This window comes from Equus asinus, chromosome 25 (genome assembly GCF_041296235.1).
Source record: "Equus asinus isolate D_3611 breed Donkey chromosome 25, EquAss-T2T_v2, whole genome shotgun sequence".
Classification (NCBI taxonomy): Eukaryota; Metazoa; Chordata; class Mammalia; order Perissodactyla; family Equidae; genus Equus; species Equus asinus.
In genome coordinates this window covers 12,487,826-12,609,721 of record NC_091814.1, presented here as the reverse complement: position 1 = coordinate 12,609,721, position 121,896 = coordinate 12,487,826, and the positions used below count along the sequence as shown (strand labels likewise).

The following is a 121,896-nucleotide window of genomic DNA, read 5'->3' as shown; positions in this document are numbered from 1 at the left end:
CTTCTGACACCAACCGAATGAAGGGTGGGAGGTCTGTCTGCACTGTAAATAAATAATCTGGACTGTTTCTGAAAAGAAATGGCAGGGATCCAGGAGTCTCTGCCTCTGGCAATTCAGGATAGAAACCACACCTTGTTATTCCTACTTTTTCTAAAATAGCCAGGTCAACTTGGAGTCTGAGCCTCTGTATTTGGGAGAGGGTTGTGGGAATGGAGTTTGGCTGGAGTAGTGGAGAAGGGGAAGGGAGGTGCTTTTAAGGCAGTGAGAGCCCCTGAAATTCGTGAGTCCTGCCATTCTGGGACGGGAGTACTGAGGCAGAGGCTGCCTCAATCACCACCTCTGTTTCTGTCTTCCCACTTGTCTTCCTGACATCACTATTTCTTTCCTTAGTTCCTTTCATCTTTCACTTGGGAGAGCTGTGTGTTATCTCAAGCTGTCCCTGTGACAACCCCTCCTAGCCTTTTCATCATTTCTCCCGGAGCCCTGTGACCCTCGCCATCCTCTTTTCTTCTGCCTCACCGCGCCCCCCCAACAATGGTCTCTCCCGATGCTCAGTGGCTCTGGGGGGTGGAGGGGGGGAGGGGTGAGGCGGGCGGAGGCGGGGCCGGAGCGCGTGGGGGGGCAGGTCTGCATTGCCGCTTGCCGTGGTACCCGGAGCAGTCGCCGCTGTCGCCAGCCCCAGCGGCGGGGACCCCCGCCCTTACCAGGGACTCCCTTATCTGGGGAACCCAGCCCAGGTGAGACCCTTCTTTCAATCTCTCACCTCCACCCCGCCCCGGGCAGAGCATCCTTGCCTTGCCTTGCAGCCATTTTATCCTCCGATGCTTTGCTTGTGGGGAGGGTGACCGTCCCCGCTTTAGGGGTGAGGGGATTGGTGGTGGCTTGAATGGACATTTATTTCAGTTGATGTGCTGATCAGTATATATATATGTGTGCGTGTGTGTATATATATACACATACATACATGATGGGTGTTTTTCCCTACCTTAGCCAAGTCCCTACTACCCTCCTCAGATATTAACGGGGGAGGGGGTTGTTAGGTGGGATAGGGTTCCCTCAAACTCCAATCCCTTCCTCACCCTAGCGCGCCCCCCCCCCCCCCATGAATGATAAATGACCTTGGCTGGGGCGGGAGAATGGATGCTGCCTCAGTCTGCTCGCTTGGACTTGGGTGGGTGGTGGGGCAGAGGAGGAAGGGCAGTTGAAGGAGGGAGGGAAGGGAAATGAAGAATGGAGATGCTGGGTAGATAGAGATGGTAAACGACCAGAGTTGGGCAGGATGGTGGGGCCTGGAGGCAGTTTCTCTGGCGTGGGGGGAAGGGGTGTTGTGTGATGATGTGCACTTGTCCAGCAGCAAGACCAAGGGGATGAGGGGAGGAGGTGCTCAGAGAATCGGTTCAGTCAATTCTAGGGGCTCATCAGTTATACCAGAGCAGAGGCAGATGGGGAGGGGGGTGCGGCAAATGCTGGTAGGGGTGGTCTCTATGCCTGTGCATGTGGAGGTTTCTCTTTGCTTCCCTGCCTCTCTGCCTCTGTATTCCTCCGTGTGCATTCTCAGCTGACACCTTCATCTGTTTTTTTCTCAGCATTGTGGATGCTCCATCTTCCTAACCCTGGGGTGGGATGTAGGGAGAGAAGGTGTAGCCTTGGCTGTCCTGAGTAGGGGCTGAGGGGCGCCTGAGGCGCAATTACCCAGCTGTAACGGGAGGGGTACTCTCACATCTCTTCCCCCATCATACCCCCCCAACCCCTGTGGATGTTTTGATAAGTGACTACTTCTTCACAACCTTGTGACTCGGGCTAGGGTGGGCTGGGGAATCTGGGTGGCTCCAAAGTCAGGGGTTTTGATTGGGGGAGGGGCTTCTGGACCCCCTTCTTATCCAGGGCTGAGTGAGTTGTCCTGAAAGGAAGCATTTGCTCAGGAGTCCCCCCAGCCTCCCTCCATCCGCTGCAGAAAACCTCCTGGGCTATTTTTCCGGTCAGGTGAAGCCAGCCAACCTTAAAGGACCATGTAACCCTGAATCTTGTCTCCTTTAACCTCCACCTCTCCAAGTCTTGTCTCTCTCCCACAGGCTTTGCCACCCTGTGCTGCTTTGGGGGCTAAAAATAGCACTGCTTCCTCACCAGCTCAAAGAATTTGTCTTCTTTCTCTCCCTCCTGACTTCCTGGGCTTGTTGGCCCTGGGGGAGTTGGCTGTTGAGCCATCATATCCTGCCATGGCTCTGGGGGCCTTCTCTACCCTACACCTACCTCTCGGGGGTAAATAATGTTAACAAACATAGGGTGTGGCTCCTGGTGGGTCCATTTACCTCCTTCAGGGTTTGGGGGGAGATCCTAGTGGGGAAAGAAAGGAGAAGAAGGCAAACAGTCATGCAATGAGAGGATTCCACAGTTCCCTCTCTTTCATGGGGGATGGTTTGGGTCCTGAACCACAAGGAAAAGAAGGTGACGTAGGGGTCACTGGTTTTGGTCATTGTGGTCCACCGCTCACTTCAGTCCTGAGGGGGTAAGGCTCTGCTTGCCAGTTCTTCCCTTTGAACCACATAGCATGACTTACCCTCTTCCAGCAGGGCTACTGTGTGTGTGTGTGTGTGTGTGTGTGTGTGTGAGACATTTACTGAAGGCCCTGGGCGGGTGGGAGCAGAAGGTGGCAGGATATTTTTAGGGGAATGATCTCTGATCAAAATTTAGTCCTGCTTCCTCTGCTTCTATGAAGGAAGCTGGGGCGGGGGGTAGGGGTGGGGATTCTCCTATGCCTTGCTCTAGAGGATGTCTTTTTTTGGGGGGAGGCCCAAGGCCCCCTTCATTCTATACCAGCCTCCTACGCAGTGCGGTATTTATGGACTCCTTTTTCCTTGACTCCTGGAGGAGGAGCAGGAAGGATTAAGGGAGATTAGAAAGGGAGCCCCTGGAGGAATGAGGTGTGACTGTGGACCATAGACCTCCATATTGGAAATGTATGTGTTTGATCAGTCATTTCCATTCCCACCCCCACTGGTGAAAGGGGGCTTTGTCAGATGTCCTGAAGGAAGGTAGGGCAGCCAGTCATCACCTCGTTCTTAGCTTTTGATCTGCCCTCTTCTCTATGTCCTCAGGCTCCAGGTCTCCCTTTTCTTTGACTCTTTCCTTGTTTGTCTGGAGGGAGACAAGTGACCAAGCTCCTGGAATTAGTTTGAATACAGGCAGAGGGGTCTCGAAACTCTGTTTTGGGAGGATACTGGGCAACAGCATCCAAGTATGACCCCCAGCTTTTCCCTTGCTGCTTCCTGCCTCTTTCACATTTTTCAATCTAATAGGAAGGAAGAAACTAGTATTTATAGAATTTTTACTGTCAGATTAAATTCTCACATTGACTCAGAGAACTATTTCATCCCTAATTTAAATATAAGGACACTGAGGCTTAGGGAAGTAAAGTAGCCTGCTCAAGATCAGTTAGTAAGTAAATGGCAGAGCTGAGATTTCAACCTAGGTCGTGTGACTGTCGTGTGCTTTGTGGTGAATGACCTTTCTGCTTGTCAGTATCCCTTTCTGCTGCTCACGCTAAAGAGCGTCCAGAGGTGGCTTTCGTTCTGTGGTCTGATGAGGGAGTAGAGGATATCTCAGTACATTGCTATCACCATAAGGAGAAATAGCTAATATTTATTCATCCCTTTCTATATGCCAGATACTATGGGAAGGAGCAATATACATTACGTCATTTAATCCGTACTCTCTTCTTCTTCAGTAAGATGACACTGAGGCTTGGATGTTCAGAAACATGCCCGTGGTCCCTTAGCTAGTAAGTGCTGAAGGAGGACGTCAAACCCAAGTCTGTCTGACTCTGGAAGCGGAGCTTCTACCCACTGGCCTATGTTGGGAGAGGACTCCTCCTTGTGAGGCCTATAAACATGCAGCCTGAGGGAAGGGCTGTGGAAGCCCCACCTTCAGATGCCAGCAGTGGACTAAAGGCAACAGATTGAAGGACTTGGTCCTCCTTCTGCACAGTCTTCCCAAGCTCCACCTCCAATAAGAAACCCAGACCAGGCTAGTGGAGGGAATTCTGATTTCTCATATTTCCTGTTTTGTTCTTTGCAGGTGGGTGGTAAAGCAAGGGGTCTGATCTTGATCAGGGTTAGGAGAAAGGCTCTGGATAGGTGACCGAGTCTCTGGAGTATCCAAGGTCAGACTAAGGGGGCTTATACTGAATGACCCACAGTTGGCCCCGATAGTCATCCCTTTTTATTCAGTGTGGGCTTGGAGCAAGGAGACCATCTCGGTACCACATGGTCCAGGTGGGGATCTGGGTCAACAGGAGGTCTGTATTGGCCTTCTTTACCATCTTAGTCCTCACAATCTCTTTTTTTCTCCCTCTTATTTTTCCTAGACCTCCAGAGGCTCCTGGAAGAGAAGTAGGCGGTCTTTCCTGAGTTATCCTGGCTTCTCAGTTTAGCACCCCCAACCTGGCTCCCCCTCCCCTTCCCTTTCCCCCAGGCCTCCTCCCCCTTTCCCATGTTCCCAACTGAACTGGATGTAGGCCAAACCTCCTCTCCCTCCTTTCTCCTTCTAGACACTCACTGGCCAGGTCCTATTTTCTCCTAATCTGTGCCCAAAGATATTCAAACACACTTCATCTAAGTAACTGGGGGAAGGGTGTTTCTGACTCCACAAGTCCTTGAGCAAAAGCTGAATAAGGATCAGGGAGTGGGAGAGATCTGGTGAAGTCTTCCCAAAGCCCCATCATGGAAGAGGGCTTCAGAGACCGGGCGGCTTTCATCCGTGGGGCCAAAGACATTGCCAAGGAAGTCAAGAAGCATGCAGCCAAAAAGGTGGTGAAGGGTCTGGACAGAGTCCAGGATGAATATTCCCGCAGATCCTACTCCCGCTTTGAGGAGGAGGATGATGATGATGACTTCCCTGCCCCTGCTGATGGCTATTACCGTGGGGAAGGGGCCCAGGATGAGGAGGAAGCTGGCGCATCTAGTGATGCCACTGAGGGCCACGATGAGGATGACGAGATCTATGAGGGAGAATATCAGGGCATCCCCCGGGCAGAGTCTGGGGGCAAAGGCGAGCGGATGGTGGATGGGACACCCCTGGCTGGAGTGAGGGGGGGCTTGAGTGATGGGGAGGGCCCCCCTGGGGGCCGAGGGGAGGCACAACGGCGAAAAGAACGGGAAGAACTGGCCCAGCAGTATGAAGCCATCCTACGAGAGTGTGGTCACGGCCGCTTCCAGTGGACGCTCTATTTCGTGCTTGGTCTGGCGCTGATGGCTGATGGTGTCGAGGTCTTTGTGGTGGGCTTCGTGCTGCCCAGCGCTGAGAAAGACATGTGCCTGTCTGATTCCAACAAAGGAATGCTGGGTAAGACAAATTGGGGGGCACTCCAGCCCTGTCCTGCCCCAAACTCTGGAAGCACCTCTGCTCCTGAGAACTACTCCTGCCCTCACCACTGGGCTCCCTAGGACCCCGCTCCCAAGATGTCTCCAGAGGGCTCAAGGTTCCTCTGCACATTATCCCCTCACGCACCTCCTCCTCTTGGAGTTGGGTCATAGTGAGGTTGTTTGTGCGAGGGGCCTGGGGGAAGGGCTGCTGGGCTGGGGCTTGGCCCAGTGGTTGAGTGGTGGTCTGCTCAGTTGGTTTTGCAGGAGGTGCCCATGGTGGGATGGGCCTCATTTAGTGTTCCTTCGGAGCCTTCCCTCTTGCTGTCTTTCTCCCTTTCCCTGATTCGAGGAATAAAAAGTCAGTATCCCTGGTTTAAGTGAGGAGGGTGAGTTTGGGGTGGTGGGTATTGGAGGAGAATCCTGGGCCTTCAGGCAGAGAAGCTGTTTATACTTGTTCTCGGTCAGGCTTGGGATTGTTCAGGGGTCGGGAAGGATCACTGGGGACCCTGAGGGAGGAACCCCCCTAGACTCACTCAGAAAGGATCTAGATCTTGTTCTGCTATGAAGTTGCCATGAGATCTTGGGCTGGTTTCTTCTCCCTGGGGTTTGGCTTAGGCATGGGTAATAGGCAGACTTTGGAGTAAATGATTTTTTTGGAACCCTTTTTTTTTGTGTGAGGAAGATTAGCTCTGAGCTAACATCTGTGCCAGTCTTCCTCAATTTTGTATGTGGAATGCCTCCACAGCATGGCTGATGAGTGGAGTAAGTCTGTGACCAGATCCGAACCCTTGAACCCAGGCCCGTGAAGCGGAACGAATGGAACTTTAACCACTCGGCCACTCGGCCGGCCCCTGCAGTAAATGAATTTTAAGATCAGTTCCAACTCTGAATTTTATGAAGGAAGTAAGAAACAGGAGAGTTTTAGGACCAGAAGTATTGGAGCTGGAAGGAGTAAAGGATGGATTTTGTGTGTGGGATTTCCTGGGAGGATTGAAGGAATGGAACTATTTTCCCAGGTAACACAAGAGACACCTGCTGCAGCTTTGAGGGCATCAAGGCAGGGAGGATAGAGGGGACCCTGGCAAGGTCTGGGAATCTAGGCAGATCCATTTCTCATTCCAGGCAAGCCAGAGATGGGGGTGTTGTGCATGTGTGTGTGTGTGTCACAGACAGCAAGAGAGTGAGAAGTGAGAGCGAGCAAGAGAGAGCAAGAGGGAGGGAAAGAGGAGAATTCTGGGATTCTCTCATACCTGCATTCCAACTTTTGAAGCTCTGGCTTGCAGAGATGGCTGCCATCTTTGCTCACACAATTTATCTTCTCTCACTTGCTCTCATCTCTGGGTAGACTTAGCTTCTAGAAGTCCTTCAGATCCTTGATCCATTCTGTGCAGTTTCAGCTCATTTAATGTTCAGTGAGTGAGAGCTGAAGTGTGTCTGCTCAGAGCCCTTCTGCCTCTGTTTTCCTCCTTCCAGGCCTCATCGTCTACCTGGGCATGATGGTGGGAGCCTTCCTCTGGGGAGGTCTGGCTGATCGGCTGGGTCGGAGACAGTGTCTGCTCATCTCGCTCTCAGTCAACAGTGTCTTTGCCTTTTTCTCATCTTTCGTCCAGGGTTATGGCACTTTCCTCTTCTGCCGCCTCCTTTCTGGGGTCGGGTGAGTAAACTCCTGGAGGGGGCAGAACTGTGCCTTGGTCACTGTTATATCTCTAGGGCTCAGCACAGTGCCAGGCACACCAGATGCACTTCACATATGTATGAGTTGAATGAATGAATTCCTTTCTCCTCCCACCATCTTCAGGCCAGCTTCTCCCTATCCAGGACCTGTCTACTGCTTGTCCAGAATGCCATTCCATGTTTGGTCCACTCCTGAGTCCTCCACCCTACCCTCTAGTTCCATTCTAAGCCTGGCTCCATGAAGAGGCCTAGTGAGTCGCAGCCTCACCTCTGGGCCCCTGTGGACCCTCGAGTTACCCGCTTCCCGGAGTCTGGTATTTCCTGCATTTGACCACAGACCTTGCTAATACCCATAGCTGCCAGAACTCTGAAGCCTTGACTCACCCCACTCCTACACTTCCCCCTGCATGCATTCTCTGCCTTGTCTCCAAGCTCTTTTCTGGCTTGCTCCCACTTGCCTGCCCTCAGGACCCCTCTTTGCCCATCTTTTCTCGTTGAAGATTTCCCTTCTTTTCTGCAATTATCTTCCTTCCTTTCCAACTCTAGTCATCTTCGAGATTCAATGTTTGTTCTCTCCCTTTCCCTGAGACCTGTCTGCCTGTTACCCAGGGTCCCAAGGATGGTGCTTGATGGCTCGTGGTGAGGGAGCTCGTAGGCTCTATGTGTGAGAAGTCTCTTTAAAGAGGTCTGGGAGATGAAAGGGGCTTGGGGATCCAGAGCACTGGGGCAGGGGATCAGGAATATGGCCATTTTCCAATGCTGAATTCTTGCAATGCCCTCCAGGATTGGAGGGTCCATCCCCATTGTCTTCTCCTATTTTTCGGAGTTTCTGGCCCAGGAGAAACGTGGGGAGCATTTGAGCTGGCTCTGCATGTTTTGGATGATTGGTGGAGTATACGCAGCTGCCATGGCCTGGGCCATCATCCCCCACTACGGTGAGCAGTCCCCAGGGAATACACCCCAGACTCTCTCCCTCCTCTCCTGTGCTCCTTGTGGTGGGAGCTCCCAGCCTCTGGCCTCTGTGCTGATGCTGTGACTCTCCCTGCCAGGGTGGAGCTTTCAGATGGGGTCCGCTTACCAGTTCCACAGCTGGAGGGTCTTTGTCCTTGTCTGCGCCTTTCCTTCTGTGTTTGCCATCGGGGCCCTGACAACACAGCCTGAGAGCCCTCGCTTCTTCCTGGAGGTGAATAGGGCTGGGGGGAGGGCAGAAGGGCTCCTGTGTTCAAACACCCACTGTGGGTTTGGTTTGATCGTATGTGGTTGCCTGCCTTCCTCACAGGGTCCATACTCCTGGGGACTTTATCTTGCTTCCTTTGTCTTGGCATATATCTTCAGAAAGGTTTCGTGGGTGGAGAAACAAGGGGACCTGCTCACTCATGGGTGGCTTAAGACTTTGCAGGCAGGGGCCCTTGCCCTGGCCCTGACTTTACAGCTCAAGAGAAGTTCTTACCCTCTACTCCTATAACCCTCCCCCCTCCCCTCATCCCCCAGCTATATCTTGGTTCAGCAGGGTTAGGATGCTGCCCCTTCTCTGACTACATACTTGCCCAATATCATCATTTCCCTTGTTTTCGCTTTTCTCTTTCCATTGTCCCAGGGGATCCCTAGGGCCTGTGTTTGCATCTGTCTCCTAGACTCCCCCAACTCTTGCCCAAGTCTGATTATTTCTTGCTGTGCCCCTACTTGGGGCTTTTTCAGAGTGGGTGTCGGATGTGTCCATAGGTCATGGGTTAGGGGTGGGAGGCTTTTTGTGTCCTATGACTCTAGAAGTCAGGTTGGAGGGAGGGGGTCTATAACCTTGGGTCAGGGTGGGGCTAACCTGGATGTGGGGATTGTATCTGTGGCTCTAGAATGGGAAACATGATGAGGCCTGGATGGTGCTGAAGCAAGTTCATGACACCAACATGCGAGCCAAGGGGCATCCTGAGCGTGTTTTCTCAGTAAGCCACAGCCTTCCCCCTCAGTCCTCCAAGCCACTGTAGCCCCAGCCCCCACCAGCCTCTCTCTGGATACCCTCCCCTGCCACCCCCTTCCTAGGCATCTCTGACCACATTCTCCCTCAACGAGATCTCTCAGGGTATCACATCCACCCCTGCCTCCCATTTTGCTACTGCAAAAGAAACTGAGGCACCAGGAAGGGGCTGGGAAATACAGACTATGTGACTGCTCACCCCTTCTCTTGACCCCAGGTAACCCACATTAAGACAATTCATCAGGAGGATGAGTTGATTGAGATCCAGTCAGACACAGGGACCTGGTACCAGCGCTGGGGGGTCCGGGCCTTGAGCCTAGGGGGACAGGTAATGGGGGATGGGATGGTGGAGAGAGAGAAGGGAATGGGAGAGGTGGAGAGGAAGGCAGGGCTCAAGCTTGCAGGAGTGATGGGTGAACTAAAGGGAAGTGGTAGGGTAGAAAAATGGGGATCTGGGATGCTAGAAGTTAGTGCAGCCAATGCCTGACTTTGTTCTGTTCTGTTTAGGTTTGGAGAAATTTCCTCTCTTGTTTTGGTCCAGAATATCGACGCATCACTCTGATGATGATGGGTGTGTGGTTCACCATGTCATTCAGGTGAGGAGCTGGGTGGGGCAGGTGGTATGGGGTGGATGTAGTGGTTGTGGGTTGGGAGAGAGGTGGGGAAAATGGAAATGAACGGGGCAAATAATGAGGGAAGGTGCTGTTCAGATCCCCCCGATCCTCCACCCCGCTCCTCTACTTCATTCATTAATCCAACAAACTTATATTACAGGCTGAACAGTATTAAGTTTCTGTTCTGTGCCAGGTACTGTGCTGGGTTGAAACAGAAGTGGTCCCAGTCCTCATGGAGTTTAAATCTTGGCCAGAGAGCTAGACAAAACTAGCTGTAAAGCAGCGTGATGAGTGCAACAGTGTGGGGAAGTACAAAGTGCTCTGGGAGCATATGAGAAGACTTCCCAGCCCAGGGGTGGGGCGGGGATTTGAGTCCTGAAGCATGAATGGGAGTTAGACAGACTGAGGGTGGGATGGGGAGACTGTTTTAGGCAGAGAGAGGAGCAAACGCCTGAGAGATAAGAAAGAGTATGGTGGGTGGGCTGGAAGAACCTAAAATCCCCCAGACCCACAGCTGTTGGTGAAGGGAGGAGTCGTGAGAGATGGGGCTGGAGAGGTGAGCAAGGTCCTGACATGGGCTGATCCTCTCTTTCCCCCTCGTTCTGGACTGCCTGGTCTAATCCCTGAGCCCTGTCTGATTCCGTCGCCCTTGACTCTTCAGCTACTATGGCCTGACTGTCTGGTTTCCCGACATGATCCGCCATCTCCAGGCGGTGGACTATGCGGCCCGCACCAAAGTGTTCCCTGGGGAGCGTGTAGAACATGTGACTTTCAACTTCACCTTGGAGAATCAAATCCACCGAGGGGGACAGTACTTCAATGACAAGTATGTGGGGACTTTTACGCTTCATTCCTCCCCTGTCCCTTCTACCCCTTGTCTCTTTTATGAGTTTGGGAGTTCGGAGACAAGGTGTTTTCGGGCAAACACCCTGTGGTTTCTCCTCAGTGCTGCAGCTTCCCATTACTTCACTGAGGGAGTGAGTCTTGGGGGCGGCTCTGAGGAGGAGGGGGGAGTGTCTCACATCACCCTGGCCTTTCAGGTTCATTGGGCTCCGTCTGAAGTCAGTGTCCTTTGAGGACTCTCTATTTGAAGAGTGTTATTTCGAGGACGTCACTTCCAGCAACACGTTTTTCCGCAACTGCACATTCATCAACACTGTGTTCTACAACACTGGTAAGGTGGTGTGGCAGTGGCTGTCAGACCAAAGGGTGGGGTGGACCTTGGGGAGGGAGAAGGAACCTCCCTCATTCCCCAGCTCAGGGTGCTCAAGCTGAGCTTTCTGGAGCCTTAGAGAAAGGATGTATGGGGGCCTGCTAGCTACCACGAGTAATTCCAAAAATCTAATGGAAATTGAACATTTTTCTGTGACAGAACATCTGACAAAAACATCAAATTTCTTTGCCTTTGGCTGGAATTAAAATGAACCTGTAGTGATATTAACGCACTTTTGAAGAGGGAAAAAATTATTCAAAACAGGTCCTAGGGAAAAAGAAAAACAGCAAAAGTGATGTTTAGTGGGGAAAAGTGTTGGGAATCATTGCATTAGTCCGTTTCTTTACAGTGATTCTCAAACTATATGTACATGAAATGCTGGTTTGTGAGCTAGACTGAGCTTTCCCACCTCTAAATGGAGTGCTAGGTGAGCTTTTCCCACCTTGCAGTAAAAAATAATGGGTAGGACTTTTTAAATATTTTTCTCAGCGATTTTTCCTAAACCCATGGCACTGCTACTGCTTGTAGTTAGCTAGGGAAGACAAAAAGAATGAACCAGAAGCAGACTATTAATAAGGACGCTTGGAAACAGCCAGTCACACTGTTTCACTGGGTAGGCCGTGGTCATTTTCTGCTGGAAGGGTTCCTCTCGTGGAGTAACTGAATGTTTTGCTGTGGGATCCCTCACTGCTAAGGGCAGAGCCCTGAGCCGTAAGCGGGAGCAGCCTCCCTCTCACATTTGCCGTGACCGCCTGCCTGTCTTGGCCTTTGCCCCCAGACCTGTTTGAGTACAAGTTTGTGAACAGCCGTCTGGTGAACAGCACATTCCTGCACAACAAGGAGGGCTGCCCACTAGACGTGACAGGGACGGGCGAAGGTGCCTACATGGTGTACTTTGTCAGCTTCTTGGGGACACTGGCTGTGCTTCCTGGGAACATCGTGTCTGCCCTGCTCATGGACAAGATTGGCAGGCTCCGAATGCTTGGTGAGGGGGAGAGGCTGGGTGGTGTGTCGGAACTGATGAGGGGGCGGGGGTCGAGGGAGGATGTCAGCAGGCTTCTCACCTTAGTCTGTGGAAGAGCTTAGCCAGAGAAGTTTCTCTCTCTCGTGTCTTCTGCTTGGGGGGCTGGTTGAACGATGGGGTAGGGCCTGGTGTGGAAGCTCCTTTGGGGTGCAAAGGAGGTCAGCAGAATAGTAAATGGTTAAGAGCCCAGACTTTGAGCTTATGGGTTTTGAATCTCAGCTCTACCACCTACCTTAGGAATCTCAGCAAGTTCTTGAACCTCTGTGAGCCCAGTTGTCTCATCTGCAACATGGGGGTGATGACAGTACCTGCCTCATAGGGTTGACGTATTAGATTAATGCACATGAAGCACTGAATTTCTTGGCCCATAGCTGGCATTGAAGAAATGGTTGGTACTGATATTATTAATAAAAAGACAATTATAAGGGAAATTGGGGATGAGTGGGAAGCCTTCCTTTTGGGTACCTTGGGAAAAAGAGTCTCATCCTGGGCTACCCTCTACACTACTTGATTGATCACCGTGGCCAGGCTCATGCTGCTCTCTCCTTTCCCCGCTCCAGCTGGCTCCAGCGTGATGTCCTGTGTCTCCTGCTTCTTCTTGTCTTTTGGGAACAGCGAGTCAGCCATGATTGCTCTGCTCTGCCTTTTTGGGGGTGTCAGCATTGCATCCTGGAACGCGCTGGACGTGTTGACTGTCGAACTCTACCCCTCGGACAAGAGGTAGTTGGAGTGTGGTAGGGGCAGGGCAGCAGATTTAGGGCCTGGAGAGCAGGGGAGAAGTGGGGTGAGGAAGGGGGGCCGAATGGGAAAGGCCTCTTTAGGGGTAAAAGGGGGCACATTCCCATTGAGTTTCTCCTCTAAAAGCTGGTAGTTTTTGTATTCACTCCTGGGAGTCTTAATTATTAACCTAAGTTTTTGGTCTGCTTTCCTCCTTGCCTCCCAATATATCTATATTCTCTGATGTGCATCTCTCACCTCTCTGATCTCTCTGTCCTTCCTTCCCCCTCTTGGACACTGCCTGCCATCCCTGCTTCACTTCCCTGCCTACCCACCCTTCCCCCACATCCTCCCATGCCTCTTCCTTTGTCTCACTCCTGGGCGGGGCCCCTCCTTGCTGCCTGCTGCGCTGGGGGACTCCTGAGCAGGACCACAGCCTTCGGCTTCCTGAATGCCCTGTGTAAGCTGGCAGCTGTGCTGGGGATCAGCATCTTCACGTCATTTGTGGGAATCACCAAGGCTGCCCCCATCCTCTTTGCCTCAGCTGCCCTTGCTCTCGGTAGTTCTCTGGCCCTGAAGCTGCCCGAGACCCGGGGGCAGGTGCTGCAGTGAGGGGGTCTCTGGGGCTCCAGGGGTGGCAGGCACACTGTGAGACCAACAACTTCTTCCCCCTCCCTGCCCTGCCATCCTGGCCCCCGGAGCCCTCACTCCTCACTCCCGTGTTTGGTGTCTTAGCCGTGTGTGTGTGCGTGTGCATGTGTGTGACCTCGTGGGCAGGGACTACAGAGAAGCCTCCCTCATCTCGGTTTTGGGATGCAGCTCCACCCCCCACTTCCTACCACCCTTGACTTTGCACAAGAGAAGACTTGGCCCCACCCTTCTCCTCCAGTGTTAGTGAGGGGCCCTTGCTCTTCCCGGCTCCAGGGGCTCTAGAACAGGCTTCCTGCCTTCCCCCTCATTCCCTCTGCCTAGGCCCGGGTGAAACCACGGGCATATGGTTATGTCGGGGGCTGGGGCTTGGTGTAGACCATGGACCAAAAGAACTTAGAGTCGGAAGGGCCTCGGTGCCCTCTCACACCTCCTGTCGGATGCTGGGGGAGTAGCAATAAACCTCAGCCCCCTGGCCTCCACTTCTCCCTCAATTTGGGCTACAAGTAAGAAGCCTGAATTTTATGAAATTAGCTTTCTGATTCTTATTTATTTATATATGAAGTTCTGAGGCAGCTCAGCAGGACTGTGTGTGTGAATGCGTGTGTACACTTATGTATGCGTGTGTATGTGCCGTGGGTGGGGGGTGTCACTATACTGTCCTAAAATACAAGCCAAGGGTAACTTCCATGGACACACACAACCCTGCCTCCCATAGCACCTCCCCTAATCTTGTTTCTGTGCTGGGCTGGGGAGGGAGGAGCCCTAGGCCAGGCTGGGATAAGAGTTCCACAGTCTAGGGAGATCTGAGGGCACCTGATAAGGTCCACCTTCTCCCCCCTCGAGAAGCACAGGCCTCCTCTGGAGTGAGAGGCTCAACCCACTATAGCACAGACAGGAAGAGCACAGCTGCCCTTCCACCCCCAACCTGTCCGCTCACAGGCAAGGGAGCAGGGGAGGGAGAGAAACCAGGCATGTGGTCAAACCAGCAGATCAAAAAGCACAAGGAGCTGGGGCGGGGGCAGGAAGCAGGGGCCCTCCCAGTAAATCCTCTCAAGTGGGAAGAGGTTGGGCAGTAAACCTGGGACGCCTAATGCAGGGAGCAGAAGCCTCAGTTTCCCCATCTCCCCCTTTCCACACAGTAGCCCCTGTAGGTTAAGCTGCCCCTGCCCTACCCTACTCTGTGTGGCTGCTTTCTTTGGTGCCCACCCTCCTCCCACTGTAGCTGTGATGTGTTGTAGTTTTTAGCTGTTTGTAAAATGTTAAAAGAAAAAAATGAAAACAACAAAAAAAGAAATTCAAATTTGCCCTCCTCATGCTGCGTCTGGTGCCCCACCCTATGTTCCCTCCCCCCATTTTGTAACACAACCAGGTGGTGACTGTTTAATTCTTTGGTGTCTGTGCTCAAAGGACTGCCTTCTCCTCCAGTGCCCAGGGTACGAGTGTTCCCTTTCCTCAGCTTTCACTTGCTGGACGCAGCCCTCTCCCCTGCACCCCCTGGAGGGACCCATTCATCTCCCTTGCTCTCCTGGGGAACCCTAAACCCAACTCCATTGATGTGAAAAATGAAATGAAAAATATTGAAAAATAAAAAGGAAACAAATCCTTAAAATCCAAAATGGCTCTGTCTGCTTATTTGCCTCTCTACCTACATCCCACTCTGTTCCGGCTCCTGACAGTGCTGAGAGGGGAAGATGGTGAGATGGAAAAGCAACTCCTCACTCCAAACTCAAGGCCAGAATAACACGATGTGTCACAATAACATGATGCATCACACTGTGTCCTAAATTGGCCTCTCTACTGTGCCCTTTCCACTTCTACAGATGGAGGGCCCTCTGAGTCTCCCAGATTTGACAACCTGGGGTAATGTCCAATTCAATCGCAGAAAACTAACAACCTGATTAAAAAAATAGGCTAAGGACTTGGATAGATATTTCTCCAAAGAAGACATACAAACGGCCAATAGGTATATGAAAAAATGCTCAATGTCATTAATCATTAGGGAAATACAAATCAAAACCACAAGATACCAGTTCACACCTGTCAGGATGGCTATTACCAAAAAAACCAAGATGAAAAGTTTTGGAGAGGATGTAGAGAAATCGGAACGTTTGCACATTGTTGGTGGGAATGCAAAATGATGCAGCTGCTCTGGAAAAGAATATGGAGGTTTCTCAGAAAATTAACAATAGAACTACCATATGATCCAGCAATCCTGGTTCTGGGTATTTATCCAAAAGGATTGAAATCAGGATCTTGGAGAGATCTTAGCATTCGCGTGTTCCTGGCGGCACTATTTACAACAGCCAAGATGTGGAAGCAACCTAAATGTCCGTTGACAGATGAATGGATAAAGAAAATGTATATACATACAATGGAATACTATTCAGCCTCAAGAAAGGAAATTCTGCAATATGTGACAAGATGGATGAACGATGAGGACATTATGCTAAGTGAAATAAGTCAGTCACAGAAATACAAATACTGTATGATTCCACTTATATGACAGATCTAAAATAGTCAAATTCACAGAATCAAAGAGTGGAATGGTGGTTGCCAGGGGCTGGGGGAGAAGGAAATGGAGAGTTACTAATCAATGGGCATAAAGTTTCAGTTAAGCAAGATGAATAAGCTCTAGGGATCTGTTGTCCCACAGTGTACTTACAGACAATGGTAATGTACACTTAAACATTTAAGAGGACAGATCTCATATTAAGTGTTCTTACCACAATCAAAATTTACAAAAATAAACTTAAAAAAATGAAAAACCCCAAGAAATGAAAACAAAGAGGAGTAATGTTTCTTGAGAACAGAACCAACTTTCCAGCAAATCGTCTTGTGTGCCTTTTAAAAATATAGATTCCAGATTCCATTCTTGACTTGTGGAATCAGAACCCTCTTTTTGGAAGAGAGGGGACATAGAATCCACATTTTAAACAAGCTCCCTTGAGAATTCTTACCTGTGTGGAAATCTGGAAACCACTGCATGGGGGTTACCCTTGACCCCCCTCTCTCTACTCCATTTCTGTTCTAATCAAAGCCTTTTTCTATTTTATGTTAGCTCTCAAACCAGTCTTCCTTTCCCTTTCTACAGCTGACCTCTAAGTCAGCGTTTCACCTTTACTCTTGTTCAATCTCTGCATCTCCAGTCTCTTATGCCAACCTACCTATACATCACTGCCAGATCAATCTGCCCCAGTGCTTTGGCATGCCTTTCCTCAAAACTCCTCAATGTCTCCCTACTGCCCAACCAGATGCAGTCTAAACTCTTTAGCCAAAAAGCGTTAAGATATATGTTAATCAAGCTTTTTCTTTAGTATCTAAGTTCTATCTCCACATTGAGATCTCCAGAAAGTTGCTTACTTAGATGTTACTTGAGTTCCCTCAGAAATACAACATTTAGAAGGCTCACAAGTAAAAAGGCTACATAAAGCTTTCTCCATCTTCTATATTTTCATCTCCTAGGTTATCATCTTTTCACTGCCTTAGAGAAAGATTTTTCTTACAAACAAATAAAAATCCTTTTGGAAATGGACAGGCTGTTAGAAAGCCAAACATTCCTCTTGTATGAAATTTAAATGCGTCTATAACTCCTGTCTTGTCTAATAACTCACTGCCTGGTCCAGCTTCTATGTCTTTGCTTGGGCTCTTCCCCTGCCTGCAACACCTTTCGTCTCTCCTTTCTGTTTAATTCTGTGCTTTCCTTTAAGGACCCAACTAGGTCACTTCTCCCATGAAGCCCTTCCTAACTACCCTAGGCTACATGGTATCTTTCTTCTCCAAAGAACATCTGTAGCACTAATTCAACAGGCCATTAATAACACAGCAACGCACCTCATATGATAACTTCTCTTTTAATATACAGGATTATTTCCAAGTCATCAGGTCTTGTGGTTCCTTACAATTTAACATGAAACTGGGCAGCTTTTCCTGAATAGTTCAGGGCAAGAGCAGTAGTCAGTGATTCTACTCTTTCCTTGGGTTAGCTTTGATCTAAAATGAGTTGCTATCTCCAGAGTATATGGATGCGCCGGTAGACTGGCGCAGGGGTTCTCATCTCTTACAAATACGACTGTATTGGGCAAAAGTAGGCCCCAGGAGTTTATTCTCATGCAACCCACTCAGATCCTAGTCCTCCTTCTCTCCGGGGGTTCAGGGAGTTCCTCGAGTTTTCTTGCTCCCACCCATGCAGGGGGGGCTTGTGTCCAATTGCGGGTTCTCCCTCCACTGGGCAGGGGTCCGCGCCTGTATGGCCAGCGCATGGACCGGCCCAGCCAGCTCCTCGGACAGCGCGGCGTGGACTAGCCGATGCCTTTGCAGGGGGCTCAGTCCTTCGAAGCGAGAGCTCACCACAGCCACGCGGAAATGCGTCTCACTGCCCGGTGGGACCGCGTGGCCGCGGCTCTCGTTGCGCAGCTCCAGCACCTCGGGGTTCAGGGCCTGCTCCAACTTCGTGCGAATGGCAGCCTCGACGGGACCGACGGTCCCCAATCCCGCGCGGCCCCGGGTCAGACAAACGCGGCCGGCCATGGAGAACAAGCGACCGACCAGCTGCCCGCTCAGCATCGGCTACGGCAGAGACAAGGACCAGAGCAGTGAGGGTCAGCGCCTCCGTGCCTGGAGAGAGCCAGTCTCCGCCCTTCCCCTCCCCCTCCCCCGCACCCTGTACTCGCAGCCGACGTCCACATCCCGCTCCTGCAGGGAGCCAGCCTTGACGCCAGACAGCGAGACCCAAGACACCGCCCCTTTCCTCTGTGTGACGTGGGGGAATCTGGCGTCCAGCCGCGGGTAGCCGAAAGGCGAGGGGTCATTGAAGAGGACCCGCGCGCGAGGCACGTTCGTTGCTAAGGGGAGTTGCAAGGAATGGGCTGGAGGTTGCAAAAGTAGGGTATGTGCAACTCCGGGCTTTTGGCTGAGCCAGCGTCCCCTCTGAACCCCAGGCTGGGCCCTCTCTACCTTCCACTCAGCCTTGGCTACCGCAGGTCCTGCTCGGGGACGGAACCCCTGACGTTCTGGGAAGTGCGGTCCTCGCGTCCTGAGGCAGCTGGGAAATAGAGTCCTCGCGGCACGAGCGAATGGGCAGGCGCTACGTGATGCCCCGAGGGCTCACGGGAACTGTAGTCTCTGGTTCTCCCGACTCGTGGGGTCGTCGAACGTACTGAGCCTGAGGAATTGCAAAGAAAACGGGAATTCCTGCGCGATTGAGATTGGGATTACTCGATCTATTTTATTGCTAATATATCTTGTAGATCATCTAGGCTACCTCCTTTAGTTTACATACAAGAAAATGGAAATTCATTCCGTTTATTGAGCACGTAATTATTGTGCGCCAGATCCGTCCTGGAGGTTGGGGAATAAAGACAGGCCCTGTCCTCAAGGAGTTTACGCAACACTGGAGAAGATGGACAAATGAGAAGACAATTGCAATATCGTGTGATAGGTGCTATGATGGGACTAAGAACAGGATGCTAAGGAGGCATGCCACCCAGACTTGAGGGAGCAGAGAAGACTTTCTAGGGGAGATTGAGGGGAACACAAAAACCCCTTTTTCAGTGCCTCATAGGCTATGGTAGCCGCAAGTGCAAAGGCCTGGAGGAGAGAGAACTTTGGGGGAGTGGTTTCTTCGGGTGTAGTTAGGTATGGTTGGAACCCACAGTGCAGAGAGGATGGTGATGGGAAGCGGAGTGAATGGGTTGGCCTTCCGGGAGAAGAGGCAGGGACCAGATCACGGTGGGCCTTGCAGACTTTGTTAGGTGGTTTTGTCTTTATCCTAGGAGCAGTGGGAAGCTAGTGAAGGTTTTAAGCAGGAATGTAACAGGATGAGATTTTTCCAAGATGATGTAACTTTTCAATTCAATCTGTATTTTATTTTGTATCCTTAATATTTTATAGATTTTCTCCATATATGTCTATTTTCCCTAACTTCTAATTTTGAAAAATTTCAAACCTGCAGAAAAGTTGAATAGTACAAAGCAACATCCTCTACCTTTCACTATTTTTTACATTTATATATATTACATACTTATATTATATATTTATATATTTAAGTACTTTATATATACCTATATACTTTAAAAATATATTTACATACTTTTTTTTGGCTGAACTATTTGAAAATAAGTTGCAGATAGCATGACATTTGTATCTCCTAAGAACAAGGAGAGTCTTCTCTACAACCACAGTAGCCTTGTCATACTCAAGAAATTTAACATAATGACATATTTACCCTAGCCTTTTAAAAAAATTATAAACTTCCAGAAAAGTTGCAAGATTAATACAATGAGCACCCCATTTACCCTTCACCTATATTCATTGACATTTTGCCAGATTGTTTTGTATCTTTTTTGAATCTATGTATAATAATAATAAAATAATTATTAATTTTGCTGAATCATTTGAGAGTTAGTTGCAAAAATCTTTACCCTTCACCACTATACTACTATATATACTATATATATGTCAGCATATATCTCCTAACAAGGACATTTTCCTGCATAACCACAATACTTCTACCACACCCAAGACATTTAACATTTATACAATAGTATTATCTGATATGGAATTGATATTCAAATTTCCCCAGTTGTCTCATTATTGTTCTTTATAACTTTTTATTTTTAGAAAGTCAGTCAAGGATCATGCATGGCATTTAGCTCTCTCTAAATTTGTATTGTGCAAAGATCACTGGCTCAAGTGTGGAGAACTGTGGGGGGTGGGGGAGGGGAAGAACACCAGTGGGAGACCAGTTGGGAGGTTACTGCAGCCATCTGGGTGAGAGATGAGGATGACTTGGACCAAGGTGGTAGTGGAGGAGGTGGGGATGGAAAGAAATTGTGGCTACAAGATCTATATTAGGAGGGTAAAATCCACACGATATAGTAATGGGTTAGTTATGGGAGGGGATGTGTCAAGGATGACTATCAGATTTGTTCATCTGGATGGATGGCATTTTTCCCTGAATTATGGAATACCGGAAGAAAACCAGGTTTGGAAGAGTGGGGGAGGGGAAGATTAGGTGCCGAATTCAGTTTTGGACTTAAGTCTGAAGTGTCTTTATGATATCCAAGAAGAGATGTCAAGTTGGAAATATGGTTCTGTGTGTATTTTATTTTTAACTTTTTCTTCTGAGGTACTTTCAGAGTTACAGAAATTACAAAAATAGTACAAGTAATTCCTGTATATCCTTCACCCTGATACCCACATTATGCAAATGTTAACATTTTACCATGTTTGCTGTATTTTCTCTGTGTATTCCTGCCACAAACCCATGTCCTAAATCTGAATCATAGAAAACATTAGACAAACCAAAACTGAGGGACATTCTACAAAATAAATGGTCTGTACTCCTCAAAAATGTCAAAGTCATGAAAGACTAAGGAACTATTCCAGATTAATGGAGACCGAATGTCTCCATTCTACACATCCATATTTTTTTTCCTGAACCTTTTGAGAGTAAGTTTCAGAGAAAAAGCCCATTTACATGTAACCACCTGTGATGGTTAATTTTATGTGTCAACTTGACTGGGTGACAGGGTGCCCAGATATTTGGTCAAACATTATTTTGGGTGTTTCTGTGAGTGTGTTTTTGGATGAGATTAACATTGAAATTGGTAGACTGAGTAAAGCAGATTGCTCTCCCTAATGTGGGTGGGCCTCATCCAATCAGTTGAAGGCCTGAATAGAACAAAAAGGCTGCCCCTCCCTGAGAAAGACAGAGTTCTTTCCTGCCTGATTGCCTTTGAAGTGGGACATTGGCTTTTTTCCTGCCTTCAGACTTGAACTGAAACATTGGCTCTTCCTGGGTCTCCAGCCTGCTGGACTTCAGACTGGAATGACAGTATTGGTTCTCTTGGTTCTCAGGCCTTTGGCCTTGGACAGAACTACACCATCAGCTCTCCTGGGTTTCCAGCGTGCTGACTCACCCTGCAGACTTTGGGATTTGTCAGCCTCTATAATCATGTGAGCCAATTCCTTACAATAAATCTCTTTCTCTCTCTCTCTCTCTCTCTCTCCCTCCCCTCCCCCGACCCCCCATATATATCCTACTGGTTTGCTTCTATGGAGAATTCTAATATATACTTACTAATGTGTATGTAGTGGAAAAAAAAAGATTTCCTCACATAACCACAATATAATTGTTTGTCAAACTCTGGAAATTAACCTTGATGGAGTACTGTTATCTAACCTATACATCTTACTCAAGATTTGCCAGTTGTCCCACTAATGTTCTTTATATAAAATGAAAAATTTTTTTCTGGTCCTGGATCCAATCTAGTATCACATGTTACATTCAGTTTTTATGTCTCTTCGGTCTCCATTAATCTGGAATAGTTCCTTAGTCTTTCATGACTTTGACATTTTTGAGGAGTACAGACCATTTATTTTGTAGAATGTCCCTCAGTTTGGGTTTGTCTAATGTTTTCTATGATTCAGATTTAGGACATGGGTTTGTGGCAGGAATACTGCAGAAGCGTTGTTGAGTCCTTCTCAGTGAACCATACCAGGGGGCATATAAATTAATTTGTCCTGTTGCTAGTGATAATTCTGATCACTTGATTAAGGTGGTTTCTTTCAGGTTTCTCCATTGTAAAATTATTCTTTGTCCATTTGTAGATACTTTGAGTCTATGTAACATCCTGTTTCTCATTGAGCTTTTGTCTACTAATTTTAGCATCTGAGAAGTGTATTTGAAGCAGGAGTTATTGAAGATGAAATGAGATCATCAGGGGTGGGTGGGTGGGGAAGTGGGTGAGGGGGGTGAAATCACCCGGGGAGAGAGCATATGGTGAGAAAAGAATCAGATTTTCTATTAGAATATCATTCTGGCTAGTGTGTGCAGAATGTATTAGAGGGACGGGAAGAGTGGAAGCAGGGAGAAGAGTAGAAGATCCTATGGCAGTAGTCTGGTGAAAGATAATCTGAGTGAAGGCAAGAGATAGGCTAGAGAGAAGTAAATCAATTAGAACACTGTTAGAGAGATGGAGTCTGCAGGACTTGTTTTTGGTCAGGGCCTTGCAATTTACTAATCCAGTGATAGTGGTGGCGAATGGGTGGAGGCTGGGGTCAGAGAAGGCTTCTTCTTCTCCTTGCTGCGGAGGGAACATTTAAACAGAGATTTGAATGACTAGAGGGAACTAACCATATGGAAAGAGCGATCTTGGCAGAGGGAACATATTCACTACATTCTAGATGTGTTATGCCAAGCTCAGTGTTGGCATACTTGGGTGTTCAATAAAATGTACTGGATGGATGAGTGTATGGATCGAGATGGCCGACATCGTTTTTATTCCTGTTGCAAAAATAAATGAAAGCTTTGCAGGTTGCAAGTTCCATGGGGCAAGCTTAGTGTCTTTGTTTATAATAAAAATATTGTCATAATAATGTATACTATTTTGTGAAGGTTTTTTGTGACCTGATTAAGACTTTTAGAGGCTTTAAGCACCAAGAGATTATGGTGGCCACCTCATGTGTAATTAAATAAAACAAAACAAAAAACAATAAACACTAATCTGTAACATGAATATTGGGATGCCCAACAAAGTATTCATTTTTCCCCCATGATGATTACTTCAATATTTTTCCATTAAAAAATTAATTTGTGCTTATTTATGTATAATTTACCATAAGAAATGTACAATTCTTAAGCGTACAGCTTAGTTTTACATAAGAATATACCCTTATCAAGATACAGAAAATTTCCACACCTTGGAAGGCTCTCAGGGAAGTCAATACCTTGCCACAGGTAACCATTATTCTGACATCTATCACCACAGATTAGCTTTCCCTGTTTCAGAACTTCATAGAAATAGAATCACAAAGTATGAATTAATTTGTTTGTCTTCTTTTGCTCAATATTGTCTGTGAGATTCATCCATGTGTGTGGTGCTAATTGGTTCATTTTCATTGTTGTATAGCATTGCAGGATATGACTATACTACATTCTTGTACATGCTTTTTGTTGGATGTAAACATTCATTTCTGTTTGGTGTATATCCAGGAGTGGAATTGCTAGATCGGAGGATAAACACAGTGTTTATTTCTGAAATGGCAAATTCATTCAAAGAATTTATGGGATGCCCCTGCTTTGTTGGTGCCAAGTACTGTTCTAAATGTTTTACATTCATGAACTCTTTTAATTCTTACAACAATCCCAGGAAATAGCTACTATTATTACTCTTACTTTACCAATGAGGAAGCAGAGACCCTTAGAGGTTAGGTAATTTGCCCATGCTCACAGATCTGGTGAACAAACTCAGAGCGATGCTGCAGAATTTGGGCTCTTAACCACTAAGCTATTCTGCCCTAACCAGAACTGGGGCCTCTCAGATTGCAGGCTCTGTTCTAGGTTCTTTACATTTATTTTCACTTATTCTAACAACTCTATTATGGTAGGGTATATTATTTTTATTTAATTGATCAGCTTCTATTATATCTTCCATCATGCTGGTTACCACAATCTACTATTTATAGTTGGCATTTGGAGAGTGGTTGTTGACTAAAGGAAAATATTTTAGAAAGCAAGACACTAATTGTCTAAGAGTATTGTCTCATTTATTCATGCCCAAAACATTTAATTACCCTACTAAGAACCAGGTAGACGAAATTAAGGACTCCTGATTAAAAAATGAAGAAGACATGGTTTCTCCCTTGAGGTGGTCACAGAGAGAAGTGAGACCAAAGTCAAAGCACACTACAGAGTGGTAAGTGCTGTCACCAGGATGTGAACAGAGATGTGGGTACACTGAGGATGTGTGTGTGGGAGTAGGGAAGGCCTCATGAAGGAGGAGGGGATATCTGGGCTGAAACTGGAAAGGTAAGGAGGATTTTGCCAGGTCAAGAGGAGGATGAAACATTCTAGCCAGAGGCAACTGTATGTGCAAGGCATGGGTCCGTGGAAAGGCCCAGCTCATCTCATGCATGATGTGCAGCTCAGCATGGAGGAGGCTGGCGGGTGGAGGGAGAGGTGGAGCGAAGGGGGAAGAGAGAGGACTATGGTTGGAATGGTGGTATGGAGCTCTAAGACAAAATAAATGTTTGATTAACTAGATTGCCCAGGAAGGAACTCAGTTGTCTTTGGGTAAAAATCCCAGAGGTATTAAAGGAAATAAGATTCAGCCTGTTTGTCTGCGATGGTGTACTATTTTTACAAATGGCCTGCTCGATTTTATTTTTTAATAGCTCTGGTAAGAATGTTGGGAAAGGAGCTCTGGGGAGCAATAGATAGTAACTGAGCCTGGTATAATTTGTAGGATACCAGCCTATCTAGACTTATCTAATAAGGGTTTATAGCTGGATGGAATCTAAAGTATTAAGTGTAATTCTCTCTCTCTCCCTCTCTCTCTCTCTTTTTAATAGAGGAAGAAAGTGGGATGTAATCTAAAGTATTAAGTGTAATTCTCTCTCTCTTTTTAATGGAGGAACAAAGCAAGGCTGGGAGAGTTAAGTGACTTCATGAAGCCCAGCATCTAGTTAATGAGGCAGTGTGAATGAAGTGGTGAAGAGCACAGTCTTTGAGTCAGGCAGACCTGGGTTCTAATCAGGTCTTAGTAAGTGGTTGCGTCACCTTTGGCAAGTGCTTTAATTCCTCTGAGCCTCAGTTTCCTTATCTGTGAAACAATTATATCCACTTCATGGTAGCCCAGCATAGGGTTCAATATAATCTCTTTCCCCTTTCCCCTTCCTCATAGCACTGGGTCACTGTGATAGAAGGAAAACAGAGATCACAGGTCAGAGAGGGGGAGGTCAGCTGACCCCTCAAGCAGGGCCTCGAAGGGTACCAGAGTTCTGGTGGGGCCCCGCTATCTGGGTTTTGTTTTCAGCCCTGTAGGTCTGAAAAGTTGACACTATTAGAACTTTTAGAGTTGATTGGCTTCTTGAGGAGACCTTAACAAAATACATGAGAAATTTATGAATAGTCTAGAATGCAAATTCATTTAACTTCTAGTGATAGATATATCTTCCCATAACTGGCTCTCCCCTTCTCAGTCTCATATTTTTATCTTGAAGTAGAATAATTGGAAAGTTGTTAATTGAGCACAGAATCTGAGCTAAGAGAGTTGCATAGTCTTCAGAAATATTTCACCCAGGCTGTGAGAAAAGGCTGATTTCACAGCTAAGGACCCTTCTATAATAGTCCAAACTTTTGTGTCTAGTGGACATATACTGAGAAACACAACACATTACTACTGTACTTGTGCCCCGTTTAGACTCTGATTGGACCACATGTTTCTATTAACACACAAATCTTTTGAAATGATATACTCGACTGGGTTAGAATTATCTTCAGTTACACTCTGCTATTGAGGAAACACTCCCATCACCTTTGACTGGTCTTGGGTGTTTCACAAATCCATACCAGCAGTCTTACCAGGGGTAATCTCTGCAGATATTAACTGATTTAACTTCCAGAGTTCAGATTTCCTCCATTTCCTAGAGGCATCTCATTACAATTCTTTGTGCTAGTCTCAGTTATCTGTATACCCATTGCCTATAGTATGTACTGGATAAATGTCAGTTGAATAAAGGTGAGGATAAAAGAGAGATCAGAAAAGGGTTCAAGGAACAGAATTTGAGTCTATTCTTTTCTCTCTAATATTCTACCTCCTGTCCTTATGACTACTTAGGAAAGGGTGAAAATGGTGTTGGGGGTGTAGGACTCCCAGAGATGGGAAGCTGAGGAGGAACAAACAGAACTTTCAGGAAAGATTTCAATGGAAGGCCCGCGGAGGACTATGCACACGAGTCTACAGGGACTGCTGCTGAAGTCTGAGAGCGATAGTGAGGCTGACAAGAAAAGCATGGAGAAAGGCTGAGGAGATGTTAAGGAAGTAACTGACTGCATGTGCTCTTGAGATGCAAGGAAGAGTAGATTCCGGCGTGAGTACCTGGAAGATGGTGCAACTCAGGGAAAGAGGGCAGAGAGAGGAGGGCGGGATGAGTTGTTTGGCTGAGTCTGCGTTTGGATAGGTAGGAGTCGTTGGGAAAAACGGGTTGAAGTATCCAGTAAGCGGTTAGGGATAAGGGTCTGAGCTTCTGAAACAAATTTAGATGTTAGTTGAAAGCATGCAACCGGGTAAGATTCTTCGGGAAGGGTGAAGAATGGAGGTGGGACAAGCAGGGAGGCAGAGCCAAGATGGATTTAGGGATGAGCAGAGGAATAGGGGCAGGATAAGAGGCGGAGGACGACATTTTGAAAGCCAAGGAGCGTTTCAAGGCGGTATCGGACGCCTCCTGGAGGTCAAGAGAAGAATGACAAATCTATTCTAGCCCTTGGTCACACAGGATTCCGAGGAGCGAAGGCGGGTGGGGGTTGGGCGAAGCCATACTGCAGGCAGCGACTAATTGAGGAGAGAGAAAGGAGGCGGCCTTAGTAGAATATTTTTTAGGGTAATTTGTGGCGAGACAGAAGGGCAGGACTTGGAGGGTAATTTAGGGCCCAAGGGGATAACTGGCTTCAGAATCGCGTACCCTTGAGTGGGAATAACTGCATCTGCTTGAGACCCTCGTGCAGGCCTTTCGGGTCCTCCTTGGGATATCTCTTGCTCTAAGCTGGAAAAAAAATTACCACTCTAAACTGGAAAAAAATTGCCATTCAGTAAAAAATAAAACACCATTTTGTTTGAAACGCTTCTTTCTTTAAAAATCCTGGCATGCAAATAAGGGCCTTTAATGTGGCTCCCAGTGATTGGTAGGTACTTACGAAATCCGTCACTTCCTCGTAGTGTAGGATGCAAACGAAGAGTCTGCTTTCTGCTTTCCTATTGGCTGTTTGATCCGGCTCCGCTCTTAGCCAATCAAACTACTTCCCATCACCCCTCCGGTAGCTCTTATAAATTACATCAAATTGGTTATCCTCTTCACATCCTTCTCCTTGAAAAAGAAGCTGTAACTGCATTTTTAGCCGTAATGTCAGGACGCGGAAAGCAGGGAGGCAAAGCTCGCGCCAAGGCCAAGTCTCGATCGTCCCGCGCTGGCCTTCAGTTCCCGGTGGGGCGAGTGCACCGCTTGCTGCGCAAAGGCAACTACGCCGAGCGGGTGGGGGCCGGCGCGCCGGTGTACCTGGCGGCAGTGCTGGAGTACCTGACTGCGGAGATCCTGGAGCTGGCGGGTAACGCGGCCCGAGATAATAAGAAGACGCGCATCATCCCTCGTCATTTGCAACTAGCTGTGAGAAATGACGAAGAGCTCAACAAGTTACTCGGGGGTGTCACCATTGCCCAGGGCGGCGTCTTGCCCAATATCCAGGCTGTCTTGTTGCCTAAGAAAACGGAAAGCCACAAGCCTGGCAAGAACAAGTAATTAGGAGGCTTGACACCATCCCCACTCTCCCCAAAGGCTCTTTTAAGAGCCACCAAAGTGTCAAATGAAGGGCTGATCACTAAATAGCGCATTAGCTCTTTTTTTGAAAACTTGGGTGGCTCTAAAAAGAGCCTTTGGTCTTTGGTTTACTTTATCAGGATTTATTTACTTTTGGCTTTGTGGCTTTCGGTTTTCTTTGGTAATAGCACGGCCTGGATGTTGGGCAGAACGCCGCCCTGGGCGATGGTGACTTTGCCCAGCAGCTTGTTCAGCTCCTCGTCGTTGCGGATAGCCAGCTGCAGGTGACGAGGGATAATGCGCGTCTTCTTGTTGTCTCGGGCCGCGTTGCCCGCCAGCTCCAGGATCTCCGCCGTCAGATACTCGAGGACCGCCGCCATGTAGACCGGCGCGCCGGCCCCCACCCGCTCGGCGTAGTTGCCTTTACGCAGTAGGCGGTGCACTCGCCCCACCGGGAACTGGAGCCCAGCGCGAGAAGACCGCGACTTCGCCTTAGCGCGGGCCTTCCCTCCCTGTTTGCCACGGCCAGACATGATTGAGAATGAAGCTACAACACCTAAATCTCGGAATCTCGTAACAAAACAGGATTGAAAGATCAGCAATTGGAAAGCCTTTATAAGCTTTCCTAGGGGTGGAGTCAGGAACGAATCTTTCATTGGTCCTAAATTGGCTCCAGAATCTGCCAATAAGGTCAAGAGTGGGTGTTGCTACGTAGCTATGACTGATGACACAAGGTCCCTACATGGCCCAATGGAAACGGGAGACTTTTGAAGCCCTAATTTGCATACGGTAGTTATAAAAGGATCAGGCCCGCCCATTCTCACATTTCTTTCCTTTGCTAACCCGTGTTGTATACTACAATGCCTGAGCCGGCCAAGTCCGCGCCCGCGCCCAAAAAGGGCTCGAAGAAAGCGGTCACCAAAGCCCAGAAGAAAGACGGCAAGAAGCGCAAGCGCAGCCGCAAGGAGAGCTATTCCATCTACGTGTACAAGGTGCTGAAGCAGGTGCACCCGGACACCGGCATCTCGTCCAAGGCCATGGGCATCATGAACTCCTTCGTCAACGACATCTTCGAGCGCATCGCCGGCGAGGCGTCCCGTCTGGCGCATTACAACAAGCGTTCGACCATCACGTCCCGGGAGATCCAGACGGCCGTGCGCCTGCTGCTGCCCGGCGAGCTGGCCAAGCACGCCGTGTCCGAGGGCACCAAGGCCGTCACCAAGTACACCAGCTCCAAGTGAGTCCCTGCCGGGACGCGGCGCTCGCGCGGCTCGCCGCCCGCTTGACTCCAAAGGCTCTTTTCAGAGCCACCCACCTAATCACCAGAAAAGAGCTTTGTTCACTTACTTTCTTTGTTTCTTCTCACAAAGTAAGTTATTCTAGTTGGTTAAAGGTCACAGAAGATGGCACACTTAGCCGTTTCGGTCCTCTGACTTCAGGTTCCTTGCGCGGGACTGCCTTTGCTTCTGAGTCTAGGGTGCGTCTTAATCTCTTATTGTGCTTAGTTTTCCCATGAATCGGCTCTAAACTAAGATCCGCTCCACCCCACCCTCCGACCCCAGACTACAGTGTCCTGGGGGTTCTGCCGGCTACGTCTCATCGGTGTTTTAAAAAGAAGTGAGTGATTTTCGGCATCTACATTTAAGAAAGGACCCGAAGACACAACTAAGCTCGGGTCCCGCGAGCACTGCATCACAGCCCTGGAGGATTCTCAAGAGTCTGGCAGCCTCTTGGGTCTTGGGTCACCAGTTTTGCTTTGCGGTGTGGCCTCCCATGGATACCAGCGCGCTTCTGGGCACCTCAGGCGGAGCCAGCGCGGCCGGGTCTCAGCCTTTCCGTGATTGGACGACGTGAATATTCAAAACCACGCGCCGCTCCAGAATTCGTAGATTCTGGTTTTCGCTGCTTACTTTAAGACTTTGAGATCCCTATTTCTCTGTTTGTAAGTCATTTTTTCCCTTGAATGCTCTCCTTGGAACGCTCCAGCCTTGGGTCACTGCAAGGCACTGGTCACTTAGGTCTGGGCTAAAAGTCACCTCTCAGAGGCCTTCCCAGCTCATCCACTCAGGAATTCGCGCTTCTCGTTTCTGCCTGTCCTTGGTCTCTCTCACTGTTTTATCTTCCTCCTGGTAGCTGTCAGAAATTGTTTGGCTCGTTTATTTTCTTGTTTATGGTCTTTCTCCTCAAGCCCTTGACAGAGACTTTGCTGGTCTGGTTTTCCGCTATATTGTCAGCGCCAATCTGCCTGACGTGTAGTGGACACTTACATCGTGAATTAATACTGTTGAATTAATTTTCCTATCCCACCCCTTCCTTAATCACTTCCTTGGATGGATGAGTGCGGGTCATTTCCGTTAAACATATGTGAAGATGATGAAAATGGAAATATTTTTGGAGCTTCTTTCCCAAGTCTGCCGTGGTCCCCTCAAGGCAACAGCTGGGAGAAAGCCTATGTTAAAATTCTTGTTGCGCCTAAGAGGAGGTGGCAATGTTTGCTCCTCCCTTTATGCTTCTCAGTTTAGTGTAACCTCTTTTGGATTTTCATTAAATTCAGAGCTTTGGTCTCTGGTAAGATCCTTTTCCCTTCTCTTTTTCTGACACTCCCCACCTCCCCCCATTCTGCCATCTTCATCCTCTGTTCCCTACTGAGACCACCTTTTAATTTACACTCACCATCTCATTTGCTTTTCGGGACACCCTGTAAGATAGACCCTGTAAGATAGGCAAAGTTAATATCCCTCTACAAACAAGGTTGAGAGAAGCATAGTCCACTGGCCACGCAGCTAACACTGTCCACCTTTGTATCCTCAGGTATGAGGACAATTACATTTTAGTTTTACTTTGTGTCATTGCAGAATGTTGAATCTTTCTGTCCAAGCCATGATTTTGCTGATAAATACATTGATGGTCTGATCAGTTATTAAACACTGCTTTTGGTCCTGGAGTTGATTGCAAGGTTTTCATGAATCCAAATGGACTCCAGACATCATAGACTGATTAAATCTTGTGTTTCCTACATGTATGTTTTCAAATGTGTGTAGATGCTATTGTTATTGATAAAGTTACCAATTAATTTAAAAAGTTGGCTGGATTCTTTTATCTGCTATATATTTTCTAATTAAATCAAATTACCAGATACAACCACTACTGGGTCTGTGGAAAGCTGGGTGTCTCTGACTCGGAGAATGCATATATTTATAAGCCATCAGCAAAACTTACTTCTACCCCAGAGGTGCACTGGGGCTGAAATAGCCTGTTAGCAGGACACTGTTTATGCTTAGTAATTGAAAAGTACATGGCCACAAATAAGAAGCATTATAAACAAGATAGAAGTAAAGTCCTTAAGAAAGCTTAGCTAACACCTACAGGGCACTCACTCTGTGTCAGACAATGTTCTAGGCCCTTTACACACATTGGCTCATTTAATCCTCACAAGAACCTCACAAAGTAGTTACCATTATTATCTCTCATTTTGCAGATGAGGAAACTGGGGCACAGAGAGGTTTCTCCTCAGAAACTCTCCAGAGAATAAACTCTTAGTTCAGTGCTTAAGGGACTTGAGAAAGATCACCCTCTGAAAACCTGAACTCCTCCCTGGATTTTGGGGGGAAATAGCTATGCTTTATAATTAAAATTAAAAGAAATATCACTTGCTTTATTGTCTTCAGGATGCACCCTGGATATAAATCTACAGTGTGGCCATGGCTCAAAGTCTTGAGGTTGGGAGTGGGGGTAGGGGTGTGTGTGTGTGGGGGGTCTCGTTCTCCATCCCAAAAGCCATGGCACATCTCACTTTAGTTTGTGGCCGCATGGTGGGGCTCACCAGCTGCAATCCCGTCACTAACATCAGAGAACCTTAGTTGTAAGTTATAGAATGAGGAGGGGGTAGAAGTGATGGAGTTTGGTATTTTAACTCTGGAGGGGAAGTAATTAGTGACAAATTAATCCTCCTGAAGATTCTCTCTGATCATTTCTTTCCCTGCTCAAACCTCTGTATACATTTACTTATGTTGGGGTTAATAACAATAATTGTTATAATAATAATTGCTTCTACGAACTGAGCACTTAACTATTTACCTGGTGATCTGCTAGGTGGGTTACATGTATTGCCTCATTTAATCTTCACAGTCACCATTTAAGATAGGTTTCATTATTATCGCCCTTATTTTATAGATAAAGGAAACTGAATCTCAGAGAAGTTAAATAACTTGTCCAGGATCGTTTAGGAAGTAAGTGGTGGAACTGCAATCCAACGCACACTTTAAAAAGCTTGATATTCAGCACCCTTCATAATCTGCCTCTTCCTTCTTTTACAGCTCCATCTCCTACTGCTCCCCTATCAGGTTTTCTGCTCTGGTTGAAATGGTCTATTCATCTTCCCAAACCTGTTTGCTCTTTCTCAGGTCTGGACTGGACTGCCCCTTCCTTCTGGCTTGGTCAGAGCTTTCTCTCAAGCGGAGGCCACATCTTCCAGGTCAAATGACACTTCCTAACTTATTTCTCTACCATACCCACCTCTACTTTTTAAAGAAACAACTTTACTGAGGTATAATTGGCATGCAATAAACCGTATCTGTTTGAAGTATAATTTGCTAAGTTGACATACATATATACTTATGAAAATATCACTATAAGCAAAATAATGAATATATCCATCACACTTCCCCACCCCCAGAGATTCCTAGTGCCCCTTCATAATTCTTCCCTTCTGCTCCCTTCACCAATGTCCTCCTTTGCCCCAAACCCTACCCTCAGGCAACCACTGGTTTGCTTTATGTCGTTATAGACAGTTTACATTTCCTAGAATTTTTGTAAATGGAATAATACAGTATGTATCATTTGTGTCGGGCTTCTTTCACTCAGCATAATTATTTCGAGATTCATTCATAATGTTGCATGTAACGATAATTCCTTCCTTTTATTGCTGAGTAGTATTGCATTGCATGGAGGGCAACTACAATTGTTAATCCATTCAATTGTTTAGGGATTGTTGGGCTTTCTAGTTCTTCCTCCGCTTTCTAATGCACCCCAGCTTTCTGTCATGGTGGTTCCACAGATGAACATGGTAAATTTTCTGCCATCATTGGGAAGGAACTCAGATGCAGGATGAGACATCTACACAAATACTGATTCTATTCAAGTGGGAGAAAGTGTTAGGGTTTCACCTCTGCTGTCCTAGGCTCACAACCCCTCTAATCCAGTCTGTGTCCTGCTGCCAGAATAATCTTCTACTGCACAGATCTGACCTCATCACGCACCTGCTCACAAACCCCCAGTGGTCTGCCTCGCTGCCTTGGTTTGAACTTCAAAAGAAAAAAACAGAAGTTAAAAATGTAAAACTTTATCAGCAATTCTTATACCGTATTTGCTTTCACAGTGTGGTCTGGGGAGCCTGGTTCCTTTAAGAAAGAGGCTAACAGAGCTCGTAATATGTCTAAGCAAGTAGTTCTGGCACAGGGAGTAAGCCTGAGGGGCATCTCTGTTTAGGTTTCAGAAACTGATCCTTAAATGAGAGACTGTCTCTGTGACTAGGGAGGCTAGGTTTAATCATCCATTTAACGTGGGTGATTGAAAATCTGTATGTACTAATTTTATAAGTATTTATTAAGTATCTATCAATATTATTAAGTTCTATAAGAAAGCCTCTCTGGAACCATTTCTCTTCTCTGACGCCTAAGCATTGTTAGGTATGATATCATTAATTCATTCTTTCATCCAATAATTTATTGAGTATTTGTTAGATTCCAGGCAATCTGCTGGGCAGTGAGGATATAAGGTTAAACAGAACAGCGTCTTCTGTCTTCCTGGACTTTTAGGCTAAAAGGGAAGGCAGACATTAAACCAGTGACTATAATAAAGTGTGACAAGTGTTAAGATGGGAGAAGTACAGATAGAGTGCAATGGAGGGGGGCCTAGCCTAACATTGGTGTGGTAAGGAAGGCCTCCCTGAGGAAGGGACTCTTAGGATGAGACCTGAATAGGCTGGGAAGGAAGAATGTTCCCGGCCGTGGGTGGCATGTGCAAAGGCCTACAGGAGAGTGAAAGGCAGCAAGCTCAGGGAGCTAAGAGGAACTGCAAGAAGTCTAGTATGGGTTGTGTTTAGAGGGAAAGGAGGAGAGTGCAGCAGCATGAGGTTCCACAGGTAAGCAGAGCCAGACCTTGCAGGATTTGGCAGACATATGGAAACAGACTTTGAAGAACCTGATTAACTTTTAGGCTAAAGTGACAATGGATAGAGAAAGGAGCTGAATGGCACTGAAAACAGAAAAGTCAAAGTCTCAGAGGCCACGTGGTCTGTGTCCATTTAAGAACTCTCTGGGGCAGATGGCACTCTGACCCTCAAATAAGTGTTCATTCACTGCACCAGGGCTCCCTTAAAGCGGAAATGGCTGCATCGGGCCGTCCGGGTTGACGTCAGCCACCTTCGTCCGGTGAGGGGACCATGAGATTCTGAGGGGGACTGTGAGATTTGTAATTGGCCAAATGTAAAGGTTTGCTCATACCCAGTGCTGGTTAGGGTTAGAGAAATAGGGTACTCTTATACACCATTAGTAGGAGAAGAATTTGTTGCAAACTTTTTTAGTGGGTAATTTAACAATAACTGCTAAAATTCCCTTTTCATATACTAATACAGAACAAAAACCCCTAAAGAAAACACTCTAAGATATTTGTGCTGGGATGGCAAATAGCAGCTTTTAAAAAATATATATATTTATAATTCTTGATAATTGAGAAATCAAAACAGATGCCAATGTACCTGTTATTCAACTTCAACAATTATCAACCCAAAGTCAATTATTGACTCAAACCAATTATTAAGTCAAGGCTGTCCGTCTCATATCATTTTGAAGCAGATCCCAGACACCATAATATTTCACCCATAAATATTTCCTCGTGTATCTCTAAAAGATAAGGACCACAATACCAAATCACTTTTAAAATGATTAACAATAGTTCCTTAATTAATCAAATATTCAATTAGTGTTCAAATTTTCAATTTTAATCTACATCTCATATCTTTTAAAAATGCTTTATTTGAATCTGAATCCAAATAAGGTCTACCCATCGTGGTTGGTTGACATGTCTTTTTACTCCAATATGTTTTCCACCTATCTCTTTTTTTCTTGTAATTTCTTTGTTGAAGAAACTGGGTTGTTTTTCCTGTAGCAGTTCCCAGTCAGGATTTTTCCGATTGCTTCCCTGTGATGCAGTTTACCACGATCCTCTGTATTTCCTGTAAATTAGTAGTTGGCCCAGAAGCTTGATTAGATTGACGTCCACTTTTTCACTCCCTGGCAAGACTACTTCATAGGTAGTGCTATCTTTTTTTTTCTATCAGGAGACACGTAATGTCTTGTTGCTTCTCTTTTTGTGATAGCAGCTGTTGAAGCTTAATGCTTAGATCCTTTAATTCATTAGGGGCTGCAAAATGATATTCTAGCACTCCTCAATTTACCAGCTGGAGTTCTTCAATAAGAGAAAGCAGTATTATTAATATTATTTTTTTTTGCTGAGTTATTGATAGGTTACAATCTTGTGAAATTTCAGTTGTACATTAATGTTTGTCAGTCATGCTGTAGGTGCACCACTTCACCCTTTGTGCCCACCCCCCCGCCCCACCTTTCCCCCTGGTGTCCACTAAACTGTTCTTAGTCCATAATTTTAAATTCCTCATATGAGTGGAGTCATACACAGATTATCTTTCTCTCGCTGGCTTATTTCACTTAACATAATTCTCTCAAGGTCCATCCATGTTATTGCAAATGGAATGATTTTGTTCTGTTTTGCAGCTGAGTAGTATTCCGTTGTATATATGTACCACATCTTCTTTATCCATTTGTCTGTTGCTGGACACTTAGGCTGCTTCCACGTCTTGGCTATTGTAAACAGTGCTAGAGAAAGCAGTATTATTTTTAATAGTAAACACCTGGAAACTACTAAACATGTGTTAGTAGGTGACAAGAAAGTGGTAGGATTCCTTTGGTGTAAATAAAAAAGGATATGTGTATATTAGTGTGTGTGCACTGGTATATAAATAAAACATTTTTCTGGAATTTCACATAATAAAACTAATAATAGTGGTTACTCATAAGGAGAAGACTTGGCTGGGCCCGAAGGAGGCTTTTACTTTTTCCTTTGTATCTGTCAATATCATTTGAATTTTCCATCAATGTGCACTTAAAAACATTGTCAGCAGAGGCTGTTTGGACGGTGGAATTATTGGCCATAAAAAAAGGCACCCCAGTATTTTGAGAATATTTTTGGTGAAAATTATGTCTTTCAAATGCCTATCCTGGTGCCTGGTACCTAGTAGACTCTCAGTTCATTTTAGTTAATTCTGAAAAACAATTTAAAAAATCTTCACTAAGATAAACAGCAGCAACAACAACAACAAACTCCAAATATCCTGGGAATTACGGGCTGACCTACCACTTTGGGACTGGGACTCCACTAGTATACATTTAATAGAACCATTTTCCTTTTTCTTATTTATTATTCCTTTTTATGTTCATCCTTTACTCCTTTTCTTTTCTTTCTTTCTTTTTTTTTTAAAGATTGGCACCTGAGCTAACAACTGTTGCCAATCTTCTTTTTGTTTTTGTTTTTTTTTCCTTCTTCTTCTCCTCAAAGCCCCCCAGTACATGGCTGTATATTCAGTTGTAGGTCCCTCTGGTTGTGCACTCCTTTTCAGTCATTCTAATTTTGCTTTTATGTGTTCTTGCAAAAAGTGTAGTGCTTTCTAAACATTAAAAATAATTATCCTTACACACTATATATTCCATTTATATGGCATTCTCGAAATAACAAAACTACAGAGATGAACAGATTAGTAGTTTCCAGGGGATGAGTCTGAGGTGGGAGCTGGTTGGGAATACACTGGGAGTTCTCCTGAGGTGACTGAATGGGTCTGTATCTTGATTGTGGTGGTGGTTACATGAATTTATACGTGGAATAAAATTGCATAAAATTACACGAACACACAAACATGAATGCCGGTTAAAAAAACTGTGAAAAGTAATTAAGGTCTGCAGACTAGTTAACAGTAATGTACCGGTGTCAACTTCCTGGTTTTGATATTGTGCTGCAGCTATATAACATGTCGCCATTAGGGGAAAGGTCCATGGGATTCTTTGTACTATGTTTTTTTTAAAGATTTTATTTTTTTCCTTTTTCTCCCCAAAGCCCCCCGGTACACAGTTGTATATTCTTCGTTGTGGGTCCTTCTAGTTGTGGCATGTGGGACGCTGCCTCAGCGTGGCTCGATGAGCAGTGCCATGTCCGCGCCCAGGACTCGAACCAACGAAACACTGGGCTGCCTGCAGCGGAGCGTGCAAACTTAACCACTCAGCCACAGGGCCAGCCCCTCTTTGTACTATTTTTGCAACTTACTGTGAGTCTATTATAATTTAAAAATAAAAAATTTAAAAAACTGCAGTACATGCTTTCCCACTAACTAACCAGCTGCAAAGGTAAACTAGAATGGCATATACTTTCTCTATTGCTTATATACCCTTCCTTGGTGTCAAATGATGTTTTAAACACTTTACACGTATTAACTCATTTTATCCTCACAATAACCCTATCAGGTAGGTAGTATCATTATTTTCATTTTACTGATGTGGAGATGGAATCACAGAGAGCTTAAATAACGTGCCCACAGACACACAGTCAGTAAGTGGCCAAGGATTAAAATCCAGAGTTTCCTTTTAGTCACTATACCACACTACTAGTGCCAAAGAAGCAAGATGTTGATGCAGCATTTCTAGCAGTTAACAACATTAGAAATAACCAACAATGTAAGAACACTGAGATAAGTTATATCAACTCAGAAAAAAAATCATCTTATCTCAATCAGCCTAGACCAGCACTTAGTCTCACAAGCCAGGTTTATTGACTTGTCTTCAAGGAGGGAGAACACACACCAAAGAAACTGAGGTGTCTCACCAAACAAAGGAAAACTAGAGTTATCATAGGTTGTAGGGAAGGTGGAGTACAGAGTTTTGATGTACTCAAAGCAAAGGAGGGTTGTGTGAAAGGATAGACATCAGAACTAGGTTTGAGGTGCATCCAAGTTTCCTTGGAAACTACAAGATAAAGGTGAAATGTTGTGTGTAGAAAGCTCTTTTTTGAAGTTTTGTACCTAGGTTGAAGATTGAGGCTGCTTCTCTGTGTCAAAGCGATTTAGGTCCTCTAGGCAGGAGGAAGATGTTTTATTCTTGCTATGCTTTCAAACAGCAAAGGCTTTGATAGTCTATGATTTTTAGAGAACAAGGTTTCTCAATGAATCAGAAAGCAGTGGTCACTCGAAGAAGGGGGTTATGGCTCTGTAGCTGCTGCGTGTACTGGGAGGTCAGTTTCCTGCTCATTCTCTGCTAGGTTATCTCAGCCTGATGAACGCCAGAACAGATTTTTGCTTTCTCAGTCATAACTAATTTCTACTTTCTCAGGATGCATGTAAGTGGTATTGTGTTTTCTACCTTATTCTATTTTTTCCTGTTTCCCCTCTTTAACCTGTATTTTAAAAATTGGCCTTTCCCTCTTGACTCCCACAAAACTTACATCTCTCTCTGCTATCCCTGTTGCGATGTGAACATTGAATCTGTTGATTGACGTCCTGTGTTAAACTTCACGATGGGCAAACACCACATTTTATGTCCCCACTCTCTCAATGAAGGACACCCAGGTCTCCTCCAATTCCTCATCATCACAAAAAATGATGCAATGAACATTGCACATTTCCTTTATGGATCTATATAAGAATATCTTTTGGATAAAAACCCAGGGATAGAACTTTGGTTACTAGGGTCTTGTTTATTATTTTTTAAGATTTTATTTTTCCTTTTTCTCCCCAAAGCCCCCCGGTACTTAGTTGTGTATTTTTAGTTGTGGGTCCTTCTAGTTGTGGCACATGGGATGCTGCCTCAGCATGGCCTGACTAGCGGTGCCATGTTTGCGCCCAGGATCCAAAGCGGTGAACCCCTGGGCCACCCAAGCGGAGCGCGCGAACCCAACCACTCAGCCACAGGGCCAGCCCCAAGGGTCTGTTTATTCTTAATTGAACCAAGGAGTATCAGGCTCCTCTCCAGAATGGTTGCCTTGGTCTTCCAACACCAAGGCATCAGGACTCCTCTGAGCCCACATCCAGGCCAAGCCTTGGGTCATCCAACTAAGTTTTGCCAGACTATCTGGTGTAAAGTGATAGCTCATCATTGTTTTCATTTTCATTTCTTTGATTACTAATGAGTTCAAGCATCTCTACATGACTTTGATAGCTTTTGTGTTTGCTCTCCTGTATATTGCCTGTTTGTATCCTTTGCCCCAACATTGTTTAAGGAGTAAAACCTAGCCCCTCCCTAGTTTGGCATTTGAGGCTCCTGAAACTAGTCCCCAGTACTAAAAGCTCACTTCTTCTTCTTCTTCTTTTTTTTTTTTTGAGGAAGATTAGCGCTGAGCTAACATCTGCCACCAATCCTCCTCTTTTTGCTGAGGAAAACTGGCCTTGAGCTAACATCCGTGCCCATCTTCCTCTACTTTACATGTGGACGCCTGCCACAGCATGGCTTGATAAGTGGTGCAAAGCCTGGGATCTGGGCCCGCGAACCCCGGGCCACCAAATGGAGCACGAGAATTTAGCTGCTATGTCACCAGGCTGGGCCCAAAAGCTCACTTCTCATTACTGCCCTTTGCCCGTGCTACAAGTGGTCCAATAACTCTGTCTTTGTTTTCACTGTCCCTTCTGCCTGATTTGTACCACCTTCCCCTAGCAATCTAAATGTGTCAAATCCTAAATATTCTTTAGAATCCAGCTCAAATATCGTCTCCTACAGGCAGAGTTCCCTGATTTGCTCAGCTGGAATTCACCTTGCCCTCTCAGGCCCCACAGAGCTCAACCTGCATTTCTATTTGTCATCTATCACAACATGCCTGCCACTCTGGCTACTGATGTGGGTATCATCTCCCCGCAGACAGGCATCAGATTGTGTGCAAGCACAGAAAGATTCAGAAGGCATGGTCACAGAAACATTAAGACTTTTAAAATGAGTAAGATGATTTTTACTGTATCCTTTGCAGTTTCCTCTACCCAGTGTTTTTTAACTATAGGTTGTAACCCATTAGTGGGTTATGTAACTGATTTACTTGATAGAGATCAATTTTTATTTCTCCATTCTTAAAGAAGCAGAAGAGAAAACATCAGAGTATATTGCAAATAATAAATATCGTTTTGTGAAACTTGTTGCAATTTATATTCTTGTCTGAATGTGACTGGGAGGCAATGTAAAATGTATCTCTTACTGCGGGTGGAGTTCAGCAGAGGTACTGTATGGAAGGGTTGCAGAACTCGCCACCCCAAAATATGCCGCTTTGGCATATTGAGTATTTTGCGCTGTAGGCACTTAAAAAAGAGCAAATGCAGTCACAGGCTTTCTCTGAACTCCTCTTTTCTGCCTAAGGCCGATCCTACTAAAGAAACTCAGTTGACATCAATCTCCTCCCCGGGAGTTTCATCAACCAAGGAAGACTGACTCTTGTCACAGGAGAGGAGACTTGAAGTCCACACCACACTCAGACAGACTTTGTCACAAACTGTCATACCTCCCATCTATTCTAAGGGCCCAGTCATCTTTCCTAAAAATCATTTACTCTTTCCTAAGAGGCCTACATGCTCCCTCCCCTTTCTGTTAAGATGCTATTTAAATCTGAATTCTAAGCCGCCTCAGGGAGTTATTCATTTTTCACTGGGTATCTCCCGTGTATACATGATGTACACGTTACTAAACTTCTGTTTGTTTTTCTCTGGTCTTTTATTACTGGGACTCAGCTAAGAACTCAGAAGGAAGAGGGAAAAATTATTTTTCTCCCCCTACAGTACATATATTAATATTATTTGTATCTACTGTGTGTATCACTTTCGCCTGAAACATTGAATCTAATACAAAAGAAAAATAAAACAAAACTTAAGCTCAAATTTCATCTTGGCCACTTTATAGCGGGAGTGACCCAAGTTCTCAGGTGTCTTATTTTCATCAGAAATTGCCCTATCTGTAAACAGGAATATAAAGCCCTTTTTCCTTCCCAGGGTTGTTGTGGAATCAAGTGAGAGGATGTAGTGAAAGGCTTTGGTGAGTCATAATGCACCCAGGAACCCAAGTATTCTTACTGTCTGGGCCACAGTCTAGAAGAATCTCTAGATGCTAATCATCGAGAGATCAGATAATGTACCGTTTCCAGTGTGTTGTGTGTTAGTCTTTCTTTCCATAACAAGATTGTAATATTCCTAAGGAAAAGATCTAGGACTTGTAAAATTAGTGTTTATCACAATGTTAATGAAATGGCTAATAATCGTTCATTTATTGCCACGTTGAGACTCTGCTCGAAGTACTTTGCATGGACTGTCTTTATCTCATTCTATTCCTATGGTAATCCTATGAGGTGTGTACCATCTATTGTCACTATTTTACAGATGTTGAAACTGAGACACTGAGCCCCTGTTCTAGTTCCACATCTTTTCTCTCCTAGCTTTTCCCAGGCAAGCGAATCTGGGGAACAGTCTAATGGTTTCCCTGACAGTTCAGGCCTTCTCATGGTTACCAGAGGCATCCAGCGAAGGGCCACACATGTCTCCCCGTACAGCCTCTGAATCCTGGAGTTTCCCAAGTGGAGACACAGCAGGCCCTCTAGCCCCAACACTCGTGGACACAGGGAGTGTTAGTAAAAATGCAAAGCTGTCACTCTTAGTTTTATACTCAGGGGTAAGTGACTGACAGAAGGGCCTTTAGGAGGTGGAGAGTGCATGGGCATCTAGGGAGGGAAAACCAGGGCAAGCCTGGGCCTGCTTCCAGAGGGCCCTAACAGGTTCAGAGCTCAGCATCTGTAGTGGGTTGACTAGTATCCTCCTGAAATTTATGTCCACCTGGAAGCTCAGAATGTGACCTTATTTGGAAATAGGTTTTTTGCAGATGTAATTAAGGATCTTGAGATGAAATCATCGTGGATTTAGGGTGGGATAAGAGAAAAGAGTGGGAGATTTCAACACAAAGACACAGGGAAGGAGGCCATGTGAAGACAAAGGCAGAGATTGGAGTTATGCTGCCGGAAGCCAAGGAATGCCAGGAGCCTCTAGAAGCTGAAAGAGGCAAAGAGGAATTCTCCCCTAGAAGCTTTGAGGAAAGCATGGCTCTGCTGATACTTTGATTTTAGACTACTGGTTTCCAGAACTGTGGGAGAAAAAATTTCTGTTGTATTAAGCTACCAAATTTGTGGCAATTTGTTATGGCAGCCCTAAGAAACCAATACAGCATCCTAGCAGCAGTTTCTGTATGAGCTTCCCTCAAGAGCAAGAGTGTGGCACAGCCGCAAGCCCACAATGAAGCCAGTCTGGGTTCCTCTTGCCCTGGCATGGCCTCAGGGAGCCCTATAGAGGTCCTTGGCTGGGAGAGGTCAACCATTGTCTAGGGGCGCCCAGAGCCACTTGCGAAGATGGTGATGCCCTGAGGAACTCTGGATTAAGCAGGTCCGAGAGGATGGTCAGGCCCCTGAAGGAGCCCGTCAGTTCACTGTAGAGCACCAAGTCTCCCCTTCCTGGTTCCTTTTCTGTCCTCTGCCATCTTCTTTCCCTCCCTCCAAGTACATTTCATACTCTACTCCTGATCACATTCAAATCTCTCTCTCCCGAAATGCTCTAGCGTCTTTCATGAATGAAAGGATGGTATTAGTTCCCTACTCCTGCTTTAACAAATTACCACAATTTAGTGGCTTAAAACAGCAGTTAAGATCGCATGTTCTGCTTCTCGGCGGCCCGGTTCAGATCCTGGGTGCGGATATGGCACCACCTGGCAAAAAGCCATGCTGTGGCAGGCATCCCATGTATAAAGTAGAGGAAGATGGGCATGGATGTTAGCTCGGGGCCAGTCTCTCTCAGCAAAAACAGGAAGATTGGCAGTAGTTAGCTCAGGTCTAATCTTCCTCAAAAAAACCCAAACAAACAAAGAAACAAAAAAACCAGCACAAATTTATTCTCTTATAGTTCTGGAGGTCAGAAGCCCAAAATGTCTTAAGGGGCTGAAATCAAGCGTCAGAAGGACTGATTTCCTCTGAAGGCTCCAGAGGGAGAATACATTCCTTGTCTCTTCTAGCTTCTAGAGGCTGTTGGCATTTCTTGGCTCCTGGCCTCATCACTCTAATCTCTGCTTCTGTCATTACATCATTACGTCTTCTCCCCGTTGAGCCTCTTGCCTCCCTCTAATAAGGTCTGTTGTGATTACATTTAAGGCCCACCCAGATAATCCAGGATAACCCCTCTGTCTCAAGGTTCTTAATTTAATCACGTCTGCAAAATCCTTTTTGCCATACAAAGTCGCATATTCACAGGTCGCAGGGATTAGGATGTGGACATCTTTGAGGTGGGCTATTCAGTCCACCACAAACAGGCACCGCTCCCTAGAGCATCTCCCTTCGAGCACTGAGCCCATTGAGGGGTTGGTAGTGGTGAACTCTCTGCCCTCCGCTAAGGTCATGAGAAGCAGACTAATGGTGGGCTTTAGACATTTGTGGGAAAGGGTTACAGCCCAGGACAGCTACCTTTCATCCTCTTCTGGGACCAACTTGCAAGAAGTTCCTTCTAGCACCCAGGTTAGACCAGCTCCTGGCCTGCAAATTCCTGAGAGTTCCCTGAGAGCTGGGAGGGGATGGGTACTGTGTCCTTTTGAGTGAGGCCAGGTTTTTTAGGCCCCTCATCAGGCAAACGTTTCCTGACCACGTGGTCACTGTCAGGATGCTGACTTACAGAGATGAGCAGGACAAAAGGCCCACCCTGAAGGAACTCGGAACCTAGTGGGGAACTGGGAGGACAACTTAATCCTGGAGGAACTGCTGAAGCAGAGGAGAGGGTACGCTTGCTAGAACCTGAGGAGAACGCTGTCTCTTGGCCTGATAAGGAGCAGCAGGGGAGGGGGTGCTGGTGGGGCACAGGAGGAAAGCTTCACAGGGCCGAATTAAGACTAAACTGCAGGCCTGTGCAGGAGGGGCACATATTTGGACAGAAGAGAGGGTTATGTCAAGTCATGAGAGTAGTTGGGAATTGCAGACTTTGGGCAGGGCCAGAAGAAACCTGTGCAACTAGGGGAATAGCTGGTGAAAATCTAATTAAAAGCCAGGGAAGGTTTACAACTTAGGAATTGTAAGGAGGATTACCTTTATAATTTTATTTTAATTTTTCTGAATAGCTAGTAATAGAATTAAATATTTTCTGTTGTTTATTTTGGATCAGACACTGTGCTTGTCACTTTATGGGAACTGTTTCTTTAAATGTCTCCAAACACCACTACCAGGCAGGTACCATTATCCCCATTTTACAGACGAGGAGCTGAGGCCTGGTGGGATTAAGTTTCTTGTCAAAGTCGTTCAGGTAGTGAGAGGCAGAGCCAGGACTCAAAGTCAAGTCTGTGGCCTTGCACTTAGCCTCTGCTTCTCGGTACTGACCATGATGTGTGGGCACATCATTCTGAAGGTAGTGGAGTGGAGGGATGGAAAGACTGTAAAGCGTAGGAGTGACAAGCGCAACTCTGGCATAGGGTGGAGGTCTTTCTCCACTTGGTGATAGTGCAGACAGGCGGGGAGCGGGTGAGCAGATAGAGGAGAGTCCACTGAAGCAGTGAGGCCCTCAACCCTGAGCACCAGGAGCCTCCTGTCACTTCCCCTCTCAGTTTCCAGTATGTGCTCTTCACTTGGTGTTTTCTGCTTAAGAATATGAACTCTGGAGTCCCAGCACTGTGCTCAGAATCCCTGGCCCTGGCACTTACTAGCTGTGGGAGCTCGGGCAAAATGCTCAAAGCTTTCTAGTCTGTAAAATGAGGATGGTAAAACACCTACCTGCCTTGCAGGGTTGTCATGGTGATTAAAAGAGATGCGAAATATAAAGTACAGTCAGAAGTGACTGAGCTTAGTGAGCATAAGTTGTTATCGTTATTTCTGTACTTCAGTGTACAATATGGCCCTGTTGATACCACCTCTGCCTCCTTGGGACATCCTCTCTCCCAGCGGTCCTCGTCTCTCTAGCTATCCTCTGTCTCTTGGTGTTCTCTTCATCTACCAGCCTCGTCACTGTTCCTGCTTGCCCGGGGTGCCTGCCTCACTCCTCTTCTCTTCTGCCTGAGCCCTGGGTAGATTGCATCAAACGCCCTGCCTTCTGTCATCCTTATCTGTCTGCTGAGGGCTTCCCCCAACCTAGCCCCAGCTGAGCCCTGTGCTGACTAGACTCATGTTCCCAGCTCCTGGTGACTGTGTCCTTCTAGATGGACAACAGGAATCTCAACTTCCAGATCAAGGTCAGAAGGGCTTTTAAGCATCTTCTTGGTTCTAAAACCAATTTCTTCTCCCCAAATTCTCCACTTTAGTGAAATTTACCATCATCTCCCAGCTCTTTAAGCCAAGGAGAAGGTCCTCTCTCCCTTGCACTCTCCAAATGCCTAAATCACCAAATCTTATCAAATTTATCTTCTACAATTCCATCAAATCCATCCCTTCATCTCTGTCTACTCCTAGCCACTGCCGTAGCTGAGGTCACCAGCAGCTCTGGTTAAAAGACCCAAAGTCCAGTGAACAGCACCAGTCCTACAGCAGGCTTTTCCTGGAACCAGGCTGAACAAGATGAGACTTTTTAAGGGAAAGTGAGTTGCTTTTTCTTGATTTTCTTTTGTTTAAGACTAATCTGAAAGTGAGAAATGGTGTAAGTACCTGAAACAATTAGATTTGGACACTGACATAAAAAAATTGAGTACGGCTTCACCCTAATTTCTTAAACCAATAAAGACATTCCAAAAGTTTCCTAGTAGGCCTAGAAAGTTTGGCCCTCACAGGATAGTGGCAGGAATGTCATCTTTGTCCTATTACCAAAAAGGTGTCAAAGCTGTTACTAACATGCCTGTGGCAGTTTGAGAAGCCCTGAAGGCACTAGAGAGTTCCTCATGGTCCTCCCAGAACACCCACACAGATCCTGAGCCCTCTCTGTGTGGGGCAAATCCCCAAGATCGCTGCTGAAAGGTAAGGCAGCAGTGTCCTGCTAAGGCCTGAGCCTGTGCTGGGTGACAGGGATTGGCTCAGATAGGTCCCACTTCCACAGGAAGTTGTTGTCCACATACCTGTTGGCACTGCGTGCTCTTTGTGAGGGCAGGTGGCTCAGTCAGGCCAAGTAGAGAAGCCTTCCATGGTGGAGGCCCAGAGCCTCTGTTGCATAGCAGCCCTGGAAGAGAGATCAAGGATGCAGACAAGGCCCTGCCCTTAAGGGACTCATCACCTTTGACAGGAAACCAGGGAGGGCCTCCGCTGTCCCACACCAGCAAGAAACACTGCTCCTCCCTGTTGGCTTCCTTTCACCATTCTTCCACACCCTGCAATCTTCGAGTTTGGTGGGTGAGCACTCCACTGTTGTGGCGGGAGGAAGAGAGGTGAGGAGAGGGGTGAAGGCAAGGTATAGCCATTCCCACGAAGCTAGGGACCCCTGAACTGCCTTAGCCATGACAGGTACACAGGCTGTTTCAAATCTCAGGGACTTGGGGAGGTCTTAGATATCTCTGGTATTTTAGGTCGGTTGGTGCTTTGCTTTTACATCTGATGTCTACCAGTTAAGAGTATGATCCTGGGGAGGAAGTGCCCCGACATGGGAATCTACGTGCTCAGGGGTCTGCTCAGCCACTAATGGCTCTGACACCCTCTGAGAACTTCAGGGTGCACCTCTGAAAACAAACTTCAATGGATGAGATGCTGGGTGCAAAGGTGCCATCCCTGCACAGCACAAAGTCGATGCTGCTTCTGCTTGCTCACAGAGTATAGATCCTGAGGGTCCCATCATGCATTGTTGGTCGAGCAGGGAACAATGCTCTAGGCAGAGACTATGGAGCCTGCATTAGTTTCCCAGGGCTGCCCTAACAAAATACCACAGACTGGGTAGCTTAAACGACTATCTTCTCATGGTTCTAGAGGCCAGAAGTCCAAGATGAAATTGTTGGCAGGTTTTGCTTCTTCTGAGGCCTCTCTCCTTGGCTTGCAGATGGCCACATTCTCACCCTGTCCTCACATATTGTCCCTCCGTGTTGTCTGTGTCCTGATGTCTTCTTGTAAGGACACCATTCCTATGGGATTAGGGCCCATCTTAATGACCCCATTTTAACTTAATTCCCTCTTTAAAGGTCCTATCTCCAAATACAGTCACATTCTGAGGTACTGGGAGTTAGGGCTTCCAAATATGAATCTGTGGGGGAGACACACAATTTAGCCCATAACAGGGCCTATTCTAAAAATCTCTGTGAGCCTGGAGCTGAAAGCTGGGGACCCCTTGTCAGGAGCAGCTACAGTCCACACTGCTCTCTCTTTTCCCCCCACACTCTGTGCAAAGGGTAAAAAAGTTTTCAAAAGCGCTTCTGCTTTAGTCTCTCTTCCCCTCAGTGAATTCTCACCAATCTCTGTAATACTTTTACCTATCGACTATGCTGAGACAAAACAAAAACATGAACACTGGCCTCTTCCAGGTGGAAATAAAGGATGATCAAGGTAAGAAGAGGTGTCATCTGAGACCCACACAGTCGCTTGTATCTGAGTCTGGTCTAGTGCTGGCTCTGCAAGATCCTGTCCCACTCCCCCAGTTGAACAGGTTCATTCCTAAAAGAGACTATGAGCCATTAAACTTCCAGCCTCATCTGGTGCAGGAATCGCCCCAGTGAGGCAGCCTCAAGTCGCTGCCCTCACAGATGCTGGGGCGGGCAGGTGAGGGTGAGGGAGGGAAGGAGCAGGTATGTCCTGCCTTCCACTGGTTCAGTGCAGGCCGACAGCTTGAACTCCCAGTGCCTTGCACTGGAAAACTCAAATATCTGCACAGAGCTCACATCTCTGAACTTCAGGATGTCTTCCAGGAAGAATTGTGCGTCTCCTGCTGTGGACCTGAGCAGGGAATCACACTGACAGGACCCAGGACGGAGCTCCCAGGGAGTGGCCTGGGTAATGGCAACCCTCAAACCCTGGTCAGTCCTCCTCCCCGGCACAGTTTCTTCGGGCTCAGACCCTCGAAACCCATGGGACTGTCAGAACTGAATGCTGGGCCAGGGACACCAGATCCCTTCCTGTCATCTGGTCCATTCCTGCCCGGATCTGCCTGTACCACTTGCTGTGTTTCACTGGCATTTTGAAAGAAAAGGAGGCAAATTAAAATAAATGTTCCAGGAAGACAGTTTGTGTTGAGTCTTTGACTTCAAGTAACCCCAGGGCTCCAGGGACCCCAAGATGAGACTGAATCTTTGGTTTGTGGATTGGTCAGGCTATGTGCCTGATTCTCTTTCATCCTGAGTGGCCTGCAGCCCTGGACCAAATTGAGAAGCCACAGGATTTTGAACTGCTGTCCTTACCCCAATCTGAGGCAAACTCATTCCCTCAACATCCTGCTCACTGGATAAAAATTTCCCATTTTCTGGCTGTCTGGAACACTAATGGTTGTACTGCACAGTAAAGGGTGCTGCAGGGAGGAAGAAGTTTTCCTCGACCCTCTTAGGGTCCCCTGGCCAGGTCTGAAAATTAAGCTGACAAAGACAGATTAATAGGAGAAAAGCACACCAACTTATTTCATCTAAGTTTTACGTGACACAGGCACCTTCATAAGGAAATGAAGATCCGAAGAAACAGTCAGACCTGAGTACTTTTATGCCAGGTTTGATGAAGGGCGGGCAATCGAGTAGAGAGACAACAGGTGAAGGAGTACGAGGGAAGTGTAGTAACCGGGGAGGCAGCAAGGCCTGTTTGAGAGGATCTTCTGGGCCTCCCTCTGTCTTTAGAGACAAGGATGCTCCTTTCCCGGGAGGATAGGGAGGCCACCTCTCCCAGGAGGCTCTTATGACCCGTTTCAGGGGAGAAGGTCCCGGGGAAGGTCAGAGTGACCTTCTCGCTTCTGTCCTTTTCTCAAAATTTCTTCAGCTTAAAATATTCCATGTGTGAAGGTGCCATATTTTGGGGTAGCGTGTCCTGAACCCCATCAGTGGCAGAATACGCCACTTTGGCATAAGGATTATTTTGAGCTAAAGGCACTTGAAAAACGGCAGGTGCAAGAAGGGCACTCTGACCTCCCCTTCTCTTCCTAAAAACAGGAGATGAAACCTCCATATGGAAGCTGTCTTCCCTCTACCAGGAGGAAAATAACATTCTTATCACCAAGGATGGGGAGTCAAAGCTGAGAGAAAGGTGTATAAACCTTGTTAATCTAACCTTTACCTTCCTAGTTACTTTTCCACCATTAACTGCCCAGCTGGGGCCCTTTTGTCTTGTTACATTGTCACGATTTGTTTTGTTACATTGTCACGATTTGCTACTCTTTGTCCAATTCAGCATGGAAGGGTTCAACTCTAACCCGCTTCTTGGGGTCTTCATGTCCTTACTAGGGCTCCCCTGCCAAGTAAAACTTTCAGTAAATATATTTGTATGCTTTCCTCCCGTTAGCCTGTCTTACATCAATTTAAATCTCAGGCCCAGCCAAAAGCTCTAAGAAGGTAGAGGTGAAATGCTGCCTTCCCTACAGCAGCTTTGAGTTCGAAGGGGTTCAGATCACGCCACCCCAAAACTAGTCGCTCTGGTATGTCGACTATTTTGAACTGAAGGTACTTGAGAAACAGCAGATGCAGGAAGGCAGCTCCGACATCCCTCTTCTCGTCTAAAAGCAGCTCATAAAATTTCCCATGAGGAAGGCGCCCTCCCAGGACCACGAAGAGAACACTCTGATCACCAGCGACTGGGAGCTGATGCGGAACTGCAGCTGTACAAACAAAGCTGCTAAAACACCCTTGTCTTCCGTTAGCTTCCCCCCTGTATTTCTAGTCATTGTCCCGTAATTTACTGTCCCTACTCTAACGTCAATTTAATTCTCGGGCCTAGCCACAGAATCGGAGGGGCAGAAGGAGGTTTTCCCTCCCTTACAAGTTTATAGGATTCCTGGCTTTCCAGCGTAACATATCCCAGTGGAACGAGGTGAGCTCAAGTAACGTGCTCCACATGACAAGTATTTTTATTCCATTAACCATCCTCATGAGACTTAAGCTACACATGGCAGGAATTTTAAGGGCTATATGTTTTAATGTATTTATTTAATAGAAATGACTTGGATTTGTGTGTGTGTGTTCAGGCTACAGGTGTTAGTATGATGCCTAATACTTCTGGTTTACAGGGAAAATTAGAACAGAATGCTCACAAGTCAACTGATGTATAGCCTTTTTCCAAAAAAAAGGGACTACTTTTTCTTAGCATGTCTTCTTCCTCAACATTCTTTTCATTTAGTTTTTGTAATCAACAGTCTAGATGCATGACTTCATTTCACGCTCACAGGCTTGAGAGAAAGGTATTATAAACCCCATTTTACAGATGAGGAGAGTGGTGGCGACAGTACTCAGCCCACATCTCTCACACCCCTTCCCCTGGGGAATTCACAGATCAATAGTCTTCTCACTGGCAAAGGGCAAGTCAAACATTAGCCACCTCACAGGGTTGCTCTGAGAATTAAACAGGAGAATCCATGAAAAAAATGTTTCCCAGAGCCTGAAGCATGGAAAGTATTCATTAAAATACAGCCACTAATATTATTATTGATAAAAAAGATACCCACAGTAGTTATGAGAACTGGAAGAAAGAAACAACAATTTGGAAATTCATATTTAAGCCATGCCTTAAAAAGGAATTTTATCAAATAGAATGAAAGGATAAACCAGACTAAGGAACACCATACAGGGAGGTAGGAAGCAAAGGCATGAACCAACAGGGCCTATTGGGGGAAACTCAGAAGGACCATGACACAAGTCTCAAATTCATGAATGACTTCTGATTTAGGCTTTTGATATAATCTACAAATGAAGTTGTACGTTGTCTTGTAATTGTGTGAGTCAAGCATTGATTAATTAAATGTAATCACTGAAAATATGTCAAAATTTTACAACCCGGTTTTGGCCACCCTCCGCCCACTGCCCCATATACCAGGAGCCTCCAAAAAGGGACCTCTGAAAAACTTCACATGTAAAAGGCTCTGTAAACCCTAGTCTCCATAGAGCTCAGGATCTATAGAGTAGTTGTGGCTAGAGTGTGTGGGGAGGATGTGGCAAGTAGATAGTTCTGGAAAGGCAGGTAGGGACAAGGTTGAAGGAGTCTAAATGCATGATTATAGAACCTTATCAGGCTGAGAAGCAGTGGTTTTGAAGCAAGAGACTCTGTGACCTGGCGGAGAATTGACCAAAAAGACATTCTGATAGAGGTTCCTAAGGAGTTCAGATGAGAGATGCTAAGCTTTAACGGGAAGTGCACAGCGGATGTCAAGACTCCATCAAACTGTTCACCTACCTCTGCCTACAGCTGAAAGTGGCTGCCCAGCATGACTTAGAGCAATGCAGCCATTTGCCTGTCAGAAGAAAGCCAAAACCTGTGCGGAGCTAGCACCTGCACTGGGCACTAAGCTAGTTGGGAGCTACTCGCAATCTTCTAAACCACTTTTCCCCCAAACTTCTCTTGGAGAGAATTGCCAATCCTTGTTCTTTTAGGAAGAATGTTTTTTTAGAGGCTCCAGGGAAACCCACTCCCACCCCAAAATAACCATTCTATTAATCCCGCCAGTTGGATTCAATCTCCCACACCACTCTCCCGTCAGAGTCCCGTCTGGATAAATACCTCAGGTACTCATTCACGCCTGCATGTGAGTCGCTTCCTCAGTCTGAGTTTACTTGCAACGGGAAAAGGGAGAGGTGATCTTGGAGATAATTTTGTTTAGGTAATGGGTGGTTCGGCCCCTCAGAGGAGGATGAAGACTATTGAAAAGAAAGTTTGTAGACTATCTTTGATTCCGCCTGGGGTCCTGTCCCCTCTGACACCAAAACCCCTCACTCCCATCATCCTTGGCTTGGATTGCTTTATCCTGTTGCAATTGGGCTGTGACTTTCTTTGCTACTACTGTTTAAAAGCAGTCAAACGCAGGAACCGTTCATCCTGTAAACAATTATGGAGCTTACGCTACACACTGAACTACTTATCAGCTGACAAAGGAAAATAAACAAAAATCACTGCCAGACAGACAGTCAGTGGGGGTGGGGGTGGGGCGAATATGTAAGATGAAAAGAGATGTAAAGTAACGTGGTCGATTCTGCAGGAGCTGCTGAAGGGTCAGAAAAGAGCAGGTGTGTTTCTCCCCCCTGAAGCAGCCAAGGGAGAGGAAGACATTGTAGGGGAGGACAAAGAATTTTCCCTCTACCCTTCTGAGTTCTTAGCTGAGACCCTGTAATAAAAGACTGATTAACTAGAGAAAGACAAACAGACGTTTAGTAACATGTGTACCTCACGTATACACGGGAGATACCCGGGGAAAAATGAGTAACTTCCCGAGGTGGCTTAGAATTCAGACTTAAGTAGCATCTTCACAGAAAGCAGAGGGAGCACGTATGCCTCTCAGGGGAGAGTGAACGATTTTTAGGAAAGATGACTGGGTCTTTAGAATCGATGGGAGGTATGACAGTTGGTGACCAAGTTTGTCTGAGTGTGCTGTGGACTTCAAGTCTCCTCTCCTTTGACGAGAGTCCGACTTCCTTGGTTGACGAAACTCCCGGGGAGGGGACTGATGTCAACTGAGCTCCTTCTGGAGGATCTATCTTCAGGCAGATAAGGGGAGTTCAAAGAAGGCCAGCCCCTCATTGGCTGTGTTCCAAGTGCCTACAGCTCAAAATACTCAATATGCCAAAACAACATATTTTGGAGTGGCACGTCCCAAACTCCTACAGGCATATTTTGGGGTGGCCTGTCCTACAACCCTTCACCGTCTAGGGTGAATTCCAGGGTGCTGGCTTAGGCATGTGTGGCATGGTGGCACCATTCAGAAGCAGACACAGAGCCAGTCAATGAGTTGGAGAAGGAAGAGAATGGATTCCCTCAGCTCCTGTGAGAGTCACACCTTGGAGATTTTAAGTTTAAACACGTTGATTTGGGGAGACTTTGGATTTTAAGTTTAAAATGACTAAAGAACAACCAGGAAGATCCACAGGTGTGGAGCCTAGAAGTCTGGATACACATGTAGATTTGGGATTCATTAGCATATAGAGGGTAGCGGGAGCCAAAGCAGAGATGCAGAAAGGCACATACGCTACTTTCAAATAATAGACATTTCTCAGAAAAAAACCTGTCATCCTTTCTGATGCAGAAACCACAACATCTGTGGATTCTCCTACAGGAGGCCCGAAAGTAACCAACGTGCTATACAGGTCAGGACCCCAAACAATTTCATAGGGCAGTTTCTGGTAACGACTCTCCATCTGGAGCGGCTGTCCTCTAGCGAAACTCTATTCAGCAAACTTCGCTGGCCCCGCGCGGGCCTCGGTGGACACACGGTTGGGCCCTGAATCCCGGCTGAAAAGGGTGGGTTTTAGGGGATCTGCAGAAACGGACGTACAGCGCATCCTTCAGCCTCCTTTCTGCATATGTGGCTTCCTTCGGCGGAGCGGTGGGTTCACTGACTCCACCAGAAGGCTTGGCGGTGTAGTGAGACCGGTTTCCCTAGGATCCGATTTCTCTCGGGTGAGGGAGAATTCCACGCCTCATACCAACGAGAGACTAGACTCGGGAATTACGGCGCTCTTCCCCCTCCCTCCACAGCCCGGGTGCCCTGCTCGTGCGATCGCCTCGTCGGTCAGTCCGTCCACTTCTCGGAACTGCTTTCGTTGCAGTTTTATGGAACACGGTTCGGAAGCCTGGGACCCTCTGGTCGGGATCAGACCCGGCGCTGGCGCTCTCTTCTCCTTCCCGTCTCTGGATCCACTGGCTCCTCTTCTGGTCTCCTGCCGCCAGAAGGACCTTTCCTCTCAGCCCAAGTTGAGAGCCTTCGGGGAGCCTACAGACGGAGAGAGGCAGAGGCGAAAACTGCTGCGGGATCCGCTTGGATCCGAATTCTCCCGGCGACTATGGCAAATAGATTCCCACGAAGGGCAGAGTCCATTAGAGGGAGTCGGGGAGGGCGGAGGAGGGTATGGAAACAGCCGGAAAGAAATGACGACACACAGAGCGGGCGGGGACAATTTACAATGCTTCCCGCCCGCGCGCTTTGGGTTTTCAATCTGGTCCGATGCTCTTGCATATGGGGAAAGACGCCGCCCTCGCCGCTCGCAGAGATCGTGTCTCCGGCCTGCGGCAGTCATGTCTGGCAGAGGAAAGGGTGGGAAGGGCTTAGGCAAGGGGGGCGCCAAGCGGCACCGCAAAGTCTTGAGAGACAACATCCAAGGCATCACCAAGCCCGCCATCCGGCGTCTTGCTCGGCGTGGGGGAGTCAAGCGGATCTCGGGCCTCATTTACGAGGAGACCCGGGGTGTGTTGAAGGTGTTCCTGGAGAACGTCATCCGCGACGCGGTCACCTACACGGAGCACGCCAAGCGCAAGACGGTCACTGCCATGGACGTGGTCTACGCGCTCAAGCGCCAGGGCCGCACCCTGTACGGCTTCGGAGGCTAAGCTGCCGCTCCACTTGAACGCCTGACGACCCCAAAGGCCCTTTTGAGGGCCGACCATACAGTCAGCAGAGGAGCTGGGCCCTTGCGTCAAGTACGACACCAACCAAGCTGGGAGGTAGCTGCACTTGACAGTGGCTCCAGTCAGCTCGGACTTTGACAGCTAGTGGCGCCCAAAGCGCTCACAGCCCTCAAAGCCAAAAGCTGCCTCTGGGTTTGTTCCTCCATCCGAAACGTTCTCGGGCCCCTGCTGACACAGGCTTCTTTCTGGCGCGCGCTATCCTCATTTGTGGAGAGAAGAAACCGGCAGAAGGAGGCCAGCTCAGGTTTGTAGTTCAGAGAGGCCACTTGTGCCACCTCATGGCTTTTAGCCTTGTCAATTTATCTGCACCACACTTCACCCCTCTGTTCAATGGGGTCAGGGACCGGATGGCTTGAGGGCCCTGTTCATGTTGGATACCCTCCTGTGACATGTCTGCCCACTTCACAAGGTCTGAGCCAGGAGCAAAACAAATCCAACCAGAAAGCGTTCGAAACTCCAAAGAAATAAAGAGGCTGTGAGATCAGAGTGAGCTCGTTAGTGCAGTTTTAAAACAAATTGGCCCGGCAAATTGGCCACTGGATGAAAAGTATTGATTGCTGTGTTTTTAGTGTTCAATAAAAAGCCCTCTCAAAACTACTTGCTGAGAGTTTTGTTTTCCTTCGGTGCTACCTTCAAGGGAGACTTTAGTCAAGGACCTATGAGATATGGTCTCTTAGTGACAACGTTGCAAAGATACACATGCAGGGACAATTTAATAGGATCCTTCTATAAAAGCTGAGCGAGCTAGATGATCTTAATGTCCTGAAAGGAAGTCTTCAGGAAACGGGTCAGTCGGGTGTGGGTGACTTTCCTCGCAGGGCCTGTTGCGGCTTAGGAGAGACCGGCAGGAGCACACTCGCTGGCAGTACAGAAAGCACACGTTCATTGCGACGAGGCAAAAGGAAGTTATTCTCCAGAATCAGCATGGTGAAGAAGACAGTAGGCCGTTCCCTACACTACCACTTCTACATTGCCCTGATTTGGATTGAAATGCGGTAGGTCCACACCGCTAGCCTAATTATACTTTTGCAATGATCCCATCTGTGAGTAAAAGGTTTTTTCAGCATTCTAGGCTTATGATTTTACAGTTAAATTTGGTTATGGGAGTAGTTGAGAGAAGAAATTCTCCATCAGCTCCCAAAAGGTAAACCTGCTATTTTCTTTACTGGTCGCCACACTTGGCTGCTCTCTTTAGCATCAAACAGTTGAAGGTGAACCAGGTTTAAAACATGGGGCTTAGCAAAAGAGATACCAGAAAGTCAAAGGATGCGAGACTTGCCCAGCAGCACGGGGAAGAGAAATAATATATAAAATACATACACACACACACACACACACACACACACGCTTACACAAGTGGCACAATAGTACATGGTAGCATGTATTCATTATGATGAGAAATGTAGACAGTAATTACTACAGGAGTCCTAACACTACAGAAGTCACTGGCTGCTGGGGAACTGGGGAAAGCTGGGCTGGAGGTGGGGCCGGCGTCAGGCTTTGAAGAAAGAGCAGAATGCCTGGCTTCCTACTGAGATAATACGGTGTGGGGGAGGGGTTGGGGAGGATCAAGGAGGAGCTGGCGAGAATAACAATTGTGATGAAGGTGCCCAGGTGAGAAGTAAGAGGATTCAGTGTTCAAGGTGTTTCATTTTCCCTCTAAATTAAAATCTCACCCGCAACTGATGGCATTGCTATTTCAAGTATCACCGTGTTGTTGTTTTTTAAACTTTAAAGGCAATGCAGATTGAATATATCTGACCCTCGCTGAGATACTCTGGAGAAGGAGAGAGAAAAAACTTGAAGAGAAATCAAAAAAATAGTGGAAGGGAGGGGGGAAAAACATGTCCATTGTCTACACTAGTCGTTCTTAAAGCGTGGTCTTTAATCTCAGATCACCTGGGAACTTGTTAGAAATGCAAAATCTTGGACCTGCCCCAGACCTAGTAAATGAGACACTCTAGGGGCTGAGACCTGGGCATCTGTGCTGTAGCCAGCCCTCCAGGTGATTCTGAAACACAGGAAGGTTTGAGAACCGCTGGTCTAAGTAACGGTTTTGCTTTAAATGAAACAAAAGTATTTAGAATCTGAATATGTATTGAACCTGATTTGTTTACCATAATGTTAAATTTGCTTTCTCTGATGGAAAAGAAAAACATCCGGTGAATGACCCTATTAAATTTTCGGTAGTACAAAATGTTACAGGAGGAAAAAGGTAAAACAGCTTTTATTTCCTCAGCGAATTTGGGGCAAATGTAAAAGATGGGTGAGTGAAAAATGCAGTCAGCTTGTTTTACTACACATTATTGGTTTGTATTGTTAACAGGATCGAATTTTATAATTAATGGACATGTTTCTTTCTTTCTTCCCAGATTTCCCCCAGATCTTGTCCTTTAACCGTTAGTGACACCTCCTCTTTACAGTGATTTTAGCAGTGATCCTTGTTCCCGCCTTGTCTGCTCCTCTAAATGCTATCATGATGGGGTGTCACTGAACGCTCTGTTAGCTGTATCCGGCCTCTGAATGTTGCCGGATTACAGAGTGTGCATTGTGCAGCTTTGTGCATTAGCAAATGGCTTTCTTAAAAAAAGTTCTTAACCATCTGTAACAGAAAGGAATATAATGTTCTTTTATCTCTTTGACTTGCTAACAAAACAAATTCCTTCTCATTTCCATCCCCGAGTAGCTCAGATGCCCTCCGTAAGCCAGCCCTGGCTGCCATCTCTTCCCTCCCTGGGTGAAGTCAGGCCTTCCACTAGAATATATATGAATTGTTATAGAATCCAGTCTGCGGGCTTACGTCCGTTACCATGGTCACAGACGCTCCTGAGTGTCTCACTGGCTAATCAAACTTCACAATGGATCAGTTTGAAGTCTTCCCTTTCCTTTCCAGGCTCCCTACTTCTCCGGATAGCAGCATTATCCTCTGGGGCACCCAGGCTAGACGCTCCTGAGTCATCTTTCACTACATTCTTATTTTCTTCTTTTGAAACCTCTCGCTCTGTACCTTACAGTCGAGCTATTGAGGTACAAGTCATATCTCTGGTTGAACCAAAAGAACTGAGCTACCAATTACGCAGAATGTTATGTACGTGTGTATAGAAATATGTATGGATGTGAGGGGAATTATCAGGTAAAGTGTTCACAAAAATTTAAGAATGACTTATAGGTGTCACTTATACTCATTGAACATTTCTGAATTGTTCGAATGACTTAAAATAAGCATGTATAATTTTCCCGGCAAACAATGAGAAGATGATAACCTGGGCTACGTGAACCATGGCAAATCTTAGCTTTGCCAAAGTTCAGTTTACTCATCTTGAGTGTTACCGAGAATTCCTACCTTTCTCACAGGAATGTTTTAAGGATCAAAAGAGAAGGAGATCTATGTGAAAGAGTGAAGCCATGAAGTGACACAGAAACCAAAGTTGATGTGTTTATTGTCTGTTTCACCCAATCTACATCTTACGCGCTCTGTGATCACGGGGGAAGGGAGGGAGTCAGCATAGCTGGAATCAGAGAGAAAGGAGGATGGTGGGTGCAGACGAGGCGTGAACAGATGGGCAGGGCCGGATGTTTCAGGATTAGATCAGAAAAATGTAAAGTCATCTTAAAGAATCAAATAGACTCGCCAGCTGACTTGATTGTTGTAAGGTGTTAAACGAATTATTTAAGAATATTTAATTCTTCTATAGGAACTAAGAGAAATGAACAAATAAAGAGAAGAAACTAATTATAGATAATAAGTGAGCATAGCTTGTGAGACGTGTTAGGCATAAATCAAGTAGAGCAAGTGTGGTAAACACAGGGAGGAACGGGTGAAAGGATCAAGTAAACAGCACGTCAAATAGTCACGAGGTACATGAGGTACCCGGTATTCATGCCTTAAATCAGCCATCCACTGGGGACACGCACTGTGGCCCGCTATGTCCTCTGCAGGCTATACACAGGGACATCTATAGCTATTCAGCGGGTTATTTTTGAATTACAACTATGGCCAGGCGTACTCGCCCCCATATCTCCCTGATTGAGCAGCATAAGTCAGCTTCAGGGACCTTCCAGGTGCTGAGCCCCTTTGCCTACCTCAGCTCTGGTCCTCTTAGCTGTAGCATCAGCAGGGAAGGCTGACACGGCAGAGCGAGTCGGGACAGAACATTGTGTAACCCAAGGTTCGATGCTGTGTTGGACTTCCCCCCCTCACTGCACCCTATTCCGAGTGTGCTAACCTCTCCGGAGCACCCCTTTCCTTTTTCTCCTTGTTTCACGTTGTTGAATGGATTCAATGAACTGTGTGATCTGAAAATCTTCACTTGGCCTAGGAGCCTTTCTGGGCAGTGAACTCCGGGATTTCTTGTCTGGTGGTAGAGAAGAAGGCGACAATTACAACAAAGTGATTTCTTACCACACCAACCATATTACAGAAGAGGTTTGGAAACAAGGTGTGGGGGAAAACAACCATGGGGTTGTGACCATCCAGGTACCCTCCAAGGCAGATGGACCGTGACTCTAGTGGGTGCAACCAGTTTCTGCAACGGGCAGCCTTTAGAGCTCAACGATATCCTGACTGAATAATGGCAGCCATTGAGGTCTTCTGCCTCCGCGCTCTTCCCAACTTTCTAATGGGAGTTTGGCTTCCCATACGGACTCACCCACAGGGAGCTGATGAGCAGATGGGTTACACTTCTCTTTGGGAAATTAAGAGCATGATCTCTGGAATCAGACATTTCCGGTTAGGATCTTAACTTCACTGTTTACTAACAGTGAAAATCCCTTAATCTCTGAGCCTCATTTTCTTTATCAGTAGCACTAGGATGAAAAGAATACCTACTGTGTCGGGTTCTTCTGTGGATAACGTGTATTAATATTTATAAAGCAGTCAACGCTATGATTGGCATTCAATAAATGCTAATTCCTGTGAATGATGCCAATTATTAGTAGGGGTTTATATCTCTGTCCCTTGAGAGTGTGATGCGTGGGATCTAGTCCTTCAGAGACCCTCACCCCTGGCCTACCAATACAATGGAATTTCTGAGCCTACAGAGCCCAGGACCAGAGGCTGGAATGGGGTGAGCACGGGCCCAGGGGGTCATTCATCCTCATGACCTGTCTGAGTCGCCACCGGCCCTTCATTTCCTTGTCTACTGCTTCACGATGCAATAAGACCAGACGCAATGACCTCCCAACCATTAAACAGAAGACCCAACCAGCAAAGGAAGAGAAGAGGGGAAGGAGCAACCAAAGAAACCCAAGGCCAAAATCAAAACCTGGCTGAGGAAAATTCCATCACAAGCTCAACATTTAGCCCTGAGCAGGGACTCTGATGGGTGGGGAGAGCCGCTGCCCTAAGGAAGACAGTTTGTAGGGAGGTCAGGAGACGCTTAACTTTTTGCTCAACCTGATGTCTGAGAGGGACTATGAGATTCAGCACCAAATAACCAACTGGCCAAATTTAAACGTTTGCTAATATCCAGAGGCAGTTGCACCAAAACCTTTGGAAGCCGATTTAGCAATACCTATCACAATTAGCCACCAGGTATACTGAAAAGCGTCCCCAACTATATGCACAAGCATAAGTTGCAACAGTGATTTTAGAAGCAAAAAGTCTGTAAAATACCTACATTTCCATTGATGTGAGTCTGAGTAAATAATGGAAGAACTATCTATTCAATGAAAAACTGTGCATCCTTGAAAAAGAAGGAGACAGACTGATACATAAGCATTTTTCTATCTGTAAGCCAATCCTGGTGGTCTAGTGGGTAAGATTCGGCATCAGGGGGCAGCAGGACTGAAGAAGACGGGAAAAGGAGACGGTGATGGGAGGAGGCACGGAAACCTCTCCGGGTCCCCTCAACTGGAAGAGGTCATTTGGGTTGAATTTACATACCTCTCTTTGATTTGAATTACTTTTTAAGTGAAAGAATAATGAGTAATAGTTCCCACGTATTGAATATCTACTCCGTACCATTTCGGATCTTCGCGACAACCCCCAAAGGTAAATATTATCGCCATTTTACAAAGCAAGAAACTGATGTTGAAGCGGTCTAAATATCTTGGCATTCTCTGATACGCTACGATGCTCCTGAGTCTGACTACACTGTTTGTTTAAAATTTGCAGATTACAAATAATCTGAGGATCTCGAAGACATCTGCCAAACACACTTAATGGAACCATACCATACAGTATTGGTGCTGGAAAGGACCCAGGAAACCATCTGGTCCAATTTCTTCGTTATACTTTTCCTCTGGTTTCAGGACAAAACTACTTTAGCTTCCCTTCCCCACCAGATGCCCCCCCCCAGTGGTGTAGATGGTCCTCAGAGGCCTGTCCTTTGGGCCGTTTCTTCATAAACTCTTCCCAGGGACTCCTCTAGCTCCTCTGGGCAGACGAGAGAACTCAGCTGAGTCTCTAGATCTGCCTCCAGATCCACACTCCCAGCTGCCATGGCCACTTGCCGCTGCCCATTGAGAGCTGAGACCCAGCCTGGCCTGAAGTAAACTCTTTGGCAGCTGCCAATTTCCTTGAAGGTGGCACATCCTCGCAGTCACTCAGGCAGGAAGGTCCCGAGACATCGTTGATTACTTTTTGCCACAACAACCCCCTTCTGCCCCTTCCCTCCTCCAGGTTCGGGCAATATTCTATGTGGCATAATGTCAAAGCCCCCACACCCCGGCCCTCGCCCGCCCCGATCCATTGCTGTGGCCTGTTCCCTTGTTGTCATTCTCAGCACCTCTCATCTGCTCTGTCCTTGAGGCCTGTGACTTGGCCCCCTGCCTCGGGTGCTGCTCACTTCTGACTCCTTCTGCACCCTCTCCCCAGAGTAACCTTCTGTATACACGGCTCTGAGTATGTTACCCACCTGCTTAAGGCACTCCCTCCTGTTGGTTTCTCCCACTTTTGTTGTTCTCTTTTATCCTCATTTCCCGATCTCCACCGCCCCCCCCCCCACCCCCCCGCCCCCGCCATAGAAAACCGTTCTACTATGGTCAAAGCATATTTGGTTTCTATGCATGATTGCAAGATCCATTAATGCACTTTTAATTTACATAAATAGTTGTGTTTTAAATCTCATTCCACGTGTTACCTTATTTCCCTTAGAACAACATTTTAGATCTCTCCTTGTTGTTATGTAGCCAGCCATTTAATCCACTGTCTCCTACTGCTGCAGAGTACTCCATGGAGTGAATCCGCCACATTTTCTCTAGCCGCTCTCGCAGTGACGAACGCCTACATTCTTTCTGATGTCCCATCATCCCTGTCATCTTCCCTGCTAGGCCTGCGTGAGAATGTCTTTTGGATAGATATCCGGAGACAGCCGTGCTGGTTCCTATGATGCGTATCCTTCATTGGCCTAAGAAGTTCCGGGCGGCCCTTCAGAATGGCTGCCGTAGTCCACACCCCACCAGTGGGGCACCAACCATCCAAGCCCTCCCTCTTGGCCAGGTGGAGCATCCAGTGTAAAAGACATCTCATTATTGCCTTAATTTTTTTCTTCCTCTTCTATAATCCCTTCCCCTACACTGTTTACAGGGTAACATCCACCCTCTCCCCAGATTGGCATTCAAGACCCCCAGTCAGCTGGCCTCAAAGTCCCCGCCACTGAAAAGTCATCTCCCATTCCGGGCCTCGGCCCACCCTGTGGACCAACCAGCCGCCACTCACAATTCTCCTCATCTTTTTCTGGTTCCTCAGCTTGGATTAGACTCCCTGCCCCGGTGCCAAGTTCTCTCACAGGAAGAGCTCTGTGATCCCCTCAGTTAGAAGTGATCTTAGCCTCTGAACTTCTCCGTAACTCATCTGCGTCTTTCTCTGCTACCTACCGCAGCATGCCTTCCCTTTTACCGCGTGCCTTTTCCTTACGGAGCCTAAAGACCTCATTCTCATTGTTGCAACCTCGTGTACGTGCCTCCAGGCAGGAAGAGAAACCAGGATTCCTGTGGAACCAAATAGTTATAATTTTTAACTTGAGTCGTGATTTTACTTTGTTCTTTGCAATTTTCTCTTTCGCAGTGGTTTTCCATTGCAGGTTGGAACCTATTAGCAAGTGGTGAAATCGACTTAGAAAATAGGAGCCAGTATGTTTTATTAATGAAACAGAACAGGATTGAAAGTATCATGGTGCATCCACAGCAGAAAACAATATCCTTTTGTACAACTTGTTTCACTTTTTAGAGGTGTGTGAGGATGTGTGTGTGTGTGTGTGTGTGTGTGTGTGAACGTGCAGTAGCTAGCAATATCAAATTGTTCTTACTGTAGTTTGGAGTCAGCAGAAATCAGAGCTACTGTACACGTTGAGTGATACTGTATCTCTACGTGTAACTATTTTGTGCATTGTTTCCTTCTGAAACAACAAGTCTAGTACAAAAAGCAAAGCAAAACAGGAGACCCAGGCTCAAGTTCCACCTCTGCCATCTTCTGGCTGTGACCCACATTCCCAGGTGTCTCTCCCTCGCCACGGTGAGTTTCTTCACCTGTTCAACAGGAGTCAAAAAGCCCTTCCTCCCTCCCAGGGTTACTGCGAAACCGGATGAGAGGAGGTGAGTGAAAGACGAGCCCTAAGGCATCTAGGAACGTGGGTGTCCTTACTGCTTGGGCCATGCAGTCTAGAAGCTGGTCACGTGCTTAAAATCGGTCGCCCGTTAGTGTGCGTTGTTCTTTCTTTCCCAGGACGTGATTGTAACTGGGACTTACATCGATTCACGTTAATGTCACTAATATTTACATCACCGATGCTAATGATGTTATTAATATGGATTTATGACCACCTGTCAGGCTCTGTTCTAAGCACTTTGTGTGAACTGTGTTACCTCTTTTCATCCTCACAGCAATCCCGAAGCGGGTGCAGTTATGATCCTGCTTTATAAACACGTGAGGAAACGGAGACCCCGGTCTCTTCTCTTTGGAGCCTTTTCCCGGTTAGGGGTCAGGAGCCCTGGCCCTACCCTGCAAGGGGCCTCAGGCCTCAGCCCCAGTTCATAGCAGTGAGGAGCCGAGACTTCTGGTTCCCATCCCCTTTCTGTCCTCTGCGGTCCTTCCTCCTCCTCCTGCCTCTCTTTAGGCATGCTTCACTCTCTGCTCCTGATCGTACACTCAACCGCTAACCGCATCCCCAAACAATCCTGTCGGCAGGGCTGAATCTGATGTCTTTGGGGATAATAAAAGCCAACGCTCCTCCCCAGATCGGCCGTGTTCGGCAACGGATGGGGGCCGCTGGCGGTGGCGCAGCTCAGTGAACTCCTCGTTCTCAGTTACTATCACCAGGAGCGGGCTCCGTCTGGGACGGTGGCCACGTACGGGCAAGGGGCACCTGGGCTTCGTCGGAGACGCCCTGCCCCTGGGCAGTTTCCTGCTCCCGTGTTCTGGGACCCCTAAAACCTTGGAAGTTCTTCGCAGAGGTCCGGTCCGGGCCTGCTCCTGATCTGTAACCTCCAGGACCCCAAGAGCCTGGGGCATCTCCTGCCCGACTCCCTCATGTAAGGCAAAGAGTCGAAGGGCGGGTGGATTAGGCTCCTCCTCAAGCATTTCCTGACCACCTACGGTGTGCCAGGCACTGCTTGGGTGCTGGCGCCACGGAGACGAACAAGGACAAATCCTCCCCCTGAGGAATGCTGCCAGCCGAATGCTGACGGTAAGGAATAGGAAGGGGTGTCAGGATAGGGACGGGGAGAGGCAAGGAGGAAGGCCCAGAGAGAAGAGGAGAAAGGGAAGGGAAGGCCACCTAGGGCTGCATCTCGAAGAAGGAGCAGGGGTTCTCAGGGCTACAAAAAAGGGGAGGACATTCCAGACAGAAGAAACGGAATGTGTGAAGACATCGTACACGTGGGGACTGCAGGCGTCCTGTGGGGCCAGAACCTACTCGTTCAGCTGGCACAGCACCCGAACCCTGGGGAGGCTCTGAGAAACAGCGGGAACTAGATGTCTATTAAAACCATTGTGATTAGGATCTTTGAAATTTGATAACTATGAATAGAGTCGCTAAACTTAATTGAATGCTTCTTCTGGACCAGACACTGTGCTAGGTACTTGACAGGAATCGTCACTTTGAATATTTCCAGCAACGCTATCAGCGAGATGCTGTTGTCCCCGTCTTACAAATGGGAGCAGGGAGATTTCCTTGCTGAAGTCACCTACCGTTCTACGGGCACGACCAGGATTGAAATCCAGGTTTATGTAACTCCAGAGTCCCTACTGGTTATTAACCCCCGCTGCTCGGAGCTGTCATGCAAAAGAAGCTGGACTCTATTCCGAAGGGAAGGGAGAGGAGGTGGGAACATTTCAAGCATGAGAGTGACAGGCTCAAATAAATGCATTTTAAAAAAGATAGCTCTCACACAGAGTGGAAGCCTAGTGGCAGGGCAGAGAGTCTAGCCTGAGTATTTACTCAACCCTCCAGCTCCGAGCTGGGTGAGGGCCTCAGTTGAGGCAGGGACCAGGGACGGATGGGAGAGAGGGTGATAGAATCGAAAGTCAGAACGTAGGTTCGATAGCATTTGGTGACTCATGAGATTTGGACAAAAGACAAGAGGAAGGAACTTCCGACCGGAACAGGTGCGGGGATGAAGGTGTCTTTGTGTCCGGATGGGGAATACGGAAGGGGAGAAATCGCTTTGGGAAGCAAGATGATGCCGTTTAGGAAATCAGCCGAGTCTGGAGTGCCTATTTTCCATCCAGAAGCACCTGGCCACCAGGCAGTTAGAAATATTGGTGTTGAGCTCAGGACAGGGGTCTCAGCGGAAGATGCTAATTTGGGAGCACTTGGCAGAGAGGCAGAGAGAGGGTAGGCAGGGAGTCCATGATCTCACTGGTGTTGCAGGGAGAAGTCAGACGGCCAAGGCCAGCATGGGCGAAACCAGGAATATTGATAAGCCTGGCAGAGAACAGGAGAAGGCTGAGATGGGGACCTGGAGAGGGTGAGGGAGGACCAGGAGAGCGTGTGAACCCAAGGGCCTAGTCCTCTTCGGAGGAAGCAAAGGTAGTGTCATCAGGGCCGAAATACCACGTAGCTTCCCTCTACACACGCGCACACACGCCTCTCCCCTGCCACCCTAAGGCGGAATTCAATCTGAACAAAGACCGTTTTTCACTTCTTAAAAATCCCGGGTTCAGGGTTAGACTTTTCTCACAACCGAGCTAGCCATTAGAGGAAGACCATTTATCTGCCTGATCCTTCATTATCCTTTAACTCTCACCTGAGAGTAAAGAATGATGTAAGTACAGAAACGATTAAATGTCAAAACTTACATTTTAAATCGTTCCCTCGTATTGATGGACTCAGTTTGCGCCGGTCGGTCTCCCAAACAAATGGAAAGATCGGAGAGACTGCCGTGAGGGTGGGCCTTCACAGCGACGGGAACACGCAGTTCTTTTCTACTCCCGACTGGATGTCGACCACGCCACTAAACTTCCCTTTGAGATTCAGACGGGGAGACTTCCCGGAGGTTAGGGGTGCCCAGACTGGAAAATGAAAGCAGTGTGATCTCGGGGGCGGGCGGAGGACGCAGAGGGCTGACACCTGACACCGACCTCACAGGTTCCAGGGTCTGCTCAGTTGCTCCCGGACCCGCGACGCTGGACAAGTCACTCACCCGAGAGCCTCGGACTGTACCTCAGAAAGCCCCATCGCCTGGATGTTCCTGAAAGTTCTGCCATGAGGATGGATGAGATGATGGGTGCAAAGGTGGTGCCCCACGCACCTCTAAAAGTCCCTCTTTCTGACCTGGAGAGTACAGACCCAGGCCCCTGGCTCCACCCTGCAGTGGGCGCCTAAGCAGGTATGAAGAGTCTGGGCAGAGACCCGGAGGCACGCTCTGGAAATTGCCGTGACCCTGGAGCAGAGACAGGTGGCAACCTGCTGCAGGAGGGGCCTCAGTCCCTACACTGCTCTCCCTTTCTCTGACACATCTCAGGAGAAGCAAGGGGAGCTTTAAAAAACTAAGTTTCTCTCCGTTCCCCTTCTCCCCTCTGTGAGTTCTCACCGATCTCTGTAACGAATGCCTTTAACCTGTCACGGTGCCGCGAGGAAACGGCAAACACAAGTCTTGGCCTCTTCCAGGTGCAAATAAGTGACCGAGAAGGTTAAGAAGCCGTCATCTAAGACCTGTACAGCCTTTGCATCTGAGCTCTGCGGAGACGCGCTCTGCAAAACCCCGCCCGACGGCCCTGACCACCAAGAGGCCTTGCCCTTCCACCTCCCGAGCAGCGCGGGAGTCACCTCTCGGGCCTCCAACCCTCACTATTTCCTCAGAGCGGGGAGCTTCATCGTTCCATGTTCTGCCTGTTTGATTGCTCTTCCCAAGAACCTGAACTCCGAGCGCCAGGTCTGTCCTTCCGGGGGGCGGTGGTAAGGGGCGAGTCCTCCAAATACCCGAAAACAGACTCCCCACACGTCTGAAGAAGACGCGGAGAGAAACTACCAAGTCTGGGCAGGGAATCCAGACATGGGTCGAAGGTGGGAGAGCCGCCTTCGCCGAGGACAGTGAGTCTCCCCCTGCGCCCCCGGGCAGGAAACGGTCCGTTTAGGGCCCAGATCGCGACAGCGGCCTGGGAGTCTGTACGCGCCCCCAGCCCAGCCCCGCCCAGCCCCGCCGGGGCTTTGAGGAGGAGCAGAGGGTGCGAGGTGTCAGCCTGTTGTCGAGTGAAGCCCGAAATTACCCACATTCGAAGCGCGGGAATCCCCAACTTCACCCGGCAGACGCCCGGCGAGACGAAAGACGAAGGGGGCGACTTCCCTCCGCAGCCGGAGAGGCGCGCCCGGTGGGGCCGTTTCCGGCGGGGACGAGGAGGTCGCGGGCGCTGAGCGATCGGCGCGCGCCTCCAGCTGGCCCGCCGAAGGCCAGGTCGGGCGAGCTCTGGACGGCGAGGCCCGAGCGTCCCCTGGTGACGCCTCCCGGTTTCGGGCCACTCGCGGCCCCGAAGCCCCTCCCCCCGGGCCTGGCCGGTTTCCAATCCCGGGTCACCGTCGGGCGCCGCCAAGATGCCCCAGAGGAGCCCGCCCCTGCGGCCGCCTCAGGAAGGGAGGCCGCGCGTCCCAGCCGCGCCCGAGAAAGCAGCGGCCGCCTCGCCAGGCCAGATAAGCAGACCGGCGTCAGCTCCCGCAAGGCTCAGAACCACCCCCGACGGCGGCCGGCGAGAGCTAAAGCGACTAAGAGCTGACCCCCGGGGAAGCACAATGCCTCGGCCCGCTCTAACGCCCCGCCCTCCCCCCCGAGGCAATAGGGGCGCCCTCCGGAAGGGCGCGAAGGACAAGCGGCACAGCTCCCTCCGAGTGCTGTTGTGGGTGGCTCTGAAAAGAGCCTTTGGATATGATGGAACCTCGAGCCGAGCGGGCGCCCTTTAAGCCCGCTCCCCGCGGATGCGGCGGGCCAACTGGATGTCCTTGGGCATGATGGTCACCCGCTTGGCGTGGATGGCGCACAGGTTGGTGTCTTCGAACAGCCCCACCAGGTAGGCCTCGCTCGCCTCCTGCAGCGCCATCACGGCCGAGCTCTGGAAGCGAAGGTCCGTCTTGAAGTCCTGCGCGATCTCGCGCACCAGCCGCTGGAACGGCAGCTTGCGGATCAGCAGCTCGGTGGACTTCTGGTAGCGCCGGATCTCCCGCAGGGCCACGGTGCCCGGCCGGTAGCGGTGCGGCTTCTTCACGCCGCCCGTGGCCGGCGCGCTCTTGCGGGCCGCCTTGGTGGCCAGCTGCTTCCGCGGGGCCTTGCCGCCGGTCGACTTGCGGGCGGTCTGCTTAGTACGGGCCATGCCCAGCCAGAACACGAACTTACCTGCGCAGCGACAGGGAGACTAACGGGGGCCGGCCCGCGGCGGCAGTCTTTATAGGCACAGGCTTTTCCCGATTGGGCGGGGCGAGAATTGAAAGTCCCGCGCTGCCTGGCCATTGGCCGCGACGTCATCCGGCCTAGCGTCACCCATTGGCTTGCGCAGAATCCTCCCCTCCCCCGCCCACCCGCCTCGCTGTCTCCTTCCCAGTTTCCCAACACTTTTTCCCACCTTGTTTTTCCTCTCTTTCAGGGCGAGTCATTGTTGATCAGAACCGTGTCCGACTGTCCCTCTTCAGCCCCTCACTCCTTTGGAACACGCTCCCCGCGATACCCTCTTCCTCTCCACGCTTCGTAGCTCCCGAACCGAACCTCGGGCTTCCCTTCGTCCCACGCCCCCCGCACGCCTTGCTGCTTGCTACCTTTTCGGAGACCCCCAGTTGGTCCGACCGATGCTTTTGCCTTCCCGCCTTTCGGGTGGGAAAGCTGTCCGTCCCCCCGTGCGCAAGATTCCGCCTCCGAGAGCCTAAGTGGGGAACCTGTATCTCGGCCGCGAAGGCGTCTCCTCACTTTCTTGTTAAACTAAGTCGGCTCAGTGAGGCCAAGACCCAGGTCCGCCACAATCCTGAAAGCCGCCCCCTCCTCTACCGACTGGGGTGCACATGTGTCTGTGAGAGAGAGAGTGGGGGGGGGGGGGAAGAGCCAGAATGAGAACGAGAACAGGTCCCCTTCACCCTAAACCTCAAGTGTCGGGCAAAGGCCTCGGGAACGACTGCGGAGTTGCGCCCTCGGCACCGACTCTTACAACACAGCGTCCGGGGCCGCCCGGAAGCATCCATAACTGAATCAACCGACTGCACCCCGGTGCCCGGGGAGCTTAGGCACCTCCATCTGCGTCAGTAAGTCCTTAAGTTTACGAGCCACCGAACCGAGTAAAGGTGGCTAAGGGCTCAAGACCAGAGAAGCCGAGGACCGGTTGGGAGTAGGGAGCAAATGGCACCCCCGCCCCCGTTCTCTCTGGGCCCGGCCTTCCCCACATGACAGATGGGAGTCGGCAGCGGCTACTGTAACAACTCTTTTTATTTGAAGGAGTGGGTGGCTCTGAAAAGAGCCTTTGATTTCACAGGTGCCCCCACCACACGGGGGCTGGGCGGGCCTCCGGACGCCGGCCTCACTTGCCCTTTGCCTTGTGGTGACTCTCCGTCTTCTTAGGGAGCAGCACAGCCTGGATGTTGGGCAGAACGCCGCCCTGGGCGATGGTGACTTTGCCCAGCAGCTTGTTCAGCTCCTCGTCGTTGCGGATAGCCAGCTGCAGGTGACGAGGGATAATGCGCGTCTTCTTGTTGTCTCGGGCCGCGTTGCCCGCCAGCTCCAGGATCTCCGCCGTCAGATACTCGAGGACCGCCGCCATGTAGACCGGCGCGCCGGCCCCCACCCGCTCGGCGTAGTTGCCTTTACGCAGTAGGCGGTGCACTCGCCCCACCGGGAACTGGAGCCCAGCGCGAGAAGACCGCGACTTCGCCTTAGCGCGGGCCTTCCCTCCCTGTTTGCCACGACCAGACATGACGGGGGCACTCACTGCGACCCGCTACCGCTCGACAACCGCCAAAGTCGCCCGAAACGGCTCCGCTTCACCCTCTTATAGGCAGAACGGCGATTGTCTACGGAGCATTTTGATTGGCCAAAGCGTAGCTTTGCTCTGGTGACCAATAGGATAGCTCAGCTAGAATCCACTCATTTACATAATCTCGTCTCCCTCGCAGGCGCGCCACTGAAAACTCGCGAATCACAACGCAGCGTAATCAGAACCTTAATTTGCGTACAGCCTCTATAAGTACCGAGTCGCTTCCGGCAGCCTCGGACCCGCTGTTGGGTTTGCTCGCCCGCTCGTGTCTGGCGCTCGTGCTTCCCGCTATGCCTGAGCCGGCCAAGTCCGCGCCCGCGCCCAAAAAGGGCTCGAAGAAAGCGGTCACCAAAGCCCAGAAGAAAGACGGCAAGAAGCGCAAGCGCAGCCGCAAGGAGAGCTATTCCATCTACGTGTACAAGGTGCTGAAGCAGGTGCACCCGGACACCGGCATCTCGTCCAAGGCCATGGGCATCATGAACTCCTTCGTCAACGACATCTTCGAGCGCATCGCCGGCGAGGCGTCCCGCCTGGCGCATTACAACAAGCGCTCGACCATCACGTCCCGGGAGATCCAGACGGCCGTGCGCCTGCTGCTGCCCGGCGAGCTGGCCAAGCACGCCGTGTCCGAGGGCACCAAGGCCGTCACCAAGTACACCAGCTCCAAGTGAGTCCCTGCCGGGACGCGGCGCTCGCGCGGCTCGCCGCCCGCTTGACTCCAAAGGCTCTTTTCAGAGCCACCCACCTAATCCGTGGAAAGAAGCTGTTTCTGCTATCCGACTTTCCGTTCTGTTTATTTCCCATACACCTATCCCTTTCCCTAGTGAAGATCTGCCTTTTTCCTAAAGGTGACACTAAAGGGAATCCAAGATGCTATCAGATTCTGTAACTTTTCGAAAGCTCGCTAGAGTACATGTTCATTTGCACACAAGTAACTTGCCCCTTCCACAGTGAAGGGGATAGGATGCGTGGCGATCACTGTAATACTTTGAGGCCACGCCCTGTCACATTTAGTAAACTTTCCTGGTCTACCTCGATAGCTTGATTCTGTGGTTGAAGTAGTTTTTATTTTATACTCTTGTCTCATTCTGGTATTCCTTTCAGGCACACTGAATCAATACCTACTTATTGCTCAAATTCAAGACGTTACACAATGGCAGAATAAGATAATACAAAGGTAACTTATCTATAGTAAATCTTTTTTGGTCAGGTGTTGATAACTACACGATTCCCCAGAGTTGTTGTTTTGGTATATTATAATATTCTGGATGAGAAAGGGAGGAGGAAAGAGGATGTATACATATTCAGGGATTTCAAAAACCTGGGTCCGCTAATCATAGAATGTCCTACAGAGACTTTATTCAGCAGCTTATATTGTTGCAACTACTTAGACTTAAAAATATTTGTCTCTTCTCTCGAACAATTCATTCTCTTTCTCTTCAAAAATAGAGGCTTAAAATTAGAGAATAATAAAGGCCCTTTCTGTTTTTGAGACTAGATGATCAGAAAGTAGTGTTTCGTACAAGTTCAAAGACCATTAGACCTGTCCGTAAGACTCCACATACTCCCACTGAACCCCGATCACTGGGGCCCTGAGGGGAAAGGCAATGAACCACCTATGGTACTCAGCAGGGGATTCATGTTTGACAACCACTGACATATTGGTTGTGTGGTTGACATATTCCTTGGTAAGAATCTGTTCACAGTTTTCAGTCAACACCCCAGACATATTCTTCTTTGTTTCCCTAATTGTCCTTTCCCAGAATTTTTTGTAAAGCTACATAGAAAACTAGTTTCATTCATTCCCTCATTAACTCAGGGCACCAAATATAGCATAGGATTTTACATTTCTACCTTTATTACGGTTTAAAAACACATTTTAAAGAGGTCAAATGAGAACAGAAGATAAAGTACTAAAATAAAGGCATAAAACTGAAACTTCCTGGGAAAAGATATGTTAAGCACTCTGCAACAGTGTCCTAGCTCATCCCCTTGCTTTTCCTCATTTTTTTCCCTTATGTACCAACATGAAATCCCAGGGTCAGCCTGGGTGGCCTGGTTGCCTAGTGGTTAAGTTCAGTGTGCTCTGCTCGGTGGCCTGGGATCAGTTCCCAGGCGTGGACCTACACCACTCATCTGTCAGTGGCCATGCTGTGGTGGCAGCTCACATACCAAAAAAAAAAAAAAAGAGGAAGACTAGCAATGGATGTTAGCTCAGGTTAATCTTCCTCAGCAAAAAGTAAAATAAAATCCCAAATATTATCTTCCAGGAGGATTTTCATTACCTTCTGTCTGCTCCATCCAATCAAAAACAGATAACCTATTTCCTAGTTGTTGTACTAGATCCATTCCATCTTTCCAAGGCTTAGGGCCCAGGAAACATTTCCCTGCTTTTGCACATCCTTGCTTGGATCTTCTGAAAGATGAAGCCAGCTTGCTGAAGCTTGAAAAGTTCAGGTAAAGCATGGAGATGGGGAGGGAGGAGGGAAAGAAAATAGGGGAAATATTGAGTTTACAGGGTAGGGATATAACAAAAACCATTTGAAGAGGTTTGAAGGATGTTGGGTAAATAAACTATGTATATATATGGGGGAAGGAGTGGTCAATATTTGGTTCTGAGGACTCAGAATATGGGTAGGAAAGCAGAAAGCAGCTCATCTTGAAAGGTGGAGAAAGTGACTCAATGTAACTATGTTACCCATTGAGCAATAATTCCCTTTGACACCAACATTTACATTTACAGGTGTGAAAGCAAAATTGACACCTTGTTCAGGGTCCATTATGAGTATTTGTGTATGTCATTTCCCAAAATAAAGGAGAGGACAAAAACATACTTTGCACCCTGAGATAAATAAAACATGCTGGGGATACAGCAGTAAACAGAATAGAAAAAGTCCCTGTCCACATAAAGCTACATTCTAGTTGATGGATGGTAAAAATAAGCAAATGAAAAAAATGTATAATAGCATAATATTCAGGGTGTGATATGTACTATGAAGTAAACAGAATATGGAGTGGAGTGTGGATGAGATATCTGATCAGTTAATATTTGAGGTTTGAATAAAGTAAGACAGTGAGCCATAGAATATCTTGGAGAAGAGTATTCTAAGTACAGAAAACAGCAAATGCAAAGGCCCTGAGGCAGGGCGCAAGTTTGAGGAGTTCAAAGAATAAGCAAGGCCACCATGGCTGAAGCACAGTGAGCAAAGGAAAGATTTTCAGGAAGATGAGATCAGAAAGGTAGTTGAGGGTCAGATCATGTAAGCCATTGACGTGCCTCATAGGTCATTGCAAAGATTTTACCTTTTATTCTAAATAAGTTGGAGTGCCTTTGGAGAGTTTGATCTGGGTAATGACATTGTTTGACTTATGTTTCCTTAAAGCTCACACAGGATGCTATGTTGAAAAATATACTTCAGGAGAAAGGGCCGGCCCCGTGGCCTGGTGGTTAAGTTTGCCATGCTCCACCTTGGCAGACCAGGCCCAGTTCCTGGGCGTAGACGTACACTACTTGTGAGCAGCCATGCTGTGGCAGTGACCCACATACAAAAGAGAGGAAGATTGGCAGATGTTAGCTCAAGGCAAATCTTCCTCAAGCAAAAAGAGAAAGCTTGGCAATAGATGTTTGCTCAAAGTGAATCTTCCTCTGCAAAAAAAAAAAACAAAAAAAACCCCAAAAAAACCCTTTAGGAGAGAGAGTAGAGGCGGGAGAGTATCAAAGAGGCTACAGTAATAGTTCAGGAGAAAGATAAGTGGGAGCAGTGAAGATGGCAAAAAGTAGTCAAGATATATTTTAAATGAAATTGATGACTTGAATGTAGGTTATGACAGAAAAAGAGGAATCGAGTTAATTGCAGGTTTTTGGACTGAGCACTTGGAAAGAGCTGCAATTTACTGAATAAGTGATGAGCAGTTTTGGAAGGGGAAAACTGCGAGTACTGTCTTGGACAAAATTTTGAGACTCCTAGTGGTTATCCAAGTGGAAATACCAAACAGGAAATATATAATTCCCAAGTGGGAATATGAAATATGAGAATCTGGAGCTCAGGGAAGAGAAAGGAGTTAGATTTATAAAATCTCTTTTTTTTTCTTGCTCTTTTGTAGGTAATCTACCTTTTCCTTCTGGAAGCATTTGGAATCACTATGATACATCTGGATATGATTTTTTTCCTAGGAATGACTTAGCTTTGGTCTCAGTATTTGACCAAAATCCCCTATCTGACTTAAGTTTCAACCTCAGACTTTAGAAGGCAGAGCAACCAGATGTCTAAGTCAGTTTTATTTGGGTATCCCTGGACTAGTGCAATCACAGAAATCACCGTTACCGCGAATGAGTATGGATAGCAAAGTATGATGAATAAAGGATGTCATTCAAAGTTATAGTCAATAAATGGATGATCACTCTCAAATATACATAAGCCTTTTAAATATAATTGAGTGAAAAGTCTTATGTGTTCACATGTTGAAATTCTATCAGTCAACATTATTTTAGTACAAAATGGAACAATTAATGTCGTAAAAGCTGTTTCTGCACTAGTTTTTAAAGTCTTTGGTTAAAAGTTTAAAAAATTTCTCAATTTTTTGTTTTGGAGAATTCAAACCTACAGAAAAGGTAAAAAAATAGTACAAGGACCAACCATATCTTCTCTTTTTATGCACACACACACATTTTCTGAATCATTTGCAAATAAGTTACAAACGTCTTGACACTTCTCCCTAAATCTTTATTTAGCAGCTCTCTCTTAAAAATAAGGACGTTCTCCTGTGTAACTACCATACAATTATTACACCCAACAAATGTAATATTGATTCAATAATATTAACTAATATGCAATCCATATTCAAGTTTCTCCAATTGTCAAAAAAATACCAAAATAGCCGTTGTATTAGTTTCTTATGGTTGCTGTAACAATTTACTATAAACTTGGTAGCTTAAAACACATTTATTCTCTTACAATTCTGGAGATCAGAAGCACAAAATCAGTTTCACTATGTGGAAAGACTGTGCTCTCCCCAAAGGCTCTAGGGGAGAATTCATTTCCATGTGTTTTCTAGCTTCTAGAGGGGCGTTTCTTGGCTCATGGTCCGTTCCTCCACCTTCAAAGCGGACATCACATACCATCTTCAAACCTCTCTCGGTTTCCATTGCCTTCTTCTTCCCTTGACCTTTTGGCCTCTCTGTTGTGAGGACCCTGGTGGTTACATTTGGGCTGACCCAAATAAACCAGGATAATCTCCCTATCTCAAAATCACATCAGTAAAGTCCACTTTGACATTTAAGGTAATATTCACAGATTCTAAGGATTTAGATGTGGACATATTTTGGGGGCCCATATACAGCCTACCACAGCTGTTGACTACAGTTATGCCTTGAATTTTGTCCCCCAAAAAGATACGTCGAAGTCTAACTCCCCAGTGCCTTAGAATGTGGCCTTATTTGGAAATAGGGCCTTTGCAGATGTAACCAAATTAAAATGAGGTCATTAGGGCAGGCCCTAATCCAAGATGACCAGTGTCCTTATAAGATGTAGAAACACACAGGAAGAAAACTGAGACAGAAGTCAGTTGTGCTGTCATAGCCAAAAAGAACCTGGGGCTACCAGAAGCTGAAAGACAATCAAAGATCCTTGCCAAGAGCCTTTAGAGGGACAGGGCCCTGCCAACACCTTAACTTCAGACTTCCGGCTTCCAGAACTATGACAGAATAAATTTCTGTTGTTTTAAAGCTACTCAATTTGTGGTATTTTGTTATGATAGCCCTAAGAAACTAATACAACTACTAAAAATTTTAATAGTAGGATTATATTATTTACTTTAAAATTTTTAATAACATTTCAGATTTTTTTGTTTAATCCCAGACATTCCTTCCTACTGGTAATGTTAATCTCTGGCTCTGATCAAATATTGATTTCAACACTTGGAGATTTAGTCCAAACATGTAGTTGGAACACCTCTATTTTTCCTTATCTACCCTATTTGGCCTCTTTGAGACCTTTTAAGATGAAAGGTCTATCATATTTTATTCTGGGAAATTACTTGTTATTATTTCTCAAATGTTTCAAGATCTGAACTAGTTTAAATAAGAGTATGTCAGACAAGCTGGCTTAACTGGATGTCCGAAGATACAGCAGGGCTCCGAGGCTGGCTAAACTCCATCAGCTGCTCTGTGCTCTGATTCTCTCTCTCAGCTACACCCTCCTCCTGAGTGCTGGCTACAATCATTCTCGCTTTCACATCCTCAGAACACTTCATCCTGCTGCTGCCTCTTGAAAGCAAAAAAACCCTCTTTCCCAAAAGATAAGAGCCATCTACATTCCCCTACTCAGTTATTTAGTTCAATTTCTGAAATGTTTGTGCTAATGAGATTGGTCTAGATTCCTGAACTAATCAATGTGGGAAGGGGGTTGGAACTACATTTAAACCAATCAGGTCAACCCTAAGAACTGTGGATAAGATCTGTTTTCTGGGAAACACATGTGGCAGTGGTTCCTAAAGTTGACTGCCCATTAGTGTCACCTGGGGAGCTTTTTTAGCTCCTAAGTGTAGGCTGTACCCCAAACCACTTAAATCAGAATTTCTGGGGGTGGCACCGAGGCATCAATATTTTTTTAAGTTCCCCAGGTGATTACAACATCCGGTCAAGTTTAGAACCACCTACATAGGGGAATTCCTTAATGAAAATCAGGATACAATTAGAGAAACAAAAGGAGAACAATAAAAGCTACACAGTCAATAAAATACGTTATAGGACTACTAAGTTATAATTCATGACGAACACATAAGAAGAAATAAAGTCTTCGAGAATACTTCAAGGAAACACCTAAAGAGAAATAAAGCCCAGAGAAATACTTTTAGGTGACAGTCTTCATCCCCACTGCTCTGTGTTCGAAGGTGGTCCTTAAAGGCAGGTTTGTGTTCTCGTTGCTGAACCCTAGATGCCGCTCTCAAACTGCCAACTCCATATATCCACTTGAATGTCAAAAAGCTTCTCAATTTTAAATCAGAACCCTGGGTCTCCCTTCAATGCCCCAACCCACACCTCGTCCCAGTATTCAATCCTAATTAACAGTACCACTATCTACCCAGTTGCTCAAGTCTAAAATCTAGGGGTTTCGCTCTTACCCAAATCCTATTCCTCAGCAAGACCCGTCAATTCTACCTCCAAAATATAATCCTAAACCCAACGTGGCTCACCATTTCCATTATTATCACTATTCCTATCCAACATGTCTAGATCTCCCATTGGTGCTACACTTTAGCATGCATCAGAATCACCCAGAGCGCTTGTTAACAGTTTATTAGGGTCTGAAAATTTCAGTTTTATTAAATTCTCAGGTAACTGATGCTGAACTGGAGACCAGACCTTAAGAATCACTGCTCTAGCCCACAATATTGTAATAGCTTCCTAATGGGTTTTCTTGCTTCTACTGCGGACATCTAGGACCTATGACCCATAAAGCAACCACAGTAATCTTTTTTTAAAGATTATGTTATTCCCATCCCTGCCTAAAACAAGCCAAGAATTCCTAAAGCACTGAGTCTAAACTCTCAAGCCGATCAACCTACTTTGCACTTTCCCAGCCATACTGGGGCTTTCTGCTCAAGTGCTTCACACTTTCCTGCTTCAGAAATTATGCATATTTTGTTCCCATGTATAGGAATATCCTTTAAATTGGACACACTTTTCTGAGTGATAATTGTTTTGGGGAAACAAAAGGTTTGTTAGTACCAAATATAAAAGTCGAGTTATCCCTCCTTTGAAAACAGGTCAGAAGCACGTAAAGCAAAAATTTAAGTACTGTACCATTTGGGAACACCAGACGGTTGTACCTTTGTTACCCAACTTTCTCATCCCACATAATTCAGTTAATCAAAACTAACACAGCATGTCACTAGGAAACAATTTAGATGTGCGCAGGCTCACCCGTACGTGTCCAAGCCGAAGAGTTTCAAGAGTTCTCTCAGTCAAGTCACAGCCTGTCTATATCCCATACTAAATCCTTGAACAAACTTACGTAAGAAAACCTATTCTAAGGAAAAACATAGATATTTAGGTCTAACAAGCGTGAGCTATCGTAATGATACCTAAAAAAAAACCAAAAAGGTACAGCAAAACATAACAGGAAGGCCACGTAAAGTAAACACAGCTTCTTTCCACGGATTAGGTGGGTGGCTCTGAAAAGAGCCTTTGGAGTCAAGCGGGCGGCGAGCCGCGCGAGCGCCGCGTCCCGGCAGGGACTCACTTGGAGCTGGTGTACTTGGTGACGGCCTTGGTGCCCTCGGACACGGCGTGCTTGGCCAGCTCGCCGGGCAGCAGCAGGCGCACGGCCGTCTGGATCTCCCGGGACGTGATGGTCGAGCGCTTGTTGTAATGCGCCAGGCGGGACGCCTCGCCGGCGATGCGCTCGAAGATGTCGTTGACGAAGGAGTTCATGATGCCCATGGCCTTGGACGAGATGCCGGTGTCCGGGTGCACCTGCTTCAGCACCTTGTACACGTAGATGGAATAGCTCTCCTTGCGGCTGCGCTTGCGCTTCTTGCCGTCTTTCTTCTGGGCTTTGGTGACCGCTTTCTTCGAGCCCTTTTTGGGCGCGGGCGCGGACTTGGCCGGCTCAGGCATAGCGGGAAGCACGAGCGCCAGACACGAGCGGGCGAGCAAACCCAACAGCGGGTCCGAGGCTGCCGGAAGCGACTCGGTACTTATAGAGGCTGTACGCAAATTAAGGTTCTGATTACGCTGCGTTGTGATTCGCGAGTTTTCAGTGGCGCGCCTGCGAGGGAGACGAGATTATGTAAATGAGTGGATTCTAGCTGAGCTATCCTATTGGTCACCAGAGCAAAGCTACGCTTTGGCCAATCAAAATGCTCCGTAGACAATCGCCGTTCTGCCTATAAGAGGGTGAAGCGGAGCCGTTTCGGGCGACTTTGGCGGTTGTCGAGCGGTAGCGGGTCGCAGTGAGTGCCCCCGTCATGTCTGGTCGTGGCAAACAGGGAGGGAAGGCCCGCGCTAAGGCGAAGTCGCGGTCTTCTCGCGCTGGGCTCCAGTTCCCGGTGGGGCGAGTGCACCGCCTACTGCGTAAAGGCAACTACGCCGAGCGGGTGGGGGCCGGCGCGCCGGTCTACATGGCGGCGGTCCTCGAGTATCTGACGGCGGAGATCCTGGAGCTGGCGGGCAACGCGGCCCGAGACAACAAGAAGACGCGCATTATCCCTCGTCACCTGCAGCTGGCTATCCGCAACGACGAGGAGCTGAACAAGCTGCTGGGCAAAGTCACCATCGCCCAGGGCGGCGTTCTGCCCAACATCCAGGCTGTGCTGCTCCCTAAGAAGACGGAGAGTCACCACAAGGCAAAGGGCAAGTGAGGCCGGCGTCCGGAGGCCCGCCCAGCCCCCGTGTGGTGGGGGCACCTGTGAAATCAAAGGCTCTTTTCAGAGCCACCCACTCCTTCAAATAAAAAGAGTTGTTACAGTAGCCGCTGCCGACTCCCATCTGTCATGTGGGGAAGGCCGGGCCCAGAGAGAACGGGGGCGGGGGTGCCATTTGCTCCCTACTCCCAACCGGTCCTCGGCTTCTCTGGTCTTGAGCCCTTAGCCACCTTTACTCGGTTCGGTGGCTCGTAAACTTAAGGACTTACTGACGCAGATGGAGGTGCCTAAGCTCCCCGGGCACCGGGGTGCAGTCGGTTGATTCAGTTATGGATGCTTCCGGGCGGCCCCGGACGCTGTGTTGTAAGAGTCGGTGCCGAGGGCGCAACTCCGCAGTCGTTCCCGAGGCCTTTGCCCGACACTTGAGGTTTAGGGTGAAGGGGACCTGTTCTCGTTCTCATTCTGGCTCTTCCCCCCCCCCCCCACTCTCTCTCTCACAGACACATGTGCACCCCAGTCGGTAGAGGAGGGGGCGGCTTTCAGGATTGTGGCGGACCTGGGTCTTGGCCTCACTGAGCCGACTTAGTTTAACAAGAAAGTGAGGAGACGCCTTCGCGGCCGAGATACAGGTTCCCCACTTAGGCTCTCGGAGGCGGAATCTTGCGCACGGGGGGACGGACAGCTTTCCCACCCGAAAGGCGGGAAGGCAAAAGCATCGGTCGGACCAACTGGGGGTCTCCGAAAAGGTAGCAAGCAGCAAGGCGTGCGGGGGGCGTGGGACGAAGGGAAGCCCGAGGTTCGGTTCGGGAGCTACGAAGCGTGGAGAGGAAGAGGGTATCGCGGGGAGCGTGTTCCAAAGGAGTGAGGGGCTGAAGAGGGACAGTCGGACACGGTTCTGATCAACAATGACTCGCCCTGAAAGAGAGGAAAAACAAGGTGGGAAAAAGTGTTGGGAAACTGGGAAGGAGACAGCGAGGCGGGTGGGCGGGGGAGGGGAGGATTCTGCGCAAGCCAATGGGTGACGCTAGGCCGGATGACGTCGCGGCCAATGGCCAGGCAGCGCGGGACTTTCAATTCTCGCCCCGCCCAATCGGGAAAAGCCTGTGCCTATAAAGACTGCCGCCGCGGGCCGGCCCCCGTTAGTCTCCCTGTCGCTGCGCAGGTAAGTTCGTGTTCTGGCTGGGCATGGCCCGTACTAAGCAGACCGCCCGCAAGTCGACCGGCGGCAAGGCCCCGCGGAAGCAGCTGGCCACCAAGGCGGCCCGCAAGAGCGCGCCGGCCACGGGCGGCGTGAAGAAGCCGCACCGCTACCGGCCGGGCACCGTGGCCCTGCGGGAGATCCGGCGCTACCAGAAGTCCACCGAGCTGCTGATCCGCAAGCTGCCGTTCCAGCGGCTGGTGCGCGAGATCGCGCAGGACTTCAAGACGGACCTTCGCTTCCAGAGCTCGGCCGTGATGGCGCTGCAGGAGGCGAGCGAGGCCTACCTGGTGGGGCTGTTCGAAGACACCAACCTGTGCGCCATCCACGCCAAGCGGGTGACCATCATGCCCAAGGACATCCAGTTGGCCCGCCGCATCCGCGGGGAGCGGGCTTAAAGGGCGCCCGCTCGGCTCGAGGTTCCATCATATCCAAAGGCTCTTTTCAGAGCCACCCACAACAGCACTCGGAGGGAGCTGTGCCGCTTGTCCTTCGCGCCCTTCCGGAGGGCGCCCCTATTGCCTCGGGGGGGAGGGCGGGGCGTTAGAGCGGGCCGAGGCATTGTGCTTCCCCGGGGGTCAGCTCTTAGTCGCTTTAGCTCTCGCCGGCCGCCGTCGGGGGTGGTTCTGAGCCTTGCGGGAGCTGACGCCGGTCTGCTTATCTGGCCTGGCGAGGCGGCCGCTGCTTTCTCGGGCGCGGCTGGGACGCGCGGCCTCCCTTCCTGAGGCGGCCGCAGGGGCGGGCTCCTCTGGGGCATCTTGGCGGCGCCCGACGGTGACCCGGGATTGGAAACCGGCCAGGCCCGGGGGGAGGGGCTTCGGGGCCGCGAGTGGCCCGAAACCGGGAGGCGTCACCAGGGGACGCTCGGGCCTCGCCGTCCAGAGCTCGCCCGACCTGGCCTTCGGCGGGCCAGCTGGAGGCGCGCGCCGATCGCTCAGCGCCCGCGACCTCCTCGTCCCCGCCGGAAACGGCCCCACCGGGCGCGCCTCTCCGGCTGCGGAGGGAAGTCGCCCCCTTCGTCTTTCGTCTCGCCGGGCGTCTGCCGGGTGAAGTTGGGGATTCCCGCGCTTCGAATGTGGGTAATTTCGGGCTTCACTCGACAACAGGCTGACACCTCGCACCCTCTGCTCCTCCTCAAAGCCCCGGCGGGGCTGGGCGGGGCTGGGCTGGGGGCGCGTACAGACTCCCAGGCCGCTGTCGCGATCTGGGCCCTAAACGGACCGTTTCCTGCCCGGGGGCGCAGGGGGAGACTCACTGTCCTCGGCGAAGGCGGCTCTCCCACCTTCGACCCATGTCTGGATTCCCTGCCCAGACTTGGTAGTTTCTCTCCGCGTCTTCTTCAGACGTGTGGGGAGTCTGTTTTCGGGTATTTGGAGGACTCGCCCCTTACCACCGCCCCCCGGAAGGACAGACCTGGCGCTCGGAGTTCAGGTTCTTGGGAAGAGCAATCAAACAGGCAGAACATGGAACGATGAAGCTCCCCGCTCTGAGGAAATAGTGAGGGTTGGAGGCCCGAGAGGTGACTCCCGCGCTGCTCGGGAGGTGGAAGGGCAAGGCCTCTTGGTGGTCAGGGCCGTCGGGCGGGGTTTTGCAGAGCGCGTCTCCGCAGAGCTCAGATGCAAAGGCTGTACAGGTCTTAGATGACGGCTTCTTAACCTTCTCGGTCACTTATTTGCACCTGGAAGAGGCCAAGACTTGTGTTTGCCGTTTCCTCGCGGCACCGTGACAGGTTAAAGGCATTCGTTACAGAGATCGGTGAGAACTCACAGAGGGGAGAAGGGGAACGGAGAGAAACTTAGTTTTTTAAAGCTCCCCTTGCTTCTCCTGAGATGTGTCAGAGAAAGGGAGAGCAGTGTAGGGACTGAGGCCCCTCCTGCAGCAGGTTGCCACCTGTCTCTGCTCCAGGGTCACGGCAATTTCCAGAGCGTGCCTCCGGGTCTCTGCCCAGACTCTTCATACCTGCTTAGGCGCCCACTGCAGGGTGGAGCCAGGGGCCTGGGTCTGTACTCTCCAGGTCAGAAAGAGGGACTTTTAGAGGTGCGTGGGGCACCACCTTTGCACCCATCATCTCATCCATCCTCATGGCAGAACTTTCAGGAACATCCAGGCGATGGGGCTTTCTGAGGTACAGTCCGAGGCTCTCGGGTGAGTGACTTGTCCAGCGTCGCGGGTCCGGGAGCAACTGAGCAGACCCTGGAACCTGTGAGGTCGGTGTCAGGTGTCAGCCCTCTGCGTCCTCCGCCCGCCCCCGAGATCACACTGCTTTCATTTTCCAGTCTGGGCACCCCTAACCTCCGGGAAGTCTCCCCGTCTGAATCTCAAAGGGAAGTTTAGTGGCGTGGTCGACATCCAGTCGGGAGTAGAAAAGAACTGCGTGTTCCCGTCGCTGTGAAGGCCCACCCTCACGGCAGTCTCTCCGATCTTTCCATTTGTTTGGGAGACCGACCGGCGCAAACTGAGTCCATCAATACGAGGGAACGATTTAAAATGTAAGTTTTGACATTTAATCGTTTCTGTACTTACATCATTCTTTACTCTCAGGTGAGAGTTAAAGGATAATGAAGGATCAGGCAGATAAATGGTCTTCCTCTAATGGCTAGCTCGGTTGTGAGAAAAGTCTAACCCTGAACCCGGGATTTTTAAGAAGTGAAAAACGGTCTTTGTTCAGATTGAATTCCGCCTTAGGGTGGCAGGGGAGAGGCGTGTGTGCGCGTGTGTAGAGGGAAGCTACGTGGTATTTCGGCCCTGATGACACTACCTTTGCTTCCTCCGAAGAGGACTAGGCCCTTGGGTTCACACGCTCTCCTGGTCCTCCCTCACCCTCTCCAGGTCCCCATCTCAGCCTTCTCCTGTTCTCTGCCAGGCTTATCAATATTCCTGGTTTCGCCCATGCTGGCCTTGGCCGTCTGACTTCTCCCTGCAACACCAGTGAGATCATGGACTCCCTGCCTACCCTCTCTCTGCCTCTCTGCCAAGTGCTCCCAAATTAGCATCTTCCGCTGAGACCCCTGTCCTGAGCTCAACACCAATATTTCTAACTGCCTGGTGGCCAGGTGCTTCTGGATGGAAAATAGGCACTCCAGACTCGGCTGATTTCCTAAACGGCATCATCTTGCTTCCCAAAGCGATTTCTCCCCTTCCGTATTCCCCATCCGGACACAAAGACACCTTCATCCCCGCACCTGTTCCGGTCGGAAGTTCCTTCCTCTTGTCTTTTGTCCAAATCTCATGAGTCACCAAATGCTATCGAACCTACGTTCTGACTTTCGATTCTATCACCCTCTCTCCCATCCGTCCCTGGTCCCTGCCTCAACTGAGGCCCTCACCCAGCTCGGAGCTGGAGGGTTGAGTAAATACTCAGGCTAGACTCTCTGCCCTGCCACTAGGCTTCCACTCTGTGTGAGAGCTATCTTTTTTAAAATGCATTTATTTGAGCCTGTCACTCTCATGCTTGAAATGTTCCCACCTCCTCTCCCTTCCCTTCGGAATAGAGTCCAGCTTCTTTTGCATGACAGCTCCGAGCAGCGGGGGTTAATAACCAGTAGGGACTCTGGAGTTACATAAACCTGGATTTCAATCCTGGTCGTGCCCGTAGAACGGTAGGTGACTTCAGCAAGGAAATCTCCCTGCTCCCATTTGTAAGACGGGGACAACAGCATCTCGCTGATAGCGTTGCTGGAAATATTCAAAGTGACGATTCCTGTCAAGTACCTAGCACAGTGTCTGGTCCAGAAGAAGCATTCAATTAAGTTTAGCGACTCTATTCATAGTTATCAAATTTCAAAGATCCTAATCACAATGGTTTTAATAGACATCTAGTTCCCGCTGTTTCTCAGAGCCTCCCCAGGGTTCGGGTGCTGTGCCAGCTGAACGAGTAGGTTCTGGCCCCACAGGACGCCTGCAGTCCCCACGTGTACGATGTCTTCACACATTCCGTTTCTTCTGTCTGGAATGTCCTCCCCTTTTTTGTAGCCCTGAGAACCCCTGCTCCTTCTTCGAGATGCAGCCCTAGGTGGCCTTCCCTTCCCTTTCTCCTCTTCTCTCTGGGCCTTCCTCCTTGCCTCTCCCCGTCCCTATCCTGACACCCCTTCCTATTCCTTACCGTCAGCATTCGGCTGGCAGCATTCCTCAGGGGGAGGATTTGTCCTTGTTCGTCTCCGTGGCGCCAGCACCCAAGCAGTGCCTGGCACACCGTAGGTGGTCAGGAAATGCTTGAGGAGGAGCCTAATCCACCCGCCCTTCGACTCTTTGCCTTACATGAGGGAGTCGGGCAGGAGATGCCCCAGGCTCTTGGGGTCCTGGAGGTTACAGATCAGGAGCAGGCCCGGACCGGACCTCTGCGAAGAACTTCCAAGGTTTTAGGGGTCCCAGAACACGGGAGCAGGAAACTGCCCAGGGGCAGGGCGTCTCCGACGAAGCCCAGGTGCCCCTTGCCCGTACGTGGCCACCGTCCCAGACGGAGCCCGCTCCTGGTGATAGTAACTGAGAACGAGGAGTTCACTGAGCTGCGCCACCGCCAGCGGCCCCCATCCGTTGCCGAACACGGCCGATCTGGGGAGGAGCGTTGGCTTTTATTATCCCCAAAGACATCAGATTCAGCCCTGCCGACAGGATTGTTTGGGGATGCGGTTAGCGGTTGAGTGTACGATCAGGAGCAGAGAGTGAAGCATGCCTAAAGAGAGGCAGGAGGAGGAGGAAGGACCGCAGAGGACAGAAAGGGGATGGGAACCAGAAGTCTCGGCTCCTCACTGCTATGAACTGGGGCTGAGGCCTGAGGCCCCTTGCAGGGTAGGGCCAGGGCTCCTGACCCCTAACCGGGAAAAGGCTCCAAAGAGAAGAGACCGGGGTCTCCGTTTCCTCACGTGTTTATAAAGCAGGATCATAACTGCACCCGCTTCGGGATTGCTGTGAGGATGAAAAGAGGTAACACAGTTCACACAAAGTGCTTAGAACAGAGCCTGACAGGTGGTCATAAATCCATATTAATAACATCATTAGCATCGGTGATGTAAATATTAGTGACATTAACGTGAATCGATGTAAGTCCCAGTTACAATCACGTCCTGGGAAAGAAAGAACAACGCACACTAACGGGCGACCGATTTTAAGCACGTGACCAGCTTCTAGACTGCATGGCCCAAGCAGTAAGGACACCCACGTTCCTAGATGCCTTAGGGCTCGTCTTTCACTCACCTCCTCTCATCCGGTTTCGCAGTAACCCTGGGAGGGAGGAAGGGCTTTTTGACTCCTGTTGAACAGGTGAAGAAACTCACCGTGGCGAGGGAGAGACACCTGGGAATGTGGGTCACAGCCAGAAGATGGCAGAGGTGGAACTTGAGCCTGGGTCTCCTGTTTTGCTTTGCTTTTTGTACTAGACTTGTTGTTTCAGAAGGAAACAATGCACAAAATAGTTACACGTAGAGATACAGTATCACTCAACGTGTACAGTAGCTCTGATTTCTGCTGACTCCAAACTACAGTAAGAACAATTTGATATTGCTAGCTACTGCACGTTCACACACACACACACACACACACACACACATCCTCACACACCTCTAAAAAGTGAAACAAGTTGTACAAAAGGATATTGTTTTCTGCTGTGGATGCACCATGATACTTTCAATCCTGTTCTGTTTCATTAATAAAACATACTGGCTCCTATTTTCTAAGTCGATTTCACCACTTGCTAATAGGTTCCAACCTGCAATGGAAAACCACTGCGAAAGAGAAAATTGCAAAGAACAAAGTAAAATCACGACTCAAGTTAAAAATTATAACTATTTGGTTCCACAGGAATCCTGGTTTCTCTTCCTGCCTGGAGGCACGTACACGAGGTTGCAACAATGAGAATGAGGTCTTTAGGCTCCGTAAGGAAAAGGCACGCGGTAAAAGGGAAGGCATGCTGCGGTAGGTAGCAGAGAAAGACGCAGATGAGTTACGGAGAAGTTCAGAGGCTAAGATCACTTCTAACTGAGGGGATCACAGAGCTCTTCCTGTGAGAGAACTTGGCACCGGGGCAGGGAGTCTAATCCAAGCTGAGGAACCAGAAAAAGATGAGGAGAATTGTGAGTGGCGGCTGGTTGGTCCACAGGGTGGGCCGAGGCCCGGAATGGGAGATGACTTTTCAGTGGCGGGGACTTTGAGGCCAGCTGACTGGGGGTCTTGAATGCCAATCTGGGGAGAGGGTGGATGTTACCCTGTAAACAGTGTAGGGGAAGGGATTATAGAAGAGGAAGAAAAAAATTAAGGCAATAATGAGATGTCTTTTACACTGGATGCTCCACCTGGCCAAGAGGGAGGGCTTGGATGGTTGGTGCCCCACTGGTGGGGTGTGGACTACGGCAGCCATTCTGAAGGGCCGCCCGGAACTTCTTAGGCCAATGAAGGATACGCATCATAGGAACCAGCACGGCTGTCTCCGGATATCTATCCAAAAGACATTCTCACGCAGGCCTAGCAGGGAAGATGACAGGGATGATGGGACATCAGAAAGAATGTAGGCGTTCGTCACTGCGAGAGCGGCTAGAGAAAATGTGGCGGATTCACTCCATGGAGTACTCTGCAGCAGTAGGAGACAGTGGATTAAATGGCTGGCTACATAACAACAAGGAGAGATCTAAAATGTTGTTCTAAGGGAAATAAGGTAACACGTGGAATGAGATTTAAAACACAACTATTTATGTAAATTAAAAGTGCATTAATGGATCTTGCAATCATGCATAGAAACCAAATATGCTTTGACCATAGTAGAACGGTTTTCTATGGCGGGGGCGGGGGGGTGGGGGGGGGGGGCGGTGGAGATCGGGAAATGAGGATAAAAGAGAACAACAAAAGTGGGAGAAACCAACAGGAGGGAGTGCCTTAAGCAGGTGGGTAACATACTCAGAGCCGTGTATACAGAAGGTTACTCTGGGGAGAGGGTGCAGAAGGAGTCAGAAGTGAGCAGCACCCGAGGCAGGGGGCCAAGTCACAGGCCTCAAGGACAGAGCAGATGAGAGGTGCTGAGAATGACAACAAGGGAACAGGCCACAGCAATGGATCGGGGCGGGCGAGGGCCGGGGTGTGGGGGCTTTGACATTATGCCACATAGAATATTGCCCGAACCTGGAGGAGGGAAGGGGCAGAAGGGGGTTGTTGTGGCAAAAAGTAATCAACGATGTCTCGGGACCTTCCTGCCTGAGTGACTGCGAGGATGTGCCACCTTCAAGGAAATTGGCAGCTGCCAAAGAGTTTACTTCAGGCCAGGCTGGGTCTCAGCTCTCAATGGGCAGCGGCAAGTGGCCATGGCAGCTGGGAGTGTGGATCTGGAGGCAGATCTAGAGACTCAGCTGAGTTCTCTCGTCTGCCCAGAGGAGCTAGAGGAGTCCCTGGGAAGAGTTTATGAAGAAACGGCCCAAAGGACAGGCCTCTGAGGACCATCTACACCACTGGGGGGGGGCATCTGGTGGGGAAGGGAAGCTAAAGTAGTTTTGTCCTGAAACCAGAGGAAAAGTATAACGAAGAAATTGGACCAGATGGTTTCCTGGGTCCTTTCCAGCACCAATACTGTATGGTATGGTTCCATTAAGTGTGTTTGGCAGATGTCTTCGAGATCCTCAGATTATTTGTAATCTGCAAATTTTAAACAAACAGTGTAGTCAGACTCAGGAGCATCGTAGCGTATCAGAGAATGCCAAGATATTTAGACCGCTTCAACATCAGTTTCTTGCTTTGTAAAATGGCGATAATATTTACCTTTGGGGGTTGTCGCGAAGATCCGAAATGGTACGGAGTAGATATTCAATACGTGGGAACTATTACTCATTATTCTTTCACTTAAAAAGTAATTCAAATCAAAGAGAGGTATGTAAATTCAACCCAAATGACCTCTTCCAGTTGAGGGGACCCGGAGAGGTTTCCGTGCCTCCTCCCATCACCGTCTCCTTTTCCCGTCTTCTTCAGTCCTGCTGCCCCCTGATGCCGAATCTTACCCACTAGACCACCAGGATTGGCTTACAGATAGAAAAATGCTTATGTATCAGTCTGTCTCCTTCTTTTTCAAGGATGCACAGTTTTTCATTGAATAGATAGTTCTTCCATTATTTACTCAGACTCACATCAATGGAAATGTAGGTATTTTACAGACTTTTTGCTTCTAAAATCACTGTTGCAACTTATGCTTGTGCATATAGTTGGGGACGCTTTTCAGTATACCTGGTGGCTAATTGTGATAGGTATTGCTAAATCGGCTTCCAAAGGTTTTGGTGCAACTGCCTCTGGATATTAGCAAACGTTTAAATTTGGCCAGTTGGTTATTTGGTGCTGAATCTCATAGTCCCTCTCAGACATCAGGATGAGCAAAAAGTTAAGCGTCTCCTGACCTCCCTACAAACTGTCTTCCTTAGGGCAGCGGCTCTCCCCACCCATCAGAGTCCCTGCTCAGGGCTAAATGTTGAGCTTGTGATGGAATTTTCCTCAGCCAGGTTTTGATTTTGGCCTTGGGTTTCTTTGGTTGCTCCTTCCCCTCTTCTCTTCCTTTGCTGGTTGGGTCTTCTGTTTAATGGTTGGGAGGTCATTGCGTCTGGTCTTATTGCATCGTGAAGCAGTAGACAAGGAAATGAAGGGCCGGTGGCGACTCAGACAGGTCATGAGGATGAATGACCCCCTGGGCCCGTGCTCACCCCATTCCAGCCTCTGGTCCTGGGCTCTGTAGGCTCAGAAATTCCATTGTGTTGGTAGGCCAGGGGTGAGGGTCTCTGAAGGACTAGATCCCACGCATCACACTCTCAAGGGACAGAGATATAAACCCCTACTAATAATTGGCATCATTCACAGGAATTAGCATTTATTGAATGCCAATCATAGCGTTGACTGCTTTATAAATATTAATACACGTTATCCACAGAAGAACCCGACACAGTAGGTATTCTTTTCATCCTAGTGCTACTGATAAAGAAAATGAGGCTCAGAGATTAAGGGATTTTCACTGTTAGTAAACAGTGAAGTTAAGATCCTAACCGGAAATGTCTGATTCCAGAGATCATGCTCTTAATTTCCCAAAGAGAAGTGTAACCCATCTGCTCATCAGCTCCCTGTGGGTGAGTCCGTATGGGAAGCCAAACTCCCATTAGAAAGTTGGGAAGAGCGCGGAGGCAGATGACCTCAATGGCTGCCATTATTCAGTCAGGATATCGTTGAGCTCTAAAGGCTGCCCGTTGCAGAAACTGGTTGCACCCACTAGAGTCACGGTCCATCTGCCTTGCAGGGTACCTGGATGGTCACAACCCCATGGTTGTTTTCCCCCACACCTTGTTTCCAAACCTCTTCTGTAATATGGTTGGTGTGGTAAGAAATCACTTTGTTGTAATTGTCGCCTTCTTCTCTACCACCAGACAAGAAATCCCGGAGTTCACTGCCCAGAAAGGCTCCTAGGCCAAGTGAAGATTTTCAGATCACACAGTTCATTGAATCCATTCAACAACGTGAAACAAGGAGAAAAAGGAAAGGGGTGCTCCGGAGAGGTTAGCACACTCGGAATAGGGTGCAGTGAGGGGGGAAGTCCAACACAGCATCGAACCTTGGGTTACACAATGTTCTGTCCCGACTCGCTCTGCCGTGTCAGCCTTCCCTGCTGATGCTACAGCTAAGAGGACCAGAGCTGAGGTAGGCAAAGGGGCTCAGCACCTGGAAGGTCCCTGAAGCTGACTTATGCTGCTCAATCAGGGAGATATGGGGGCGAGTACGCCTGGCCATAGTTGTAATTCAAAAATAACCCGCTGAATAGCTATAGATGTCCCTGTGTATAGCCTGCAGAGGACATAGCGGGCCACAGTGCGTGTCCCCAGTGGATGGCTGATTTAAGGCATGAATACCGGGTACCTCATGTACCTCGTGACTATTTGACGTGCTGTTTACTTGATCCTTTCACCCGTTCCTCCCTGTGTTTACCACACTTGCTCTACTTGATTTATGCCTAACACGTCTCACAAGCTATGCTCACTTATTATCTATAATTAGTTTCTTCTCTTTATTTGTTCATTTCTCTTAGTTCCTATAGAAGAATTAAATATTCTTAAATAATTCGTTTAACACCTTACAACAATCAAGTCAGCTGGCGAGTCTATTTGATTCTTTAAGATGACTTTACATTTTTCTGATCTAATCCTGAAACATCCGGCCCTGCCCATCTGTTCACGCCTCGTCTGCACCCACCATCCTCCTTTCTCTCTGATTCCAGCTATGCTGACTCCCTCCCTTCCCCCGTGATCACAGAGCGCGTAAGATGTAGATTGGGTGAAACAGACAATAAACACATCAACTTTGGTTTCTGTGTCACTTCATGGCTTCACTCTTTCACATAGATCTCCTTCTCTTTTGATCCTTAAAACATTCCTGTGAGAAAGGTAGGAATTCTCGGTAACACTCAAGATGAGTAAACTGAACTTTGGCAAAGCTAAGATTTGCCATGGTTCACGTAGCCCAGGTTATCATCTTCTCATTGTTTGCCGGGAAAATTATACATGCTTATTTTAAGTCATTCGAACAATTCAGAAATGTTCAATGAGTATAAGTGACACCTATAAGTCATTCTTAAATTTTTGTGAACACTTTACCTGATAATTCCCCTCACATCCATACATATTTCTATACACACGTACGTAACATTCTGCGTAATTGGTAGCTCAGTTCTTTTGGTTCAACCAGAGATATGACTTGTACCTCAATAGCTCGACTGTAAGGTACAGAGCGAGAGGTTTCAAAAGAAGAAAATAAGAATGTAGTGAAAGATGACTCAGGAGCGTCTAGCCTGGGTGCCCCAGAGGATAATGCTGCTATCCGGAGAAGTAGGGAGCCTGGAAAGGAAAGGGAAGACTTCAAACTGATCCATTGTGAAGTTTGATTAGCCAGTGAGACACTCAGGAGCCTCTGTGACCATGGTAATGGACGTAAGCCCGCAGACTGGATTCTATAACAATTCATATATATTCTAGTGGAAGGCCTGACTTCACCCAGGGAGGGAAGAGATGGCAGCCAGGGCTGGCTTACGGAGGGCATCTGAGCTACTCGGGGATGGAAATGAGAAGGAATTTGTTTTGTTAGCAAGTCAAAGAGATAAAAGAACATTATATTCCTTTCTGTTACAGATGGTTAAGAACTTTTTTTAAGAAAGCCATTTGCTAATGCACAAAGCTGCACAATGCACACTCTGTAATCCGGCAACATTCAGAGGCCGGATACAGCTAACAGAGCGTTCAGTGACACCCCATCATGATAGCATTTAGAGGAGCAGACAAGGCGGGAACAAGGATCACTGCTAAAATCACTGTAAAGAGGAGGTGTCACTAACGGTTAAAGGACAAGATCTGGGGGAAATCTGGGAAGAAAGAAAGAAACATGTCCATTAATTATAAAATTCGATCCTGTTAACAATACAAACCAATAATGTGTAGTAAAACAAGCTGACTGCATTTTTCACTCACCCATCTTTTACATTTGCCCCAAATTCGCTGAGGAAATAAAAGCTGTTTTACCTTTTTCCTCCTGTAACATTTTGTACTACCGAAAATTTAATAGGGTCATTCACCGGATGTTTTTCTTTTCCATCAGAGAAAGCAAATTTAACATTATGGTAAACAAATCAGGTTCAATACATATTCAGATTCTAAATACTTTTGTTTCATTTAAAGCAAAACCGTTACTTAGACCAGCGGTTCTCAAACCTTCCTGTGTTTCAGAATCACCTGGAGGGCTGGCTACAGCACAGATGCCCAGGTCTCAGCCCCTAGAGTGTCTCATTTACTAGGTCTGGGGCAGGTCCAAGATTTTGCATTTCTAACAAGTTCCCAGGTGATCTGAGATTAAAGACCACGCTTTAAGAACGACTAGTGTAGACAATGGACATGTTTTTCCCCCCTCCCTTCCACTATTTTTTTGATTTCTCTTCAAGTTTTTTCTCTCTCCTTCTCCAGAGTATCTCAGCGAGGGTCAGATATATTCAATCTGCATTGCCTTTAAAGTTTAAAAAACAACAACACGGTGATACTTGAAATAGCAATGCCATCAGTTGCGGGTGAGATTTTAATTTAGAGGGAAAATGAAACACCTTGAACACTGAATCCTCTTACTTCTCACCTGGGCACCTTCATCACAATTGTTATTCTCGCCAGCTCCTCCTTGATCCTCCCCAACCCCTCCCCCACACCGTATTATCTCAGTAGGAAGCCAGGCATTCTGCTCTTTCTTCAAAGCCTGACGCCGGCCCCACCTCCAGCCCAGCTTTCCCCAGTTCCCCAGCAGCCAGTGACTTCTGTAGTGTTAGGACTCCTGTAGTAATTACTGTCTACATTTCTCATCATAATGAATACATGCTACCATGTACTATTGTGCCACTTGTGTAAGCGTGTGTGTGTGTGTGTGTGTGTGTGTGTGTATGTATTTTATATATTATTTCTCTTCCCCGTGCTGCTGGGCAAGTCTCGCATCCTTTGACTTTCTGGTATCTCTTTTGCTAAGCCCCATGTTTTAAACCTGGTTCACCTTCAACTGTTTGATGCTAAAGAGAGCAGCCAAGTGTGGCGACCAGTAAAGAAAATAGCAGGTTTACCTTTTGGGAGCTGATGGAGAATTTCTTCTCTCAACTACTCCCATAACCAAATTTAACTGTAAAATCATAAGCCTAGAATGCTGAAAAAACCTTTTACTCACAGATGGGATCATTGCAAAAGTATAATTAGGCTAGCGGTGTGGACCTACCGCATTTCAATCCAAATCAGGGCAATGTAGAAGTGGTAGTGTAGGGAACGGCCTACTGTCTTCTTCACCATGCTGATTCTGGAGAATAACTTCCTTTTGCCTCGTCGCAATGAACGTGTGCTTTCTGTACTGCCAGCGAGTGTGCTCCTGCCGGTCTCTCCTAAGCCGCAACAGGCCCTGCGAGGAAAGTCACCCACACCCGACTGACCCGTTTCCTGAAGACTTCCTTTCAGGACATTAAGATCATCTAGCTCGCTCAGCTTTTATAGAAGGATCCTATTAAATTGTCCCTGCATGTGTATCTTTGCAACGTTGTCACTAAGAGACCACATCTCATAGGTCCTTGACTAAAGTCTCCCTTGAAGGTAGCACCGAAGGAAAACAAAACTCTCAGCAAGTAGTTTTGAGAGGGCTTTTTATTGAACACTAAAAACACAGCAATCAATACTTTTCATCCAGTGGCCAATTTGCCGGGCCAATTTGTTTTAAAACTGCACTAACGAGCTCACTCTGATCTCACAGCCTCTTTATTTCTTTGGAGTTTCGAACGCCTTCTGGTTGGATTTGTTTTGCTCCTGGCTCAGACCTTGTGAAGTGGGCAGACATGTCACAGGAGGGTATCCAACATGAACAGGGCCCTCAAGCCATCCGGTCCCTGACCCCATTGAACAGAGGGGTGAAGTGTGGTGCAGATAAATTGACAAGGCTAAAAGCCATGAGGTGGCACAAGTGGCCTCTCTGAACTACAAACCTGAGCTGGCCTCCTTCTGCCGGTTTCTTCTCTCCACAAATGAGGATAGCGCGCGCCAGAAAGAAGCCCGTGTCAGCAGGGGCCCGAGAACGTTTCGGATGGAGGAACAAACCCAGAGGCAGCTTTTGGCTTTGAGGGTTGTGAGCGCTTTGGGCGCCACTAGCTGTCAAAGTCCGAGCTGACTGGAGCCACTGTCAAGTGCAGCTACCTCCCAGCTTGGTTGGTGTCGTACTTGACGCAAGGGCCCAGCTCCTCTGCTGACTGTATGGTCGGCCCTCAAAAGGGCCTTTGGGGTCGTCAGGCGTTCAAGTGGAGCGGCAGCTTAGCCTCCGAAGCCGTACAGGGTGCGGCCCTGGCGCTTGAGCGCGTAGACCACGTCCATGGCAGTGACCGTCTTGCGCTTGGCGTGCTCCGTGTAGGTGACCGCGTCGCGGATGACGTTCTCCAGGAACACCTTCAACACACCCCGGGTCTCCTCGTAAATGAGGCCCGAGATCCGCTTGACTCCCCCACGCCGAGCAAGACGCCGGATGGCGGGCTTGGTGATGCCTTGGATGTTGTCTCTCAAGACTTTGCGGTGCCGCTTGGCGCCCCCCTTGCCTAAGCCCTTCCCACCCTTTCCTCTGCCAGACATGACTGCCGCAGGCCGGAGACACGATCTCTGCGAGCGGCGAGGGCGGCGTCTTTCCCCATATGCAAGAGCATCGGACCAGATTGAAAACCCAAAGCGCGCGGGCGGGAAGCATTGTAAATTGTCCCCGCCCGCTCTGTGTGTCGTCATTTCTTTCCGGCTGTTTCCATACCCTCCTCCGCCCTCCCCGACTCCCTCTAATGGACTCTGCCCTTCGTGGGAATCTATTTGCCATAGTCGCCGGGAGAATTCGGATCCAAGCGGATCCCGCAGCAGTTTTCGCCTCTGCCTCTCTCCGTCTGTAGGCTCCCCGAAGGCTCTCAACTTGGGCTGAGAGGAAAGGTCCTTCTGGCGGCAGGAGACCAGAAGAGGAGCCAGTGGATCCAGAGACGGGAAGGAGAAGAGAGCGCCAGCGCCGGGTCTGATCCCGACCAGAGGGTCCCAGGCTTCCGAACCGTGTTCCATAAAACTGCAACGAAAGCAGTTCCGAGAAGTGGACGGACTGACCGACGAGGCGATCGCACGAGCAGGGCACCCGGGCTGTGGAGGGAGGGGGAAGAGCGCCGTAATTCCCGAGTCTAGTCTCTCGTTGGTATGAGGCGTGGAATTCTCCCTCACCCGAGAGAAATCGGATCCTAGGGAAACCGGTCTCACTACACCGCCAAGCCTTCTGGTGGAGTCAGTGAACCCACCGCTCCGCCGAAGGAAGCCACATATGCAGAAAGGAGGCTGAAGGATGCGCTGTACGTCCGTTTCTGCAGATCCCCTAAAACCCACCCTTTTCAGCCGGGATTCAGGGCCCAACCGTGTGTCCACCGAGGCCCGCGCGGGGCCAGCGAAGTTTGCTGAATAGAGTTTCGCTAGAGGACAGCCGCTCCAGATGGAGAGTCGTTACCAGAAACTGCCCTATGAAATTGTTTGGGGTCCTGACCTGTATAGCACGTTGGTTACTTTCGGGCCTCCTGTAGGAGAATCCACAGATGTTGTGGTTTCTGCATCAGAAAGGATGACAGGTTTTTTTCTGAGAAATGTCTATTATTTGAAAGTAGCGTATGTGCCTTTCTGCATCTCTGCTTTGGCTCCCGCTACCCTCTATATGCTAATGAATCCCAAATCTACATGTGTATCCAGACTTCTAGGCTCCACACCTGTGGATCTTCCTGGTTGTTCTTTAGTCATTTTAAACTTAAAATCCAAAGTCTCCCCAAATCAACGTGTTTAAACTTAAAATCTCCAAGGTGTGACTCTCACAGGAGCTGAGGGAATCCATTCTCTTCCTTCTCCAACTCATTGACTGGCTCTGTGTCTGCTTCTGAATGGTGCCACCATGCCACACATGCCTAAGCCAGCACCCTGGAATTCACCCTAGACGGTGAAGGGTTGTAGGACAGGCCACCCCAAAATATGCCTGTAGGAGTTTGGGACGTGCCACTCCAAAATATGTTGTTTTGGCATATTGAGTATTTTGAGCTGTAGGCACTTGGAACACAGCCAATGAGGGGCTGGCCTTCTTTGAACTCCCCTTATCTGCCTGAAGATAGATCCTCCAGAAGGAGCTCAGTTGACATCAGTCCCCTCCCCGGGAGTTTCGTCAACCAAGGAAGTCGGACTCTCGTCAAAGGAGAGGAGACTTGAAGTCCACAGCACACTCAGACAAACTTGGTCACCAACTGTCATACCTCCCATCGATTCTAAAGACCCAGTCATCTTTCCTAAAAATCGTTCACTCTCCCCTGAGAGGCATACGTGCTCCCTCTGCTTTCTGTGAAGATGCTACTTAAGTCTGAATTCTAAGCCACCTCGGGAAGTTACTCATTTTTCCCCGGGTATCTCCCGTGTATACGTGAGGTACACATGTTACTAAACGTCTGTTTGTCTTTCTCTAGTTAATCAGTCTTTTATTACAGGGTCTCAGCTAAGAACTCAGAAGGGTAGAGGGAAAATTCTTTGTCCTCCCCTACAATGTCTTCCTCTCCCTTGGCTGCTTCAGGGGGGAGAAACACACCTGCTCTTTTCTGACCCTTCAGCAGCTCCTGCAGAATCGACCACGTTACTTTACATCTCTTTTCATCTTACATATTCGCCCCACCCCCACCCCCACTGACTGTCTGTCTGGCAGTGATTTTTGTTTATTTTCCTTTGTCAGCTGATAAGTAGTTCAGTGTGTAGCGTAAGCTCCATAATTGTTTACAGGATGAACGGTTCCTGCGTTTGACTGCTTTTAAACAGTAGTAGCAAAGAAAGTCACAGCCCAATTGCAACAGGATAAAGCAATCCAAGCCAAGGATGATGGGAGTGAGGGGTTTTGGTGTCAGAGGGGACAGGACCCCAGGCGGAATCAAAGATAGTCTACAAACTTTCTTTTCAATAGTCTTCATCCTCCTCTGAGGGGCCGAACCACCCATTACCTAAACAAAATTATCTCCAAGATCACCTCTCCCTTTTCCCGTTGCAAGTAAACTCAGACTGAGGAAGCGACTCACATGCAGGCGTGAATGAGTACCTGAGGTATTTATCCAGACGGGACTCTGACGGGAGAGTGGTGTGGGAGATTGAATCCAACTGGCGGGATTAATAGAATGGTTATTTTGGGGTGGGAGTGGGTTTCCCTGGAGCCTCTAAAAAAACATTCTTCCTAAAAGAACAAGGATTGGCAATTCTCTCCAAGAGAAGTTTGGGGGAAAAGTGGTTTAGAAGATTGCGAGTAGCTCCCAACTAGCTTAGTGCCCAGTGCAGGTGCTAGCTCCGCACAGGTTTTGGCTTTCTTCTGACAGGCAAATGGCTGCATTGCTCTAAGTCATGCTGGGCAGCCACTTTCAGCTGTAGGCAGAGGTAGGTGAACAGTTTGATGGAGTCTTGACATCCGCTGTGCACTTCCCGTTAAAGCTTAGCATCTCTCATCTGAACTCCTTAGGAACCTCTATCAGAATGTCTTTTTGGTCAATTCTCCGCCAGGTCACAGAGTCTCTTGCTTCAAAACCACTGCTTCTCAGCCTGATAAGGTTCTATAATCATGCATTTAGACTCCTTCAACCTTGTCCCTACCTGCCTTTCCAGAACTATCTACTTGCCACATCCTCCCCACACACTCTAGCCACAACTACTCTATAGATCCTGAGCTCTATGGAGACTAGGGTTTACAGAGCCTTTTACATGTGAAGTTTTTCAGAGGTCCCTTTTTGGAGGCTCCTGGTATATGGGGCAGTGGGCGGAGGGTGGCCAAAACCGGGTTGTAAAATTTTGACATATTTTCAGTGATTACATTTAATTAATCAATGCTTGACTCACACAATTACAAGACAACGTACAACTTCATTTGTAGATTATATCAAAAGCCTAAATCAGAAGTCATTCATGAATTTGAGACTTGTGTCATGGTCCTTCTGAGTTTCCCCCAATAGGCCCTGTTGGTTCATGCCTTTGCTTCCTACCTCCCTGTATGGTGTTCCTTAGTCTGGTTTATCCTTTCATTCTATTTGATAAAATTCCTTTTTAAGGCATGGCTTAAATATGAATTTCCAAATTGTTGTTTCTTTCTTCCAGTTCTCATAACTACTGTGGGTATCTTTTTTATCAATAATAATATTAGTGGCTGTATTTTAATGAATACTTTCCATGCTTCAGGCTCTAGGAAACATTTTTTTCATGGATTCTCCTGTTTAATTCTCAGAGCAACCCTGTGAGGTGGCTAATGTTTGACTTGCCCTTTGCCAGTGAGAAGACTATTGATCTGTGAATTCCCCAGGGGAAGGGGTATGAGAGATGTGGGCTGAGTACTGTCGCCACCACTCTCCTCATCTGTAAAATGGGGTTTATAATACCTTTCTCTCAAGCCTGTGAGCGTGAAATGAAGTCATGCATCTAGACTGTTGATTACAAAAACTAAATGAAAAGAATGTTGAGGAAGAAGACATGCTAAGAAAAAGTAGTCCCTTTTTTTTGGAAAAAGGCTATACATCAGTTGACTTGTGAGCATTCTGTTCTAATTTTCCCTGTAAACCAGAAGTATTAGGCATCATACTAACACCTGTAGCCTGAACACCCACACACAAATCCAAGTCATTTCTATTAAATAAATACATTAAAACATATAGCCCTTAAAATTCCTGCCATGTGTAGCTTAAGTCTCATGAGGATGGTTAATGGAATAAAAATACTTGTCATGTGGAGCACGTTACTTGAGCTCACCTCGTTCCACTGGGATATGTTACGCTGGAAAGCCAGGAATCCTATAAACTTGTAAGGGAGGGAAAACCTCCTTCTGCCCCTCCGATTCTGTGGCTAGGCCCGAGAATTAAATTGACGTTAGAGTAGGGACAGTAAATTACGGGACAATGACTAGAAATACAGGGGGGAAGCTAACGGAAGACAAGGGTGTTTTAGCAGCTTTGTTTGTACAGCTGCAGTTCCGCATCAGCTCCCAGTCGCTGGTGATCAGAGTGTTCTCTTCGTGGTCCTGGGAGGGCGCCTTCCTCATGGGAAATTTTATGAGCTGCTTTTAGACGAGAAGAGGGATGTCGGAGCTGCCTTCCTGCATCTGCTGTTTCTCAAGTACCTTCAGTTCAAAATAGTCGACATACCAGAGCGACTAGTTTTGGGGTGGCGTGATCTGAACCCCTTCGAACTCAAAGCTGCTGTAGGGAAGGCAGCATTTCACCTCTACCTTCTTAGAGCTTTTGGCTGGGCCTGAGATTTAAATTGATGTAAGACAGGCTAACGGGAGGAAAGCATACAAATATATTTACTGAAAGTTTTACTTGGCAGGGGAGCCCTAGTAAGGACATGAAGACCCCAAGAAGCGGGTTAGAGTTGAACCCTTCCATGCTGAATTGGACAAAGAGTAGCAAATCGTGACAATGTAACAAAACAAATCGTGACAATGTAACAAGACAAAAGGGCCCCAGCTGGGCAGTTAATGGTGGAAAAGTAACTAGGAAGGTAAAGGTTAGGTTAACAAGGTTTATACACCTTTCTCTCAGCTTTGACTCCCCATCCTTGGTGATAAGAATGTTATTTTCCTCCTGGTAGAGGGAAGACATCTTCCATATGGAGGTTTCATCTCCTGTTTTTAGGAAGAGAAGGGGAGGTCAGAGTGCCCTTCTTGCACCTGCCGTTTTTCAAGTGCCTTTAGCTCAAAATAATCCTTATGCCAAAGTGGCGTATTCTGCCACTGATGGGGTTCAGGACACGCTACCCCAAAATATGGCACCTTCACACATGGAATATTTTAAGCTGAAGAAATTTTGAGAAAAGGACAGAAGCGAGAAGGTCACTCTGACCTTCCCCGGGACCTTCTCCCCTGAAACGGGTCATAAGAGCCTCCTGGGAGAGGTGGCCTCCCTATCCTCCCGGGAAAGGAGCATCCTTGTCTCTAAAGACAGAGGGAGGCCCAGAAGATCCTCTCAAACAGGCCTTGCTGCCTCCCCGGTTACTACACTTCCCTCGTACTCCTTCACCTGTTGTCTCTCTACTCGATTGCCCGCCCTTCATCAAACCTGGCATAAAAGTACTCAGGTCTGACTGTTTCTTCGGATCTTCATTTCCTTATGAAGGTGCCTGTGTCACGTAAAACTTAGATGAAATAAGTTGGTGTGCTTTTCTCCTATTAATCTGTCTTTGTCAGCTTAATTTTCAGACCTGGCCAGGGGACCCTAAGAGGGTCGAGGAAAACTTCTTCCTCCCTGCAGCACCCTTTACTGTGCAGTACAACCATTAGTGTTCCAGACAGCCAGAAAATGGGAAATTTTTATCCAGTGAGCAGGATGTCGAGGGAATGAGTTTGCCTCAGATTGGGGTAAGGACAGCAGTTCAAAATCCTGTGGCTTCTCAATTTGGTCCAGGGCTGCAGGCCACTCAGGATGAAAGAGAATCAGGCACATAGCCTGACCAATCCACAAACCAAAGATTCAGTCTCATCTTGGGGTCCCTGGAGCCCTGGGGTTACTTGAAGTCAAAGACTCAACACAAACTGTCTTCCTGGAACATTTATTTTAATTTAGCCCATTACGTTTGTATTAAAAACAAATACAGGGGCTGGCCTTGTGGCTAGTGGTTACGTTTCCACATTCTGCTTTGGTGGCCTGGTTTTGCGGGTTTAGATCCCAGGCACAGACATACACAGCGCTTGTAAGCCATGCTGTGGTGGCGTCCCACATACAAAATAGAAGATTGGCACAGATCTTAGCTCAGGGACCATCTTCCTCACCAAAAAGAAGGAAAAAAAAACCCAAAAAACCAAAAACCTAATACATGAACATATAAAACACTACATGCCTAATAATTCACTTATTAACTTTTTCTTTTCCCTGCCTATTTCCTATGGTAAATTTTAAGCTTCTCATGACTGTTCCCCACCGCCCCCCCAGCACCAAATAATTAAATTTCAGTGCTCAATTTTAAAACTGCAGATTCTTATTATTTCTAGGAAAGAAACTTTGGAAATATTAGGAGAAAAATATTCCATCTTTCGGGGCTGGCCTGGTGGTGCAGTCATCAAGTTTGCATGTTCTGCTTTGGTGGCCCAGGGTTTGCTGGTTTGGATCCTGGGTGTGGACCTATGCACTGCTTGGCAAGCCATGCTGTGGCAGGCCTCCCACATGTAAAGCAGAGGAGGATGGGAACGGATGTTAGCTCAGGGCTGGTCTTCCTCAGGAAAAAAAAAAATCCATCTTTCCCACAGTTGCAGCCAAGTTGAGATTCTTCTACATTATAAATTTGTTTCTGATAAAGTGGTGTAGTGAGAATGTTCACAGGAATATCACTCTTTTGTCCAGTGTGGAGACCAGATGGAATTGAACAAATATGGATAGGAATTCTGTTAATTAAAGATGACTTCTAAGGCAACCATATATCACTGGTTGTTAGATTCTGAGAAATGTTATCTGTAACCCTTAAAAGTTTACTGTTTTGATTCTCTTATTTGACTTGTTGTCCAAGAATTAATATTTAAATTGGCATCTCTGTTTTCTGAGAAGGAGAACTTTTTATACAATTTCCTTATTAAGTCAGAGAATGTCTCTTGGAATTTTCTTATGCTCTATATTGTAAAGGTAAAATAAATCCCATGACTGTTGAATTCTATTTAAACATAGAGTTTGAGAATCTTTTTCTTATTTAGATGAACAGATTCATACATCATGGCCAAGAGTGCATACCTTAAGAAAAAGAAAGAAAGAAAGAAAATTGCAAAGAAATGTGACCCTCGGATGGGCTGCTTTGGGTTGTCATCCAGACCCCATAGGGTAGTTTCCTCTTTTGATGGGAATAATTCAGTGGAGAAGTTCAAGAAACATTGATTGATTTGATTGCATGATGGGAAAATTCTCTAGTGCTTTAAAATCTACCCCAAGCCTGATGAAACTGGAAATCCACTATAATTTTATTCTTTCACTTTAGAATATTATTTCTGGTGAAAGAAACTTTCACGCAGGCCTTGTTACTTATCTGGGACAAGCTATGATTTCTTTGACACTCAGTTTCTTTATCTGTGAAATGAGCAAAACAGCATCTATTTCACAGAGTTGAGATTAAATGAGATAGTGTATGTAGAAGAATTTTTAAATACCTAGTATTATAATATATACATTACATTATATATGTACATACATTATATATGTATAAGTATATGTGTGAGGCATTATTACAAAACCAGCACAGGAAGGGGTAACAGTTGTTCACAGCAGTTACACTTGCAGGACATTTTAGATCTTCTCCCTGGAGCAGGAGATTGCTGCTGCCCAAGGGGACTCTTGAAGACAGAAGGGTAAGTTTCTACACGTGTTTAGTGTTCAGAAAATCCCCTCAAAGTTACTTTCATGTTATTTTCATTTCAGCAGGAAGATGATCACTCATTGACTCCATCAAGGTAAGTTTTAAGCCTCTTGGGCCTGCTTTTGTTCTCAGGTTTGAGTTTTTGTAGGGTTTGGATGCAATGCTTTTTCAATAAAATAGGCATACGATTAAGTTTTATATTAATTTTTAAGTATTGGCAACCCTACGTAACTGTTGTTTTATGACATTCAATTTTCTGAGCAATACTTCAAAGCATATGAAATAACTGAAAGGTAAAGGACCTTCAATTTCCTCATAGACAACAGAAAAGATATGAAACTTTTAAGCATTAGAAAACTATTGAAGAAAATATGGCGGCAACTCAGTAATCAACAAATAATTTGTTTGCCTTGAAATTTTGTTTGGACAGATAGGCAATTGACTATTCAGAAACTATTCACCATTGTAAAGGAGAAATTAATTATTTCAGGTCTTATCTTCCTTGACTTAGAAGCATTTGGATTCTAGGACTTAATTGCCCATTGATGGATTGAAGAGGGAACCGCATTCCAGGCGGAACAGGCTGAAGAAAGGCAGAAGGCTCCACTCCAAGTTGGTACCGGTCAGCGCTCGGCTTTGGCGGAGGTCCGAAATCAGGTAAATATAAGATCAATTTTTGGTTTCTTCAACTACACAGTTTGTTGAACCTCAGTCATAATGTAATGCATCTAATGCGCTCAGCACGATGCCAGGCGCTAAATAAACACAGGCTGAAACCTAGTTCATGAGAGGGCACGCTTGTATTTGGACAGAATCTATTAAAATACAAATCTCAAGCATGCAAAACACTTCATAAATTGCTCTTACAAAATCCATACCAATTTAAAGGAAAGGTCTAAAAAGGAGAAAAACATCTGATCCATAAGATTTTAGGAGTAAGGGAATAGGGAAGTAATAAGAGATTAGCATAACAGTCTTCCACCAGTAAATAGCATTGAGTCTCAGCCAATGAGATCACAATTCTGAAAATTCCTAGATTTTCTGGCCCAATCAAGGCAAGGCTATGTCTATAAATAAGACTGCCTAGGCTCCTTCAAAAACATCGGTGACAGACCATGGCTCGTACTAAGCAGACCGCCCGCAAGTCGACCGGCGGCAAGGCCCCGCGGAAGCAGCTGGCCACCAAGGCGGCCCGCAAGAGCGCGCCGGCCACGGGCGGCGTGAAGAAGCCGCACCGCTACCGGCCGGGCACCGTGGCCCTGCGGGAGATCCGGCGCTACCAGAAGTCCACCGAGCTGCTGATCCGCAAGCTGCCGTTCCAGCGGCTGGTGCGCGAGATCGCGCAGGACTTCAAGACGGACCTTCGCTTCCAGAGCTCGGCCGTGATGGCGCTGCAGGAGGCGAGCGAGGCCTACCTGGTGGGGCTGTTCGAAGACACCAACCTGTGCGCCATCCACGCCAAGCGGGTGACCATCATGCCCAAGGACATCCAGTTGGCCCGCCGCATCCGCGGGGAGCGGGCTTAAGGCATGCGTTTATTAAGCAGGCGATCTAAAGGCTCTTTTTAGAGCCACCCATGTTTGCATGAAAAGCAGCTGTGCTAGGTTCATCAGGTGGCGTGGGTCTACTCGTATCACGCACCGGTGTTTGGGTAGAGGGGTCGGGAAACTCGCACGTGGTGGGTGTTGAGGTTAGCGGATCAGTGCAGGACCTTTGGCTGACAGACGGCTAGTGGGAACAGGAGAGGCAAAGTACAGGTTTGGTCAAGCCTGCTTTCTGTGTGCTGGTTTGATTTACACGGCACAGTGCCAACCTTGCTGCTTCTGTAAAAAAAAACTTGCAAGAGGATGGACTTGTTCTACCAGTCGTTTGTAACGTGTTCCAAGCTGCTAGCACAAAACGTTAGCACAAATCTGAACACAAAAATTGACGCTTTATCAGGCCGTTATTATGTCATAACTCGGGATCAGACTCCGAGTTTTCAACTCGAGTCTACAGTTAGAACTAAGCCGGATGGTAGATAAAATCCTTGGTCCCTAAGTTGTTAGCCGGGATTTGAACTCATAAAAAGAACAGGGGCAGGAGACATTCTGCTGAGTCTCGAGATGTATAAGATCCCAAGGATCAGGTGGAGGGTCGGGAGCGGAGGCAAATTCCTTTTTAAAAATTATGAAGCTTTTTTCCTGAGTTAAGAATAGTATAAATTAATTTCTAGTTCAATATCTTTCTCATTGCATAATACAGGCAGCGTAAACCGGAATGGGAATGAGGGAAATATCTTGCGATTTTTTAAAAATATGGGCTAAAGTATCCTTCAAAAAACTAAAACCAAGACAGAACAAGCTTCCACAAAGTAGAGAGGAGTAAAACGATGCAAAAATAAGAGAAGTTAACTTGTCTTTGCTGCTGCAGTACTCTTCCGTATACAGTTCTACAACTGAAAGTTGAAAGCCACCTAAACAACAAAAAAAGACCCCAAACAGGTGAAACTATCACTTTACATGATTTACTGGTCAGTGTGAAATGGAACAGTTTGATTGGCTAACAAGACACTTGTTCTAATAACCACTCAGGAAGCGGGAGTAGAATCTTATTTGCAGGGGCTCCACCCTTCAATGATGACACTGTTGGAAATTAACCAATAAAAACGCAGTACTGTGTAAGTCTTCATTTGCATACAGGCTCTATAAGTAGCGCGTAACCAGCCCATTTTTTGCTGCAGTCGGGGAGTGTTTCTCTTTTAGTGGCATCTCTTCGTGCAAAAATGCCTGATCCAGCAAAATCTGCTCCTGCTCCCAAGAAGGGCTCTAAGAAGGCTGTTACGAAAGTGCAGAAGAAGGATGGCAAGAAGCGCAAACGCAGCCGAAAGGAGAGCTATTCGGTTTACGTGTATAAGGTGCTGAAGCAGGTGCACCCAGACACCGGCATCTCGTCCAAGGCCATGGGCATCATGAACTCTTTCGTCAACGACATCTTCGAGCGCATCGCCGGCGAAGCGTCCCGCCTGGCGCATTACAACAAGCGCTCGACCATCACGTCCCGGGAGATCCAGACGGCCGTGCGCCTGCTGCTGCCCGGCGAGCTGGCCAAGCACGCCGTGTCCGAGGGCACCAAAGCGGTCACTAAATACACCAGTTCGAAGTAAGGGCGTGTAAGGAACGCAGTAGGACGGCCTCTTTACCCCAAAGGCTCTTTTCAGAGCCACTTAAGCTACCTGAGAAAGCAGCTGTAAACACTTGTTGGAAAGCTGGTTGATCTTTAGTGAGGTGGGGTTGGCCTATCATCACGAGTGCATTTGGGTTTAGGAATAGGTTAGGGATGTGATAAAGGTTACCCTGGGTATTAAAAACCTGCGGTTTCCTATAATCTAGTGGTGTCACCTGTTGGCACGACTCTTCGCTGGTGAGAAATTAGTTATCAAAATGGTCCCTATGCAGTCCTGGGTTCTCAGGGGGTGCTTGTGCTTGCGGGTGCTTAAGTACGGATAACAGAAAGTGGGCTTGAGGCCGTCTGGCTAAATTGCTATGGGGGAGGGGGACTGTCTTACCACTTTATCTCTGCTCCTTCATGTCTATAAAGACAAGCTGAGTTTTCCCAGCATACAGATTCGAAGCCTGCAGTTCCCTCACTCGCCCCTGTTTAGTATTTAATTTTTTTTTTTTTTTAATTCTTGGCATGCACTTTTAGGTGTCTGTTACAAACTTTGTCCAACATAGCCATGTGCTTTAGTCTGTTGGCCTACCTATAAAATCTTGAGCAAGCCGTCCTCCCTTAACTTCTTCCTCGTCCAGTGACTCATCCAGGTAGAGGTATTTGCCTCCCACACTTTGGGACATTCGGCAATATCCAGACACTTGACTGTCATCAAGTGAGGAGAAGGATGCTGCTGGCATGTAGTGGGTAGAGGCTGGGGGTGCTGCTAACCCCCTATATTATATAGGACAGCCCCCACAACCAAGAATTATTTGGTCCATAATGTCGAGCCTTGTGCTGAGGTTGAGAAACTCTATGTCCAAAGACTTCCCTTCCTTCAGGATTTAACCCTCATTTCAGTCAAACATTTCCTCGGTGCTACCCAGCCAATGTTAGTGATCTTGGTGTAGGGCAACGACCTTGCCTTGGTTCTGTAACAGTTTTTTCCTGATGATAACCACCTTGGTGCTTGCTAAACACATTTCCAAGTGACTCTCCTGAAATTTCCTGGTTAGGTTAAGTTGGAGGTGGGCACTGGGGAGGTGGTTTTTAGTGTTCTCAGGTGTATTTTTTTAGATTTTGGGGTCATGATGTACAGAAAGCCACAGTTAACACATGTAGAGTGAATTTCTAAGGACCTCTTAGTTCAAAACTTGTGTAGTTCAAGACTAATCCTGACAAAGGCTGGTGGATGTTTTATCAAGTAAAATACACCCTTGGGGCAAAAGGAAAGTCTTAGTTTCCAATTCACTTGACAGTGAAGTTTTGAAATTAAGCCATTCTTGATAAATTTGGGGGAATTTGCATGGCGACTTTGTGCTTAAAATGAATTTTATTAATTTATAACGTAAGAGTTCAAATTTACATCCAGTTAAAAGTTGCATAAAATGAACTACATATGATTTCTTTCTTTTACTGGAAAGTTAAGATGCTCAGTGAGTCATCTTTCCCTGGCGACTGCCAGACATGGGCCAGGGAAAGATGACTCACTGAGATTCTAAAATTTCCAGTGAAAGAAAAGAAAGCATTATACAGTACATTGTATGGTAAGAAAAATTAGTAAGTGAGAAGGCCAGGTGGTGTGTCTACCCATCAAGCCATGAGAGAGTGTATCTGGTGTCCCCTTTGCCCAGGATCCTGAAGTCCAGGGGCTCTCTTCTCTCTGAGGATTAGGGACCAGGTTTCTCATGGTCTTTCGAAGTTGTTAAAGCATTGTTGATTGGCTCACCTAATCAAAAGCTATCATTAATTATCCCCTGACTAAAGTATTAAGCCTCAACTCCTTATCTTGAAACTAAAGGCCTTCTACCATCTGGCCAAAACTGACCTTCTTCAGTTACTCGTTTTCCCCAGGCCTCCAGCTTAGCTAAAATGTTCTATTCACTTTCTTGTAATGCATCTTAAGTTCTCTTCCATTGTGCCTTTGTTATCTCATTCTTTTACGCTGTAGCACTCAGTTGTTCTCTAGACCACTCAAAGCCTAGCAACCTGCCAGTTCTTTAACCTCTTGCTCAGTCTCACTCTGAAGCCTTCCGAGCCCATTCTAGTTCACAGGGAAGTCCTTCTCCTTTTAACTGTTAAGGCTTTGTTCTATTCACAGTTAATTGTGTGGCTTTTGAACTGTGGAGCCTTGTTCCTTAATCTCTTTTTCATTGTTTTTACATTTTCTTGTGTTTGTCTTCTACTAGAGGGCGGGGTTCATTTTTTTTTTATACTTCATGGGATCTTCCACAAAGGCTATCCCAGTGCCTAATATAAAATGGCTTTTCAATAAAAGTTCGTTGACTGATTGCCCAGTCCATAGCACACTAGAAAATTGATCTGAGGATGGTAGGTTTAAGTACTCCAATAAGCTTTCTTCTCCAGTTTTTCCTAATTTTTTCTTGCTCCTTTAACCTGGAATGCTCTTTTAATTGCCCTTAATAATTATTGATAGCAACTGTTAGAGATTCAAAAATCCCAAAAGGGGCAGATAAAGTAGTGCACTTGACAGCTTCCCTTTGGCCAATGTATCTTTGTGGCCAAAACGATGAGATTAGAGTGGAGTTTTTCAGCCTTGTTTAAGGTGCTGCTTTTCCAGTGTTGCAAACAAGGACCAGGAGGGAGGTGCATTCCAGAAGACACAAGGTGTGTGGTATTAACATAAAGAGCTTTAAGGATCAGATCTAGAGAGTATTGCAAACGCAGAAATGGGCTTGCCCTGGGTCAGGTCAAACGTCATCGAGCTTGGTCAAGCCATCTTTTCAAGGATTGGTGAATGGATTGTGGTATGTATAGAAACCTACAAAGATGATAGTTTAACCCTCTGTCATTGTTTTTAGACAAATATCTCACTTTTAAACTGGGAGCATTTCCTAAAAGTTATCTAAAAGTCAAACTTAACACATTTGAATTTGGACAGCTATAATTCAAGCACAGGAAAACAGATGGGAAATAAGTATGTGATCTCTTTGTGGGATAAAGTAGGAGTTATCAAAGATTGTCAATCTTTAACAAGGAAGGAACAAGACTGTTTTGGGGAATTACTAGATAACACTGAAGATTATTTCTACATTTTGTAACTATAGCTGAACTTATATGACTTGGCAAAAATAGAAAACTTGATGAAAGCTTCCAGATCCCACAATGTCAACATCAACAAACTTTTGAAAAATAAAATCAGGCTATGTTTTCTTTTCATGTATTATCAAATATGTGTCAAACATATAATATGAGAAAAGCAAAGAGATAGGGGATAAAAATATATAAATAAATCTAAGAGAAGGGATTACACCAGTGTAAAGATAATTTCAATTCAAGGCAAAATGTTATTCCCGAAAGAGGGGTAAGAAGGAAATGTTCTATGACTTAAGGGGAGTGGTAAGTTGTTTCGGGCTGGAGGGTTCAGGAAAGCTCTGTGAGGAGGACTTACATGTACCAGGCCCTGTACTAGGTGATTTGGATGTATAGGTGCCCTCCTCCCCAAGTCCTTGAGGTCCAGCTGGAATTTTGTTTGTGATCAATATATCAAGTATCCTCTGGGAATTTTTAGTTTTGCCAAATTTTCGTTATGACTTCTTTCAACTTTTTTTTTTTTTTTGTGAGGAAGATTGGCTCTGAGCTAACCTCTGTGCCAATCTTCCTCTATTTTGTATGTGAGATGCCACCACAGCATGGCTTGATGAGCAGTGTGTAGGTCCATGCCCACAATCTGAACCCACAAACTCCGGGCCGCCAAAGCAGAGCGGGCGAACTTAACCACTACACCAAGGAGCTGACCCTCTTCTGTCAATTCTTTAAACATCTGATTTTGGTAAATGAAATCCTCCATCATTCCATTTTTATTCTGTGACTAGAGGTCATTAATTCTGCACCCCTCATCCAGTTTGTAATATTTTCCTTTCAGTTTAATATATCTCTTTTAAACAATTTTCTTTTCACATAGCCTATTTTATGCCATTATATTAAAAAGCTCTGGCTGTCCCGCCCTCCTTCCTGCAAAGCATTTAGTCACATTTTCTTGGTTCACAGTATCTCAAACCTGCTGAAGTAGAGGAAGATGGGCACGGATGTTAGCTCAGGGCCGGTCTTCTTCAGCAAAAAGAGGAGGATTGGCAGCAGTTAGCTCAGGGCTAACCTTCCTCAAAAAAAAAAAAAAAAAAAGTCACTGAAGCTTTGTTCACTATAGTCCTAGCTTGAGAGAAATTTGATTGTGACTACAATAGGGTGAGTGGATAAGCCTTTTTTTCAGTCACCCCAAATACAATTTATCAGAAAATACTGTTGGCTTAAAATATGTCCAGCATCCAACCACACCCAAACATTTGCACTGCTGTCTCTCCAGCTCCAAGCCACCACCACATCTGGATGTTTGCAGTGGTCTTCAGACTGGTCTCCTTGCTTCTGCAGTGGCCTTTGGACTGGTCTCCTTGCTTCTGCCTTCTTCCCTCTCACTGTATTTTCCACAAACCAGCTAGATTAACTTTTTGGAACATAAGTCAGGTCATGTCACCCACACACCATCCTGCCCAACTGGAAAGCCCCCTATGGCTTCAGAGTGAAGGCCTACATTCTATGGCAGCCCATGTCCACCTCATCTCTTCCCATTCTCCCATTCGTTTGCTCCATTTCTTTACACTTGTCTCCCTGCTCTTCCTTGAATACACCAAAGCCCTCCTATCTCAGAGCCTTTGTACTTGCCATTTCCTCTTCTGGAAATGCTCTTCCCTCAGATATTTACACGACTGGCTTCCTCATTTCTTTTGGGTTTCTGCTCAAAAGTTACCTTGCCAACCTATGACTGAGGCCTTCCTTGACCAGCTTATGTAAGATAGCAAACCCACCTCTTTTCCCTCCTCCCACTTCTTGGTACTCCTTATTCCCATACCTTGCTTAATTTTCTTCATTGTACCATCTGAATACAAATGTGTTTATTTACTATTTTATTTGTTTATTAATGAATCAGAAACTGCTAACTATGAAAACTATTCTTTCCTGCTTACTTTAACTCCCCGCTTTCTGGGTGCATGGCTTCTCAATTAAAGGCTAATTTATCAGTTTCTCTTGCATCTGGGTTTGTCTAGAAGACAAAGTTCTGGGCCAATGAGATATGAATGGACGTGATATATATTACTTCTAGTTTGTGCCCTAAAAAGGAATGGATATGTGCTGCCCTTGCCCTTTTTCCCTATCCTCTGGCTGGGTTCCAGATGTAATGGCAGGACCTGTGGCAACCCCATTAGACCTGAAACAGAAGCCATATGATGAGGATGGCAGAACTGCTCTACTAGCCCTGGACTATTACATGAGAGATAAATAAACTTTATCTTGTTTAAGCTGCTGTGTTTAAAAGATTTGTTGCAATAATTTAGACTGTACTCTCCCCAATGCATTGTCTGACTCTCCTCCTACCTTCTCAGAATGAGTCCTATTAGGGCAAGTACTTTGTTTTGTTCACTGCTCTATCCCCACCATCTAGAACTGTATCTGGAATACAGTGGGCACTCAGTAAATATTTATGAGATGAATGGATTTATGGGGGAGGGAGGGAATTGAGTTTGTATTTATGAGATGCAAAGCTCTAAGAGTTGGATTTAGCGAAAAATGATTGAGTTTGAAATTTTTTGCCCTCTGAATGGAGAACAGCACAATGCAGAGTGAAGGTCTAGGTGAAGTTGCAGCCGCCATGGTGCACAAGGCAGTGTAGGAGCTTCGCAGTGGGAGCTGCTGGGTATTTAAAGATGCCTGTGCTAACTCAGAAGCGGTAAGAAGGTAAAGGAAAACTTTTGTTTCCTCTACTACTCTGAATACTTCTGGCTGCTGGATATGTGGATTTTCCACACCAAACAATTCTGACACTACCTGGAGTTAGTGTAGACCCCACAGGTTAAGGGCTCGGTCCCACAACACTTCCCGACTTCAGCCACCGACCACGAGCAGTGGATCTCTTGGTTACCCACACTTCTGTCAGTCTGGGCTACAAATCAGGGGTTCCCATGACCCCCTCCTCAGGTTCAATAATTTGTATCCTGGTTTACAGAACTCAGGGAAACACTTAAACGTTTACCAATTTATTATAAAGGATTTAGTAAAGGCTACTCAAGACCAGCCAAATGAAGATGTACATAGGGTAAGGTTTGGAAGGGTCCCAAGTGCAGGAGCTTCTGTCCCTGTGGAGTTGAAGTGTCCACCCTCCTGGCACGTGTATCTGTTCGCCACCCCAGAAGCTCTCTAAACCCTGTAGGTTAGGGGTTTCTGTGGAGGCCTCATTGAGTAGGCATGATGGATTATTAAGTCAATCTCCAGCCCCTCTCTCCTCCCTGGAGGATGGGGAGTGGAGCTAAAAGTTCCAAGCTTCTAATCATATCTTGGCCTCTCTGGTGACCAGCCCCTATCCTGAAGCTACCCAGGAGCCCACCAAGGGTCTAGAACAGAAGATGCTCCCATTACCTGGGAAATTCCAAGGGATTTAGGAGCTCTGTTTCAGGAACTGGGGTCAAAGACCAAATATTAGAACAATGATGTTCTTAGCTCTCCTATCACTCAGGAAGTTACAAGTTTTAGGAGCTCTGTGTCAGGAACCAGGGGCAGAGACCAAACATATATTTCTTATTATGTCACAGTCTACTCCCTGGTCTCTGGCCATGACCCCCTTACAGCAAACCAGTTATAAAAGTTAAAAGATACTAGCTGAAAATGCAATGCACTGTAGGGAGGATGCGCATTAGCTTTGAGTCCCAGCTTCCCCATCTAAAAGCTGTATGATCTTGAGGACATTTCTTTGTTCCTCTGAACCTCAATTTCTTCCTCTGTGAAATGAGAAAAATAATAGAACCTGTCTTCTAGGTCTGTTGTGATGATTAAGTGAGATAAGGTACTGAATGCACTTCGCGCAGCAGCTAGAACACGGTAAATATTTGATCGACGTTTCCCCCGTTATTATTATGGTTAGGAAGGCACTTGCATGAGCACCATTGTACCTCCAGAGCACACTTCCCTTCCCAAAAGTAGCACTTTAAGAGATTTCCAGTGATTTGAGAGTCGCCTCCCTGAGCATCTTGCATTAGAGCAGTAAGACCTTCTTTATTCTAAAAACACCATCCAAGAAGGCAATTCAACAATTTTGGGCCTTTGATTCTAGAGACTTCAAGCATCTGCTATGTGTCCCAACAGGGAAAAGATGAATTAGAAAACAAAAGACCTTATTTATAGTGTCTGTTACTAGTGCTCTGTAAAAAATCTATATAATTTTTGGCAAATACCTTTTTTTTTAATCAGATGATGTTTGCAATACTTCCTCTATCAATGCTTTCAGAAAAAATGAAATACTTTCATTAAATATTTCTTTCCTGTTTCTGATTTCTGAGTTGATACTTCCAAATTTTGAGGATTTAACATAAGAGCAAGCCAAGTGAAGAGAGATGATCTAGAGCACACTATTAGGTAACAAAGAGAAGGACACACTTTATAACCAAAAGGAGAATGGGCAAATATTTGGGAAGTGTTTAAAATAGAAATTAAAAAATGGGCTTGTCAGAGTTGGGTTTATGAGTTATGAGTTGATCATTTCTGCTTGTTCAAGTATTTCATGTTTTTCCTCTCAGTATTTTCAAGATGAAGCTTCTGTTCCTGTCATCTATTCAGGAACCAAGGTTTCCCCAAGAATAAAAGGAAGACTTTCTTATTCAAACCACAGTCCAAGGAGTGGCAAACACGTAAGATGACAGTCCCAAGACCTCAAGATTTCTTTTCTTTGGCCAAAAACTCATTACATGACAGATGACATTTTGCAGATGGTTCTACTAAAAGGGTGCACAAAAATCGAGAGAGAATCACTATCAACCAATCCAAGGGGTTGCTTTAGCTGGCCAAAGCCAGAAACAGAGAGCAAATAGAGCTTGAGAACTAACAGAGCCCGAGCAGGTCATTAATATTTTACCTTTGAGGATCCAAACTTGGATGCTGACCCACTGTCCCAAGGATGGTCAAGAGGTAGTGGCTTGGGATTGGTTAAGTATTTTGAGAGACAGAGAGATGGACAGATGGAGATTTCAGTTGGTCTGGGGACTGGATCAGCACCAGGCACCCAGAAGAAGGAATTCTTGTGTTAAAAAACGGAGGATGCCGACTGGTGAAAGGAAATAGGAGCAAATTATCTCTGTTGCTTCACATGATCAAAGGCAATAATTATGAATTACCAGGAGGGAGGGGAAAATCCATATCACTCTTTTGATATCGGTGGTTTTAACATTCAGGGGAACAGAAGATGCCTAAAGACATCAGCTTTATTTTCTTGTTTGTTGGCAATGATGTTTGAGCTTTGTGTAGGTCTTAGTTTCTAGTTGGTGGAATCATCATTTTCAAATGCATAGAAGGAAAACTCTCTGGGCCAGGAGGGAATGTGAAACAGAGTTCAGACACACTACAGATATAGGCCTGGGCAAAGGTGGCCCAGCGTTCTTAATAAAATTCTCAGTCCTAGGGCTGGGCCTCAAACTGCTTGAACTTCTCTCCAGAGAAGTATATTTCACCTAGTTTGGCATGTCTACTTACTCATGTCTCCATACCATATTATAGTATGTAGAATAGTGAGCAGGAGAAAGGCATAGTGGTTAACTTGTATATGTACCAAGCAAGGATTAGCTCCAGTAAGGGAACATATCCTTGTTTTCTTAGGCTTCTTCACTTGTCTCCCTGCTGCACTATGAAAATTGAATAAGAATGACTTTGCTTATCTAAGCGTCTTTGTAGGGGACTTTTCCTGTGATGTCTTTTTAACTGTTCGAATTCTGATTTTCATAATTTTTTTCACATTAATATCAAGGAATTGGGTAATAGAAATTCTTCTTTTTTTTTTTTTAAAGATTGGCCCTGAGCTAACATCTGTTGCCAATCTTTCTTTTTTTTTTTCCTTCTTCTTCTTCTTCTCCCCCCCAAAGCCCCCCTGTACATAGTTGTATATTCTAGCTGTGGGTCCTTCTGGTTCTGCTATGTGGGGCACCACCTCAGCATGGCCTGATGAGCAATGCTAGATCCACTCCCAGGATCCGAACCAGCAAAACCCTGGGCCTCTGAAGCGAAGCACACGAACTTAACCACTTGGCCATGGGGCTGGCCCGAAATTATTCTTAAATGTGCCTTTTTTTTCAGCAACAGCAAGTATGCATAGAGAACACAATTTTATGATTAGCAAGAGAGTTAACCAAGGTAAAACTTGAATTTCAATCCCTAGCCTAGAGAAAAAAGGTAAGAAACCTTTTCATTTTCTAAGGGAAGTGTATTTCATGATATTTATGATTGTGATTAGGCGGGAAAGGGGCATAATAGATCAATCTTTCTGAATTAGGATATGCAAATCATTTATAGTGAGAAAAAGTAGAGTCCCAAAGATTATACAGTAAAACAAAACAACTGTGACTATTCTTCCTGGCAGGAGGAAATAATAATACATGGGTTATAAGCAGGACTGAGTCATTTAGATAGAGGTGATGAGAGCCAGCCCCATGGCTGAGTAGTTAAGTTCATGCACTCTGCTTCTGTGGCCCAGGGTTTTGCCAGGTCAGATCCTGGGTGCAGACTGCTCATCAGGCCGTGCTGAGGCGGCATCCCACATAGCACAACCAGAAGGACCTACATCTAGAATATACAACTATGTTCTGGGGGACTTTGCGGAGAAGAAGGAGAAGAAAAAAAATTGGCAACAGATGTTAGCTCAGGGCCAATCTTAAAAAACAAAACAAAACCGAGTTAAGCTTTTAACTCAAAAGCTAATAAAGGAACATCAAAACCTGAGGAAAGTAGAAAGAATAAATTAGGATAAAAGCAGGAATCAATGGAATATATATCATACTTCTCCACCCCCCCAAAATAGAATTCATCAATAAAATCAAAATCTGGCTCTTTGTAAGGAAATTAAAGGATTAATCCTTTGGTAAATTTAATACTGAAAAATAAAAAGTACACAATATCAGCAACATTAGATACAGAAGATATTGAAAATGCTATGTCTATTTTGATACAGATAGATTTGTAAATGTGGACAACATATTTAATTTTCAATACAAATTATCAGATTTTCCCTAAGAAAAGTAGACTCTCTGAATTCAAAACAGCTATAGGAGAAACTGAAAAGATGGGTAAAGATTTACCCTTAAAAACAGCACCATGCCCACACAGTTTTACCAGACGTGGAAGGAAAAGACAATATTTATATTATACAAATTGATCAAGATAATGGAAAAAGATTCAAAGCCAACTTACTTATATTATTGAGGCAATGACAGCGACAAATATTATTAAGTGAAACAACCCCCACAAGGCAAATAAAAGTGCTTGCTACATAAAAATAATCCATAAAGGTTAGTTATTATGTGCCTCAATACAGATTTCAAAGTGGAATAAGAGATAGTTGGAATAAAACACTGCAATTCAAGGAGCTATTAAGTGTAGGGTTAAGATGTGAATTCTAGTTTATTGTGCCCAAAGCCTGTGAAATTTCAAGATATGACTGAATTAAAGTTAGAAAGTCATTATTTTTTAAAATAGATATGGTACTTACAAACCTATCGTAAATGCTCATTTCTTCTCTTCAAGGCCTTTATCTGCCCTTCTAGAAGTGGGTCTCAAAGTCACAGCCGGACTCCAGATGGTTGCTGTTTCTCTGGAGATCATGCCATTGCTTGCTCAAAATTAAATTATCTTCTCAGAGAGCACCACATTTGGGGCATTTATTTCTCCAGAATGTGTAAACCAATTATTTCTAGTCTTTCTTAGAGATTTTTTATTTCCATTAATTCACAGATCATGTTTGAGAATATGTCCCTTCTCCACAGTTATTCTCCACATGCTCCCTCTCCACGATTTATTCATTCCTATCTTAAGTCTAAGGGTTAAGGAGTGATATGTGCTTAGTGTGATAAGGATATGAAAGGGGAGGGCAGGAAGATGAGCTTCTTACCCTTTCGGGGGTTGACTCCCTATTTAGAAACCAAGAAGTGAGGAATAAAGGAAGGATAGCATACAATGTTATTGGCTCTCATTTTACAGGCAGCGTGCATTAACAAAGAAGTCTATACACCTAAAAGACCTCATGGAGACCCAGATTTTCAAGTTACTAGAATTTTTGTGTGTTTTTTTTGACATCCTGCTTTCCATTGCCAAGCTTAATATAGAGTTCCCTTAGGGTCTTTCAGTTTTTATACTATTATAGCTACGAGATTGGTAATACTCCCTTCTTAAGATTCTAACAATACCATTTACAATAACTCACAAAAATGAAGGACCTAGGAATAAATCTAACAAAAAGAGGAACAAGACTCCTGGAGAGAAAATTATAACATTGTTTAGAGATACTAACAATGACATTTTAAAAAAAGGAGAGCTATGCCACATTCAAGAATCGGACAAGTCAGTATTGTAACGTCAGCATGTCCCCCAGCCCCCAGCCCCACAGAGATCTGCAGACTTAATGCAGGCCCGTTCCACATCCAACAGTCTTCTCAGGAGAATCTGACACAGTTGATCACTCTTTCCTTCTTGAGACCCTTTCTTCTGTGTTTTTCTCTTCCCTCTTTGGCTATTCCTTGTCAACATCCTTTGCTGCCAACTCTTCTACACAACCTTTAAGGTTTGGTATGTCCCAGGGTTCAGCCCTAGACCCTTTTCTGTTGTCTATCTGTACTTTTTGCTCACATTGTCTCTTCTAAACCCATGGCTCTAAGTACCCCATATATATGATGATTCTCATATTTTTACCTCTACTTCAGGATTCTTCCCTGAGCTCCACTCATATATCCATTGCTTTTCCAACAGTTACACTTAAATGTCCAATAGGAATTTTAATGTCTAAGACAGGACTTTTGCTTCTTGCTACTCCTCTCTCTCCTGCTCCACCAGCTTGCTCTTTCTCAGCTCAGTCAATGAAATTAGTTTATTGCTCAGGCCCCAAATCTAGGAGTTGTTCCTGATTCCTCTCTTTCCCACATTCCCTACATCTAATCAATCAGCAAGCTTTTTTGGCACTTCCTGCAAAATATATTCCAAAGGTGACCAATTCTCAACACTTCCACTGCCACCATGTGTGTCCAAGCTACCATTCTCTCACCTGGATTCCTAACTGGAATCCTTGCTTCCACTGTTATCCCCTGACTGTCCCTGGGGTCTGTCTCCAACTAAGCCTGGTGGCAGTGAGGACTGTCAACCCCTTCCAGCCAGTTGCCAGCTATGCCTCTGTTCCATCTGGTTCTAAGGCTTGGAATCACTGAGCAGGTCTTGCTATCTTTGGCTCCTTGAGGGAAAATTCCTAAATCCAGAAGGCGCTGGGCTTTCTCCCAACTGAGTGCGGGAGCCAGAATGGGGCCCAACTCTTCCTGTTTTACCCCAAACCGGTTGATCCACTTTGGGGATTCCTTCTCAGGCTGGGAACCCTCTGAGTGTTCTGAAATAGGTCTGGATTCTTGTAGAAGCCCCCGTGGTCCTTGAATGAGTTTAGGGCTCTTCCTCCAGAACCTGGAAGGTGAGAAACGACCCTCAACTGACCCACCCTCCTCATAACCAGTTGCCTGTTCTGCTCCATAAATGTCTACTCTGGGGTGTTGTGCTTAGGTCTGGAAGTCCTGGGGATTATGCGATGGGCCCAAGAGCCTCTCACATGAAGCCCTGGTAGGTCCAACAGGCTCTGGGTATTGTCCCTGCTGAGTCTGAGGGCGAAGAAAGAAGCCCCCCTGCAACTCCCCCATCCCCCACCCCCCACCTTCGCTCTTCCCCACCAGCGCATCAATCCCCTCTGGGGCCTGTTCTCAGTCCTGGAAACTCTTGTCATCCGGGATAGGACAGGCCTTGGACCCTTGGGAGGGAAGTCCCGTGGTTCCCAGATGCATTTCACAGCAGCCCTCCAAAAGCCTGGAGGCTCCCTGCCCACCGCCTGCTGGTCCTGCCGGCCGGGGGTCCCTTCCTGGCTCTGATGGTGGTGGAACCAGCAGGGAAGTCATCTGTGCTTGATTGGACGGCCATCTCTCACTCTCCTCCTGCTTCCGCTCTGCTGCCGCCTCCTCCGGCCTCCTTTTCCTTGGGTCTCTACCGGAAGGCCAGCGCCCTCCTCTGGCTGTGGTCTCCAGTCCTCGCCTCCGCTGGGGCCGCGGCCGAGCGCACACTCCCGCCGTCTCCGCGCCTCCCAGCAGCCCCTGCGCCAAGCCCGGCCGAGGCTGCAACCACCACAGGCGGGCGCGAGGTGGCGCCGCCGCTGGATCCGCGAGCAGGCGGGGCCCCGGGGCCCCGGCCAAGGTCGGGGTTTTTCAGCTACGCGATTCGGGGGGACTGCCGGCCAACCTGCACCCTTTGGCTTCCCGTGATGCTTCCTTCCTGCGGCCGCCGACCCGGCCCACTCCGGAGCCGGGTTCTCACCCCTGCCAGCGTCGAGTAAACAGTCACGTCGGGATTTTGGAGGGGCTGCCCACGAGTTGGGTGCTCTTCTGGGTACCAGAGCGAATCGGACACGCACGACCCCTTGCTCTTCTCTGTCCGCCCCCTGTCACTGCCGCCGACCCACTAGAGCTCATTTCTTGCCCCTGCCGGCTCTGGGGAAGCAAAAATTTCTCACAGTTTTGGGGATAGGTTGCACAAAGCGTGTGCCCGTCAGCTTCTGCGCAGCTGGGTCCCGGCGCACTGGCGGCTGCGGCGTCCGGACCGAGCTAAGGTCGCAATGTGCACAGGTGGCCACAGGGTGGCGCGAGCGACCTCCCACGAGACAGGCTCGGAGAACAAGCCCTCCGCTCAGTGGGGGAGGTAGCACTGTGATCTGTCCATCCCGGAGCTGGTTCTAGTCGATAGGCAAGTGTGGAGCTAAAACAGTGTATGAATGACCGTTGTTAAGTAGCTGATTTACCATAGAATCTACTGACGCAGCCCAGTTAGGAACAGAAATGACCGATGAGTGACAGAAGCAGATTCGTAACCAAGGAAAAATAGGGATTTACATTATCCAGTACTTTTCTTGGTAAAAATCAGTTTCTTCTAAATTGTTCAGGAAAATGTAAAACACCAACTTAGCTTCAATATATATCTTTGCTTGAAGTGTAATGTTGATCTGTTAGAAGAAGTTTCATCACTTTCTTGAAATCATGCAGAATATGCAACTGAAAACAGACTGGGTCATGGGTGCACGAAATCGCAAGTCTTTCCCTTTACTGAGAGTGGTGAAAATGCAGGGAGACTCTTTGAAGCCAGTTGATATTTCCCAGCATGCTTTTTGCGTATCTTAAGTACTCTTTGTGATAGCATTTACGCTGTTCTCACAGTATTTCCAGCTTCTTCCCTTGTGCTTACTGTAGGATTTTCCATCCTCTTTGTCATCGCATGGAGCTACATAACTAGGTCTGACGAATGAGTTGGAAGTGGAAGTATTGTGTGTCACTTCTGGGCTGGAGGATTTACTTCCTCGTTTGGGATGCTCTCTTTCACTCTGGCACAGCTGGCCGTGTTCCAGATGGTGGCACCTTCATCAGCTCTCTCAGTTCACCCTGGTGTAACATAAATGAATAACAAACCTTTGTTGGTTTAAGGTGCTGAGCTTTTGGAGTTGTTTCTTAACCTACCCTACCTAGCCTGTTCTGATACAGTTTGTTTGTTGTGTTATATATGAATTTATTACCTAAATGAGGTAAGGTGCAGTTGTTATCAGTATTTCTTACTTCCATTCTCTTTGCCTTGCTCTCATAGGACTCCTCCTTGGGAGCCAAGCATTTTTTGAAAAAGAGGCGGGAAAGTCTTTAAATGAAAATTGTCATAAATTCTGCCCTACCTCTCCACAATATACTAGAATTCAGAACATCTCAACCTTGGCCAGCATGTCCATTTCTAATACCTAGCTTTGCCCCTAACACCTATAAGTATAAGAGAGAAAGATGCAAAACTTACTTCTGGTTCATAGTGCCTGTGTCTCTTTGATGCACTCAGAGTTTTTTTTTTTTTAATCCTAAGGGCAACGTATCATGATTTGGACTGGATGAGAGATATGCCTTTATTTTGTAAACTGGGAGAAGGGTGAATGGGAAAGAGTAGAAGGAAAAGGAGAAGGAGCTTCAGACATTTACAGCAGGCATGTCCTTAGGCAGCACCGTATTACGAAAGGATGCGAAGGGAAGTTGATGACTGGGAGCTTGCTTCATTGCCAGTGTACCCATTAGAACATCTTTATATGTCCCTCTGGGCTCATACACTCCAGGAGAACACCTATGTCAGCGAGGGAAGCGATCCATGTGTATGACAATAGGGAGTGGTGGTGACTCTGTGGAATAAGATGCTGTATGGTCCTTATTTGACCATTATTGTGCAAAATCCTATTGATTTCTGCAAGTAAAGTTAGCAGCCTTGCTTTTTGCTTCTAATACTAACTAGCGAAATTCCAAATCCTGACCTTAAAATGCAAGTCTTCGTAATTCATAAAAGTACAATTAGAAACAAATGAAGATTTTCCTCTCTCTTACAGCTAGAGGGAGAGACAACATTTTGTATCATAAACCAGCTCAAAAAATCTGATTTAATGTGTTAAATAAAGAACATTCATAGGGATATCAAGCTTATTCTCCAAATGGAGTACAAAATGGAGCATGTGTGGATATTTTTTACTGTTACCAACTTGTTTTGTTCTTTGTTAAAATAAATGTGTCCTTAAAAGTGCTATTTGAACAAGCAGGTCTTATAAGCCTCCAAAGACTTTATAAATTGTTGCAGGGGCATACAGATTGCTCAGGGTGAACTCTCTGGAAGCAGAAACTGAGACATAGTTTGGAGAGCAAGATGTGTATTAGGGATGAACCCCTGAGAAAGGAAGAGTAAGAAATGTGGCTGTGATGAAGGCCTGACAAAGCCTTGAGCAACCCACCGAGGAGCTCTGGAGCAAATATTGCTCATGAGCATGTCCTGCTCTGGGCTGCAATGGCCTGTGTTGTTCACACACAAGACGCAGGGTGCTCTAGAAGGCTGTGACTTTGGGGGAGGCAGCTGAGACAGACCCTGAGGGACTTAACTAACAGCTGGAGGGGGTCTGCTGAATGCACTCCTTGCAGCTGGTCACCAAGTCCTTTCTTGAAGGAGGATTTGGGCAGCACTTCTCCGTGTCTACCACCGTCCACCTCCATGCCATCTGGATCCCCTGCTCCGCACATGTTTGGGAAGAACCTCTTCCAGAATTCTAGTGGGCTTTTCTTCCTGTGGGAAAATAGAGAAGAGTGAAGGTAGTGGGACAAACGACAGCTCTCATTGCTGCACTTGGACTCAGGCTTACGACTGCTACTTGCAGCCTTAAAGGCGAACCTGATGGCACGACCCAGACCCTCGTTCCTGAGGGGCCTCGATGCATGATCACTAAGCTCTTCCAAGCCTGCAGTTGCCGTACTTGTCTATTTAAAGTCACAGTTGGGCAAGGGAGTAATAAGAGGCGTCCAAGTGGATTCCCTGGGTTCCATACATATTCCTCCCTACTCCTGTTGTGTAATATCCTCCTGCTGATTGGGATCAATTGTCCCTGTCAAGACCATGACCCTTCTTCTTGCCTACTGTTCCCTAGATATAAGGCATCAGCTGTGGATTATAGCTCAATGGGACTCATGCTGTGTTCCCCAGGTGAAAGTTTGCTCCCTTTGGGCACTAGGGCCTCTAACCCTGCAGAACCTGGAGTTGTATCATTGAGAAGCACAGGGCCCCCACAGTGGGTCATTAGGAGCAGTAGCAAGTGGGATTGTTCTTCCACTCCTTGGTTCCTGGACCCATTATTCTTCCTAAT

General features: G+C 47.2%; 15 protein-coding genes across 24 annotated transcripts; 9 read left to right on the top strand and 6 right to left on the bottom strand.

The window, feature by feature from the left end:
- Window positions 1-585: 585 nt before the first annotated feature.
- Window positions 586-14,841, top strand: SV2A (synaptic vesicle glycoprotein 2A). Of its 2 annotated transcripts, XM_070497775.1 has the most exons (13): window positions 586-737; window positions 4,364-5,340; window positions 6,834-7,014; window positions 7,818-7,969; window positions 8,084-8,217; window positions 8,885-8,974; window positions 9,224-9,334; window positions 9,514-9,602; window positions 10,282-10,446; window positions 10,661-10,794; window positions 11,612-11,818; window positions 12,418-12,577; window positions 13,003-14,841. In XM_070497775.1, exons 2-13 carry the CDS (start codon window positions 4,719-4,721, stop codon window positions 13,184-13,186), a joined length of 2,229 nt encoding a protein of 742 aa, XP_070353876.1. In that variant the 5' UTR covers window positions 586-737; window positions 4,364-4,718; the 3' UTR covers window positions 13,187-14,841. The 2 variants fall into 2 exon arrangements, with proteins under 2 accessions (XP_070353876.1, XP_070353877.1); XM_070497776.1 differs by lacking the exons at window positions 586-737; window positions 4,364-5,340 and adding an exon at window positions 6,214-6,376.
- A 2,219-nt stretch (window positions 14,842-17,060) lies between these two features.
- Window positions 17,061-27,523, bottom strand: BOLA1 (bolA family member 1). Of its 3 annotated transcripts, none has more exons than XM_014865437.3 (3): window positions 26,922-27,523; window positions 18,179-18,386; window positions 17,061-17,791 (listed from the first exon to the last, which is right to left on the bottom strand). In XM_014865437.3, exon 3 carries the CDS (start codon window positions 17,786-17,788, stop codon window positions 17,375-17,377), a length of 414 nt encoding a protein of 137 aa, XP_014720923.1. In that variant the 5' UTR covers window positions 17,789-17,791; window positions 18,179-18,386; window positions 26,922-27,523; the 3' UTR covers window positions 17,061-17,374. The 3 variants fall into 3 exon arrangements, with proteins under 3 accessions (XP_014720923.1, XP_070353865.1, XP_014720924.1); XM_070497764.1 differs by having other exon boundaries at window positions 18,179-18,415; window positions 26,922-27,119; XM_014865438.2 differs by having other exon boundaries at window positions 17,885-18,386; window positions 26,922-27,061.
- LOC106846573 (histone H2A type 2-B) lies at window positions 27,128-27,520 on the top strand. Its single transcript, XM_014865440.3, has one exon. The coding sequence runs from the start codon at window positions 27,128-27,130 to the stop codon at window positions 27,518-27,520; it is 393 nt and encodes a 130-aa protein (XP_014720926.1).
- A 108-nt stretch (window positions 27,524-27,631) lies between the features above and the next one.
- On the bottom strand, window positions 27,632-28,071 carry H2AC20 (H2A clustered histone 20). The gene has a single exon (XM_014865436.3). The coding sequence runs from the start codon at window positions 28,069-28,071 to the stop codon at window positions 27,682-27,684; it is 390 nt and encodes a 129-aa protein (XP_014720922.1). The 3' UTR covers window positions 27,632-27,681.
- Window positions 28,072-28,365: 294 nt separating this feature from the next.
- On the top strand, window positions 28,366-30,619 carry H2BC21 (H2B clustered histone 21). The gene has a single exon (XM_014865439.2). The coding sequence runs from the start codon at window positions 28,399-28,401 to the stop codon at window positions 28,777-28,779; it is 381 nt and encodes a 126-aa protein (XP_014720925.1). The 5' UTR covers window positions 28,366-28,398; the 3' UTR covers window positions 28,780-30,619.
- On the bottom strand, window positions 29,617-68,782 carry LOC106846575 (histone H3). 5 transcript variants are annotated; one of them, XM_070497766.1, is made up of 4 exons: window positions 65,352-68,782; window positions 58,339-58,467; window positions 45,676-45,776; window positions 29,617-35,430 (listed from the first exon to the last, which is right to left on the bottom strand). In XM_070497766.1, exon 1 carries the CDS (start codon window positions 67,851-67,853, stop codon window positions 67,443-67,445), a length of 411 nt encoding a protein of 136 aa, XP_070353867.1. In that variant the 5' UTR covers window positions 67,854-68,782; the 3' UTR covers window positions 29,617-35,430; window positions 45,676-45,776; window positions 58,339-58,467; window positions 65,352-67,442. The 5 variants fall into 5 exon arrangements, with proteins under 5 accessions (XP_070353867.1, XP_070353866.1, XP_070353869.1 ...); XM_070497765.1 differs by lacking the exon at window positions 58,339-58,467; XM_070497768.1 differs by lacking the exons at window positions 29,617-35,430; window positions 45,676-45,776 and having other exon boundaries at window positions 54,232-58,467; window positions 65,352-65,564; window positions 66,766-68,782.
- On the top strand, window positions 50,195-54,087 carry LOC106846574 (uncharacterized). Its single transcript, XM_070497762.1, has one exon. It carries the CDS (start codon window positions 53,261-53,263, stop codon window positions 54,032-54,034), a length of 774 nt encoding a protein of 257 aa, XP_070353863.1. The 5' UTR covers window positions 50,195-53,260; the 3' UTR covers window positions 54,035-54,087.
- A 150-nt stretch (window positions 68,783-68,932) lies between the features above and the next one.
- On the bottom strand, window positions 68,933-69,434 carry LOC123280632 (histone H2A type 2-A). The gene has a single exon (XM_044758048.2). The coding sequence runs from the start codon at window positions 69,432-69,434 to the stop codon at window positions 69,042-69,044; it is 393 nt and encodes a 130-aa protein (XP_044613983.1). The 3' UTR covers window positions 68,933-69,041.
- A 350-nt stretch (window positions 69,435-69,784) lies between these two features.
- LOC106846577 (histone H2B type 2-E) lies at window positions 69,785-70,238 on the top strand. The gene has a single exon (XM_044758050.2). It carries the CDS (start codon window positions 69,785-69,787, stop codon window positions 70,163-70,165), a length of 381 nt encoding a protein of 126 aa, XP_044613985.1. The 3' UTR covers window positions 70,166-70,238.
- A 3,520-nt stretch (window positions 70,239-73,758) lies between these two features.
- On the bottom strand, window positions 73,759-78,114 carry LOC123280633 (histone H2B type 2-E). The gene has a single exon (XM_070497774.1). The coding sequence runs from the start codon at window positions 78,112-78,114 to the stop codon at window positions 77,734-77,736; it is 381 nt and encodes a 126-aa protein (XP_070353875.1). The 3' UTR covers window positions 73,759-77,733.
- Window positions 78,115-78,464: 350 nt separating this feature from the next.
- LOC106846576 (histone H2A type 2-A) lies at window positions 78,465-78,966 on the top strand. Its single transcript, XM_014865450.3, has one exon. The coding sequence runs from the start codon at window positions 78,465-78,467 to the stop codon at window positions 78,855-78,857; it is 393 nt and encodes a 130-aa protein (XP_014720936.1). The 3' UTR covers window positions 78,858-78,966.
- Window positions 78,967-79,132: 166 nt separating this feature from the next.
- Window positions 79,133-93,050, top strand: LOC139039662 (histone H3). 3 transcript variants are annotated; one of them, XM_070497772.1, is made up of 3 exons: window positions 79,133-81,133; window positions 82,335-82,547; window positions 85,855-86,845. In XM_070497772.1, the coding sequence occupies exon 1, from the start codon at window positions 80,046-80,048 to the stop codon at window positions 80,454-80,456; it is 411 nt and encodes a 136-aa protein (XP_070353873.1). In that variant the 5' UTR covers window positions 79,133-80,045; the 3' UTR covers window positions 80,457-81,133; window positions 82,335-82,547; window positions 85,855-86,845. The 3 variants fall into 3 exon arrangements, with proteins under 3 accessions (XP_070353873.1, XP_070353872.1, XP_070353871.1); XM_070497771.1 differs by lacking the exon at window positions 85,855-86,845 and adding an exon at window positions 89,433-93,050 and having other exon boundaries at window positions 79,133-82,547; XM_070497770.1 differs by having other exon boundaries at window positions 79,133-82,547; window positions 85,855-86,844.
- A 143-nt stretch (window positions 93,051-93,193) lies between these two features.
- LOC123280631 (uncharacterized) lies at window positions 93,194-96,054 on the bottom strand. Its single transcript, XM_044758041.2, has one exon. It carries the CDS (start codon window positions 94,638-94,640, stop codon window positions 93,867-93,869), a length of 774 nt encoding a protein of 257 aa, XP_044613976.2. The 5' UTR covers window positions 94,641-96,054; the 3' UTR covers window positions 93,194-93,866.
- Window positions 96,055-103,033: 6,979 nt separating this feature from the next.
- On the top strand, window positions 103,034-103,471 carry LOC139042043 (histone H3). The gene has a single exon (XM_070497645.1). The coding sequence runs from the start codon at window positions 103,061-103,063 to the stop codon at window positions 103,469-103,471; it is 411 nt and encodes a 136-aa protein (XP_070353746.1). The 5' UTR covers window positions 103,034-103,060.
- Window positions 103,472-104,694: 1,223 nt separating this feature from the next.
- Window positions 104,695-110,406, top strand: LOC106848292 (histone H2B type 2-F). Its single transcript, XM_070497646.1, has one exon. It carries the CDS (start codon window positions 104,710-104,712, stop codon window positions 105,088-105,090), a length of 381 nt encoding a protein of 126 aa, XP_070353747.1. The 5' UTR covers window positions 104,695-104,709; the 3' UTR covers window positions 105,091-110,406.
- The last annotated feature ends 11,490 nt before the right edge of the window (window positions 110,407-121,896 follow it).

Coding starts and splice junctions, on each gene's coding strand:
- LOC106846574 (XM_070497762.1), top strand. CDS start 53,261: ATGGAACACGGTTCGGAAGCCTGGGACCCTCTGGTCGGGATCAGACCC.
- H2BC21 (XM_014865439.2), top strand. CDS start 28,399: ATGCCTGAGCCGGCCAAGTCCGCGCCCGCGCCCAAAAAGGGCTCGAAG.
- LOC106846575 (XM_070497766.1), bottom strand. CDS start 67,853: ATGGCCCGTACTAAGCAGACCGCCCGCAAGTCGACCGGCGGCAAGGCC.
- LOC123280632 (XM_044758048.2), bottom strand. CDS start 69,434: ATGTCTGGTCGTGGCAAACAGGGAGGGAAGGCCCGCGCTAAGGCGAAG.
- LOC139039662 (XM_070497771.1), top strand. CDS start 80,046: ATGGCCCGTACTAAGCAGACCGCCCGCAAGTCGACCGGCGGCAAGGCC.
- SV2A (XM_070497775.1), top strand. CDS start 4,719: ATGGAAGAGGGCTTCAGAGACCGGGCGGCTTTCATCCGTGGGGCCAAA. Junction 5,341..6,833: donor TTCCAACAAAGGAATGCTGG/GTAAGACAAATT, acceptor TCCTCCTTCCAG/GCCTCATCGTCTACCTGGGC. Junction 9,335..9,513: donor CCTTGAGCCTAGGGGGACAG/GTAATGGGGGAT, acceptor TGTTCTGTTTAG/GTTTGGAGAAATTTCCTCTC.
- LOC139042043 (XM_070497645.1), top strand. CDS start 103,061: ATGGCTCGTACTAAGCAGACCGCCCGCAAGTCGACCGGCGGCAAGGCC.
- LOC123280631 (XM_044758041.2), bottom strand. CDS start 94,640: ATGGAACACGGTTCGGAAGCCTGGGACCCTCTGGTCGGGATCAGACCC.
- LOC123280633 (XM_070497774.1), bottom strand. CDS start 78,114: ATGCCTGAGCCGGCCAAGTCCGCGCCCGCGCCCAAAAAGGGCTCGAAG.
- LOC106848292 (XM_070497646.1), top strand. CDS start 104,710: ATGCCTGATCCAGCAAAATCTGCTCCTGCTCCCAAGAAGGGCTCTAAG.
- LOC106846576 (XM_014865450.3), top strand. CDS start 78,465: ATGTCTGGTCGTGGCAAACAGGGAGGGAAGGCCCGCGCTAAGGCGAAG.
- LOC106846573 (XM_014865440.3), top strand. CDS start 27,128: ATGTCAGGACGCGGAAAGCAGGGAGGCAAAGCTCGCGCCAAGGCCAAG.
- H2AC20 (XM_014865436.3), bottom strand. CDS start 28,071: ATGTCTGGCCGTGGCAAACAGGGAGGGAAGGCCCGCGCTAAGGCGAAG.
- BOLA1 (XM_014865437.3), bottom strand. CDS start 17,788: ATGCTGAGCGGGCAGCTGGTCGGTCGCTTGTTCTCCATGGCCGGCCGC.
- LOC106846577 (XM_044758050.2), top strand. CDS start 69,785: ATGCCTGAGCCGGCCAAGTCCGCGCCCGCGCCCAAAAAGGGCTCGAAG.